The sequence below is a fragment of the Urocitellus parryii genome, chromosome 4 (genome assembly GCF_045843805.1).
Source record: "Urocitellus parryii isolate mUroPar1 chromosome 4, mUroPar1.hap1, whole genome shotgun sequence".
In the NCBI taxonomy this organism is placed as follows: Eukaryota; Metazoa; Chordata; class Mammalia; order Rodentia; family Sciuridae; genus Urocitellus; species Urocitellus parryii.
Window position 1 is genome coordinate 190,061,197 of NC_135534.1, and position 144,179 is coordinate 190,205,375.

Genomic DNA, 144,179 nt, shown 5'->3' on the forward strand with positions numbered 1-144,179 from the left:
AAACCCTTTCTCATCAAGGCCCTGCCCTCCACTAACCACAGTAACTTGTAATGATTACAAATTGAGATTGGAAGCAGCAAAAATAGTGCAAGTTTGAATGGTTGCACTAAAAATCAAAAGTAGAAAGCTATTTGGGAGTTCTACTCTATAATTCACCTTAGATGAAGGGGAAAGGGTTTTAAACACTGATCTTACGTTGGAGTCTGGGGCAGTACCTCACAGGTCAGAGATCAATTTTTCCTAATACTGCCTAATACTGGCAGGGGCCAGGGGCCAGGGGCTAGCAGCTGGCATTGAATATCCAAGTATCAGAATATTATCTCCAACTCTCTGTCTTTTCACAATTGAGTGGAACACTTTTCCCTCTTCTGCCATACTATGGAGCAGCTTTTATGGACAATTTCTGCCTATTCCTATTGTCTCCTCATCTGCTCACAAGCCCAGGTGTCTTAGTCTGTTTTCTCTTGCTATCACCATATACCTGAGACTGGGTGATTTATAAAGAATAGAAAGGTTTATGTTGGATCATGATTCTGGAGACTGACAAATCCTGCTTGGTTTCAGGTGAGGGCCTCCTGCAGCATTAAAGCATGGTGGTACCCATGGAAGGGTAAATGGGAGTATGCAGGAAGAGACAAAATACGAGGTATGGCCTCACTTTATAACAATCCACTCTCATAGTAACTAATCCAGTCTCACAAGAGTGAAAACTCAATCCTGAAAGCAAGTCATTAATCCCTCTTAATGATCTAATCAGCTCTTAAAGATCTCATCCCTTCCAACACCACCACAAATAGCAATCACATTTCAACCTGAATTTTGGTGGGGACCAACCATACCCAAACCATAACACCAAGCCACTCAGATTTACCCACCAATTCTGTAGAGGTCACCCCAGCCTCTACATTGGAAAAACTGTCCCTTTTCCTCAGGACCAAAATGGAGCACAATTCCAGAGACACAATTCTGTATGGTCCACCCTGTGATTGTGCAATGTAACTGTCATCCATGCTATTCATTCTCCAGGAATAGCAAGGGAGGGAGAATCCACAAGCCTCTATTTCTTCTCCACTTATTTCTTACTGAGCCTTGGAGTTGAGTTACCTGATAACTCAAGGAAGAAAGCTAAAGAATATTGATGCAAACTTTAAAATTAAATCTACCATGTTCCATCTGTAAATTCAACACCCTCCGAATAGGTCTAGGACTGCTAATATGTAATGTTTCATGGTCCACAACACAGTAACTGTCATGGCTACTGAGGCTGTAGATAAGGCACATTCCCTGCTGTCCCCTCCATTCCTGGACTCTGCTGGCCAAGGGCTTGATAGTGCATCAACCTGTTCTTACTACACTACCACCAGAACCAGACTCTAAAGGGAGGCATGTTTATGAAATGCTCTGTAATTTAAAAAAATTTAACTAGGGGAAAATAACCTAAATTACAGAATATTTTCACTGGAACGTAGATATTACTTTTTGAGCACATACAGGACAACTGGAATTGTATCAAAGAAATGCTAACTGTCAGATATTGCAGGAAACTTCCTGGATTGGGGAAGCTAATATATTTTGTAGTTAGTATATATCAATTAATTGGAAAAAGAGTTGATTCTTCAGTGCTTAAAACATATGCCCATGTCAATATTCTCCATCCCTCTCAATGACCTCCTTTGTAAAGTCAAATTCTAGCCCAAATGTAAGCCCTATCTCGTTACATATTGTAAAAATATATATACATATATCTCTTCTGAATTAATTAAGCAATGCTGTAAAGGAGAGTACAGAGACTCTCTTGCATCCAGTGTCTATAGAAACTGACTCACAGGCATCACTCAGACCAGACTCTCATGATCTGTAGCCTGTGATCAATATGGCATTGGACATCAAGGGTCTCAAGTTCATAGACACAGAACTGGTCCTGAAGCAGGAGAGACATCAACAGTTCCTGAGTTTTCTCCCTTTGGGGGATTCCACAGAGATAGCCACCACAGTGAATCCAGGAATGGAGAAAGGTGCAGGTCCACACACCCGTCTGGGTGGAAGCCACACAGGGCCTTCATGCAGACACCTGAGAAGCAGGTAGAACATCTGCCCCAGCAGCAGGGCATCGGTTCCATGGAGCACCCATCTGCGATCTAGATATGGAGGAAAAAAAAAGAGACAAATAATGAACACCCTTTGGTTTTCCCACTGTGCATCTCTGCATGCAACACACACACACACACACACACACACACACACACACACACACACGCACACACACTCAGGGGAGGTGGGGAAAAGCAGCTGCAAGGCAGGCCGGCCACCCCACTCTGTGAGCTCCAGGGTAGGTCATACCTTTCACCCAGTGACTGTGCTCTGCTAAGCCCCAGACAACATCCACCCACATCCCCTCTGACCCTCCTCATCCCCAGCTGTTCTGCATGACTCCCACCTCACCCTCCCCTCCATTCCACTCATTTCTCAAAAACGACAGTCCCACATACCACACTGCTGAGAAGGAGAGGAATGCGAGAAGGATCACAAAAGCTACGGAGCCCAGTCCAACACCCACCATCTGCTGCAGTGTGAGTGACGAATCTGTGGGATGAAACCACACACTGAGCCCGCAGCACATCACAGCCCTCCCAGGAGGGGCACAACCCAGAGTCGGGCCCCCTTTAAGGAAGAATCCCAAGAATGCCCCACCATGGCTTCTGTGGCCCCTGAAATGGTCCTGCAGACGTGGGGCTTTGGGAAACCACAATTCCAGGGCATTTCTGAAAATCAAGCGTAAAATAAACCATATTAAAGTGACAAGGGAGAAAAAGGCTGATCTAGTGAGCATATAAATTCTACACTTGTATTAGACCTCTCTCAGGAGAATTACACTGGATAAATTTTTATGCACAGTTATCCTTTGTATGGGGGAAGAAGTCATTCTGACATCATCTGAATTTTTGGACCAAAAGTTAGCTCCAGTGGTCAAAGAGAGCAGAAAAATATCTTGTGTTAAATGGAAGATATTTAACATGTCATTTTCCCTATACCTCAACAAGCATAATACCACTCCACTCTGCTCAGAAAGTTGCCGTGTGGATAAAATAAGAAAAAATGATTAAAAAGCATTTTGAAAGACATTCATTCTATTTGGGGAGCATTACATGCCAACTCCAAGGAGATTACTGGTTTCAAACTTTAAAACACCCACATTTGAGTTGCACATTTGGGCCAAGTGACTGAATCAGAGCTTCATGTCCCAGACCACAGTGAAAACTCTGGTTGAATTTTCAAACATTTATTTAGTACCTACTATGTGCCAGACACTGTTCTAAGCATCTCACAAATGTTAACTCATGTAGACAGTCTTCTAACCTCATTTTACACTGGATACTACTATTATTCCCTTTTTACAGATAAGGCATGGAGTGCTTAAACACAATTCTTATCTCTACAGCTGGGTTATGAGCAGTTTGATTCTACTATAAACTCTGTAAGGTACCTGCACCAGCAAGAGCAAGCATGGAACTCACCTCTTGCTAAAGAGTCTTACAAAACCAACTACCTCAAAAAGTATTGTCAGAGACTTTCTAGAAAAACATGGACTACACTGTCTGGTTGCTTTTAGTATTCAGAAGAAAAAGACCTTGCCACTTTTAGAAGCTAGATTGTAAAAAGGAAGGAAGAACAGTGATTAAATTAGAAATTAGGAGAATGACTGGAATTAGCAGATATGAAGGCAGTACAGACAGGCACCATGGTGTATGCCTATAATCCCAGCAACTAAGAAGGCTGAGACAGGAGGATTACAAACTTGAGGCCAGCCTCAGCAACTTAGTGAAGCCCTAAGCAACCTGGTAACATCCTGTCTCAAAATAAAAAGAACTGAGGATGTAGTTCAGTGGAATAGCATCCCTAGGTTCAATCCCCACTACCCAAAAAAAAAGAGTCCAAGTGCAATATGCAGTGGGGTTAGGACTGGGTGTAGCAGAACACTCCTGCAATCCCAGCTGCTCAAGGGCCTGAGGCAGGAAGATGATGAGTTCAAAACCAGCCTCAGCCACTTAGCAAGGCCCTAAGCAACCAGAGAGAACCTGTCTCTAAAAAAATACAAAGGGCTGGTGATGTGGCTCAGTGGTTAAGCACCACTGGGTTCAGTCCCCGTACCAAAAACAAACAAACAAACAAACAAAAAAAAAACGGTGTAGAGTTTAGATCCAGAATATCCCCTGAAGATTTGTGTGTTAAGGGTTGTCCCCAGAGCAGCAATGTTCAGAGGTGGGACTTTTAGAATCTGATTGGATCATGAGGGTGCTGACCTCATCAATGAATTAAGCCACTGATTAGTTCATAACTGAATGGGCTATTAGGAGGTAGGTCCCAGCTGGAGGAAGTAGGTCACTGGGAATGTGCCTTTGAAGAGTATATCTTATCTCTGGCCCCCTCCTTCTCTCTCTCTCTCTCTCTCTCTCTCTCTCTCTCTCTATATATATATATATATATATATATATATATATACACACACACACATATATATCATACACATATGTATGTATGAATATGTGTGTGTATATGTGTGTGTGTGTGTGTGTGTGTATGTATATCCCCCCTTTCTGGCCACCATGAAGTGTGCAGCTATACTCCATCATATCCTCCCTGCTATGATGTTCTGCCTCACCACAGGCCCAGAAACAAAGGAGGTATTTAGCCATGGACTGAAACCACTGAAACTGTGAGACAAAATAAGTCTTTCCTCCTTGAAGTTCATTTCTTCCAGTATTTTGTCACAGCAACAAAAAGCTGACTAATACAACCAGCATAGAAATGAATACACTGGAACCAAAAAGAAATCCTAGAAACAAAGTCAACTATATCAAATCATTGCAAAGATGGAATACTGAAGTCAGATTGTCCAAATTTTTTCTGAACATCGTACCTCACAGTGTGACTTTGGGCAAGTTACTCAGCCATTCTTGTGTCTCAGTTTCCATACTGAGGAATGATATAATGACAGAGAAATGACAACAAAATATCCACATTATAAGATTATTATGAGAAATAAATGAGTTAATACATGTTAGAATAGTATCTGGCACAGAGAAAGCAAAAATCAAAATTATATTATTAATTATCGTTGTAACTATTGTTTTGTTACTATTGCAAATCAATGAGAAATGATAAATTATTCATAATTAGTGTGGAGAATGTTCATTAACCATTTAGAATAAAGAAATTTTGATCATTAGAACTTATACCTTATACCAAAATAAGATCCAAAAGGATTAAAAACCTGAATTGAAATCTGAGTTAGAAAATGTTGGCAAATATTTATATAATATTAAACTGTGAAAGAATTTTCAAAGTATACCTATTAATGCATGAGCCTTAAAGAGAGGGAGAGATTTAATCACATTAAAAGGTATACACTTCATTTACCAAAACTTACCATAAGCAAAATTAAAAGATAAATGGCAAACTGGGCAAAATATCTGGGATTATAGTCAAGAGGTTAATACATAAAGAGTATTACAAACTAATAAGGAAAACACAAATACCCCAATAGTAAAATAAGCAAATTATAGGAAAAAGTAAACCATACATAAAACATGATCACAACATCAATAAACCTTTGGTTAAATGCTCTCTTGCAAGTAATGGAAAGGTAAAGAAAAAAACTGAGATACCATTTTTCTGAGATAGCATTATTAAGTTATTCAGGCTGGCCTCAAATTTGTGATCCTCCTGCTCAGTCTCCCAAATCACTGGAATTACAGGCATGCATCACTGGGCTGGGCTTGATTTGTTATTTTAAGAGAGAATATAGCATTGGATATGGAGGGTGTGCAATGGGGGAGTTGGTACCTTCCTGCTCTACATGTTTCATTCAATCTACCCAGTTTTTGTCATAGCTTTCACATGTTTTTAAATTTTGATTTTATTTTTTGTGGTGCTGGGGATATAAGCCAGGGCATTATGCACGCTAGGCAAGTGCTCTACCATTAAGCTACATCCCCAACCTCCTATTTTTTCCTTTATACTTTTTATTCCATATATTTCTAACTCTTGATTGATGAAAATATTGAACTGATGATGACTTCGAGATCCAAGTCATGCATATTCCTGGATTTGATAACTATTAATTATTAAGGAATCGATGGCCAAATTTGCAGTCATTCAGTTTGTCCCTATACCTATATATGACCCCATGTTCCCACACCATCCCCAATGGGGTAGTTAAGTGTTTGCTGAAGTCAAAATACATATGCCTGCCATATTCCTCTGATCAGTGAGGAACCCCATGCAAGAAAGAGAATGACCCAGCCTCATCTCTCCAAACTCCCGTGCTGCCTGGCGGAGGAGACTGCTGTTGCCTCTCCCAGAAAGTCAGCTCTCCCTTGAAGATCTGACCCAGCCTTGACTTCAAGTTATCATCATCTATATTTTTGGTGGCTCCTTCTTTGTACAGAGATTCTTGTTCTTTGCTTATCTCTAATCTTGTTACATCTCTCCTCTTCTTCCAGATTTCTCCAAGATCACTGCAATGGTTTATTCATCCCATTTGAAAGTTGCATGAGCCGACTAGAACGTGCATCATCTACACTAGGAGACTTTAATCTATGTACAGCAGTTAGCTCTTCCCTTGCTTTCAAATATCCTCCCACAAACCAACAGGATGAAATTCAGGTTCCTCTTGACCAACCCTCAGCAGGATTTATCCTAAGTCATAAAAACAACTATTCCTTACTCTAGATATAAATATAGAAAAAATGACCTTTATATATTTTGCATAACATGATTTAGATTTTGGCTCCCAGTAAGATTCTTGCTGGTGGAACAGTTCTTGGTTGTATGTTGTTTTTGTCTCCATTGCTTAGCACTCTAAAAATCTGCAAGAACGCTTGTTTGTGTAGTCACACAGGCTTCTTTAGGGACTCACTCCACGAATTCCTTACTAAAAAAAATTTGCAACAGGCCAATTTGAATTGTTTTTCATAGCTTTGCCATGCTGGGGTGACCCTCCCTTCCATGGTCTCATGCCATGGAACATGGAATCAGGCTCATTTTTCTTCTGAATCACCTGTAGAATATTATTTTAGAAACCCAAGTGAGTGACTCATGCAATACGCCCCAGATTGATTACTCCTTCTTGGAGAAAGCAAATCCATTAGAACTATACTTCACCATTTCGGCTTATTTTAGTTCTTCCACTGGTGGAAACATCACAGGTACTGAAGAGTAAGTTAGAAAGGACTTGATAAAAAAGAAATTTAAACATTAAAAAAAAAAGAAAGGACTTAATCCTACTCTCAGAATTTGTGATGACTTGAGGACTTCCAGTGGGTGTGGACATTTCTTTTTTCCCACAAATTTACACAGGCCTGGACATTTATCAAAAGCAGCAATTCTGTTGACCAACTAGGACAAATAATTAGCACCATTAGTGTGTTCAATTTTTCTTTGTATTTTAGGGTCTTCTCCCTTCAATTTCCTGCACCGCAGGACATAGCAAAGGAGATCAAAGGAGAAAACCAATTTAGACATAAGTAAGCAGCGCTTGGTAAGTCAGCAATACTGCTGACTGCATTCATTTTTTATTGCAGCTTAAATTACCAGACATTTAGGGAGCAATCACTCATTTATTAGCTCACAATCCTGTGGTTTGAAAGTCCAGGCACACTGTAACTGCTTCTCTGTTCCGAGGTGGGACTTTTGGAAGGCTGAAATCAAGGTATCAGGGGGTTTCATTTCCTTTCTGGAGGTTCTGGGGAAGTATCAGCTTCCAAACTCATTCAGGACATCAGCTAAATTCAGTTCCTTGCATTTGGAGGACTGAGGTCCCCGTTTTCTCATTGGCTGTCAGCTGGGGTGGGTGGGGAGGCACTCCCAGCTTTTACAGGCCACTTGCATTCCTTGCCACATGACCCTCTCTGACTTCAAAGATAGCAGGACAATGTCTCTGTGTCAAATCCATCTTACCCTCTGAATCTCTAACTTCCCCTGTCTCTGACCTCTGCACTGAGATTTAAAGGGCTCATGTGACCAGTCAGCCCCATTGGGATAATCTCCCTACTGTGGACTTTAATTACTTCTTCAAAATACCTCATCAGCAACATGTAGAAGAGTGTAAATGAATAACTGAGAGAAGGTAGGTATACAGCAGGGTCCAGGAATTCTAGGGAGCTACCTTAAAATTCTGACTGCCACAACTGTGAAGGCTTAAAATTAGTGTGTGTGTGTGTGTGTGTGTGTGTGTGTGTGTGTGTGTGTCCATAAACAGTATATATAGTTGTCCCTCAGTATCTGCAGGGGATTGGTTCCAGGACCCCTTGAGAATACCAAAATCCACAGATGCTCAAGTCCCTGATCTAAAATGGTGCAGTAATTGCATATAATCCATGCACAACCTCCCATATACTTTAAATCATCTCTAGATTATTTATAATGCCTAAATGTACATGCTGTGCAAATAGTTCTTATAATATATAGTTTGTAGAGAATAATGACAAGGAAAAAAAGTCTCTACATGTTCAGTTACAGATGTAATTTTGTTCCCCAAATATTTTTTTATCTGCAATGGTTTGAATCCATGATGTGGAACCTGCAGGTCCAGTGAGCCAACCCTACATGTGTACACATAGACGCTTATATCTTGATGTGAATCTTCTCTGGCTTGTTTAATAAGTATTGCACTTACTATGCTTCACTGCAGGATCCCCAGTACCACTGACTCTCATTCAGTACGTTCTGAGAACCAAACCTGTGCCACAGTGTCCCAGCTCTTCAAATGCTCTCCCTGAAGGGTTTGAAATTATTAAGAAAAGAAGAGCTCACCAGTTGCTCTAAGGTATACTAGAATGGCTAAAGAGAAGGAGAGAGGGAGATCTTCTCCTGTTGAGGAAATTCAAAAAGCTTCAGGGAGAAGATGCCTTTTGGTTTTAAGCTTGAAGAGAAGTGGGACTGTAATAAGAAGAGTCACAGACAGGGTATAGGGCAATCCAGGTGGAATTCATCAAGGCACCATGCAAGCAAAGACATTAAGGAGAGAACTCTTGGGCCATATCCAGAAAACAGCAGCAGGTCAGTCTGGATGGAGAATGAGAGGAGCAATTAGAGAAAACGCTGATATCAGACTGAGAGGTCTCAGAAGCCAGGCTAAAAAATAATGAAGGGCCAGAGAATAATTATCAGAGGAAACAATAAAATTAGTGCTGCTGTTTAGAAATAGGAGTCAGGTGGGGGCATGCAGGCTGAGGAAGAGGGAAATTCTGAGCTCTTCTGATGGAAGATGAGCAAGGAGGCTTTGGCAGCCATCTACGGGATGAAGGCTTGGGCTGTGCGTGAAGGCCATGCACGAAGCGTGTGGATTGGGAGAATGAGTGGTCACTAATGACTCAGAGGCCTTCATGCCTGTGATGGAGAATGCTCCCTGATTACACCTTATTATCATCTCCATGACTCAAGAAACCAAAGCCTTTGTGGCTAGAAGGGATTTCAAGGGCCCAGACAGAGGCAACTGAGGACTAGCCAAGTTAAATATCATTTCAAAGACCCTTGGCTGACTCAAGCAAGGAAACCCAGGTCTCTGTATTTGCTATTGGATGAACTACTCCCTGGTAATCATCTCAAAGTTCTTTTAGTGGCAATATATAAAAAGTAAATTATATAACTTGTCACTGGGTAAAAGGCCGGAATGGGGCTAAGGGTTGACACGGGTGAATTGGAAAACAGTTTCAGCACTAATGTGGATCCCACTTCTCTCCAAACTACTTTATGAAAGTCTCCAAAATGTTTTGAAAACCACTTCCAGAGAACAGTACACACACACATGTGAATTTTATACATAGATAAATACATACTAGAATTGCCTTTAGAAGTTCAACATAACAGTGGGTTTGCTATTACCTTCTAGAGCTTTCCAGTGGTTTTAATTCAAAGGATCAAATTCTCTTTCAATATTAGTTCTTAAGTTGAGGAGAAAAGGGCATTGCCAAAAGCCACTTGGATATTCTCACAGTGAAATCCTTCCCATTAGCTAACCCACAGCCGAATGACTACAGCAGCTCTCTGGTTATTTCTTCTACCCAGTTTGAGTGTTTTCCAATCACATCAAACAGTTGCTGAGTGGATTCTGGAAGCTATTGTTTCTGTGACCACTCCTCATTCTCCCAATCCACACGCTGCGCGCACAGCCTTCACGCACAGCCCAAGCCTTCATCCTGTAGGTGGCTGGCAGAGCCTCCTTGCTCATCTTCCATCAGAAGAGCTCAGAATTTCCCTCTTCCTCAGCCTGCATGCCCCCACCTGACTCCTATTTCTAAAAAGCCACACTAATTTTATCCCATCCCTAGAATTTCAGGGAATGAACTGACAGCAATTTTTCCAAATGTTGGAATTTGTGACTGCTTCCTGTGTCCTGCATTAAATACCTGCAAGAAAGGGAGGTTGGCCCAATTTCATACAAGCAGAAAAACAGTCATCTAGTGTCCCACACTGCCCAGCAGCCAGCAATCCAAGACTGCTGACAGTAATTCACCTTGCCCAGCTTGCGAGCCAACGCCTTCACTTTTGTTGAAGTTTGAGCAGAGATTTTTTTTTTTTAAGGAAAATAAGATTGGGGAGTCGGGGAGCAGACCAATGAAGGAAGCCTAATTCCCTAGGTCCCTCCTAAAACATGTCCTGAAAAGTACACTCGACCAACAGGATAACAGACACCACTGAAAAGTGCCATTTTTTCAAATCCTCCTGAAAGCAAAAGGATTATGCTGCTCTGAGGCAGGGGACAGGCCACAAGGGGTTAAACTGAGACTGTGGGCTGAGGGCAGAATCCTTTAGCCTGTTGTGAGGACTCATAAACCACGAGGAAAAGGTCCAGATTCCAAGGTCATAAACTTGTCAAGATTTCTGGTTTTAACTACAAACTAATGGAATTCCTGGGAATCAAATCCACTGGCCCGCTGCCTGGTGGTTTTAAAGAGATGTACTGCCTGGGAAGTCCCGAGCCTGGCAAACAGGAAACCTACAATTGCTCAGTCCCGGAGGCCATCTGCCTCCCTTCCCCGGTGACTCTGCCAATGTGCAGAAGGCTAAAGCTGTACAGCACCCAGCCTAACAGAGACCCTTCCCATTGCATCCCTTAGGAAGGTTCTGGAGGAAACAGACAAGGGGCACTCTCCCATCAGGCAGATCCTAAGGTAGCCAAACTGACCAAGTATCCCATTCTGCTACCATGGCAGGAGATGCCTGCTTTACCTGTCCAGCAGGAGGTGGGCCACTGTCATGGCCCCCAACCACTACATATTGCTTTATCATTTCCTCCTTTCTAAGTGAGAGTATGTCTTGTGGTTACCCAGTTTTCCCTTTCGTGTTATACACTGCTATTTGAGAATGGTTAAACTTTCCATTTAATCACAGATGATTAAGTGGATCATGAGAAGCACATCTGGATCTGATCAAAAAGAAAGTATCATCCCCAAGATTCCTGGTCTTGGAACTGGATGCATATCCAGCCTTTGAGTTGTATTCCCCTAGGATTCCTTTTTTTTTTTTTTTTTTAATGGTAGGTGGGATAGTTCCATTCTGTTAATAGAGGACATTTTTTCTTAATATTACAATGATGCATGGCATAATGACAGAGATGCATTATGAGAAATGCACCACTAGGTGATACCGCTATTATACAAGCATCCCAGAATACGTTTGCACAGACTAAGATGGTTATGCTATCTCAGGTGATAAAAGCTTATGGGACCACCATTGTATATGTGGTCCATTTTGACCAAAATGTCATTATGTGGTATCTGAGTATAAATGTATATGTGCACAGGCCACACAAACAGTAGTAGTTAAGAGACAGCTGCAGCTATTGTTTTGGTCTGTAAACATGTTTTTTCTTGTGCCCCCTTTTTTCCCTAAATATTTATTTTTTAGTTGTAGTCGGACACAATGCCTTTACTTTATTTATTTATTTTTATGTGGTGCTGAGGATCAAACCCAGGGCCTCAGACGTGTTAGGCGAGCGCTCTGCCATTGAGCCACAACCCCAGCCCCTTGTGCCCCTTTTCTAGGTGGGAATTTCATCCCCCTCTTAGTACAACCCAAGCAGAGCTACTGATCACATTGCTCTGCCCCCCAAGAAGCCACAGGAGTAAACACAAAACACAAGAAAAAAGCCAATCATAGCTTCCCTATCTTCTGTCAACAGTGACTTATCCAACAGATAGACACCCTCCCTGAATTAAAAACCTTTCCGATCTCATTGAAGTAGTTCAGCTGGGGCAGCAGGGACCTATCTCTCCTACAGTAGGAAAAACTAAGACCACTGACATGGAGATCAGGGACAAAAGGCAGAAAGAGAGGAGGAGCCCCACTCATGGTGCCCTGGAGGCCTGAGCTTAGAGCTCTTTTTACAAGGCTATAAACTACCCCACACACACATGCATTCTTTTCAATTGTGGTTTTTTGCTTACGAGAGTAGGAGCTGGGTTTCTGTCATCTGTGACAATTTAAAAAGAGATCTCAACATAAACTTGATGCTAGAAATTGAATAGGGCAAAAATCAGGACAGCGTTCATAGGCAGAAAATGGTTTTACCTTTCACCTGAGCCCAAACTGCACAGGAGTATCTTCTCACCTGTAAGCAAAAAACAAAGTAGCACATTTAACTCGGTGGCACATAGTGTCTGTTTAAACAACAGAGCTGAGAGGCTGAAACCTTTGGACCCTCAGCTTTTTTACATCTCAACTTGAACTGGAAGATCTCTAGAGTCCCATCTAGCTTTTCTACCTTATGATTCAGCCATATGTCACCATTGTTCAAGGGACTGGCATGGGTAGCAGGCACAGAAGTGACTCAGAAGATCACTTCTATAGGTTTCCAAATGATCTCAGGAAGGACATGCTACTGTAAACACGAGAATGACAAGAGCTTCATTTCACCACCAGCTCCAAGATCCTGATTTTAACTGCCTTGAAGAACTCTGTTGAGAATCCTGAGGTCACAACCAAGTTCAGCAGAACTAGTGATGCATGTTATAAGCCAGGTTATGACAAGTCCTGATACATAATAATTCCTCACCTGTCTGAATGACACATGGCAACATCAGTTACCCAAAATGTATTCAAGAACAAGCAAGTGACTATCTGAGCTACTGATCACATTGTCATTATGCCATGCATCATTGTAATATTAAGAAACACACATGGAAACTCATCATGGTAGAAGAAACCTACAAACCACTGGAATGGAATACCTTTCCTTCTCTGCATCATTATTAGTGCATATTTGTCAATCAGGACTGCTGGGATTACTGGGTATGATAAAACTCTAACATGATAGACCCCAGAGGAAGTTGAACAGCAGGAGTTAGAGAAGGAGTCCTTCAGCCTCCTTAAGAGAGTCAAGTGACAACAGCTGGCATTCTTGTTTTCATTTTATTAGAATATTTTTAAAATATATTTAAACTGAAAATTTTCTTGGAAAAGCTGAAAACAGTTGTAAGGTTTTGATTGAGATTAAATTTCACCTTGAGGCTAAGTACGAAGTTAGGAAGGAAGGACAAGAATAAGTAGAGAAGGATGTATTTCAAGACACTGGAGAAGCAAAGGAACTGCAAATAGCAAGGTAGTTACTAGGGAAGTGAAAAGTGTTCAAGCAAAGAAATGAGTGGAAGAGGAGAGCTCTTTACATTGAGGGCCTCGACCAGATGTGCATTTTAGCACTCATCCTGACAGCAGTGTGGGGCACAGAGACAAGTAGAAATAAGAGGCAGAAAATATGAGCTGGAAAAGAGATGTACAGAGAAGACAACAGCTGAACAATGCTGGTGGAACAGGAGAAGACTGCACTATTTCAAGCAGGCTTCAGGTGACAGAGGTGATAGACTGATGTGATGTCATGAAAGACTGGACAAGAGGTAAGGAGGAAGAATTACTCCTGGGTTTTCTGACTCGGTGACTAAAAGTATAGTGATGCTACTTGTTAGAACAAATCCATAGAAGAAAAAACAAAATGGGAGAGTTGGAAGAATCCCCTTCCTAATTTCAAAATTCACTGTAAAGCTACAGTAATCCGGACAGTATGATATTGCTTGGTGCGGTGGCATATGCCTATAATCCCAGGGGCCTGGGAGACTGAGGCAGGAGAAGTGCAAGTTCAAAGCCAGCCTCAGCAACTTAGCGAGGCCCTAAGTAACTTAGCAAGACCTTGTCTCAAAATATAAAACAAAAAGGGCTGGGGATGTGACTCAATGTGTTCTTGGGTTAAATCTCCAGTACCAAAAAAAACCCCATAGCAAACAAACAAACAAACAAAAAAACACTGTGATACTAGCATAAAGACAGATGTATGGATCAGAATACAGAGCTCACAAATGGATACTTACATATATGCCAAATGATTCTTTTTAGTTATAGGTGAACGCAATGTCTTTATTTTACTTTATGTGGTGCTGAGGATTGAACCCAGTGCCTCATACATGCTAGGCGAGATTCTACGTCTGAGCCACAATCTCAGCCCTCTGCCAAATGTTTCTTGACAAGAGTGTCAAGAACATTCACTGGTAAAAAGACAGCCTTTTTGATAAGTCGCGTGGGAAAACTGGATATCCATAGCAAAAAATAATAATAATAATCGGTTGGATCCTTACCTAATACCATATGCAAAAAGTAACTCAAAATGGATCAAGGTACCTCCAGATTTCTTTGCTAGTTGGACATAGTCTTAAAAGTAACTGTTGTTTTAATATCTTGTCCATTGCACATTAGACTTGTATTCTATCTAGAATTTAATAAAGTGTCTCTGATTTAAATATGTATTAAACCTTACACTTGAGATGGCTACATATTTTGGCCCCAAATTTACCAGTCAAGAGATGTTTCACTAGTATTAATATAACTTTGTTTAGTTTCCACTACTAACCCATGTGCATTTACACCAAGCTTAGGGTCTCTAGGTCCTTCCAGATCCTCTGTCCTTGACTGACTGATACTGAATAGTTCTTGCTATTCTGCTAGTCCAGCCCGTTACATTTACTAATTATCTAATGAATATTGACTTCTCTGTCTCATGACAGAAACACTGCTGGAAGAGCAGAGCCTTCCAGAGTGGAGAAGTGGAGCCCACTCTATAGCCAAGGAAACAAGGGTAAGGATAAAGTGGGGCAGGGCTGTGCTTAACTGCCCCTCCCTCCTTCTTTGCAGGATGAGTGGAGGTAGCAACACAGGAGCAGTATGGGGAAGCTGACAGAGAGATCTAGATGGTCCTCCCGACTCAGATGTCAGCAAGGCAATAGAATGCAGTTATTCATGAAGCTTAGGAATAACCAAGGCCAGATCAACCCAAATGCAGATCCATCAAGGTCTCGAATGCAATGTAATCCTCCTGGTGCATTTCAGTGGTCATTACATGGACTATACATCTCAAATACTGGGAAGACACATGTTCAACCAAGTAAACTTCATATGAAGAAGAACATTTAGAGTTCACAAGAGATTTTTTAAAGAACTATACCTTATTCCATTCACTTGTGATTCGTAATATAATGCAGTAATCGTTCCCTATTTTCAAGGGTGCATTATAATATTTGCCATAGTATAGCCTGTCTCCAATAGAAATATCCATGGTATCATCTGCAACATCTCTGGCCAGCAGTTCTGCAGCCACATATCCATCAGCATCAGAGGTGTTGTTAAAGAACAAGGTAGCACCTTCGGAATCACAAGAAAATGTGTTTTGGAGAGCCAGAGGAAGCACCACCACCTGATAAGTACTGGAAGGAAAAAGAAAGCAGAGAAGTTGGCAGGGACTCATTACACTGGAGTGCCTTGATCAGATGTGCATTTATAAAACTCACCTATTGGACCCTTGCCTGGAGAGCTCATGCATTCATTCATTCATATACACTGAAATCCTACTATGAGATGAAGTACTTTTCAAGGCACTGGGGACACAATGCCGGAAAAGAAAAAGCTCTGGCCCACATGAGATTTACTATCTGAGGGCTCAAACAGTTGTGGAGCACCAAACTGACCTTGAGTGTGAACGCCAGATAACACTGGCTGATAACCTCTCCAAGCTCCAGCCAAGGACATCTTCTTTAGCTGGGAGAAGTCTTTGGCATGTACAGCTGCCCTGCCGTGTGTGCCATAAAGTTGATCTAATCAGTGATTTTTCACATGGGCAAATAAAGAACAGCAGTAGAAAGGGTTTAACAATCACACGGAGGCCAACTGCCCAAAACAGTTAATGTCCTAAGTCTGAGCAAAGGCTCCAGACAATCATGTGGCAACTTAAAACAGAACTCATGTGATTTACATTCTCTACAGTTCACAGGCTGATACCAAAGTTCATGTGAAATAAACGAGAAGCCAGGAGTGCAAAGTCACCATGAGTTAATCTAGGCTCACAAGGTCTCAACATGGGAAGAAAGGTAAAAATGACACTTGTGCATTCTAAAACTGTTCCCTAAGTGTGCACACAGAGACACCCTAACAGTCAGGGATCATTGTGTCATGTATTTTGTTATTATTTATCCCACCACATAGAAAACCTACCAGGAAGGAAATAGAACATAAAAATGCACCACGGGTGAGTCACACCATCCTTTCCATTTCCATCTACTCTGTGCTTCTCTCCCACCTCTGGTGCGGTACATGTTTGAACATCTGCTTCCTTGATCAGACGCAAGAGCAGGGATTTGAACACCTTACTCTTGTATCCTTGTAAATCCTTGCACATTTCTTTGGCTATGATCAGCCCCCATTAATGTTTCATGAGCTGAACTTTCAAGTAAAGAGGAAGAGACTGTATCATCACCAAATGTAATTAGGGTAATTTCCAAAACTTGTTTAAGCCACATAATTCTATTTTACCACCAAATCTGCATTTCCCACTCCATATTCCTAGTGACATCTCCCGCTTCCTAAAAGTTCATGGATCACTAAGTTAAGAAGAGGGAGCCGGGCTGGGATTGTGGCTCAATGGTGGAGTGCTCGCCTAGCACGTGCGCGGCCCAGATAAATAAATAAAAGTATTATGTCCAACTACAACTAAAAAAATAAATAAATATTAAAAAAAGAAAAGAAGAAGAGGGAGCCCTCCCTAGCAGCAGGTGTTGTATTTGGAAAGTCTCCAGCCACCCATCAGGTTAAAAAATATTTTAGGTGTCCTGACGGCTCTGATTTCCACAAAGTCTGGGCTCACTTTCAACAAAGGGCTTTCTACAAAAGAAACAAAATAAAACCTGCAGGGCAGTAAGTAGTCATCTCCACCACCAGTAAACATTTGCTGAGCCTCCACTCCTACAGGCAACCCCTCTAATAACAAATTTCCCGGAGATCTGAAATCATTCCCATGAATCATGGCTGCAGGTGAGAAAGGAGGCTGCACCATGCTGTCCATAAGCACATCTTCACATCCCTCGCATCTTTCCGTGCAGGTGGTGGTGGTCATGTACAAGTTCAAGTCTCACCTGCACCCATTTGGTTTTGTTCCTTGCCTACTAAAGGCATCATTCACAGGACAGGAAGCAGCTCCCCACTCAGCTTGAGGATTATACAAATACTCAGACTCCATCCCAGACCTACTGAATCGAAACCTCCAGAAGAGCTGGGAATTCGTATTGCTAATAAAGCAGCCCAGTCAGGTGATTCCTATAACCTGGCAAAAGTGAAGACAGTAGAACTAAGGGAGCCTAGCTACAGGACGAATCTTTGGCCTAAGATCAGCAAATTCAACAAGGGGGATTTGGTGCCAGGGTCCTTGCTCCACTATGTACCCCAAGTCCCACTGCTCCCAAACAATGCACCAAGCAGACTCAGGCCTGGCAAAACTGCTAGCCCCAGCTCAAAGCAGGTGGTCAGGCTGAGGAAATCAGCCCACTGGCCTGATAGTAATGGGCCCTGATGACGTCAGGGAAGCAGTTGTGGTGGCCTGAAACCCAACCCTTCTGGAAGCATTTCTCCCCTGTGTCTCACCACCACCCTCCCCTGAATGACTCACAGACTTCCACTTCCTGTTTTGGAGGCCCTGCCCAACACAGAGCCACAAGGGTAAATGGTCATTTGGCTTTTCTTTTTGCTTTATGTGATTATTTGGCTGAAGTCACATTAACTCTTGCACATTCATTCAGCCAGTGATGTCATAAGCTCTGCCTTCCTTGCAGCAACAGAATTACAGTGCCTTCCAGTAACTTGTCAGGAATCAAAAAACAGCAACATTTATGCCATGTCCATCCTGGAAAGACCCTGAACTTAAACTAATATAGAAGTAGGAAAGCTCTAAGTTTCATTATAAATGGACCCACAGATAATATCTCCAGACTTTCTTTTTTCATAAATTTACAGTATCTCATATTTATTTTTACCTTGCTGGCACTGAGGGGTCACTAGACTGAAGAGTCAAGAGAGACATGAAGTTACACGGGTCAGGCCGCACACATTGTCATCTCGACCTGGTACTGTGGGCAAGCTGCTCCTCTCTCCAGGCCAACCTAATCTTCCTCTCTATCCTAACTTGACCTTTGCAAATAAAATGCAAAATTGAACACAATGTAGTCTTCCAACAGAAGTCAATTAATGCCATCCTAATTACATCTGGAATTTAGCAGCAGTCATTAACTACACAGTATTTACCCATAACTCAATTCAAAAATAGATAAAAAAAAAATTACCCAAATGACCTTTTCACGACACAGTCTTACATAAAGACAAACATGTTCTGTCTCTGGCAAATGAAAGGATGCTCCTGACCCACTGTCACTAAAGGATGCACTACAGGATGTGAGTACAAAGGGCAGTGCCTGATATGGCCAGCCAAAGCTTAATATCTGGAGCTAAGCTGCCCAAGTGTTTGAGCCTGGTCACTTAAAATCTCTCTCTCTCTTGCTGGGGTGATACCATATACCTGTAATCCCGGTGACTCAGGAGGCTGAGGCAGGAGGATCATGAGTTCAAGGGTCAGCCTATCTGGAGGGCTCTTTCGGACTAGAGGCCAGGCTGTGCCCAAGGAAGCAAAACATTGCAATGGCCCCAGTGACTCCAGTCTACTGACAGAGTCTTCTCACCCAAACCAGGGCTTCCGGAACACTCTATAGGGGTCCCTGAACAACCCCCAAAGACAAAAGACAACTACTGACCTGATAGGTCCATTTTTATCTTTGACTTTCCTCAGTCTGAGGCGCGGCAGAGGCCCTCCATGCACCATGAAAAACTCTACTTCTGGAAGTGGAGGCTCTAAAAATGTTGAAAAGAAAGAAAGAGATACGATCAGAACAAGGAAAAAGCGCAAAGTGGTCCTCATGGAAGCCGCTAAAGTTTTAATTTAAAAAGTGATCAGCTTATTCTGATGCATCCCTAGGATATAGATAAAGCTTGAAAACATGATGCTCAGGGAAATGACCAGAGGCAGAAGGACAATAGTACATATGTCTCCACTTTTATGAAATTCCTAGAATAGAACAATTTCTAGAATAGACAAATTACATAAAGACATTAATCGATGAGAGGTTGCAAGTGGGAACTTCTTGCTCAGTGACCAGAGGTTCTGTCTGGGGTGATGAAAAGTTTCAGAAATAGTGGTGATGGTTGCACAACACTGGGGATATACTTAGTTCTGTTAAACTGTATACTTAAAAAGGGTTAAAATGCATATATATGTATGTATGTGTGTGTGTGTGTGTGTATATATATATATATATATATATATATATGCAATTTTTTTAAGAGTGATGAGCACGCTCCATCACTGACAGGATGGACACTCTGGGCATTACCATTTGCTTAGTGAGTAGATCCTTGTTTGGTGGGTGCTATGATTTGGATATGGTTTCAGTGTGTCCCCAAGAGATTCATGTGTTGAAAGCCTGGTCCCCAATGTGCTGACATGAGACATGATAGAACCTCTAAGAGGTGGGGTCTAGTGAAGGTAATTAGGTCACTGTGGAGGGAAGGGATTGACACTGATCGCATCAAGTCAGTTCCCAAGAGAGTGGGTTACCCTAAGAAGACTGGACCCATCCCATCTCTGCCTCCTGCCTCACCGTGTGGCCTCTTCCACAAGCACCATATTATGAATGCTGTCTGCCATGAGGACCTTAACACAGGAAAAACTGATGGGGCAGTTTCATCTTGGACTTTCATTCTCTAGAATGAAAACTAAATAAACCTCTTTTTTTATACAAAGTACCTAGTCCTGGGTATTTTGTTATAGCAATAGAAAATGGACAAATACAGTGGGAAAAGCCAACATATCAGACTTCTAGATCCTTTAAAATCACAGAGCTATCTGTTCTTATTTTGTCCTTCCCTTCAACCAGATTTCCCAAATAGGTTTTTCCCTGGGAGAGAAATATATGGCTCACTGAAACCAATGTTCTGTCTCACTAGGAGTTACATTCACAGCACCAATGCATCAGCTGCCAGTCTGCCTGCGTGTGCCATGGTGACGATATACTAGGCATTAACCATACACTAGATGTGTCCTGTACATGCCTCACCTCATTTAATCTCTCCAGTGCTATCAAGTGGATGGTATTTATGGAAGCAGTCATCTTCTCCCTCTCTTGGTATTCCTACCTTTGCCTGTGCACTACAAACTTCTTTCCTCTCAACTAATCGGAAAAGAGCTCCCAGCTGCCCCTCTGTATATTTGATTTGTGGGAGAGCTAGAGTTTGCCTGTTGTGGCCACATGCCCCACATTTTTTCTTCTTCTCCTTTTTCTTTTGTGGGATAGGGGCAGCCTGAACACAGGGCAGATGTCCCCACCTCCTGTTCCCATAACTAGTGCACCAGGCAAACCCTGAGGCCAGGCAGGTCTGAAGCAGGCCTGCACATGGCCTACAGATTCAGCTTCCCCGCAGCTGGGTTGCAAGGTTCAGATGTGAGAGGAAGTTCCAGGAAGCTTTCTTTTAGCCCTGGGCCCAAGCCAGTTTCTGCAGCAACCAAAGTGATAACTGGATCCTTGCCTTACTCTTGTGTATATTTCTCAATTTCCCTAAACTTGCAGGTAGAACAAGTATGATTCTTATTTTCCAAAATCTCATCTTATAGTTATAAGGATACAAATTCATGCAGAAGCTAAATTTTTGTCCAACAGCACACACACTATAGCACGGCTAGGATTTGAACTCATTCTCTACTCTACACCTTTCTCATTCACCTTGGGGTGACTTGAATGTCTGGTTCCACCAAATGGATCTAGCAGGGTTTCCTCACCTTTGAGCGATCTAATAAAATCCACTTATTCACTTTTAATACGCTGAATCTGCAAAGACTTTAGAAACATGTTAACTCTGGGGAAAGAATCCATTTGCTACAATCAGTGTGGAGTCACAGTTCTAACCAGTGTGGCTCACATCAGAGGGGCTGGACTCCAGGTAAGATGCAGAAATAAACACTATCGGTGTAGTGGGTAAGACCAGGGGCTCTGGGTTAGTATGCTGGTCCCACTATTATGCCTCCAACTGCCTCATCTATAAAATGGGAATAGAAATAACCCTCAATTTATAAGCGTGTTGAGGAAACTCATGAGTCTATTAATGATAATTAACAATTATAGTTCACTATTCAGCACACACACACAGAATAGAACAGAGCCTGTAACACAGCAGCCCTGGTGTATGCTGGCCATCTTCAAAACTCACTGGAGTTACAACTACTGGGTGCTGATATCGTGCTAGGCATTTTGCCCCTGCTCTTTCAAGTCCTCACAAGAGCCCAAGTGACCATCACCTTTATTTGATCAATGAGAAAAAAAACAAGCTCAGGCAGGTTGAGTCATAGCACTGAATACAGTTGCATGGAACCCAGGTTAATTTGACTCCAAAGTCAATTTTGTCACATTGCCATGTTAGGACAATGCTTTTGTTCACTTTGCCTGAGATTCAATAATGGCCCAGGAATAGAAACCTAGAACCACAAATTCCTGACACATGGGGACTGGGGTTGTAGCTCAATGGTAGTGCACTTACCTAGCACATGTGAGGCTCTGGGTTTGATCCTCAGCACCATATAAATAAAACAAATTCTTGACAAATAAGGAGCCACTATGCCTTCTCCAGCCGGAGACTATAAGGAACAGAGGCTGAGAGGCCTAGGGATAGGAAACCCCAAGGATCTCTTAATTAGCACAGGTTCAAAGGGAAGAGGTGAGTGGAAAAAATTACTTGGGAAAGGGAAGCTATAATTCAGCTCTTTCCCAGCTCTGGCGCAAGAGAAATGCCATTCAGGCCACTATAAATGAGGTATTTAATATAGTAAGAGGTCCCCCAGTGGAAACATAAGCCAGAAGGAGAGGCAGGATCCCTATATCAGGGCTGGAGAGGATTCTGCAGAATGAACAGGGGGCTGAAAGAAACCAAGCCTGGAAGAGACCAAGGAAAGCTATAAACCTGCAATTGCAAAACTCCCAGAAGATGGGACCCATATGTCTGAGATTCTCCAAGTCTATATATGTTATCTTTTCAAATCTTATATACTCTGTTGATTGTGTGTTCAGTGTCCCTTTTTCTATGGAGAACAGCCCTCTCCCTCCATATGGTTCTTATGGGGCTGTCACAGTGTTCCAAACCCCCTCTGGACTAGGCTCTGATGATCATGGATGCCATCCTCCAATGACAGGACTGGTCAGGGAGCAATTCATTTAACTTTAAGAGATTACAGGACCTTATTTTTCCTCTTGAATTATAGCTATGAGCCAGAAATATGATGCCTATCCCAGAAAGAGCTCAGCAGAAAGCGGGCAGATGGGCTGACAGAGAGAGCCACAGGGCTCTAGAGGACCATTTGTGGCTGGATCTCGTTGTGCTCTAAGCAAGATCCACTTGAGTTCTTCCTAGTTTTGATTTAACCAATTCCACATACTCGAACTGGTTTGAGTTGGATTTCCATCCCTTGCAACCCCCAAAGCCCTAACTAATTATAGAATGCACCCAGCATCCTGATGGTCTGCTGAAGGGCAGATGGCACAGCTGTGCGCTTGAGGGAACCCTGGCACTGAGCCAGATGGAAGCGATTCTTAAGCATCTGTGTGAAAAGAATGCTATGAATCCCAGGAACATCCCCGGACCCTCTGGTGGCAGACACAGTGAGGACAGCAGGAAGAAGAGCCCTAATTAGACCCTATACTAGGCCATCTCTCCTTTAGATTCTACCCCTGCATCAACTCAGTAGAAGGGAAAAAGGGGGACATGGTGGGAAAAAGAAAAATACACACATGAATGTCTCCCTGCTGCTGCCTCCCCCAAAACCCAAACCCTGCTACAGTGGAATTTAAGATTAGGAAGCCAAACAGACACTCAAGACTCTATTTACTGGAGTAGAAAATAGTTTGGGGGTCGAAACCGTCAGATCCTAAATTATAATAAACTTAGGCCTATCTGAACTTTCAAAGTTTTTGAAGCCCTATGGCATGTGTTATTCCTGCATCAACAGACACTTTTCGAACACCTGATGCAATAGGCTCCATGCTAGGCTAGGGGAGACAGTCAAGGAAGACAGATTTTCTGCTTTCTAGGAGCTCAGAGCCTAATAGTGGGGACAGTTTTGCAAACAGGTAGCACTTAGAGCTACGATAAAGTTAGATGCAGGGTGCTCTGCGGTGCAGAGGAACACCTGACCAAGGACAGGAGGATGAGCCCATCAAATACAGAAATACATTCATGCAGAGGCGTGGGGTAGGGGTGGGCAGTGATGGAACTACATGGAGCTCATGACTGACAGGATGAGTTCTGGTGGCAAAGAGGCAGATGATAAGGTTAGAGAGGGTAGGTGTAGATCAGATCTGAGGACCTGGAAATAATAAGTCACTTAAAGATTTTATATGTCAGAAATATGATTTAAAGAGCTATTTGGAGGATGACTAGAAAAAGGACAGAAGTATGGGTCATCCCCTAATCTAGGTGAGGAATGCTTGAGGTCTGAGGCAAGCCATGGCACTGAGAGCAGAGAGGGGACAGACAGAAGGACTCCTTGGGGAGAGGAGGAACACAATGTACTAGGAAAGGAGCAAGGGGAGAAACCTGGATTTGGGTTTTGTCACCCAGCAGGTAACGATGCCCTTCGCCAGGTCTGGAGGGAAGATGGGAGCAGCTCACTTATGGACCTGCCTAGGTGGAGTGCATGTGGAACGTTCCAGAAGCAGCTGGAAACCCAGCTCCAGGCCTAGAAGCAAATTCTGTGGGGGAGATTTGGAGTCAGCTCTTAAGTAGGAGAGGGCATGGCTGCTGGCGGGGGGCACCAGATAAAAGAAAAGAGGAGGGCGGAGGGTGGCCAGGGAACAGCCAGGTGTAAGTGAGAGAACCCTATAGTTTCTATGAAACAGGGTTAAATCTAGAATTTCTTCCAAAGTCACCCAGATTGGTGACACAGATCCTGTTTTTCATAAACCTGCAGGACTGCCAGGGACCCTGGAGCATCACCTGAACAGCCCCAGCTTATGGGCAAGGCCTCACATAACACCCTTGTTGAAGGTCCATGTTACTTTGAAGAGGTGCCCAGAAGAGATTCCGTGACACACCTGAGGAAAACCTGGCTAGGTTCCTGAAGCAGTGCCCCAGGGAAGAAGGACGCCTGACCAGGACAGTGCACCCCTCCAATCTGAGAATTACTGCCCTCAGGCCTTTCCGCCATTGTGTCATTTTTGATGCTTTGTTGTGACAAAGACAGAGATGAACTGTCATTCTTCTGTGTGAGAACCCTCAGGCTCTTTTAAATCATTTGGTTGTTCTTCTCCAAAATAAATATTTCCAGTTTCTCTAATCTTTTGACTAACCCTCTGAAACCCACTTAGTTTTTTGCCATCCTCAGAAACAGAACAAAAGTGCTCACTGAGTAGGGAGAAGGCAGGTCCAGGCCACTCAGGCCATCCCCCGCTTGCTCCAAGCCACACTGCCCTTTTCCAGTCCCATGTGGTTCTCATACTTTTAAAGGTGCCATTGTCACCTGGTTGATTCAATCCACTTGGGATCTCGAGGCTTCTTTCTGCCCTGCTTCCTGAAGCCTTGCCCACTTTATATATTTTTCTCTTGAATGTAGAAGCTTAAACCTCAGTAAACTGGTTCTCAGCCACAATCTGAAGTGAAATGACCTTGACTTCTTATTCTGTTTCCCAAGGTGCTGTTCCTTGTCTCCCAAGCTGCTGTCCTGGGCAAATCTGCAGTCCTTTCCCTGAGCCTTGTGACTTGACTCAAACTACACCAGACCTCAGGCAAGAAATGGGTCATGACTAGGCTAGAAAATGTAGCTCTTTTACCCTGAGCATATGACATGGAAGGCAACCAGAAGGCATACCATTCCTATGCGTCAACGATTTCAATTCTCCATAGCAGCAAATGACAAAAGAAAATCCAAGGTCACCATATAAGAAAACTTTGAAGAATAAGGAGAAAATATTAAATATGTTTAAAAAAATTACAATAATTGAAATAGTGAGGTACAAACAGCAAAGAGGCAAAGCAATGGAAGATACTAGGCAGCCCAGAAAGAGACCAAAGAAATGGAGAAAATACTGTATGACATGGACAGTATTGTGAAAGGTAATAGGGAACTTGCTTATCAAAGTTAAGGAAAAAATTATCATGTAAGTTTAGGCTCATGTAACACATCCAAATGAATTCCAAATGGGCCTACATTTTAAATGCAAAAGGAAAAACTATTAAGAAGCATAAGAAAATATTGAAGAACAAGAATCGATCTGATTTCAGGGTGGGGAAGGCTTCTCTTGGCATGATCAGAGACAGAAATTTTAATGCCATGAATAAAAGTGATGATAGAGAAAATTCAAATAAAATGTCTAAATATCAAAATAACACTGAAAAGAAAATTAAATAATAAATAACCTTGAGGTAGGAATTTGTACTATGTATAACAAAAGATTAATTTTGTTAATATAGGCAAACTATTAAAAATTTAATCCCGAAAAGGAAGAAAATTAAGGAGTAAATAAACTTAAGGCAGTAAAAAATAAGATGAACATTATCAATATAGGCAAATTATTAAAAATGAACAAAAAAGAAAATTTTATCTACCAAAATTAAGCAAAGATCCCAAGTTGATACCATCAATTGCATGTAAGTACAGGAGTTGAATTAAAATATAATTCTGCTGTCTGAGAAACTGGTATCATCTACTTTTCTGAATTTTCTATAATAAAAAGCAGGAAGAAAAATGAAGTCACCAAGATAGTTTTCCCTAAACCTCAAGCACCTCTCCAGATAGATCATACAACCCAAAGGAAGAAAAACTGAAATTGATGGAACAAAAGAAATGGGAGCTTCCACCGTGAGTCATCAGCTATGTCAAGGTCAGACAGGTCTTCCCAGTCAATGAAATCATGAGAGTTGACTTCATGGTCATCAATAAATATGTGCTGAGTTAGGTTGTTAAATCTCAGCATGACCCTCCCCGGCTCCTACCCCCACACAAACTCTGGTTTTTAGGTTTCTGATCTAAGGAAGCTTTTCATACATGTTTTATAAAAGCTAAAGTTAATATAAGGAAATGACCCAGCCAGTCCATTTCCCTCTATGGTGGATCATCCATCTCAGTGATGACTGACTGGGGTTCAGATGGCTTTAGTGAGAGGATACAATCCACACACAGCCATTTACCTGGGGACCTGGGATTAGAAAGTAGTCAGGAAATTTCTAGAAATGGGAGAAATGTGTGGATCACAGAAGTTTGGAGGGGCTTATGAGCCACTCCTGGCCTGACCCAGTGTTAGGTCTCCAGATACCAAAGAGCCTTTAACCACAAAAGGCTTGGAAAGGAAACAACTGGGGTGAAGGCCAACCTCTATGGACCCCTGATGCAGCTTCAGCCCCGCCCAGGAATGCCTGTGAGGTCCTGGAACCAGCTACAGGGCACAGGGATCTCACCAAGGCCCTAAGGATGTCTATAGATGACTTGTGGGTAGCCAACCACGAAAGGGAAGCCTAGAGCAGAAGAAATCACGAGAACCAGTCCTGCACAGTCCTCCCCAAGGACACCCAGCGGAAAGAGAGGAGGCAGGAAGAAGCAAGGCAACCCTGGCTGACAAAGTGACAGTCCGATGATGCTTGAGACACACCTGTGTTTTCCTAACCATCTGAAAAGCACTTTCCCTTCTTCTTGTTATGAATGCAATTAGAGATGAGAAAGGCCCCACATAAGCTGCCAGCCCCGGTACTGAAGGTACATACTCATTTGACCTCAAGCGACCACCACGTTTGTGTAGTACACATTTACACACACATCCCATTGTTTTCTTCCTCCCTCTCCAGCCCTGCCCCAACACCACCCTCCCTTTTTCCTCTCCAGTTACCTTTCTTTCCTTATGAAAATAAAAATCTGCCTACAAGCTTTTAGACTATGCAAGAAAATAGTATAACTAATTCATGAAAGCTCTTCATACTCTTTGGGGTTTATATCAAGGATGAAAGTTTGTTCTCTACCCTGTCCTAAAGGGATATGAATCCTGGGAATACTCTCAAGAACTCAGTTCCATGGCCACCCAAGCCAGCACTTTAGCAACCAGCCAGGAACACTGGGACAGAACCTCCACCTCCCCACCCCCTCTCCAGCACCCTCTTCCCAGCTCACTGAAACACTTGCCTCTGTCCCTCAACATTCCTAGAACTTTCACTCTCCTCTGAGATCAGCAATATATTTAAAGCATTTGCTTTCATCCCGTTCCCATCTGAAAGACTGAGTTTAATGGAAGATACACAGAAGGGAAATTCCACTCGCTTTTCTTCTGGGAAATCAGCCGGTCCATTTCCAAACCCAAATCCTTAACTAACATTTCTGGTAAGATTCAAAAGTTCATGATTTTACTGAAATAAAGCCACATGCATGTTAAGTGAGGAGGAGTGTCTCTTTACATCAACACATGAGGATCTTTCTTGCCCCTTTTATAAAATGAAAGAGGGTTCTTTTAAACTCTTTAATAAAGTCTTAACAACTTGAATTTTTATGCTTTTTTTAAAAATGGCAAATTCTCCAAGTTAGGAAACAGTCACAATCTCAAAGACCTTGAGCAGCCTCCTGGTCTCAATGAACTTGAGCAGCTCAACAGCGTCCCCTGGTGGCCTTGAATGCAGACACTGGGAGCTTGAGTGACGAGAGCTATGTTTAGTCTACAAAACAAGGTAGAAATGTGTCTCGTCAAGAGGAAGCCCCTACCTCTTACTCAAAAAGTATGAAATATTAATTCAAATCAGAAAAGTAGTCTACCCAAATATGACAAGAACAAAAGAGTAGGAGACTAAATAGCTATTCATTTTAATAAGTCACCTTGGGAAGGAATAGCCAGATGGAATACTACTTGTCCCTCCAGCCCAAACTGTAATGAATTCTTTTTTGGTGTAAAATATTTATTGACTGACCAGGAAGGTCCCCAACACCAATACCACCCACCCACAACATCATGAGGCCACTGTTCAAAAAAGTATTTGTGGTGGTCTATTAGTACTGTCCTTATAAGCTGTGCATTCAATTAAAAAAAAAAAAAACACACAGACAAAACCTTTGTCTTGAAGAGCGCTATTTTAGTAGGAGAGAAAGAAAATAAGCAAACCAAATTTTTTTCAGAAAACAAGTTCTTTGAAAAAAATGGAAGCAGGGTAAATGAATGGAGAATAATAGAGTGGACATTGAAGAGGATACTTTTGAAGAGGCTTCTCTTATTCCTGAAGAAGCAGGAGCTTCTTCATGAATTCCATGGTTTGAATGTGTCCCCCAATTTTCATGTCTTAGAAACCTACTCCCAAAATCATATGTGAATGGTATTTGAGAGGCAGGATCTTTGAGGTGAGTGGGTCAAGAGAGCTCTGCCCTGACGAACAGATTAATCATTCAAGGACTGATGGGCTCTGGAGGGAGTGGCTTCAAATAACAGCAAGCTCCCACCTGGTCACTCTGCTCTGCCTTGCTGCTCTTTCATGTCCGGACCCAGCAGAAAGGCCCTCACCAGTTCTGAGCAGATGCTGGCCCCAGGCTCTTGTATTTACCAGCACTCAAACCCACAAGCTAACTAATGCTGTATTCTTTTACAAATGATCCAGTCTGTGATGTCCAGGTTTAGCAACACAAAATGGACAAAGGCAAGAGTGATGGTGTTTGACTAACATACCTGCATGATTGTGTCCCAGAAAGGGCTAACATAGCAAATGAAAACATTCAAGAGCCTGGATGCAAAATAAGTGTGACCTATTCAGGGACTATCAAGAAGGCCAGGGAGAGAGCTGGTGCTTGATGAGGGAGGAGGAAAGCAGGGGAGAGGAATTCAATGAGGTAGGCAGGGGCCAGTTCATATGCTCCATGTTAAGGAGCTTGGCTTCTATTCTACCTTTAATGAAAACTCATTGGAAGGTTTTGAGCGGCGCTAACATAGTCTAGTACTTATATTTAAAAGCACTCTCTGGCTGATGAGCAATCTTTTTAAAGGTACGGTGAAGATGAAGACTGTGTCCGGGGTGGAGTGTAACAGGCAAGAGTGAAAGAGGAAAACAGGAAACAACTGCAGCTGGTTGTTGCTGGATCAGGATGCTAGTGGCAAAGGCAAAGGAGAGAATACATGGCTTCATGCAGAATACATTTTGAACAGCAAACCAATAGGGTTTTTCAATGGATTAGAAATTTGGGAGTGGAATACAATCAATTAGTTCTCCTTTTTTTTTTTTTTTTTTTTTTTTTGGTCTTACCAGTCAACTGGGTAAATGTCAATAACCCAGGTAGAGAAGCCTAGGTGGAAAATAGATTTAGGGGTAAGGGAAAAGGCGAGAAATCAAAAACTTGTTTGATTTACCTGTTAGGTGTTCGATAGGGTATATGTAGAAGATGGGTGGATATATAAGTTTGGGGCCCAGAAGAGGTTGAGACTAGAAATACATATTTGGAGATCATCAGCGTGGAATCATTACAGCCCTGAGATTGGTGGTAATCACCTAAGAAGAGTAGTTAGTGAAGAAAAGGGAAGAGGAGGAAGCCAAAGAGGGATCGATAAAAGCAGATGAGCTTATCAAAGAAGACTGAGAAGGTACAGCCAGTAAAACAGAAGAACCCAAAAGCAAGGGGAAAGATGTTTTGAGAAGGAGCGTCAAATGCCATAGAGAAAATCAGAGAAAAAAATTGCCCACTGGATCTGGCAAGATGGAGGCTGAATGGAGACCCTGTCTGTAAAGCAGTAAGTCAGATGCCTCCCAAGTGGGGTGAGTGAAAGGAGAACAGGAGATAAGGATGCAGAGCCCATAAACCAGATATTCCTTTAGGGAATTTTAATACAAAGGGAGGTTGAGAAGGCAGAACAGTTGGAGGGGAACATGGGCTCTGTGGGAGTGTGTGGACTTGTTTCATTATTTTCTTTAGTAAAGGAGATAGTTGGCTGAGCTGGGAATACTTCTATATTGGGGGAAGGGACGACTAGACAAGAACGGATGGAATCCAACACCTAGCGGAGGGAATAGCAGCTTTAGATAGGAGCAGAGACCAGAGAAAAGGCAAAATATATGGGTGACAGGTAGGAAGGGGAGATTTGAACTGGAAAGTCCTCACCTGATTACTTCTAATTTCTCAGTGAGACAAGAAGCAAGAAGCTAATACTTGGCCTGGTACTCAGGAGACCGAGGTAGGAGGATCCCAAGTTCAAAGCCAGACAAGGCAACTTAGTGCCTTTTTTTTTTTTTTAAATAGTCTTGGGATGCAGCTCAGTGATAGAGAGCTTGCCAGGCAGGTGTGAGACCCTATGTTCAATCCCCAGTAGTACAAAGAAGGAAAGAAAGGAAGAAAGAAAGAAATGGAGAGAGGGAGAAAGGGGCTAATAATCTGAGTAATAGCTTTGGCAGCAGGGAAGCAGGATTCACAGATTTAAAGTCAGTAGAGAAAATGAAAAGAAAGTGAATTTACTAGGTGTCTATGGTGACACTTCTGATCTCTCTCCCCTGACACTAACCTACTCTTAAGGTGCTTGCAGCAGAATTCCAACTGAATATGTTACTAAGAAAGAGTAACAGGAAATCTTTAGTATGACATATTTTAAACATTCCCCATATAATTTAACCAATACTCATGAATACACTACCTGGATTTAAATCGCACTAACATTTTGTTTGAAACAGATTTTTAGGAAATAAAAACATGTGGTCACAGTTTCAAGCTGCTTAACATCTCTCTCCAAGTCCATATCCTTCTTCCTCTCTCTCTCTCTCTCTCTCTCTCTCTCTCTGTCTCAGTTCGCTGTAAAATGAAAGAAAGCAACAGTGTTCCTCCTTTTTAAAATTTGTTTATTTATTTATTTTAATTAAGTATATATGACAGCAGAATGCATTTTGATTCATTGTACACTACAGTGTTCCTCTTTACCTAGGCCTATCAACAACTCTATGGTGACTTGGTTAATCCAAATGCTGTTATTCAAAATTTACCTGCTATCTGGGTTGTCAGGGAGATGACCACAGGAAGTTCTGAAGACAAAGCCCAGAGGCTGACATTGTAGTTGGTACCTGGATACAGGTCCAGGCACATCTCAGGAGCTTGGCTGCTGGTAGTGGTATTAAAGATCATTTCCTGAGAAAATTCCTTCTGATACCATCTCTGGCCCCAAATGCGAAACTAAAACATAAAAAAAGTTCACCGGGTAAACTGCTGGATGGAAAGGCTCTGGATGCCTTGATACCTGAGTATCAAGGCATGAGTTTCCTTCCTCTCCCACCCTCCCAACTGTGGCTTCTTCAAAACATAAAATGTAATAGTAAGCAAACAGTAAAGCTGCAATACTGTAATATTGTGCTTACAATATGAGGATTATACATCAGTATTTAAATAAAAATGCACAACACTGAAGCCTCAGTGCTGGAAACTTGCTGTTTCTTGGCCTCACATATCTCGTGTGCATGCCTAACACATGTGCATGCCTGTTGGTAAAACAAGAGCCAAAAATATTTTCCTGGAAATCAAATTAAGAATCTGAACTAAGCAGAACCTGACTTAAGATATACCTAGCAGGTAAAACTCAGGAGAAAATTTTCTCCTCTGCTCACCCCTTTATGGTGACCCTACACTTTCTAGTGGTATCCAAGCACGCAGGCCAAAGGTCCTTTTTCTTCCTAATTTCTTCTAGTAGCAGTTTATCCCATGGTTTCTCAGGTTCTTACTCACAACCATGTCTAGCTTCAAAGGTTCCCTCTGACTCTCCAGGCAATGCATCTAGATCCTGCTCAGACACAACTGGATGCTTTTCAAGGACAGACACTGCCTGAGCATCTACACCAGGACGTGTGGACAGAGGAGCACATGGTTTTTCTCACCATCCAGCAAGGGTTTCTGCCTTTCAGGAGAAGTGCTGTTTTCTTGCTTCTTGGTGCAACTACTTCTATTGATGATGGAAGCTACAGAAGTAGTTTTTAGGTTTAAAGATTTCTTTAAACCTCCCACACAGGACAAGCATCTATAAACCAGTAACATTCAATAACTTACTAAATACATCTCTTCTGCATCATCTGTCTTCAAACTTCTCCATCTCACACAGGTGTCGTTAAATATTGAAATATTACTGATGATCTGTTTTTCTGCAAGTGGAAAGGTAGGAAATCAGTTTACACCCTATACAAAAAAAAAAACACTAACTTTTTAATTGAAGCATTTTCCAAGAATAAACATTTGCATAGATGAATTCAACAGTATTTTAATTTAGAAATTAGTGGTAGACGTATTCAAGAGACACTACTTTTATATTTAGGTAAATCAGTCCTGATCAAAGAGCTAAGATCTGAAGATAACCAATTAGAGAAAATAGCTCTATTCACTGCAAATTCCCTTGGTTTACTAAGTTTAAATTACAACTTACTGTCCTGGGTTTTGGACATCTTTATTTATTCAGATAAGCATCAGTTTGAAATCCTGAGATGAGAGGTACATCTCAGCAGAGAATTGCTCCTTGAGGAATTGAAAACACAGTATTTGGGGCAGTTGGGCCTTTCATGATGAAAGGGCAGTTCTCTGGGTTTAGGCTTCCACCTCTCTTATGATCATAGAAGGACTTCCTGGCCTCTGCTCAGTTTTATGGCAATCAACATACAGCTTAGTCCAAATTTGGTACAGTTTATTGTAGAGGCACACTCTTCAAATTTTTTTTTGCTTTTTGCCATTTTTAAAAATTATAATTTGTTATATATGACAGCAGATTGCATCATATTATACATATAGAGCACAATTTTTCACATCTCTGGTTGTATACAAAGTATATTCACACCATTTGTGTCTTCATACATGTACTTAGGATAATGATGTCCATCTCATTCCACTGTCTTTTCTACCCCCATGCCTCCTTCCTTCCCCTCCCACCCCTTTGCCCTATCTAGAATTCGTCTAATCTTCCCATGCTCCACCCCCCAATCACACTATGAATCAGCCTCCTTATAACAGAGAAAACATTCAGCATTTGGTTTTTTGGGATGGCCAACTGCACTTGGCATTACATTCTCCAACTCCATCCATTTACCTGCAAAAGCCATGGTTTTATTCTCCTTTATTGCTGAGTAATATTCCATTATCTATATATACACATTTTCTTTATCCATTCATCCACTGAAGAACATCTAGGTTGGTTCCACAGTTTAGCTATTGTGAACTGTGCTGCTATAAACATTCATATGGCTGTGTCCCTGCAGTATGCTGTTTTATTTTGTTGTTGTTGTTGTTGTTGTTTTTTGGGGGGGTTAATATTTATTTATTTTTGTTAGTTTTTGGTGGACACAAAATCTTTGTTTGTATGTGGTGCTGAGGATTGAACCCGGGCCGCATGCATGCCAGGTGAGCGCGCTACCGCTTGAGCCACATCCCCAGCCCCAGTATGCTGTTTTTAAGTCCTTTGTGTATACATTTAGGAGTGGGATAGCTGGGTCAAAAGGTGGTTCCATTCCCAGTTTTCCAAGGAATCTCCATACTGCTTTCCAGATTGGCTGCACCATTTTGCAATCCCACCAGCAATGTATGAGTGTGTCTTTTCCCCCACATCCTCGCCAACACTTATTGTTGTTTGTATTCTTAATAGCTGCCATTCTGACTGGAGTGAGATGAAATCTTAGATTAGTTTTTATTTGAATTTCTCTAATTGCTCGAGATGTTGAACATTTTTTCATATATTTGTTGATTATATGTCCACTTCTGAGAAATGTCTGTTCATGTCCTTGGCCCATTTATTGATTGGGTTATTTGTTTTTTTGGTTTTTTTGTTTTGGTGCTTCGCTTTTTGAGTTCTTTATATACCCTAGAGATTAGTGCCCTATCTGATGCATGAGGGGTAAAAATTTTCTCCCAAGCTGTAGGCTCTCTATTCAATGATTGTTTCTTTTGCTGAGAAGAAGCTTTTTAGTTTGAATCCATCCCATTTATTAATTCTTGATTTTAATTCTTGTGTTATAGGAGTCTTATTAAGGAAGTTGGGCCCTACTCCAATATGATAGAGATTTGAGCCTACTTTTATTTTCTATTAAACACAGGGTCTATGGTTTAATTCCTAGGTCCTTGATCCACTTTGAGTTGAGTTTTGTGCATGGTGAGAGATAGGGGTTTAATTTCATTTTGCTGCATATGGGTTTCCAGTTTTCCCAGCACCAATTGTTGAAGAGGCTATCTTTTCTCCAGTATATGTTTTTGGCACCTTTATCTAATATAAGATAACAGTAGTTATTTGGGTTAGTCTCTGTGTCCTCTATTCTGTACTATTGGTCTACCAGTCTGTTTTGGTGACAATACCATACTGTTTTTGTTACTCTTGCTCTGTAGTATCATTTAAGGTCTGGTATAGTGATGCCACCTGCTTTACTCTTCCTGCTAAGGATTGCTTTAGTTATTCTGGGTCTCTTATTTTTCCAGATGAATTTCTTGACTGCTTTTTCTATTTCTATGAGGAATGTCATTGGGATTTTGATTTAAATTGCATCAAATCTGTATAATGCTTTGGTAGTATGGTCATTTTGATAATATTAATTCTGCCTATCCAAGAACAAGGGAGATCTTTCCATCTTCTAAGGTCTTCTTTAACTTCTTTCTTTAGCTTTCTGTAGTTTTCATTGAGGAGGTCTTTCACCTCTTGTGTTAGGTTGATTCCCAAGTATTTTCTTTTGTTTGGGCTATTATAAATGGGTTAGTTTTCCTCATTTCCCTTTCAGAGCATTTGTCACTGATATATAGAAATTACTTTGATTTATTGGTGTTGGTTTTGTATCCTGCTACTTTGCTGAATTCATTTACTAGTTCTAAAAGTTTTCTGGTGGAATTTTTTGGGTCTTCCAGGTATAGAATCATATCATTGGCAAATAGTGCTAATTTGAGTTCTTCTTTTCCTATCTGTATCCCTTTAATTTCTTTCATCTAATTGCTCTGGCTGGTGTTTCAATAGAAATGATGAAAGAGGGCATCCCTATCTTGTTCCAGTTCTTAGAGGGAATGCTTTCAATTTTTCTCCATTTAGAATGATGCTGACCTGGGGCTTAGCATAAATAGTTTTTACAATTTTGAGATATGTTCCTGTTATCCCTAATTTTTCTAGTGTTTTGAACATGAAGGAGTGTTATATTTTGTCAAATGCCTTTTCTGCATCTTTTGAGATGATCATGTGGTTCTTTAAGTCTATTGATGTGGTGAATTACATTTATTGACTTCCTCAAGTTTTTTTAAACAAAGACTACCTATTCCAAACTGATATCAGAGGTTACTTCTGTTATCAATGATCTCTGCCCCTAAACTAGAAACAATATAGCAGACCTGCTAGGAAGTTTCATAGGAACACTGAGATGATTAATGCTTAATAAAGACAATATCCAAACCACCTAAAAGTAAGTCCCATGGGAGGCAAGGCTATACTGTATACCTCTCTGGCCTGACAGGCTTCTATTAATGAAGCTAAGTTGGTAGATGTGACTCCCTATCTGTGCACTGAGCAGTTCTGCACAGAGAAAACCTATTGCCCAGGTCACAACTATATTTCCAGGGCATAGCAGATGAAGAAGAATAGATGATCCAGGGCAATGAAACCACTGCTAGGTATAAAAAAATGGTTATAGAAATGAGTAGTGGTCCATGGGCCCCCGTGTTTTGAATAATTTAATGTTTAAATTATTAATACTATTATTATCAATATTATTTAAACAGTTTCAGATAATACAAGAAGTGGAAAGTTTCCCAATTCATTCAATATGACTAGATCATTCACAATGCCCAAGAGGTACAGAATAGCACACCAATCACTGAACTCACTATACCAGATTCACTTGTCAATATAGATACAAAAATCCAAAACAAAATATGAGCAAAGGGAAGTCAGCAGTCTTTTCAAAGAACAATGTTCCATGACCAAGGAAGACTTATTCCCAGAACACAAAGGGAACATTATTGGAAAAGCTATTAATAGGCAAAAAGAAACCATATGGTTACTTTTATAATCATAAGGGTTAATACATTCCTGATTTAAAATCTCAATTAACTTGGACTTGATTTAATAGAAACTCCCTAATTTAATAATGTTTATTAGAAATTCCCATACTCAGTGGTAAAATAATGAAGCAATTTCTTATACAGTTAAGAATAATGCACGTTAGAATATGTGATAAAGAAATCATCCATACTATGCACATTTGATATAAGGTTTAATTACCAAAGTATAAACCTGGACCTTAAAGGACAGGACTTTCTCTTGTTTAGCCTTATTCCATTTAAAAAAAAAAAAAAAAAGAAAGAAAGAAAAAAAAGAAAATGAGAAAGAACAATTCAAGGATGCCTGGTCTCAGCTGTTATCTAGCATTAGTCAGGAGATTCCAGGCAATGTAGAAAAAGTAGCAAGAAAACTGAGCCACAAATACCAAAAAGAAAGGGACAAATGATGTCACTGCCAGTAAGTCTAAGAGAATCAACTGGAAACTAAACATGGAATCGTTTGAAAACAATTGAAAAACAAATACAAAATAATAGGAGTTTGGCAAGTACACCCCGCTCAAAGAAACATACAAAACCAAATCATTTTCTACATACCCACAAAAACAAGAATGGAAGTCTGAATAATGAATCCCCAGCCCCTGGAACCTATAAATTTGTACCTTTATGTGGCAGAAGGATGGGTAGGGATGGTTAAGATAAGGAGGTTACCTTGGATTAGCCAGATAGGCTCAAGGTAATTACAGGGATCCTCACAGGAAGGTTTAGGACAAAGAAGAGGTTCACTGGCTGAGATTTAAAGATGGAAGTCAGGGCTACAAGTCAGGAATGTAGGCAGACCCTGGAAACCAGAAGCACTAAGGAAAAAGCTTCTCCCCTGGAGCCCTAAAAGGAACACAGGCCTGTGAACACCAGCCCAGTATCCAGAGACTGACTTCAGACTTCTGACCTCCAAAACTATAACGACAGTCAATCTGTGTTGTTTTAATCCACTAAATTTGCACTGATTTGTCAAACCAGCAACAGGAAACTAATATACATAACAAAATACAACAGAAGAATTAAAAGACCTCCATTCAAGAAAGACGCCATAAACTTCAAATAGCTAGAAATAAATCAAAAACAAACATGAAGGTTTTACTTTTTTTTTCATGTTTCTAAAGGACATCAAAGAAAATAATACAGAGAGAAATGCCATGTCCTTGAATGGAAAGACTCAAAAACGAAAAAATATCAATTCTCTATCAATTCATCAAATGTAAAATATTTCCTCAGGCAATTGACAGTGGGCCTTCTGGGGATTCATTCATTCAATGAATATTTTAGAAGTTCTTACTGTGTGCCAGACTGTGCTCTAGGGGCTGAATATCTAAGTGATGAGAAAAGAAAGTCCCTGCCTTGATGGGATTCATTCTAGCAAAGGAGGCAAAAACTAAGTCGGAAGTTTTATGCGTGTGTGGAATTTTTTTATGCATATGTGGAATTTTGTGCACCGGTAAAGGCTGTGAAGAAATGCAGGGAGCAGGCGACACAGGATGGCCGGGGAAGGCCCTCTATGGAGGTGACAGGAGTGAGTGAGTCACCATGGCCTCCCTCCCTCCAGGAAGAGGAGGAGGAGGAGGAAGAGGAGAGGTCAGGGAGAGAGAACCGCAGGGCAAAGTCCCTAAAGCAGAAACCAGTGTGACACACTCAACAAACAGCAAAACAAGACTGCTAAGTTTCTTTGCAAAGATTAATGAAAAAAATCAAGAGGAAAAAACTAGAAAGAAAACTATTGAGAGGGAAGGTGACCAGACACCGGTACCTACTATTAAACCAGAGCAGTGTCACTCAACTCTCTTTTGTTTTGGCCCCTACAGGGGACCTTCTGAGAATGCTTTGTTTTGTTTTGTTTTTTCCTGATTGCTCTTCTCATCCCCTGTAAAACTGTAATGCCACAGACATGCTGTAGGTCCCCTAGGCACTGCACATTAACCTAGACTTCACGCACACAAAACAAATTTCCTTTACCCCTCAAGAACCAATTTTTGCCTCTTTGTGGGTGATTCTGCCCCCCACCCCCAGTGATACCACCCCCCCCCATGGGGAATGCTAGAGTGATTAAACATTGTGTTGTACAAGCAAAGGAAATAATAGATCAATGGAGTAGAATCCAGAAATAGATCTAACTCTTTGTGGGAATATATAAGAATGACACTTCAGTGGGAAATAAGTTGGAACATAGCTAAAATGATTCCAGTTGGATTAAACTTTTTTTTTTTTTTTGCAGATTTTACAATAAAGTTTTATTAGCTGTTCTCCTCTTTCTCATATAAGGAATGGATAGTGTGGCTACTTCTTTACAAACCAGTACTCATTTAAGAAATTTTAATGAGGAGGTTGTCAAAAACCGCACATTTTAATAAACAACTCCAAAGAGCAATGGGAAACCAAATGATATTAATAAGAAAAAGGACCAGAGAAATTGATTTCTGAAGTAATTTCTACCTTTCACTAAAATGTCTTAAAATTGCTCACCATGACCATCTGGGCAACTCTAGTGCAGAGCAGCTACATAGGATGAAAGGTGTCTGAGGGGAAAACTCACACATAAATAGGGTTTTGGCCTGTTTTCTTATTCATAAAAGGAGGAGAACTGGAAGGAAAGGCAGAGGACCAAAATCAAACCCAATGACAAGAAAAATAACAAAACAAAAACAAACACCCCCTTCCCCTGGGAACCTTTTGCAAACTTCTGTACAAGAGGAGAACATGCTCATACTTTTACCTGCAGTCTAATTTTCCTAGAGGCTTCTCCTCACAACCACTGTACTCCTGCTTTCAGTTCCCATGATTAAGGAAGATAAGTTTGATCAATTTATATTTAATTTAAAAACCAAACAAAAAGTTAGGAGTAGGTGGCAAAAGAAAAATATATTTTAAATATATATGTTTGTGTGTGTGTGCAACTATGTAAAGAAAATAATTCCCATAGTTACAGTTTAGTTAAAGATATATATATATATATATATATATATATATATATATATATATTCACTTTATTATAACAAAATAGGCAGTTATTGTGGGTAAGATATTCATTAAAATCTACCCTTAAGAATACATTTAAAGTTTTTAGACTATGAATTGGACTCCTTTTCCATCGCCCATAATGATTACTACATCTCCACTCTAAGGTCTTGTCTGCATTTACATCTACGATGTTTTCTCAACCTTCTGTACGGTAAAAGGTGAGCTCCCCTAGCACCTACATGGCCTTAATTCAGAAAATGTGATGATCATTATGTATGAACAATTTTTGTAAGAAACTAAATAGTGTTGCACAAGTAGATTAAAAACATTTGAACATGGTTATTCCTAGCAAATGCACTGGGGGAAAAAAAAAAAGAAAACCTCAAACAATAAAAGACTTTAAAGACTTATGTAAAATGAATATCCTTTGTGAAATTATGAAAGTCAACTCAGACATTTATTTTGAAATTAAAAAACAAACATTTTTCTTATTTATCTATAATGACATAATTACTTTGATAACAGAAGTCAATTGAGAAAAGGACTTGAGAGCTAATAACATTGGCCTGGATCCAACTTTTAAGTTTAAGAATATACTACCAAAAGGGCAGGAAGAATAGTTCAATAATCTTGGGAAGGAAAAAAATAATAAGAAAAAAACCTATGTTTTAAAATTTCACTAAATAAAGTCTTAAAGAGGCTGGGGATGTGGCTCAAGCAGTAGCACGCTCGCCTGGCATGCGTGCAGCCCGGGTTCAATCCTCAGCAGCACATACATACAAGGATGTTGTGTCCACCGAAAACTAAAAAATAAATATTAAAATTCTTTCTCTCTCTCTCTCTCTCTCTCTCTCTCTTTCTCAAAAAAAAAAAAAGGCTACATATCTCAGAATTCTTACTGAATTTCCACTGTTTAAAAAAAAAGTCTTAAATTTTCTCTACATCAAAAAGAAATGTGTATATGTACATATATGTATATATGTATGTATGTATATATACATACATACATATATAATATATACAACCAATTTTGAAAGACAAATCACAAACCATGGGACGAGGTGGGGGAGTTAACAATATTGAAAAGTCAATTGTCCTGATAGCTAGAGTATCTATGATGAAGAAAAAATACCAGTGACAAAATCTAAAAAAAATTGGGCATGAAGTAGAATAAGTGATTCATAGGAGAACCATAACAGATAGGCTTTTAAATAGTCAAAGAGTTATAAATTAAAACAAAATGAAATGTGTTTCTATTAGACTCTCAAACACTAAAAATGGCCATATCCGGTGTTTGTAAAGGTTGGTAAAGGAAACTGGCCTTTATACACCATTGGGGTGTGTGTAGGCTGATGTAATCTTTGCAGAAAGGAATTTATGAGAATCCTCTTGGCAGTTTCACTCCCAAGGCTTAGTTTTATAGAAATACACTCCCCAAGGATGCAAAGGTACAGCATATTTCATTAAATCTTATAAGATAACACCAATATCTTATGAATTATTAAGAAAGAAAAAATTCTGCCACAGAGACTATGTCACACAATTATTTTTTATCTCATAGAATTATTTTATATTAGTTGAAAGAGTTTTTTAGACCCATGTGGACACTAAATTTTTATCACGTATCCTAAAACAAAAATGTAAAAATCTGAAAATGTCTTCATATTCTGTATCTAACACTTCTCAAACACTTTTTTTTCCCCCTTAGTACCAGGAATTGAACCCAGGGGCACTTAACAACTGAATCACCTCCCCAGACTTTTTTTTATATTTTATTTAGAGATAAGGTCTCACTGAGTTGCTTAGGGCCTCAATAAGTTGCTGAGGCTGGATTTGAATTCACAATTCTCCTGCCTCAGCCCCCCAAAGCCTCTGGGATTACAGGCGTGCACCACCGTGCCCCGATCAATCACTTTTTAATTGAGTTACTAGTATCTATATTTTTCCACGCAGCATCCTGTGTGCCTTTCACAGTCTTGATGAGGCAGTGTTTCTTTAAAAGATACCCTACTAGGCTTCAGAAGTAGCTCAATGGTAGAGCATCTGCCTAGAAAGACAGAGGCCCCAGGTTCGGATTCCCAGATCTTCTTCCAAAAGCCACTGTAGCCATTCTGGTGCTGACACTTGATCTTACACCTTGTCATTGTTTTCTACATACATGATAACTTTCTGTCTCAATGTCAAATCATAGTATAATCTTTTCTGAAAAAAAAAAAAAAAAGCTGTACCAGGCACAGTGGTGCACACCTGTAAACCCAGCAGCTTGGGAGGCTGAGGCAGGAAGATTGCAAGTTCAAAGCCAGCCTCAGTAGCTTCATGAGGCCCTTAGCAACTTAACAAGACCCTGCCTCTAAATGAAATATAAAGAGGGCCGGGGATGTGGCTCAGTGGTTAAGTGCCCCTGGGTTTAATCCCTCCTACCAAACAATAAAAAAGTTGTAATGGGCAATTGAACCCAAGTCATAAACAGAACCACAAAACTCCATAACTAAATAGATATGGTGACGCATTAGGTAGCTATGACCAGTACGGTGCATACATGGGCAATGACAATTATATTCATGAAAGACACCTGTCTCTGCAACAATTGTAAGATTTTCTATCAAAATGTGAAAAGATGAGTACCTGAAAATCAACAAAACATAATATATTCATCTATATTAACAGCTTCATTGTCTATGATAACAAAAACTTTAAGGGAGGAAAAAAGCAAATATCCTTCCACAGTGAAGTTAATAAATTAGTGTACCTTCATACAATGGAATACGATGCTTCCCTCAAAAAGAACGACACGACATTACATGAATTGGTATGAAAGTATGTCCTTAGAATATTGTAAAGCCAAAAATTAAGAAATTTTTTAAAAAAGCAAGATGAAGAATGGTTCACGTATAATGACTCTATTTAACACGTAACATGACAGTAGTGGTGGGTCTGTGGTGCTTCCTCAGAGATCTCCCGCTGCTTCTTGATTGGGAAATGACATTGTCACTCCAGGTCACCTTCCTCCATTCGAGGGGCTTTATGGTTTGAACCACAGGCATCGTGGACCCAGGATTCTAAATCTTTTCCTCCTGCTTTCGGATCTTTTGCTATAAAGACCCTTTAAATGCCCTTGTCTCTCATCCTTCACTGGCTCACTTGCAGTGGCCGCTCTTTCTCTACCTCCCCCACCCACTGGGCTAACCCTAAAATTGAAAAACCAAACCTGCAAGAAAGTCTCAGAGAAAATTGGGCTCCTAGTTAATCAAATTATTTGGAACTTTGTTTCTGCTTCATTATGTGGGAGAGTGACTCTGAACAAATTCAGTCATTACTTCCTCTCTGCTCCTAAAGTACCCTGTAAATACTACTTTATGCATTATATTATTGTTATTATCATTAATATTTTGGTACTGAACTGAACCCAGGGGTACTTTACCACTGAGCTACATCCCTGGTCCTTAAAAAAGAAAAAAAAAACATTTTTTTTTTTTGAGACAGGGTCTCATTAAGTTACTCAGGGCCTTGCCAATTTGCTGAGGCTGGCCTCAAATTGTGATCCTCCTGCCTCAACCTCCCAAGTCACTTGGGACTATGGGTATGCACCACCACACCTGGGCTATGCATTGTATTACTGACCCTTGTCTATCATCCCCATTGAACTAATCTTTGTGTTCCCAGTGTCTAGGACAGTGGCAGTCACAGCATTTCTCACTGTTTAGATGCAAACAATGAGCAGTAAGAGGAAAGCTCAAGGCTGGGGTTGTAGCTCAGTAGTAGATCACTTGCTCCTCATGGGTGAGGCACTGGATCCGATTTCAGCACCACATAAAAATAAACAAATAAAATAAAGACATACTGTCCATCTACAATTACCAAAAAAAAAATTAAAAAGAGGAAAGCTAAGCAACTAATATTGTATTAACCCAATGAAATAAAGGTACTTGAATAAGACAATTTCAGGGGCTGGGGTTGTGGCTCAAGCAGTAGCGCGCTCGCCTGGCATGCGTGCGGCCCGGGTTCGATCCTCAGCACCACATACAAACAAAGATGCTGAAAAATAAATAATAAAATATTAAATCTCTCTCCCTCCCCCCCTCCCCTCTCTCTTAAAAAAAAAAAAAAAAGACAATTTCAGCCCTTAGAAGAGGAGTCCTACCCTCTACTCTGACTACAGAGAAAGGGGAAAAAGTCAATGGTCATCAGGTAGCATTTTGAGAAAGTCATTGCTTTTGTAGAAAAAGGGGCTAAGAAGAAAGGACTGTGTGTCCCTGCAGACCAAGTGGCAATGGGGAAAAGAAGCAAAGGTCACTGCAAGACCCTATAAGGTAAAAATAGAACCCAAAGCTACATGAATACACAATGCACCCCCAACCTTACCCCAAAACCAAACAACAAACCCTTTAAAGAAGCTGTACTTTCCTCGATGACAGAAGAGGGCAGTCTTAACCCAGAAATCCCGTTAGCCACCTAAACCACCAATTCTGCCCAGAGGCAATAGACAGACCCAAAGTCAGACTCAAAACCTTTCAGCTTGTGAAAAGCTCTACACGTTTTAAAACCCACAGAACTAGGGGGAAAACCTCTAACAAAATAAACATCTGCCAATAAGCATCTGAGGTCTGAAAGAGATACCTTTAGTCAGAAAATTAAAAACTAAGAATAGAAATGGACACAAAGCAGGAGGAAATGGAACCGAAATAACTGAATTCAGGAAAGAAATGGAAGAAAAAGAGGATCCAGGTCAGAAATAAAAACTAAATTTTTTGATGTCTTTAAAAAAAAAAGATTACAAGGAAACTGAATGAAGGACATTGAAGAAATACAGAAAAACAACCAAAAAAAAAATAAACATGAGATTAAAACAACTAATAAAAAAACCCAAAAATATAAAGTGATTGAAATGAACTATACACAAAGATCCAACATATGTATAATTAAAGTCTATGAAGAATAAGAAACATTGAAGCAGAATTAATATTTAAAATATAATTCAAGATAACTTTACAAAAATAAGACTGAAAAGTAAATTATAAAAGGGGACACCAGGTACCTAAGAAAGCAGATCCAGAATAATCATCCCTAAAACCTTTCTAAAACTAGGTTAAAAATCCTCAGAAGCTCCACTCAAAGAAATAAATAAACAAAAATCCAAAGACAAAAAAAAATTAACCTTCATCTGATTTCTCAAAAGCTACATAAAAAGCAAAAAGGAAAATCTGAACATTTTTTTAAAAGACTCAAACCAAGTACATGGGAACTAGGATTTTTACATCCAGCTACACTATCTTTGAAACCTCAAGCCTGAGTTCACTTGATGCTTTGACTATATCCATTGTGGCTTTGAAACTTCACTTTTTTTATTTTTTTTTCCCAACCTTCCTCTTCCTGATCTTCTCCTCCCTGGTCTTCTTTTCTCTAACCTTTTCCTGATTTTCCCTGATCTTCTCTTCCCTGATCTCTCCTTCCTAATCTCATTTTCTCTGAATCACCTGTTGAAACACTCCCCCTGCCACCCCATTCTTGCTGATGGGCAGAATCACAGCCTTTGGCACAGGAGTCTCCTGTGTTTCTTCTTTGCTAGCAAAACAATAAATCTTCTTTTTCTTTTCTCTCAAAACCATGTCCTCATCATTGGATTGGCTCTGGAGACAAGAACTGAGCTTTCAGCAACATTAAGGCCACAGAGAACTGGTCTAAACATGAGAGAACTCAGGCAATACCCTTGAGAAGTTTCTAGATGATCTTCATCCAAGAAATAACTGAGGAATTTCAGTAAAAGGATTGATGGTAAACATTTGATACAATGAACTATGACTCTTAGACTAAAATAAAGATAGGGCAGGGTGGAGGAATAATATATAAACGGTATATGTTCTGATATTGATGCAACTGGAAAACAGAGAAGGGACTGCAGAAAATGGAAGTAGAATAAACTAATTGAATGTCATAAGAGCAACAAATAGAGTTAAATATGCCATTAAAACCAGCAAATCATGAGCTGGGATTGTAGCTCAGTAGTAGAGCACTTGCCTCGCATGCATAAGGCACTGGGTTTGATCCTCAGCACCCATTAAATAAATAAATAAATAAAGACAGATATTGGGTCCACCTACAACTAAAAAGAAATATTAAAAAAAAAACTGGCAAATCAGCTGGGCGTCACATGCCTATAATCCCATCAACCTGGGGAGGCTAGGGCAAGAGAAGCACAGTTTGAGGCCAGCCTGGACAATTTAGTGAGACCCTAAATCAAAAAAAAAAAAAAAATTTAAGGGCCTGAGGGTGTGGCTCAGTGATAGAGCTCCCCCAGGCTCAATCTCTAGTACCACTCCCCAACTTTCCCCAGACACACACACACACACACACACACACACACACCAAAAAAAAAAAAACTGGCAAGCCAGATGTTTAAAAAGTTAAAGGGGGTGTGGGAACAGGAAAGATGCTGGAATGAGGTGGGCATCATTACTCTAGGAATATGTATGACTGCACATCGGTGTGATGTTACACCATATAGAACCAGAGAAATGAAACATTGTGTACAATGAATCAAAATGCATTCTGTCATATATATCTAATCAGAATAAATTAATCAATTTTTTTAAAGTTAAATGAAATGACAAGAGATAGGTGTTTTGTTCTGTTTTGTTCATTTTTTGTCTTTTTTTTTTTGTAGGCTGGGAAGTAAATAAATAGTATAATACTTTTTATCCAATAATCTCTCTTGGCCTATTTCAGTGTCCCAAAGTTTATTTAAAAGAACAGACAGGGCATTTTAAAATGGCACAAAGAGGGCTGGGGATGTGGCTCAAGCGGTAGAGCGCCATGCCTGGCATGCGTGCGGCCCGGGTTCGATCCTCAGCACCACATACCAACAAAGATGTTGTGTCCGCCGAGAACTAAAAAATAAATATTAAAAAAAAAATTCTCTCTCTCTCTCTCTCTCTCTCTCTCTCTCTCTCTCTCTCTCTCTCCTCTCACTCTCTCTTTAAAAAAATAAAATAAAAAATAAAATGGCACAAAGACAAAACAACAAAGAAGCAACAGAAAAAGAAATACAAGAACTGTAACACACACAGTGACTATAATATAAAGTAACAGGACAGAGTTGAGACCAAACATATCAGTCTATCAGTAGTAACTATAAATGGGTTTAATTTACTAATTTAAAGGTTTAAAAGATTTTCAATTTGTCTTACAATGGAAGATCCAACATTAAGCTGTAGATAAGAGGGATACCTAGAATGAAGAGATTCAGAAAGGCTAAGGATAAAAGCAATGGCAACAATTTATCAAGACAAACAGAAACCATAAGAAAGTTGCAATCCTGCAACTGAGTTGCAATCCTGATACAAGACAAAGCACAATTTAACCTGAAATCATTAAATAAAACAAAGGACCCATTTTAATGCTAAAAGCCACAATTCACAATGAAGATATACCGCAACCACCTTTATAAAGCAAACAAAAACAGAAGTTTAAGAAAGAATATAATAATTATAGCCAGATAAAATGGCATACACCTGTAATCCCAGTGGCTCAAGAGGCTGAGACAGGAGGATGGTGAGTTCAAAGCCAGCTTCAGCAACTTAGTGAGGCCCTAAGCAATTCAGAGAGACCGTGTCTCTATATAAAATATAAAAAAGGTGCCCCCCAGGGGGGCAGGGTATGTGGCTCAGTGGTTAAACCCCCCTGGCTTCAATCCCTGGTTCTAAAAAGAAAAAAAAAAAGAATATAATAATCATGAAAGTAGAAATTAATGACATAAAACAAGAATCAAGATTTTTTTTTCCTATAGTAGACCAGATAATTAAATATATTTGGCTTTCAAGGCCAGACCAGTCTGTCACAACTACTCAACTGTGCCTTTGTTCCAATAAAACTGCTTTTATGGAAACAGGCAAAAGACCTGATTTGGCCTGCAGGCCGTAGTTTGCTAATTCCTGATGTTGAAAGAGCCGAGAGAAAAAAAGAGGAGATCCAATTAACAAACCTAACTCTTGGACAGTCAGGCCTTTGTATCCATGGACTCCCAATCCATGGATTCAACCAACCTGGGATCAAAACTATTTGGGGGAAAAAATTAGGTCAGTAAACTGAACATATTCAGACTTTTGTTCTTGTCTTTGTTCCCTAAATAATACAGTATAAAACTATTTTCACAGAACTTGCATTGTGTTAGGTGTTATATTGTTAAGTTAGAGAAGACTTAAAATATACAGGAGGCTGTGTGTAGGTTATATGCAAATCTACACATTTTCCATAAAAGACTTCAGCATCTTCAGATTTTGGTATCAGTGGGGTGCTGGAACAAATCACTATGGATACTAAGGGACAACTGTATTAACAAAATAGACAAACCACTAGCTAATTTAATCCAGAAAAAAAAGAAAGAAAATAAAAATACAAGGAAGGATAATCTTCGAGAAAGAAGAAAATCCAAACAGTTAAACAGAACTACTTTGTAGGCCACTATGCAAATAAGTTTTAAAATTTAGATGAAACAGGTAATTCTTAGGAAAATCCAATTTACCAAAATAGACCCCATTCAAAAAGTTTAAACAGGGCTGGGGCTATAGCTCAGTGGCAGAGCACTTGCCTTGAATGTGTGAGGTACTGGTTTTGATCCTTAGCACCACATAAAAATGAACAAATAAAATAAAGGCATTATGTCCATCTACAACTACAAAAAAAAATTTAAAAAAATAAAAAAAAACCCAGTTTCCATAAAAGGTGCTCCATGCCCAGATTACTGCACAAAATTTGATGAATCCTACCAAACCATTCATTAATTTGGATAGACCAAAGGAAACATGAATTGTCCCAGGGCATAACCAATAAAGAAAGCCTTTCAAATTATTATTAAGAAGCAAGGAAAATATTGATCTTTAAATCTGATAAAGATAGCACCAAAAAAAGAGAAAATTTTAGACCAACATTATTTATGAATATTAGTGCAAAATTACAAATATATAATATTTATTTATTTATTTATTAATTACTAAAGAGGACCTGGGGTTGTGGCTCAGCGGTAGAGCACTTGCCTAGTATGTGTGAGGCACTGGGTTTGATTCTGAGCACCGCATATAAATAAATAAAATAAAGGTCCATTGACAAATAAAAAAATACTTTTTAAAAAATATTACTGAAGAGAATTTTCAACACCACATGGAATAATGCACCACAGCCAAATGGGATATATTTAAGGGAGAGAGAACAAGAGCAAGAGGGATAGAGTTCATGCAAGTGAAAAGGGAAATTTTTTGAAATTACAATAAAATTTAAAAGTTACAAGTGAAATTTTAAAAGAATATCTTATAGTTACGGTTCCTCTGCATTGCATTAATAGCTATTGAATTTGTCTGTTTTCTGTTGCTATAGCTGACTACCATAAGCTGGATAATTCCTAAGGAAAAGAGGGTTTACTCGACTCGGGGTTCTGAAGCGTGGCACTGCATCTGCTGAGCATCTGGTGAGGGCCTTCCTGCCGGTCATGGTGTGGAGAACAATGGCATCACAAAGTGAGATACAGCAAGCATGCTAACTGGGGTCTCTCTTCCTCCTCTTATAAAGCCACTAATCTAATCATGGGCTCCCCACCCTGATGATCTCTTGTATTCCTGATTATTCCCAAAGGTCCCACCACCAAACACCATTAAGATGGGACTTAAGTTGGGAATTAAGTTTCATCGTGAGTTTGTGAGGGAAAAAAAACACTGAGACTGAGACACATGTTCAGTCTTGGAGCCTCGTGTTTATACAGATGATTAGCATATGGAGATCCTGAGAAGAACGAGATGAACTTGTTGCCTTCACAGCAGTTAGGATCATTTAGTGGAGGGCTCCAATTCTAAATAACTTATTCATCTTTATGAGTAAAGATAATATTTTTAAAATGCCAATTTCTGTCTTGACCAATTGCAGGTACAATTTTTCTCAAGCTAATGGGTCCTAAGAGAAACAAGTAGACTGCAGATGTGACTCTTTCATCACAGATTACTGGTATATCATCTTTTATTTTATGGAAAAGTATCAAAAACAATGTAAATTATTGATAGCCTTTATTATCTATTGTTTGAACCTGGATAATGAGTACCTAAATCAGTCACCGGGAAAGATTTTTCAGGTCAACAGCGATCTTAAATTGCACATTTGTTAGAAACTCGGCATCATAAATCCACTTTAAGAGTTTTGATTGTGGGGCCAGGGACATTGTGGTAAAGGTTTGCCTGGTATACATGAGGCTCTGGGTTCAAATCCCAGCACTGGGGAGGGGGGGAAGAGTTATGGTTGTGCCAGGAGTGGTGGCAGACACCTATGATCTCAGCAATTTGGGAGACTGAGGCAGGAGGGTAGCAAGTTCAAGGACAGCCTCCGAAACTTAGCAAGACCCTAGGACTTAATGAGACCCTGACTCAAAATAAAAATAAAAAGGGCTGGGGATGTAGATCATAGAAAAGCACTCCTGGATTAAATCCCTGGTATTCCCCCCTCAAAAAAAAAATTATGATTGTGCTTACTTTGGCAGCACATATGCTACAGTTGGAATAATAGAGAATATTAGCACAGTTGCTGTATAAGAATGACATGAAAATTCATGAAATAATCCATATTTTATTATAGTTAGAAGAAATAAGTTCTGGTGTTCTCCAGCACAGCAGGGTGAATATAATTAAAATGCATTAAATACCTCAAAAGCTAGAAAAGAGACTTCTAAATGTACTCATCCTAAAGATATAATAAAATCTTAAGGTGATAGATATATTAATTACCCCAGGTGGAACAATCATTACTCAATTATTACATGAATCAAAACATCAAGTTGTAGTTCATAAATTTGTACAAATATGTGTCAATCAAAAAAAATGAAAAGAGTGTGGGATTTCTAGGGCTTTATTCCCTTGGAAAAATATTCTGTCCTCTCTTTTCATATTTTTTTAAATTTATGAAAATTATTTTAGAAATATCTAATTGCATGCAAACCATTGCTAAAAGGAGCTAAAAAACAAACATGGTTTTATATATAAATGATAAGGTTCTAAAATCCCTAATTAGAAATAGTCTAAATAGAGAGTTGGCTTTGCAATCTAAATATTATCGGAAAGAATGGCTATAAATCCACTATTCTGAAAGCAAAGTTACTATTTTTATTTCTGCTCTATAAATATCAGTTATCATTTTGGTTATCCTCGATGTACATTTTGGGAGCAGTTTATCTTAGAAAGAATAAGAAGACAGAACACTGTCAGAGACTGGGAGTTTGTTATTTTTAAAAAACTCTTCTTTAGACAAATTTGGTATCTGGTTAGAACCACTATGAAATTTTTCAAGCTAAAATTATGTGACTACATTATTATATGGAGACGAATTTGGGGGGCTCAATCATCCATTCACTGGAAGACAATGCCCTGGGCCAACCTTCCAACACAAGCGGGTAGCCTTCTACTCAAGCTCAAGTTCTTGCTATTCTTGTGCCACACAGAATAATGCTCCCTGGGGATTGTGAGAGGGAACAGAATGACTCAACTTCAAATTTCCATTGAGAGAAGCAATATTTAGGGAACACTGCTTGAAAGAAATGGCTTCCAATCATACCCTCCAGTAGTCTAAAAGCCCTGGACCTGGTCCTGGGTCAAGCTGGATCTGTAGGGGGGCAGGCATTCCCAGCGCATCTTTCCTTGATCACCCACACTGAACTGTGCTTTCCCATAATATAATGAGCCATGTGGGCAGGCAACATAGAAATCAGACATATAAACCCCTCACAAAATGCTGTTCATGCATCGTCCTATTTATGAGACCCCTTGAAATCAGAAACGCCGATCTGATCTTCATGTTAGGAAAAATATATATACTTGTGAAAAACACTGCCATGTTATCACATTATGGACAAGGTAGCAGCTCTCTTTCTGACCAGACTGGTAGAAAGCTTACATCCAAATACGTGAACCACCAATGAACAAGCAAATGGGTTATAAGGATATAAATTATTCTTAACCTTGTTCTTATTTCTTTTATGTTCCTGCCATTTTTTACCTTTTTTTCTTTAGCTTAGACTTATAACCTATTATCTTTTATGTTATATACTCATACGAGTCACTTAAAGTTTTTCTTATAAGTAGGTGGGATTTAATTATTTTTATTTTTAAAAATTACACATTTAATATTAATGTAATAAATCACAAAGGAAAAGATTAGTAGATTTGATTACATAGAAATCTAAATGATTGGGGCTGGGGTTGTGGCTCAGTGGTGGAGTGCTTTCCTAGCATACATGAGGCACTGGGTTCGATCCTCAGCACCACATAAATGTAAAATAAGGATATTGTGTCCATCTAAAACTTAAGAATAAATATTTTTAAAAAGAAAGAAATCTAAATGATTTATATCAAAAGCATCATTTATCAAAATTAGAAGAAACTGTAAAACAGGAGAAATGTTTGACATATAAATAATAAAAGATTGATGTTTTAGTACATGAATAAATAGTATGTAACAATAAGAATACAACATTTGATAAATGAAATAAATACGGTAAACAGATCAATCAAGAAGTCTGGATGTTGAAAGAAATGAATTGAAGGAACCTAAAAATAATTTGAATTGCTTTCCTAACGTAGACTCCTGGGACTAAAATGGACCCTTCCTGTCCAACCTCCACATCACAGAGGTCAATTACCTTGCTCCAGTGTGCTCAAGGTCGCTTACTTAACCAGTCTTCTCATTTCCATAAAGGAAAGGAAAATTCCCTACTCATTAATCCTCAAGGAAGGAACAGTAAATATGTAAGCTGACTGATAGGAGGTTATCAGTGGGTAGAGTCCATATATCACAAATCACTGCCCAAACAAGACACAGACTCTTGCTCTCTGGAACTTGCATTTGCCCAAGTACAAGGGGCACTGCATGTATCTCCAGTCTCCAGGAAGTAACAGTCCGCCCACTGTCCCTCTCTCTGTTGTTCAGCCTAAGGCTGGGTGGGAAACCTAGCCGAGGCTCCCTTGCAGATTCAATTGCCCATGTACTTAAACCCCCTCCTTCTCCAATGTAGCTTTTACCTGAAATCTGTATTAGGGTAGTTCCTGGGAACTCCCCCAGATCAATAAAGTGGATGCTTTATTTCTCATCTCATCCTGTGTAATCTCAGGTGAAAGGAGGGTTAAGACTCAGTTTCTCCCTGTAAAAATGTGGATATACTGACCAGGATGTGGAATGTAAAGACAAGAGATGCCACGGGAGAGTGGAACACCCTGGGAAGAATTGGGGACTCTCAGTCTCTGCAGCTGGAATGCAGGAACTGATGAGCTACATATCTGACTATCAGGAAAACTTCACCAATCAGGCAACACAGTTATAACATGCAGGCTTCTTATATATGAGCAGGTAGAATTATTTTAACTACCACTTTTCCCCCTGCCTTTTTTTTTTTTCATCATGTTCCTGCCCATGAAGGCCTTTAAATTGCCCAGAAGTAGCTAAGATCTATGTGGTTAGTTCAACGTTGCTCAAAATGTGGGCTAGCAGTCTCAGCAAGGTCTGGAAGCTTGTTAGAAACAAAAATTGGGGGTGCCCACCCCAGGCCTGCTGATTCAGAACCTCTGTAATGGATCCTGGGAACCAGTATCTTAACAAGCTACTCAGACAACTCTGCTTACTAACGCATGAGACCCCCATGGAGAACATTGGTGTCTCATGCCTTTCAGAGTCTTCTGAGTGCAAAGACCAAACTGTCCACCCGAGAGAGCCATCCAGAGCTGTGGCAAATATGAGAGAAAGATTCAGGATCAGAGCTGGCCCTGCACTATCCTGCTGTTTTCCTTCAAAGGGACAGGCTCTTGTGGCTACCTGGAAATTGGGTGTTTGTTATACCCCAAGATTCAAGAACAGGAGAAATGGTAGAGATTCTTTGTCCCTTCCCACTAGGGGGAGCTGTGCAGTTAACACAGCCCGCCTCCAAGCAGCTTCCTCAAAAGGCCACAAAGGAAGTTTCCAAGGTGCCTGACCTTCAGGCTCTCTATCTAAGTTGAGTAAATGTGCTCATTTATGGCCCAATCAGGGAGCCTCTTGGTTCTGCTGGTGCCAGGCACAGTAAGCTCACATTTTTATCTCCTGGAGGTTGGTTCTAGTTATACATCCCTGAGGTGAGGATCATCTTAAAGTTGGGGTGAGTCATAAAAGGCTTTACAGAATTCTCAATCTAGGACTACCAGGGATCCCTGGATAAAGCAGTCTGTTCCCTCTATAAGCCAGAAACCTGTGGGGAAAGGGCTAAGTGGTAGGGTTAAGGTATCCTGAACCCCAGCCAAAGCTGGTAGTTTGTTAGAACTAGAACACAAGTCTCCTGATCCCCATCCTCCAAGCTCCCCAACACTGTACAGTTCAATTTACATATTTACCTTGTCCTGAGGTACAAAAACAGGAAGTCATCTCCACCTACCTGTTGGTGCAGTTGTTATCATTATCTGTACTGAGTGCTGCTCAGGAGAGCTCAGGAGGGTGATATTCACTGTATACTGGGTTGCCGGGTACAAATCCAAACACACTTCCAGAACTCGTTCCTTCGTTGTGAGGTTAAAAGATGTTGTGTGATAAAAGTTATCCAGATACCATCGTTGACCCAGAACTTTAAACTGCCATGAGATTAAAAGAAAGCGCTGCATTAAATTTTCTGTTGTCTTGCAGATGTCTAGACTATAAGCAAAATGGAGACAAAGCAAGAAAGTTTCATTTATCTTTACCTATTGAGAATTATTTTTAATACTACAGTGAACTAAACTGGGAATGTACTTACTAGAGTTATTTTACCTTACCCATTGAATTTCTCTCTCAACCAGGTATAAGACTATGACTAAATTGCATAACAGACTAATCTTGGATGAATAAATACATTGCAGAATAATAAAATCTCCTGATGCCCACTCAAGTGTAAAGGACTGGACTAGAGCTATTGGGCAAAAGTCTTTTGCTTTCTTTTCACTGTAAGGAATCCATAGATGAGCTTCACAGTCCACAGTACTTAAACTTTTTCAGGACTACCTCAGATTTTGCAGTAACTGTACAATGGGACTTCAGCTGTTCCTTCCCCTTAGAGCTCTAGTGAAAAGCTTTTCATCCACAGAGTCATTCACCACGCATACTGCTAACCAATCACACTTGACTCACCGCCACTCAAGCAGCAGATACAGAGTTACAGGGGAAGATCCCAGAAGTCAGATGATTGGCCCTGGATCAACCAGTGCATTTTATCTGGTGGAGACCATGGGTTTAGTGTTGGCATTGATGCCAGTATTCCTGGCTATCCTACCCTTCACCCCTCCCCATCCCTGTCAATCACTCTCTTACCCATCAGTCTTCCAGGTCATTTAAGACCTTGACCCATGGTTCATAAGGATTCCTTCCTCCCCCAACTCCTTGAATTCTCCTAAATAACTTAAGTGTCCTCAGAGATTAGCCATCAAAATGTGGCCTCAGGGTTCCTTGAACTTGATGCTGTGAACTTCCTCCACTCCACTTCAGTCACCTCAGAGCTGCGCCCCCAAGATCTCACAGAACCCTTCTGGACCATGACTGGTGACATATAACATGTGCTCATGTGTGTTTTGACAATAAGTATATTGTCTTGTGCAAATTGCTTTGGAATGTTTACTTTTTTCCTTTGGACTTAAGACTGTTTCACATATTACATAAATTAATCTTTGTCTAACACATTAAAAACAATCTTGAAAAAACTTTACTTTTCAAGGGCTGGGGTTGTGGCTCAGCGATAGAGCGCTCAACTAGCACATGTGGAGCACTGGGTTCATTCCTCAGCACCACATAGAAATAAAGGTATTGTGTCCAACTACAACTAAAACAAAATATTTAAAAAAAAATTTTTACTCTTCAGTCGCTTTGATAAAATTCATTTATTTTCTTAACCAAGTAGTTGGTTAATGGTCGCAGTCCATTCATTCAATAAACTTTGCTTTCTCAACTGATTTGAAAAGAAAAAAAATCACCTTCATCATATACTAAGTTATTTGGGTGCTGGAATATATTTCTAGGTTCAGGGTTCTTTCTAATGTGGAAATTTGAATGTTTCACTTGCCATTTTAAAATTCTTTGCATAGATATCAAAATAAAATTCAAATACAGAAGCACGGCATACAGGGCTTCTCACATGGGGCTGCTGCTTAGACTCATTTCTTCTTACTGCCCTTTGCTTTCTCTATTACCCAATATCCTACTCGACTCACCACAGCACCCTCACCCCAGTTCTTGTAACTGTCTAATTCCTGTTCATTTTTTATGACTCAGCATAGCCTTTGCTTATTGCTAAAAAAATTTTCCTAGAGACACACGTGTGCATACACACACACACACACACACACACAGATATCTCCCACTTCATTCTTTATTTTTTTATCAAAGTCCTCATTATACCATGATGTAGTTGCCTGTTTATTTACATATTTGTTTGAATTGGAACTTCCAGGTCCTAATAGATGATATTCTTGGAGTAATCATTATAGAATAAATACTTAACTTTAATTTAATACTTACTGCTCTCTGCCAGATGATTTGCTAGTCACTAAAAATGATAGAAAAGTAAAGCTTAATTCCTGTCTGAATCAACTTATAATTTGACTTATGTTGTTAAAAAAAATAAAGTTAAATGAGGTCCAATAATCATGCAACGAGTTCCTTAAATATCCTTGTCCAAATATGAATTTGATAGTAAAATAACCTGTAATTTTTAAATGCAATAAAATAAAATATGAGTGTGAAATATTCAGGCAGGGGAAATAATAAGTCACTAAATACAGTGTCTTTCTTTCAATTCAGTCCCTCACATCCATCTCATATCCATCTCTAAAAAGAAAAAGCACAAACTGTCTAAAACTTTATTCCAATAATCTTTAAATGCTATGGATCACCACTTGGAGATCACCCACATTTTTAAGACCATTCTTTGACAGATAGCATAAGAGATCTTCTTACTTGGTACATTCTTTCTGATCCAACTTTCCTAGAATGCCTGTTCAATTTCAAACAAGTTTCATTAAATACTGAAATATTGAAAATTCCATCATCTTCTAAGAGATCATCTTCTAAAAGACAAGAGAGAACACAGGGAAAGGTTGCATCATTTTAGCAAAACGTATCATGGCTAAGGACAGGTGAGACTCCCAACACCTTCAGAGAGCTGGGAGGGCGTATAAAACCAGGAAGGCCATTCACTCCGGCATCAGCATGCTTAGCTTCAAGTCCTGGCTCTACAACTTCCTAGCTGTATGAAAAGCCAAGTCCCTGAACCCTTCTGAACCTGTTTCTCGTTGGTGAAATCTGATAATCCAGCTTGCTTTGTTATATCATAGGCTGTTGAGAGAATCAAATGAAATATTTAAATATCACTGTAAATTAATAAAGCTGTGCCCTTTTTAGAAAGTTAATCGGATCACTTGGATACTCCAGAGTAAAATGTCATGAAGATAAGCAGACAAGTAAGTAGCCAGAAAGCCTGAGAATGAGGAAAACAGTGAATAAAAATCAAAGATCCTGGATTCAAAGTCTCAGGGCAGGTGCTTTTCAACCTAGGAAATGACCAGCATAGATAACCTGACAGGAAGTACTCGTTCTCAGAGAAGTCGGTCTATCAAGAGCTACTCAGCTGTGTTCCCCAAAGGCCATAAAATAATCAGAAGGCAGACTTGTTTCAACCATTGTACAGAAAAAGTCATTTCATCCCTCTGGCAGTTGAATCCATTCCTGCAATGTATTATTTTATTAATGTTGTAAAAAAAAAATACAGGTTTCTTATAACAAACTAAAGAACTCACAGAGAGTCCAGGAGTAACATGGTAATTTTTAAGGAAAAGCAAATTTCCTAGTACACAAGTTTCTATATTTTCTATCAATGAGAAAAATATGCTTGGTTTTTTTTTGTTTATTTGTTTTGTTTTTTAATTTTTGTTTTATGGTTCTGGGGATCAAACCCAGGGCCTCACCAGAACTTCATCGCCATCCCCCAAGAAAAAGCTGAAATGTCTATCAGGCAGAAACTATCTTATAGCTTCCTTTAATATGTATTTTTCACATGGGGAACCTCTGCCACCTAAAGAGGTATCAATGATAACAATAAGTTATCCTAGTCAAAATAGGGACTGTCCACAATATTTTCAATATCACTAACATACTCAGCAAAAGGCAATCAGCTGAGAGAAAATATTCCTGACTATTATTGAAAAATGTATAAATTTGGTTATGAGAAAGAATTTGAAGACCTATCATAAATGCGCTCCCTTACCTTCCCAACTTTTCTTTTAAAAATTTCATAAGGATATCAGAGAAAAAAATAGCCACATGGATGCATATGATTTTGAAGGATACCAGATGTATACATGAAAGAAATATATGTTCGTACGTAAAAAATACCACATAAAGTCTATGCACAAACAGTACGTAAGCAGTTCTGTCTGCAGAGCTCCCACTCAGGATGATGCTCACATTACACAGCCACTACAGTCTGAATTCAGGGGAAGATGGAAGCATGAAGAAAGGTTTCCATTTCCCACACCCACTCCTAACAGATATGACTGAGAATAAGTAAAAATGGGTCAAAATTTGCATTCAAGTTGGGAAGAAAGGCCAGTCGTAGGCAGTCAGGGCAAAAAAAAAAAAAAAAAAAGTACATAAACTACTATTTTTATTGCTAGTAATAATTTCTTAGCACACTGGAGATCAGTAACAAGGAAGAAATTCCAAGCAGAGCCCTGGGGACCTGCTGGTTCCACTGACAGAAAGCCTGGGTTGACAAAAGAGATGGGCCTTCTTCCTGCCTCCTTGATTATAGCTCCATAATGAAGCCAGGCAATGCGGAGCTGGCCCAAGGCCAACAGTTTACCAATTAAGACAGCAAGTTGCCCAGATTAAAGCTCAGGCTGTGGGCTTTCATGCTGCTGCTCCCCAAAGGAGGCTGGCTCACCCAACCAACAGTGAATTCTTCAGGAGGAGATCCGAGATAAGCACATTAATATTATCCAGGAAAAGGTGAGATCAAAAGGAATGCCATCCATCTTATTATGAGGGAAATATCAGACCTAGACAGAACTTTCATCTTCCCCAGACAAGTAATCTAGAAGCCACTCCCACTGCAAAAAAAAATTTTTAAATGGTGGGGCAGGGGGTACTATGAAATGATTCTACTGAGGACAGGGAAGGAGGGGAAATCATGTTTAGGGGGCAAAGAGTGAACATACTTCTGGGGAAAAAAAAATAAGGAAAGTGACGATAGAATTAGGCAGCAACCATTTTGTACTTTCCATTAAAACATTTAAAAACGGGGGCTGGGGATGTGGCTCAAGCGGTAGCGCGCTCGCCTGGCATGCGTGCGGCCTGGGTTCAATCCTCAGCACCACATACAAAGATGTTGTATCCACCAAAAACTAAGAAATAAATACTTTAAAAAAAAAAAAGAATGATCAAGGTCCTGGGTTCAGACTCCAGTACTAAAAAAAAAAAAAAAAAAAAAAAAAATTTAAAAATGGATTTCAACAAGAGAAAAGGATGACACAGAAAAAGAATGTGACAGCAGAGGAAAAACTAGTTGAAAGAGGCAGAAATAAAAGAGGAACAAGATGAGACCAAGAAAAAAAAGAGGAAGTGAAAGTGCAACATCAGAATTCAAAGTGCATTAGAAATGGCAATGATGAGAAATGCCAATCTATAAATGCACTGAGTATACAAATGTAGAGAGAAAACAAGCTTGCTGCATATTCCCGGAAGGCAGAGGAAAAACAACAGACCTTACAAAGGAGGAAATGGGAAACCAACGTGGACAGACAGAAATTCCAGTTAACTGGAAGAGCTGAAAACAAAACTTAAAAAAAAAAAAAAAACTATAATCAGAAATTTAATGAAAGAAAATGTTCCTAGTATATGGATAAACCAAAATAAAGATTAAAAAATCTTACAGGGTAGTAGGAAAACTCAGTAAAAAAAAAAAAAAAAAAAAAAATATATATATATATATATATATATATATATATATATATATGAACATTTATGTCCCCCACAGACTAACATTTCATGAGGAAAGAGATTCCTGTCTCTTCCCTATGGAACTCCCAGTGCCTACAACGACGTCAGACACAAAATAAGTAGTCAATAAACACTTACCAGGTGCATGCATAAACAATTAATGTCTTGAATTGTACTGCTAATGTACTGCTAATTATGATATCCAAACTGAAAATCAGATTGCTTACATAGGATTAAAAAAACAAGAGAGAGAGACTGGGGATGTCGCTCAGTAGCAGAGCTCATGCTTAGCATGTACAAGGCCCTGGGTTTCATCCATAGCACCAGGAAAAATAAAAAGCTCCCTTTTCAAAGCTTTAAATTCCCAAAGCCAATGTGAACTGCTTTCAGAATTCTGAAAACAAAGGTTTATGTCTGGAGAATTTTATCTTCAATCAGGCCTTATTCACATGCAAAGGCAACAACAACAACAACAACAAAAACATTCTCAGATAATTATGGGCTCTGAAAGTATCCTATTCCCTCAGTGAGGAAAAGACAAAAATCACCGTTCAGATAGATATATAAAAATAGAGGAAAAATACAAAAAAAGTGGCATTAAAAGATTGGCAGTAAGCACTGAAACTATTGAAACACATACCTAGGGACTGGGATTGTGGCTCAGAGGTAGAGTGCTCTCCTAGCACGGGCAAGGCCCTGGGTTCATTCACCATATAAAAATAAATAAATGAAGATATTGTGTCCAACTACAACTAAAAAATAAATATTAAAAAAAACCCACATACCTAAGCTTAGATAACTGCTGTAAGTAATTGCTAAAAGTCCATATAGACTAAGAAGCTGAAGATAAAATGCCATAATAGACCAAAAAAAATAATTACAACAAAAGGGAGAGGGGAAGGAATCAAAGCAAACAGAGAGGCTGACTTCCCTGTCTCCTTCAGGGAGAAGTTAATAATATTTTCAGTCTTAACATTAGTCATCAGAAATATGCACCCAATTAGGGTTTTCTTAAAAGTGTGGTCCATTGTAAAGTAGAAGCAAAATCTGTACTACCTGACTCATTGAAAAAGAAATTTGTGGAGCAAAAAAGAAAACAAGACATAAAAAGGTAGCCTTAAAAAAGAAAAACAATTATTAAAAAAAGAAAATAATAATAAGATGATAGAAGAAAAGGAAATCAAGTCACAAGTAACAATAATTCGAATTAACTGATCGACTCAAAAACAAAAGCTTTTCTGGAAAGGTTCCCAGCATGTGCTAACTCCTAGAGTTCACCTATATCAATGTGATCCATGAGCCATTTGCTACTAGTGAAAGAATGTGTAATTAAGGTAAGTCACAAACACAAATATCATAACATCAATATGTATGCAACAAATCAATTAGAATCTCTAAGAGAAATTGAGAAAAATGACCGTGTTAAAAAAAAAAAAAACAGAAGTCCTGAATAACCTTTTTAATAAAGTTGACTTAAAACTAGATCTTACTCCACCCTCCACACTATCAATCAGCAACTACTGAAATGACAAAACTTGGCCAAATAATGAGGCCCAAGAAAATGTCAATCAATCCCCAAAGCATATCAAAATGTAATAAAACTAGAAATTAACAATGAAGTGTAAAAATTAAAAAGGGAAAAAACTACCACTTGTATGACATAATTATAATTAATTCTTCAATCAAAGGAGAAAAATCAAAATAGCAATTATATAATGCTTTGAAAGTAAGGGTAAAGAGAATATATATTAACATTCTCATAAATAATTCTTCAACCAAAAGGAAAATCAGAATAACAATTACATCAAGCTTTGAAACTAAGGATAAACAGAATATGAATCAATGCCTCAGGGATTCTTCGAAAGCTCAAATCCAGAAAGAAAAAAAAAAAACATTAAGGACTTTTATCATCAAATAGGAAAGAATGGGGGTAAATTGAATTATGTATTCAACTCAAGAATTTAGAAATAGAACAATATAATCAACTTAAGGGAAGCATGGAGATGAAAATAATCAAGGTAAGAGAAATTAACAAGTTTGAAAAGGAAAAGACAATTTTAAAACCCAAGAGTTCATTCTTCCAGAAAAGAAAAGTGTAACAAGACAACCCAAGAGAATCAACTTTTAAAGACAGAGAAAAAAAATTAAGAATCGGTGTAACCTGGAATTATGTAACCTATAGCCCCAAAGGAGTTGTAAACAAATATTCCATATGCCATTCTGCCAATATATTTAAAAATCTCTACCAAATGAACATTTTTTGTGGGGGGGGGGGTAACTGGGGATTGAACTAGGGGTGCTTAATCACTAAGTCACATCCCCAGTCTTTTTATTTTTAATATTTTAGTTGTAAATGGACATATTACCTTTATTTTTTTATTTTTTTATTTTCACGTGGTGCTGAGGATCAAACCCTCATTCTTGCAAGGCAAGCGCTCTACCACTGAGCTACAATCCCAGCCCCAGCCCCAGAACTTTTTATATTTTTATTTTGAGACAGAGTCTCACTACATTGCTTATGGTCTCACTAAATTGATTACAACCTCGCTAAAGTGCTAAGACTGGCTTGGAACTCACAATCCTCCTGCCTCGGCCTCTGGAGGCACTGGGATTACAGGCATGCGCCACCGCGCCCAGCCCAAATGGACATTTTGAAAGAAAATTTAAATTATGGAAATGGACTCAAGAAAATCTAGGAAACATAAACTGACCAAAAATCTTGGGAAAAACTGACAAAGTTGTCAAAATGGACATTTTGAAAGAAAATTTAAATTATGGAAATGGACTCAAGAAAATCTAGGAAACATAAACTGACCAAAAATCTTGGGAAAAACTGACAAAGTTGTCAAAGAAACATTTTCTTAACGAGGTGAAACTTTTATGAGCAAATGTGTCCAACTTTAACCAAAGGGAATCAAACAATGGAATGTGCAGGACTGAAGGGCAGAGAATGACAAATTTATAGAACAGACATAAACAGAGAAAGATGGGAAACGTAGAATGACGATAGAGACGTACCTTGCTCCCAGCTGGGATGCCCCAGTATAAATGCTAATTCTCACTAGATGAACTTGCAAATTTAATCCAATTCCATTTAAAATTTCAGACAGAGGAAAGCAGTCCAAAGACATTAAATAACTCAGCTATAATTGTGCTTGTTCTTCAATGGTTGCAGAGTTAAGATGCAAAATCAGGTCTATCTGACCCCATAAACCATGTTTTCCCCAGTGAAAGTCACTTGAAGAGGTAATCAGATATTTGTAAACAAGCTGACTGAACAGCCAACTGCTATTCTGACTCACAGTGACAGGTAAGTTTCAAGTCCTGTGATGACCTTTTAAAGACACCCCTGTAAATCCACAGCAGTTCATTAATTTTGTAGTTTCTCTAGGTGCATATTAATTTTATGATATCTTTCCTATTATTTACTTAAAAAGAAATTATTTTATTTTATTTCTCTATAGATGCTGAGAGGTCTAGCTTATGTGATTTCATAGTTGCTTTTACATTATTTAGGTTGACAGTCTTTCAATGTCACCTCCCAGTACCTAGCAATATCTGAGGGTTGAGGTAGTTTTTTCTAAGTGAGTTTGTAGGGATCGATTGATTGATTGATTTTACAGTAGAATGCATTTTGACATATTGTACACAAATGGAGCATAGCTTCTTATTCCAAGGTAGATTTTCTTAAGTGGGACATCAAACAGCTAGTTAACTCCCCCAAAATAATAAATGATACCAATGGTTTCTCAAGGTATGTGTATAAACCTGTCTTAATATTAAGAATTCTATTTTTTTTAAAAAAAAAAAGCTTACTGTAATTGTCACAATGCTGTTTTTAAAAAATCCATGTGACAAGTATGCGCAGTGAAGTTTATATTCACTTCTGAAAGCTCCCTTTGGTCTACTCCTCTCTTCTGCTAACAGTGACATCTTATCGCTGCCTTCACTTTTCAACTCTGTAGAAACTGAATAGGAATCTTCCTACTAGACCTGCTATGGTTCTGACCCCTGAAGTAACTATACACACACACACACACACACACACACACACACACACACACACACATCTCAGAAAACCAACAGAAACTCTCCTGCCCAGTACATGCTAAAAAGTACATTCCCGGCACCCTACACTTAGCATTTTTCTAGAGGAAATGAGATTTCGCCTCCACCTACCAGCTGTCTGGAAACCAAGGATGGCAGGCACAGAGCGCCTGGGAGGGGCTGTGGAAATGCTCACGGTGTAGTTGGTGCCTTGGTACAGGTCAAGGCACGTCTCTGGGGTCCTGCTGTCTGTAGTCAAGTTGACTATCTCCTCATGAACTGATCCCACAGGGTCCAGCCGTTGCCCTTTTATGTGTATCTTTGAGAGAGAGGAAAAGACAAGAGACCCCACTAGGACGCTGGTCTGATCAACTAAGACTCAAGCAGGGAGGACAAATGGTCAACCTCCGCCATCAGGTCTCTGATGATGAGGTCCGATCAGCCCAGTAATCAATAAACCCTAAGAAGCAACATAAATGAGGAATCTGTCTAGGGAGTGCCACGCTGCCTGCAAATAATCACTGGTAAAGGGAGGAAGTCACAACCCCAGGGCCGCTGGCTGCATTCTGTCACCAACTCAGCAGATGTTTCCAGGCTTGCTCTGGGGAGAGAACCCGAGTGCTTGGAAACAGCAATAAGGATGACACCAACTATAAAAGCAGCCCCCATGTTTACATCCTGTTGAATGACAAACAGATCAAACCCAAAGTACAAAATAACAAAACGATCGAGATATCTTAAAAATTCCAGTCACCTTTTAAAAATGGCAAGGGGATTGGAAAGCAATTAGACTGAGATGTTCTTACAGAACCAAGTCCTTCTGAGTCATATTTCCCTGGGTTACCGTTCCTGCCCCAGCAGGAAAATGATCATTTAACTTACCACGTACACGATCTCTGAGTTTACTCTTCCTGAGCTCGTTTGCCACCTCACACAAGTGTTATTAAACACTGACACTTCATTAATCTCTGTGGGCTTTTCTAGAATAGAAAAAGAGAGTCAACTCAAAAAATGCATCAACAGACTTCAGGAAAATCCTAGTGGTGGATAGTTGATCCGTCCAACTGGTGTCTCTGCCCATCACCATTCAGGCTCTGACTCTGATCAGCGATCTAAGCCGCCCCAGACCGGTCACCCAACTTCTCTTCATCAGGAATGAGTCTGGCCCAGGAGAAGATTCCTGCTTGAGGATGGAGAAGAGTTCCCACCTGCGATTAGTCCCACGGGCCACTGGATGCCACTGGCGTTCCACTCAGGGAGGATGGAGCAAGGCCCAGAGCTGTCCTGACCGGAATCTCCCCTACACCTGCACAGGTCAGATCCACGTCCACTTGCTCATCCCAACTGAGTGGTGGAACCATTCACAAGGGGGCAATGACAGTCACCACCGATCCTTAGGAGCAGCTTGGGGTGAACTAAAATGAATTCTACACAAGGTTCTGGTTACTCCTGGGACTCCTTCAACTGGAGCTAAGTAATCCTGGTCGATTAAGAAGCCATGATTTCTTCGGGTTCTGCTTCTCTTAAGTACTCTGAACCTATTCCATCTAACAATTCTGGTAATGTGGGGAAACATTAGGGATTTGGTTCTCTGAGGGAACAGTTTCCAGTGGACCGGGTCAACCAATGACCTAGGAAGTAGTTCGGATGGGAGTCAAGGGACATCCAAATGTTCATTTCTTTAAAATCAAAGTTCCTGAAGAGAAGCCAAACTATCCCTACTGTACACGATGTCATCTTTCTATACAGAGAGAACCCTAAGGACTGGACTGTCCTTAGGCAGAACCATAAGGCAACCTTACCTTTGGCTCTCCTTCTTACCCTTCCTTCCGATTCTTGGTCTACACTCCTGGATCCTTGAGCTGCATTTCCAATTACATAATAAATATCAGCCCTCTACCTCTGGCTTTGTTTTCCAGGAAACTAAGGCAAGATCCCAATCATGAAGAGTGAGAAAGGTAAATTCTTCATTCCAAAAAAATTAACCCCCCTCAACTCGGCTCTGATTCCTTCCTTCTAGTAAATTTCTTCTCAGGCTCCAAGTGGGAAAGAAAGCCTGAACCTCTGGCATGCGTAGGGTCAATTCACTTTTCCCCTACTCATAACCAGTGCCCAGTGTGGACTGCCCGAGTCTAGTGATCTCTCTGCCCATTAACTATTTTATCTCTACTGAATAATTCCATCCCACACTACCTGGATTCTATGTTCCACATTACCTGTTCTTGGGTAAATGAGAATAAATGGAGTCTGAGAGAGATGATAACAGGCAAACTCCTACAGAGATACCAAAGGATCACCTATGGTTGTTAGAGTTTGGTTCTGGAACATCTCCCAAAGACTCATGTATCTTGGCTTGGTCCCCAGCTGGTGGCACTATTGGGAGGTGGTGGAAACTTCAGAACATAGGGCCTAGTTAGAGGAAGCAGGTCACAGGATGTGGCCTTGAAGAATTTATTTTGTTCCCACACCCTTCCTTTCTCTGCCCACCCCAACCTCTCTTTTATCTCCCTCCCACTCTCTCCCCTCCGACTTACTGGCCACCATGAGATGAGCAAGTTTGCTTCACCATGCTCTCCTTCATGATTACAGCCTTACCACAGGCTCCCCGCAAAACAGCAAAGTCACATGATCATGGATTGAAGCCTCTAAAACTATGAACCTAAATAAACCTTTCTTTAAGTTGATTTTCTCAGGTGTTTTGTCACAGTGACAGAAAGCTGACTAATAGCTGTCTAAAGAATTCCTGGGTCTCTACATATCCCCAAAACACAGATTATGTAAAATCAAAAAAATATTCCAGTTATGGAGATGGATAACGTAAGGATACGATGACCTTGTCAGTTCACCTCTGTGGGTAACATAAAGATCATGTTGGCACCAGTCTTTTGTCAGCCTGAACAAGCCCTAAATGTTCCTGGCTCCTTCCTCTCTGCTGCCCTTCAAAACCCCAGAGCCCTAAACTTTAACTGTGCTTCCTCAAAACTCTCTAATGCTAATCACCACCTGATCTAGAAGGAAAAGAAAGTATCTCACCCCTCACCTTCTCTCTGAGTTGCCAGTAAAGCAAATTTCCTTCTCATTTTGGTTCCCTCAGTCACCCACACAGAGATAAGGAATTTTCTTCTTTGTCCTTCCTTTTTGTTCATTCATTATGACAACTGAAGATGACATCTCAAAGACGCCATCTGCCTCCACCTGTGCCACACTCTGCACAGACGGGACCCAGATATGATTGTAGAGATGTCAGATACTTCATCCTAAGGAGCAGTTTAACAAAATTGGATGGAGTTTCTCTTCGGGCATCTATAAATCAGTTGGAAACACCTCTTTACAAACATGTCAGATACTAAACCTCTATATTAATGTTCCCCTTTTAAAAGAGAACCCTTGAGGATATTTGCCCTTATTCCTATAGTACTAATAAAAACATTTCTGGAAGTCTCCTTTGGAACTGCCTCTAGGGCTCTTCATTCACTATTCACCACTAACAAAATGGCCACCAAATGTGCAGCATCCTACCATGCCAACCACTGGACTGTGAACAATGACCTGAACACTAGTCCTTCCCTTGAGGATCACAGTGCCTCATGGAGGAAGAAAACACAAAAGTAGGTAAGTTGCAACTCAGAAGTATTATTACAAAGCTGCACACAAGGAACACAGGCGTAGAGAAAAAGGAAATCAACTCTCAGTGGAGGACCTGGGAGACAAGCTTCCTGGTACTCACGACCCTAATGAGAAGATGGAAGAGCAAGTCTGAAGCCCGGGACAGCAAAAGGGCATGGCATATTCAGAGTGAGAAAAGGAAGTCACATAACTGAGGAGGAGGAAAGATGGGAAGGGAGGCTGCCCAGGGAGCACAGGATCACTCTGGGAAGACGTTGCTTGCCAAGTTAAGTACAGACTCACTTCTCTGAGCAATAGAGAACTAAAAGCAGGAGAATGACAGGAACATATGTTTCTTAGATGACTCGAGTCCATTTTGATGGAAGCACGAGAGCACAGAAGAACTGGAGGTCACAGAGAAGGAATATAATGCTGTTTACTCAGTGATTCCCATACATCACACATAGCTCTTGATAGACTTGATCTCACATTCTCAGCAGTCAAAAGAAGCAAGAGTTAAAACCAGAACAGAGAACATACATCAAGTATTACTGTGAACCAGATACTATGCAAAGTATTTCAATTTTCAAAGTAACCCCATGAGTTAGACATTGTTGTGCCATTTTATAGACCTGAGGTTTAGGGATGTTAAGTAACCGGCCAAAGGTCCTAAAGCTAGGAAGCAGGCGAGTCGGGAGTCTTAATTAGATGTCTCAGACACCACAGCTAAGAGCCTTGACTTTGAAGCTGCTCGGCCAAGAGGTCAAGAGATGGAATGAGGGCACTTATTACAAAAACAAGAGGCAATTCTGAACGAGAATCAATAGGAGGTGAGAAAGAAGGAAGCACGAGGAGGCTAGGCTGCCGGCCAGCCTTAAGCTCGAGCGTCTGAATGGACCTCCTTTTACTGCTCTCCTAAGAAATACAAGAGCGGGCAGACTGGGCCTGTGAGAAAGAGAGGAAGGAGCCCTGGTGAGCCCTGTTGCCAAATCTGAGGTAGCTGCTGACTGTTCAGTCTCCAGAGCTGGGGGTCTGCAGGTGTAGCTGAAGGCAGAGCTGCAGGTGGGACATCCAGGTGGTCCAGAGAGGACAGCAAATAAACACCAAGACCCAAGGGAGCCAGGGGAGAAAGGGCGATGCAGAAGAGATGAAGGGGCTGGCCATGCAAAAGCGGTGTCTAGGAAGTGGAGGGGAGAGAGGATGAAGGAGTGTCTCTCCCTTGAGGGTATCTCCCTTCCCACCCCACAACCTCCTCATCCCAACCTGAGACAGGTTGTCACAGTCTTGGAGGCAAGCTCTGCCTCTCTGTCCCTTTACCTGTGGCTTTCTCCCCTGCTGGCGTGCCCACAGTGTCATGACCAGATCTGAGGTTTGACCTTGGGTAGAGGCAGGTAGAGCAGGCCTGTCCAGCTGGAAGACATTCAGGTCTCAATGGCTTGAAAAATGAAGGCCCTTACAGCCTCCAATGGAACCCTCATGGAATTTGGGGAAATGAAGCCTCAATGGGTGAACAAATATGCACTTTGGTTTTTCTTTACTCTTGTGTTTGGGGAGGGGGTGTATAAACACACAATGCACCTATGTGAAATAAGTATTTTGATATTCTGTTAGAGTCTAATATTGCTCTGTGTGTGGTACTTATCACATTTGTAACTAAATTATAATGCCGTTCATTTTTTTTTAAATGTCTATCGCTCCTGAGCGAGGCTTTATAATGACAAGACCATGCTTATCTCTCCATCCCCAGACCCTAGCACCTTCCTTAGACGTAGACAATCAAAAAATATATGTCGTCTGGTTGGGTGAATGAATAGATGAATGGATGGGTGGATAATCAACAATACGAAAGTTCTGGAAAGGTTAAGAGGAACGAGGACTGAAACTAGAACATAGATTTGGCAGTTAGGTGGTCACTGGGAACCTTGAAGAGAGAAGTGGGATTCCTGGATGCCCTTGTGTCCCTTCAGTAAGCTGAAGAAGAGGAGAGGAGGACACAGAGATGGTGGGCATCGACCACTCTTTCAGAAGTCCCCCTGGAAAGTCAGGGATTCCATTCTATATTCTTTTTCTTTTTCTTTTTTTTTTTTTTTTTTTGGAAACAGTAAATGGTCATTCAGAATTCACATGACTCAAAATGATGGTCAAGCTCAGTGCCATCTCTAGTTGAAACAGTACCTGACTGTAAAGGTAATATGATGATCTTCTAATATGACTCACAGACCACTTCCAAAGGCCATCCCCACACAGAGAATCCAATGCATTTTGATAATGGCAACAACACTGAAATCAGGGTACAATTTTCCAAGGTGATTACCTCGAATAAATGCCTGTTTGGCCATACGTGTCTTCACGTGTCTTTTCTTTGAGTCTTAATTTAAAGTTAGATAAAAAGGGTAGACATAGCATGGCTTAGAGTAGGGTTTTCCAGAAATGCATTACACACACTCTAGAATGATTTTTGGTGGCACATGAATAAATTTTTATATGTTCACTGTGTATTGATTTTCATGCATATAGAGAAAATACACCTCATTCATCAAACACATGACATTACAAACACCAGAAAGTACCCTTTACCTATACATTTAAGTTTAAAATATAAGTTCTTTTGCTGGAAGTGATGGTACGTAACTGCAGACCCAGCTACTCCAGAGGCTCAAGTAGGAGGAGACATTATCCAAGTGAGCTCAAGACCAGTCTGGGCAACACAGCCAGACCCCATCTCAAAAAGAAAAAAAAAAATACACACACACACACAAATATATTTAAACGTTATTTTAACAAACCTATCAAGTAAATGATGGTCTTACTATGGAAAACAGGATCAGGATAGTATGAAAATAATTCAAGCTTGGGAGACCCAAGTATAGGAGAGAGAAAGAGAGCGGGCTTTCAGGGTTTATAGACCTGAGTTCAAATCCTTGACCATTTGCTAGTTATTGAATAACCCTGTGAAAACTGCCTGACCCTTTATGAGTCTCAGATTACTCATCTGTGAAACCAAACGAATACTTCACAGGGTTTGTCTGAGGATGAAACAAAATCAAGCATGAAGGTCCCCGGGAGAGCCCCAGGCATGTGAGCTGGTGCTCAGTCAGCAATGCCAATAATGTTTGATGGTCCAAACACTCTTCACATATTCAGACACAATCAGCCATGTGGCTACTTATAGGCACATCCCCATTTCTTCCAGCTGACCTTTCTTTTCCATCTGAAATCTGCAAGGTTGCAGGTGAGCGTTCACTGGGCTGGAGAGGAGGGTCAACAACCAAACAGAAAGAACAAAGGCCAGCAAAGGTCTGTCAGCCTTGGCCGCGGCACCCAGAGCAGGTTAGGGGCCACCGAGAGGATCCTGGCAGAGGATCAGTCTGTGTTCCAGTGGAGACATCACTCTCTTGAGAGCATGGAGGGAGTAGCGTCAACCTTCTAATTATTAACTCAGGCTCTAAACAAAAAAACCAAATGACCTGTGCAGAATGGAAGTCAGGGACAGCCTTATCAAGAATGAATCAGCCTCTTTGATCCTGAGCACCTAAACCGACTCACTGACATCAAGCTGGGGTTTTTGCAGACACTAACATGGTTGCCTAATTCCCAGCTGTCTGGAGTTTCCAGTCCAAACTGGCCGAGAAAAGGGTCCCACCACCTCGTTAGAGTTCGCACTCCATTAAAAACACATTACAGATCCGTGCGGCTAATCCTAAGGAACAAGGGCTCCAAAAATCTTTTTCAGGTGATTTTTAAAAAATCCGTATAAAATGAAGATAAATCATTCCACTCGGTTTGGAACTCGACACTCAAGTATAGGAGAGAGACAAGTATGGGAAGGTGGGAGTGGGGAGCCAAAAGTGAACACTGAGGAAGGCAAACACAAAATGCACAGAGGGAGGCGGGATGGGCGGGAAGCAGGGTAAAGACTTGGGTGGAAGGCAGGGGGAAAGAAGAAAGAAGGGGCCGCTAGGCAAGAGCCATGATAATCAGCATCTCACTACATTTCTAGAAGCTTCTCCTACCTACCCACCCAGAGATCATCTACCCTGCACCATGAATTAATCAGCAGGTAAATCATTCCCTTTATCTGCGGAAATTGAATTTAGCTGCCAATCCAGTCTGAAGGCACAGAGGCCTCGTCACAGGATGCTCCCAGCTCGCAGGGAGAAGGCCTTTCTTTCCCCTTAGATCAGAGCTAGCACGGGCCCACAGAAACAGCTGCAGCTGGAGCCGCGGGCTTTGTGAAAGGTGGCAGGCAGGCTGAGGATGGTAATTATAATTAGCAGTTACATAACATGTTTGTTCTTCAAAGTGCTCTACAAGGATGAGCTAATTAATAGCTTACTATGCCCCATGCAGATCCACTGTTTTTTCATGTAGTGACTCATTCTTGGGCCTCACTGAATTCTGAATGGCAGAGGCAGAGAAGCTGGGGCCATGAAGCAAATGGCTGATGGTCCAAAAGCTATACCCAGCTCTCTTATCCAGTGACTCCACGAGACGCTCTGGGTGCTAGGAATGCTGTCAGGAGGCAGCTGCCTTGTTTCCTCCAAATAACGCTCAGAGGTGCTGCTAGAGATTCAGCGAAAGGTTGGCGTGACCATCAGTCTAGTCCAGCACCAGTTCTTCTCCATTTTCTCAAAGAGTTAGACTGAGACCCTGGAATCCCTGATGTTCATTACAGGTTTGCCCTTGCTTCTCTGGTGAGTCAATGAGACCTGTCTCAAAGGTGGAGCTCTGTCTCAGGATTCTCATCCTTTTCGTTTCTAAGATTTCAGTATCCTTTTGCATTGATGACGGAGATGACTGAATGTAGAAATGTCAAGGCAGAATTGAACATAGAAATTTCATACAGGTCCCAAGAAGCAAAGCTGCATTTTGCAGCTATTTCAAGGATGCTCTACCCAAGAACTCCAGAAGTCTTTGAATTTCTGTGCAAAATATTATATGTACATGTATACATGCATTTTGTTTGCGGGGGTGAGGGGGTCTGTTTCCCCTATTGCCCAGTAAATTCCTAGAGGGTAGTACCTCCCAAAGAACCACATACATAACGCATACTAAAGATGTCTATTGAGTGAAGGGATGGATTACATCAAATTCCTATCCCCGAAATTAGGAACAATCACTCTATGGACAAAGAAGTCTACAAGTTTTACTTGCTCTGGCTAGACTTTCCCATGGAAATTTTTGGCAAGACTATCACAATTCCGCTGCTAATCAATCCAGAGACCCAAACCAAAGCCATCTTGAGATTTCACTCCTTAGAGACCTGTCTTCAGAACTAACCAAGTTGCAATGCAGAAATATATTCCAAGAGCCATTGAAGACTCTGTGACAACTTTCTGTCACACTCCCTGACCAACCATCACAAATGGTAAGAATGACTGCGTTTACCCACTTTGTCTCTTGGGGACTGAGGGTAAATTGAAGAATGTAGTGGTACACACTTCTGATTCATGAGAAGATCTTCACATGAAGCTCATGATTCAGAAAAAGACTGTCATGTGCATGGTGCTTTAAATTTTTCAAAATGCCCCCATAGATTATCTCATTGGATTCCCTCTCAGCACTCTTTGAAAAAGGAAAGGCACACTTTTTTAATGTTGTCTCTTTTATAGATGAGGAAACTGGGGCTCTTAATTGTTGAGAGCCATCGTGGGTTGTGTGTGCACTGTTGCACATGGCAGCCTAAGGAATAGGAGAATCTGGTGTCTGGGAACTTCCAGTGGACATTTCCTCTACCCACACATTGTAGCCCTATTCAAGCTCTGCCAAAGGTCCCACACAGCACCATCGATGGGGTGACCTGCTGTAGCCACACAGCCCCTCTGAGATGGGTATGATCTACAGAGATGCCAATCAACCTGCTGACTGAAAGAAGTCACAAAGCAAGACTCCGCCCCTATAACATTATCCCTGCCGTTGGTGTACCTCCTTAAATAAGCCACAGAAGCCATTTTCTAATTGCCTAGCTCCAGCTCCTGTGTGGACTGGACCTATCAGGGGCTCCAGCTTTTTGAAACTATCTTTCTGATTTTGTCTCTTGTTCTTCACTAATTTATTTTAGACTTTAATTTCTTAGGAGGCTTATCCCTCCAAGCAAGCAAGAATTCCCTGGTGAGGTGCTAGCCACCCGGTGATACAGAATGCCTTGCCTAGTGACACACACCTAATAGATGGCAATGCTAGAATTTGAAAAGAAGTCCCAAAACTCCTTTTTGCCAGCAATTCCACTTCTGGACATGTATCCAAAATAACTGAAAGCAAGATCTAAAAGATATATTTGTACACCCATGTTCATAGCAGCATTGTTCACAATAGCCAAAAAGTAGAAGCAACCCAAGCGTTCATTGACAGATGAATACATAAAATATCTATGCATACATACAATGGAATATTATTCTGCCTTTAAAAGGAAAGAAATTCTGATGCGTGGCTATACAACATAGATGTACCTTGAAAATATCATGTTAAGTGAAATAAATCAGTCTCAAATAGAAAATGCCATAAGACACCTAAAGTCATCAAATCCATAAGAGACAGATAGTGGGAATGACAGGGTGCCAAGGGAGGCCTGGGGAACTGTAATGAGCATAAAGTTTCAGTTTTGAAAGATAAATTAAAAATGCTGGCAATGGGTGTTCAATAATGTGAATATACATGACACTACTGAACTAGACACTTAAATAAAGTTAAGATGGTAATTTTGTATCTTTACCACAATTAATAAAAGAAAAAAAAAAGCCTGATTTTCCCATCATGTCATCTCTTCTCTGAAAAGCTACCATGCCAACATACGCTAAGTTGGGAGTATGTCCCTCTGAGAAAATGGCTCATGGTGTAAAATTTCTTAGCCCACAAAGCCAAGGAGACAGGAATCAGAGTGGATTTAAGGTATTTCGAAAGAGATGCATACGATCTTCTATCCAATTTATCTTCCCAATCCACCTTCTAAATCTTCAGGATTTAGCTGACAAATCTAAAGCCAGGCAGCCACCCGGGTAAATGGCAGAACCAGGCACAGTAGGGAGTGAGGCTGTAATCAGGCCTCACATTTTACATTCCCTGTTCCCCCTGGCTGTTCTGTTCCCAGATAACAGGAGTCCAACAGAATGCAATCTCTACCTGTACAGGTGAAAGTGCTTTCTCTCCAAGTGCCTTTCGATGTGCAAACAGAAGTGATCTTTCCTGCAGGGCTCTCAAAGCCCTCTTGGCAGACATAGTGAGCTACACCACCCAGGCTGGACCTGGGATTCCCCACCAAGATGGCATTCCGCACTTCCGGAGGGCTGCCACAGTCGATCTCTGCAAAGGGAAGCAAAACGTCACTAGAGATGAGCCCCAGCTTCTAATCCTAAATCAGCATTTTGGAAATGCACATTTAATAATCATAAAGGTCACACACCTGGGAAAAGAAAATCCTAACTTTATCAAATAATACAAATGTAGGTTTATAAGATACAGTTGTCAAGAAATACAGCAAATAGGTATGTCTGAAATTTCCAAAACATACACACCTAGCGAATGGTCAAATTATAAGATTATTTACTTATGAAGAATTCCTCAGTCTATGAAATAATACATCGTAGGGTTCTTTAAATATTAAATTGTCTAGAACCTTTTACTACGTGTCTTTAGGTAATTAACTTCTGAGTAGATAATAATGCAATTGTAGCAACTCTTGCCAACTGAATATTAAATGAAATATGTAAGAAATCTCTGAACTTTTTAAGGCAAAGTAATGGAGAAAGCATTTATCTTCTAAACATTCAATTCATATGAACCTTTCAGAGAAAAAAAAATATTAGCAAAGAGGGAGATAGAATTATAAAATTGACATAAAATTTCTTTTCTACAACTCTATCTATTAATAGTCAAGAGACTATTTACAGAGAACTATCTGAAGAAGAAAGATTATGATATTACCATTTTAGACCCAACCAAACTATACTTCACACAAGAGCATAATAAAATCATTTTCTGACATTTTAGAATTTTTAAAAATCCAAATGTGTGTCATTCTTTTTTAAAAAGTCCAGTCAGGCTTGGTGGCACATGCCTGTAATCCCAGTGCCTAGGGAGGCCAAGGCATGAGGATCCCAAGTTCAAAGTCAGCCTCAGCAACTTAATGAGGCCTAAGCAACTTAGCAAGACCCTATCTCTAAATAAAATACCAAATAGGACTGGGGATGGCTCAGTGGTTAAGACTGCTGGGTTCAATTTTTGGTAACCAAAAAAAAAAAATCCTCTAGTCCAACAAGAAAATGAATTGAAACAAATAACCTAAGAGGGGCTAGGATTGTGAATCAGTGGTAAAGCACTCGCCTAGCACGTGCGAGACGCTGGGTTCAACTCAGCACCACATAAAAAATAAAATAAAATAAAGGTATTGTGACCAATTACAACTAAAAAAATATTTTTAAAAAATAACCTAAGAAAGGGGGAGAAGGCAGACAGGTCTTAGAAGAAATACTAATGAACTATAAAATCAGCAAGATGTACAAATAAGTTTCCAGAATCATTTAAATTGGAATCATAGAGCTTGATGTAACTATCAGTAAAGTATTTTAGAACTAAAGGCCAAGCAATGTAAAAAATAACAACTTGGAAATAAACTTCCAAACTATCTCAATAAAACCTGAGCAATGAGATGTATGGAAGGAGAAAAGCATGCTAATTTTCTCATGTTGTGCAATTGTAGGGAGCTAGTGGATACAATGCTACTCAAGAAAGAATATAAATATAATGTAAAAGGCAGTAATGATTCCAAATGTAACCAATAGTCCCTGTTAGGCCTGAAAACAGAAGGGGAAAAAACTTATGGTGATTATTCTGATTTTTTGTTTTCTCCTCAATTTATAGAAAGAGCCAAGAAAACAAAGCACTCCCGACTTCCAGGCTTTTAAAACAGAAGCATTCCAAATAGAGAAAGTGATAAAATATGTTCCTGCCTTTCCATCAACCATGCTCGGCCTTAGGAACAAGTGGATTCAGAATTAGTGATTTTAGTGGAATTGCTCTCCTCTGTCTCATTATGGATGCTTATTTGGTCTGTTCCAGAACCTCAGTTATTTCCCTACAGGGATTTTCCCAGATCAAGGTCTCATCTGTTGGCACTGTCGTGATCCCAAAAAAAAAAAAAAAAGAAAAAGAAAGAAAAAAAACCCTCAATACAATAGCCCAACTCACTTGACCAGTCTTTTGGCTGAGATTAAAAGAAAAGGAGGCTAGTTTCCAGTCGATAGAAACTGAAGTCATGAGCAGTTACGGGACCAGGATGCGGCAGTCATTTCATAAATCTCCAGTTCTGTCTACTCTCTCGTCCCGTGTTTGCTCGCAGGGCTTTGTTCTCTTTTCACACATATTTACCAGACACAGGACCCCCTGCTTTCTTCATGTTTTCCCACATCAAACTTTGTACATATTTACTACTAGCCCCAAACATTCCAAGGCATCAGTTTATTTGTGTGTACATAAGCAACAAACCAAGCAGGTGGTTAATAATTTATAAGACTGCCCAGTCATTGTTGACATCCAAAACATCTTCTAGTTTAAGCCAGGGTTCAGTTACCGCAGGAAGCAGAGTGGGCATTATGAAGAATGCCGTAGTATAGGTTTATGTAGCTGTGCGTACCCTGAAGCTGGAATCCTAAAGAGCTCAGTGGAGAGACTGTGAAGGTATCCCAGCAACAGGTAGTTGCATTAGGGAAGAACGATAGAGCCTAAAAGAATGAGAGTGTGAAAGCCAAACAGCCTAGCTTCCATCTTGGACGTGTCCAAAAATAATGGAAGGTACAATGACTTTAGTTGTGACTACAAGAATTTTTTTATATAGGAGCAAAAATATTTTTCTTTTAAAAATCATCAGATTAGTAAAAAATCATTGACTTGATCTCCAGGAACTAAGCTGAAAAGCTAAAGGAGATGGCCCTGTGGGGCCCTGAACTTGTGACTCTGAATTCCCATCACAGAGTTAGTCAAGTTGGACAGTCCCATAGCAAGAGATGTTTAGAGAGAATCCCAGCCCACCCTGGATTAAACACACAGTTCTAAACAACAGCTGTACACCTAGGAACTTAGGATAAGTATTTGGATTGAAATTCTACCCTACCCCTACTCAGAACTCTTCTGATTCAGTAGAACTGAGTTAAAGTCTTGGCATCCACATTTCTACAAACTTCCAATCTGAATTAAATACTAGTAGGAATGACTACCAATCATCATTATGTGTATTCCAAAGAACCCCAAGTTTACATCCTTACTATTCACGTATAACCCTTCATAGTAAGGACTGTTTTCCCCTTAACTTTTACAGGCGAAGATGGCTCAAATGGTCTAATGACACCCAAAGTCACATAAGCAGTTATGGGTGCCCAATAGTGGAATCAAGAGCTGCTTCATCTCTGAAATCCTACGGTATCTGCCCTCCCACCTCAGTTCATTTCCCTCCACCTGGACTCACACTCTTTCTCTTCCCCATGCACTCCTTCTCCCGTAGACCTGGCAAAACCCTTCTCAATGCCTAACATCTTCCATGACTAACAGAGTCATGGCTTAAAGTCCTTGACCTTTTGTGGTCCATGCTAATTTGTTCACTTACTCACGCACTTATCAAGAAACTAGTACGTGCCAGTCACTATCCCAGTGAACAAAATGGACAAGATCACTGCCCTCATGGAACTTAGGGAAAGAGTCAAGAGACAAAAGAGTAAATCAGGAAGATAATTTCAGATTGTGGTAAAAGTTACACAGGAAGATAAAGTGAGAGGATAGGAAAGACTTTTCAAATAGAGTGACTGGAAATGCTTTGATCTCTTTGAAGAGGTAGCATCTGAGTTAAGATCTGAAGGATGAGAATGATCCAGTCATGTTTAGGACCAGAGAACATTTCAATCCAGTGAAGTATCCAATCCAAAGACCCTGAGAGAGAAAGAGAGACAGAGACAGAGACAGAGATAGAGACAGCTCTTGCTCTGTTCCGAAAAGGGCAAAGTGACTGGAACCCAGTGAGAGAGAGAGAGGAGCATAAGATGAAGGTGGAGAGAAAAGCTGAGCCAAACAGCCCTGTCAGTTTGGGGGGAAAAGCCTGGCTGGGTCTTATTTTTAAAATCAACAGAATTCTCTGGGAGAGTTTTGAGCCAAGGAATGAAATAATCTGACTTAGGTTCTTGAAAGAACACTTGGACTAGCAGGTATAGAAAGTATGGGGAAAGAACAGGAGTAAAAGGAGAGAGATACTGGGATGTAGCTCAGTGGTACAGCACTTTCCTAACATGTGTGAGGTCCTGGGTTCAATCCCTAGTATTAAAGGAAAAAATAAAATAAGATAAAAGAGAGAGAGAGATCAGTCAGGGTCCATCGCAATAGTCAAACAGAGATGATGATGTCCACATAGACTTCCAAGATGTGATGGAGATGGAAAGAAAATAATAGATTTGAGATGTATTCCAGAAGCAGAACTGGTGAACTGGATGTGAAGGTAAGGGAGGGGGTGGAATCAAGAATAAGTGTATTACCTATGTTGGGGAGTGATACTGGCCAAAGTATACTGTTATGTTGTGTGCATGTATGAATATGTAACAATAAATCCCATCATCACAATGATGATTCACCAACAAAAAAAAATGTGGAAAGAAAGAATAAGTATCATCTGTACTTGAAGATACAATAAGTAAATAGCCTTTTATTTATTTACACAAATAATATCTATGATCTTCATTTGGCCTTTGTTTCCTACCTTGAGGATTTAGTGTTTTATGAATATTATGTCTTCCCAAATATATGGACAGTTCAACTTTGCTTATAATTCTTGTACCCCACAATGCCTACTTAAAACAACATTTTACATAGTAAAAACTCAGTGCACAGTTATTTGTTGATAGCTTGCTATGAATTTATCATTACTCAAGTTGCAATAAGACTTTATCATTATTCAAGTTGCAATTTGATATGATAACAGCCCCTTAGGAAAGGAAACAGATATCACTAAATTGCAAGTATAAATAACAAGACAGACATTACTTCTGTGTCTGTTATCCAGCAGAGGTAACTCACACCTACCAACACCAAGTAGCTGAGAAGGAGACCCACAAAAACTTAGCATCAGCCTTGTACCAGGGAATTCTAGGAAACCTGCTCAAGCCTCAGTGATTTTAAAAACAATAGCACTTACTGAAATCCTATCACACACAAAGAAGCCTGCTAGATATATACTATCTTTTATTTCCCAGAGAAAATATGGGATATGGGGCGGGGGGTCCTCAAGTAGTTTACAGATATGAAGACAGAGGCCCTAAGGAACTTATGACACATTCAAAAGTCATAACACTAGTAAAAGAGTTAATATTCAAACTGTGGTTTTCGGGACCCTGAAATCCAGGTCCATTCAATCTGGGCAGCCTCACAGTGAAAGGGCCCCAAGTAGGGCCGGCCTTTAGGTTAGCTAACACCTGTAGAGCAAAGGTAGCAGGCAGAAACATTAGATCTAGTCTAGAAGGGTTCCATGACAACTCCCCCTACCCACTTTTGTCTCTGAGAACTTTCCCAGAGCAGGAGAGCTGCTGGAATTAGACTCCCCCTGTAGTTGTGTGACCCCATAAAATCTTTCTGGCACTGAGATTTAAAACCATGATATGAGGGTCCAGCCTGGAATACGGCCCTATCACAGACACTCTAGCCACTACCACTTCTACACAGACCAATTGGAAAGTAGCTGATTCCTATTAGGAAACATAAGTCAATCCAACAGAGGCCACAGTAGTTAATAAAAAATATAATTCTACGTGAAACTCCCCCATGTTACAAGGAAATGAAATTATAAATAAAACAGTTTATATGCAAAGCAAAGAAAAAATAAGCAGCACAAATTTGCATGGCATATGCATAGAGGTGTTCATTAAAGCTACATGTTTCTCTGGCTAATTATATTATTAAGTAACAGGGTTTGAATCTGCATCAGGAATACAGTCAACTAATTATAAGCATGGCTGGGAATTTTTCCTTACTCTCCCATTATCTATGATTTTATTCAAAGAATCAACTTCAAAATAGGTCTCCCTGGGGGGAACATGGGTTGTCAAAAGTTTCGAGGACCAAATGTATCACATAATGTTTATCTCCTATCTTGAAGATAAAAAGAATATCCACTCTGCTAGCTTTAATACGCTACCCAAGAAAATATTCCTTCTGGAATATTTTCATTTCATCTACTCTGATAGATGAAAGGTTTAGGCAATTTATGGCATCTAATCAACAACTGACTGTGTCACAAATGTCACTACACTGGCTGCTGTTTATTATGAACATCGGCACAATAACATCGACTGAAGACAGAAATAACGCAGCAATAGGAGGCTTCATCTAAGACTTTTAGAGATCAATAAATAACAAGCTAAGAAAGAAAACTGACCAATAACGCCTATAAATTGGGGCAGACATTTGGCCAACTGCCAGGGGAATGAATAATAAAGCTATTCCACTTCTTGATGTCGATCCGTCCTCAAATCTTCCCAGAAAAATAAAAAAAATCACAAGATGTAAAGTTCTTCAGAAGAACAGAAAAAAGAGCAAAAACTGAACAAAATCACATGAAAGTCAAGTTTTCATCTTTACCCAACAATAGGAATAAGTGTCTATCATGCCTCAGAATCAAATCCAAAGTCTACCTGTCATCAGGAAACCAGCGGAATGTAGGTATTTGTAAAGGGCCAAGTTGTTGAGTCAGATTAACACCAGAATCAACACTCACTCAGACTCCAAATCAGGTAATCCAATACCATACCTGTACTTTCCTCATTGATTCGTTTGTGAAAGCATCCTCACTAAATGGGCTGTGCCTGTATCCTATATTATTAAAATGCCACTGGCAGTCATGTGAGTGACTGAAGACATCCCTCTTGTGATGTTCCCTGTAAGATGACCCAAAAATTGGGCTGGCAGACTCTGATAACCAAGGGTCAAATGTTTTCTCTCATATGTGGAAGCTAGAGCAAAATAAGGGAAAGAAAGAGGTGGGGTTGGATATCATAAATGGGGAAGATCAGTGGAGTAGAAGAAGAAGATCAAAAGAGAGGGAGAAAGAGCAGAAAATGGTAGGAAATATGGAAAGATGGAATGAATTTAACAAAATCACATTATATGCATATATAAGTATACCCCAGGGAATTTTACCTTTAGTACATGTAGAAAGTACCAATCAAAAATAAATAAGTGGGAGGCTGGGGTTGTGGCTCAGTGGTAGAGCGCTTGCCTAGCACGTGTGAGGCCCTGGGTTCGATTATCAGCACCACATAAAAATAAATAAAATAAGCGAATTGTGTCCACCTACTAAAAATAAATATTTTTTTAAAAATTTTTTAAATAAATAAGTGGGGCTGGGGATGTGGTTCAGTGGTAGAGCGCTTGCCTACCGTGTGTGAGGCACTGGATTCGATTCTCAGCATCACATAAAAATAAATAAATAAAATAAAGGTATTGTGTCCATCTATAACTAAAAAAAAAATTTTAATTAAATAAATAAATAAGTAAACCAGTGAAAGGAAAATCAGTAGAATACAGGGAAGAAAATAGGAGGAGGAAGGAGAGAAGGGAAAACAGAAGGAGCAGGGATTGAAATCAAATTCCACGCATGTATGATTTTGTCAAAAGAACCCAACTACTATGAATAACTATAATGCCATAATTTTAAAAAAAGAATTGGGCTGAAAACTGTAAAAAAGTGTCATATATCTTATAGCACGTTCTGAATTTGGCTACACATAATTAGACCCTCATTCCAGAGTAATTTGGGACTACATTTGTATATGTCATATACAAGTACATATATGTGTATAAGTTTGTATATTTCATATATATATATATATATATATAAATGTTGGAGGTTGGACTGCAACTTCTCAATATGTGGCAAGTTGAATTTTGTAACCACCAAAGGAAAAAGGGTTATAGTATGCTATGAAGTTCATTGTCTACAGCAGCTTATTAGCTGCTCCCAGCTAATGAGCTCATTAGGACCAAAAAGTCCACTTGCACTCAAGACAGTAGAAGGATAAAAAAAATTATTTTTGATGTATTTTATAAACCAAAATCTTACTTAAGTTTTATCCTTGACTAACAATGCATTGTCTTCAAATCGGACTCACAGAGAGAACTCATTTGGAGGAAAATTTCCCTTTCACATCACAACACTGTCAATAAATAATGTCTAGTGAGGAAACAGCTAGAACCTGAACATTTCAGAACCTGCAGAGGAGGTGGGTAAAGGCAAAAGCATGAGGAAGGGCGAGGGGTTACCAGTGTGTTCCCTACAAGAATCTGTTGAGGTGATCACAGCTTTTGAGCTTTGAGCTGCATATGAATGTTTCTTTTTTCAAACAAGAACATTAGAACCATTCATTTTAATGTTCTAGTTGCTCATGGAATATCTGAACTTAAATATATAAGGTAAAGTGAAAGGTGAAGAATTTTAGACCCTCCCACTTAATGACAGGACCTTTTGAACAGATCTTAAATTTTTATTAAAAACACACCTGCCACTCCCCACTTGTTTATCATAGCAACACTGATCCAGCAGCTACTCTGAATTGGGCCCAGTGCCCAGGGCTTTACATTTATTCTCTCATTAAAGCTTCATAAGAACCAAAGGATGAAACACATTTTATTCCTTCCAGAAGGAAAGAAGTTGAAAGAGTTTTAGAGGCAGTTACACAACTAGCAAGTGGCTCAGCCAAAACTCACACAGGTTTTCCTGACTCTAAAGTTCGTGTTTCCCATTCTGGTGGTCTTACAACCAATGTCCTCAGTCACTGTGCCCCATCCAGTGAATCCAAACACAGAGACACATTTTGATGATATCTGCTTAGCAAAAGGGTAACCCAAGAGATTTGTCGCATGCAGCGAGTAAGTCAATACAGTTTTATAAACTATACTGTGAATAAGTCGATATGGTTTAAAACTGGTTTTTAAAGCAAGCAAGTCAATATAATTTTTTAAAGTGTTTTAAAAGATCAGTATATAATGAGGTACCAGAAGACGTAATTTCAAATGAACAAAACCTCCCATCACCTGAAACAAAGGTGTTAAACACAAGATGGGCTTGCTGCCACTCCATCCTCTGTCACCCACGGTGGATACCATGAGTCAACCACAGCATTCTTCTATGCTAAGTTCAGATGTGGTCTCAGAATCCTTTCCAGGGCCAGGAATAGTGGCACACACCTGTAGTCCCAGCCTCTAGGGAGGCTGAGGCAGGAAGATCGTTTGAGCCCAGGAGTTTGAGATCAGCCTGGGAGATACAGTGTCCCCTTCTCAAAAAAAAAATCCTTTCTACATCAGTACTAAAAATTCAGAGATTCAGAGGCAGCGTGCAATGACACTTACCTGCCACCCCTTTACCTGAATGCATTTTCCAATTTATGTGCAAATTTTTTCAGACCCTTCTGAACTTTGCAAAGATGAGATCTGGTTCCATTAAGAAAGATGAAGAGTTGACTGAGTAACATCAACACCCTTCAGGGTGAGTCCTAGACTATGCTGCGCATAAAGGAATCCTGGTCCCAGTATCTCTCTTTCTAGGGCCCTCCAGCTTCTTCATCATGGCCTTCCATGTCCAGGGCTCACACAGAATCTGCACTTGGGAAAAGTGCTTTGGGTTCTCATCGTGGTTCACAGCTAGTGGCCTAAGGTAAACTCCTCTGTGAAATGGGAAATAAATCCAACCTATTAACCACATTCATCTTCAGATGCTGGCCACCTCTACAGAACCAGACTCTGCTATCAGTGGACATTAGCCATCCTGTCCCATCCTTGTTGACCAACTGAAGGGAGAAGCTCTGCCTCTGTAATCAGCCCACAGTGCTGGGTCTCTGGGGGCCACATGCACACGCAGGGGGAAGCCAGGAGTCAGCGCTGAGGTCTCTCTGCTCCGGCTTGCTCAAAGCAGAGATGACATGCCAAGTGAGAGAAGCAAGCATGAAGGTCCAGAAGACAAAGCAAGAAGACACAGAATCAGGAAAGGACATGGAGCTTGAGGATAAAACAAAACGGGAGGCCAGGGTCTCCACAAGGCCTGGCCAATCCCACAATGCCTGCCATGGTCTGCAGCGCCTTTTGAGGGGGATCCAGGGCTCCACAGGGCACACACTGGCCAGGTGCTAGAGAGACCCTGTGGAAGAAGCCCACCTGGTTGCTGAGCTCCCAGGTTTATAGTCTAGCAGGGGAGACTGACAAATGCCATGAGAATCATAAATAATATAGGAACACATTGGTATGAAGACACAATAGTGTCAGAGGTGACATTTAAGCTGAAACTTGAAAGACAAGATGGAGCTGGCTTATAGGAAGGCTCCATCAACTGAAGAAAGGATAAACAAGATGTGTATATAAAGACAACGGAATATCATTCAGATTTGAAGAGATAAAGTTCTGATACACGCTGCAACGTGGCTGAACCTTAGAAATATCATGCTAAGCGAAAGGAGACATTAAAAGACAAATATTGTACCACACAATATGAAGTACCTAGAATAGACAAATTCTTAGATTCAGAAAACAGAAGAGAGGTTACAAGGGGCTGCAGGGACAGGGAAATGGAAAGCTATTACTGTTTACTGGGTACAGCGTTTCTTTTTTTTTTTATATATACATTTGTTTGTTTTTATGTGGTGCTGAGGATCGAACCCTGAGCCTCACATGTGCTAGGTGAGCAGTCTACCACTAAGTTACAGCCCCCACCCCTGGGTACAGGGTTTCTGTTTGGGATGATGAAGGATGGTGTTTGTGTTCATTGTGTATGAAATTAATGCCACGGAGTTGTGCACTTAACAAGTGTTGAAATGGTAAACTTTATAGCATATATATTTTTTATCACAATTTTTTAAAAATTTAAAGCAGGGAGATGAGTATTTCAAAAAGAGAGACAAGCATGTACAAAGCCCCTGCAGCTGACAAGTTTGACATGTGGCTGGGGGAGAATAATGGGGAATTTGACCTAGACAGAAGGCAAAGGGCCAAACCTTTCTCGTCTTACAAGGCGACATTTAGCAATTTGGGCTTAGCTCTCAATACATGGCCATTTTAATGCTTCAGTGGAGTTTTAAGTACATTTCAAGACGTTCATTCTTGCTGCTGTGTGAAGAGCAGGCTGGAGTGCGAGCAGAGAAGTAGATTTTTTTTTTTTTTTTAAAGACAGGGCCTTGCTAAGTTGCCCAGGCTGACCTCAAAATTGCCATCCTCCTCCTTCAGTCACCCAAGTTGTTGGGCTTACAGGTGCATACCACCATGCCCCATCATAAATGGATTCTTAAAGGGACTGTTTAGTATCAGAACACTGAAGGTGAAAATTACCAGCCCAAAAGGATCGTCAGGCACTGTAAGGGAAGCGAGCATATATAAAGATAGATGCTCCCAGAACCCACACCACAACCAGTCCTCACTAGACTCTTCTATGTGGGCAAACTCCTCCATGCTCAACAGAAAGAGCACAAACGCCTGTTCCACGTAACCACCCACTTCCCCACCTGACCTCTCTTGGTCATTCACACATCTTCCCACAGAATACTGGGATCCCACCCCATCTAATAGATAATGCTGTACCTGTCTTTGTCCCCTCTCAGACTCTAGATTTTCTTTTTTTTTTGTTTTCTTTTTTTTAAATGTTTTTATCAGCACATTATAGTTATACCCAAAGGTAGAGTTCATGTGGACGTCATCTTACATGCATAGAATATAATCTGCTCCATTTCAGTCCCCAGTGTTACTTTCTTTACCTCCCTCTCTTCCCTCCCCCTACTCAACTGATCTTCCTTCTGTATATTTTCTGTTTTTTAACCGGTGCTTTATAGATGTGCATAAAGATGAAATTCACTGTGGCATATCCATCTGTGTTCACAGCTTTATTTGGTCAATACCCTTCTGTGATTCCTCCTTTTCCTTTCCCTCCTCCCTCCCCTTCGGTCCCGTTCCTCTACTCCACCCATCTCCTTCTATTTCATGGGATCCGCTCCCCGGAACCCACACCCCATTTTTCCCCTTATTTTACTCCAGCTTCTGCATAGGAGAGGAAACATTTGACCCTTGACTTTCTGACGGACTCTACACTTTCTTAGCCCAGTTTCTACCCTAGAGAGCATTAGATCTCAACTCTGGATTTGCTGTTGATAATAATAATAAGAGAGACAGATGAGGATGGTGGGAACATGAGGCTAAGAAAATAATCCTACAAAATGGGCCCACTGTGCATACTTTCTTTTCTAAGAGGCAATTTACCTGCAGCCCTGCCCAGCCCAAGTAGACAGGCTATGTCACATTCCTCAGCAAACTACCTATCTGCAAGAGAAATGCAGGCCCCAAATAATGTTGATAAGAGGAACCCAAGTTACCCTGAAGGGGGAGACTTTTGTGACCAGATCCTGAAACTCTAGGAGATAAGGAGAGTTCCTCCTCACCATAAAATCTGTAAGAACATATGGTGAAGAATTCAATTAGAACCTGTCAGCAGGGGCCAAAGTGACCCAGAGTTGCCATGGCAGTGGGTACTTGAAAATCTGATGTCATCTTACTGTCTGTCAAGAGATGGACATGGGCAGGACTCTCTGGAAACTTCTCTGGGATCCCCAATAAAAATGGAATGTAGGTCAGGCATATTGTCCCTCTCTTTTCTGAGAGGACCTACTCTCTCCCTTGAGAGTGTCCCCTTTCCCAGTGACTATCCCTTCAATAAACTCATTCCTGTTATTCTGAGCAACATGTCTGAAAGATTTCTGACTTGATCACAAGAATCGAGGTGTGAAGGCGGGAGGGTCTTCACACTGCCTCAGTTTCTCAGAAGGCCTCAGCTCTGTAACAATAACCGTTAAAGTAATTCCCTCCCCTTGCTCCTGGCTTGGTTGAAATTCAAAAAAATATAAGTTCTTTTAAACTGCCACTGTCAACTAGCATACTTTCTGAAAATTTTTTAGAAAATAATAACCATAGGAAAATAGGAAATGAAAGCTAGAAATTCCACCTTTCCCGGAGAGTTAATGGAAATGTCTGGCTGGCATTTCCATACATTCCTACCCAAACAGGAAGTGGGCCCCTGTGACCCCTGGAAGTTTCCAAGATTCTCTTCCAGCTGCATCTCTGAGGCCTGGTAGGATGGGGCCCCATGTTCCAGGCACCCCTACACCAAGGCGGCAGAGCCTTCGGGGACACAGTGATCTGGGAGAAGGCAGACATGATGGTCCACCGACTGTGCCTTCTCTCATGGGAAAGCCCGTCATCAGACACAAAAGCTGTGCTCTGTGTCACAGCTGTCCCTTTCACAAGCCTGCTGCTCCTCAGCAGCAAGCGAGTTCACAGTTTGTAAGTGTGTTTTGTGAAATTCCCAATTCCTGTGGCTTCATAACACGGAGCTAAAAATACAGTGTCAACTGGCACACGGCCCAGATTCTGGAGCCCCAAAGAAGGCTGAAGCGTAAATTAGAAGGGGTGTGTGTGTGCTCCAAGAGGAGCAGACAAGAGGCAGTGAGAAGCCCAGGCCATGTGGTGATGGGGGAGGTGGAGGAGGAGGAGGGTGTCAGCACGCAAGGGAACAGGTAATAGAGGAGGGGAACAGAAGCATGATTTTAAAATATCCGTTCCTGGGGGAATGGAGCAAGCACTCGCCTCTAAATTAACTCTGCATTCTCCATCCAAATGACTACTAGTTTTCAAAGTAATAAGCTATTTTACAAGGATTTTCCTATATAAGTTATTAGAGGGCTCTTTGATGTGTATTATAGTCTATTTTATTTATTTTAATTGACTCATAATAATTGTACATATATATGAAGTGCAGTGTGATAAAACTGAAAGATGTACATAATGTGTAAAGGCCACATCAGAGTAACTAGTATTTCCATCTTAAGCATTTATCCCCTCTTTGTGTTGGAAGTTCTTCTTTTCTAGTTCATTATAAAATATATAAACAATTGTTGTCAACTACAGTCATCCTCTTGTGCATAAGAGAACTTATTTTTCCTACCTAACTATATTTTGGTACCTGTTATCTTACCTCCATTTCCTTTCCCTCCTATCCTTCCAAGCTCTAGTGACCACTATTTTAATTTCCAGTCCTATGACATCATACAAGTGAGATCATACAGTATTTATCTTTCTGTGTCTGGCTTATTTCACTCAATATAATGTCTTCCAGTTGGTTCCATGTTACTACAAATGACAGGATTTCATTCTTTTTCATCACAGAATAATACTCCATTGTGTATATATATTACATTTTCTTTACCCATTCATCTGTTGATGGACACCTGGATTGATTCCATATCTTCGCTATTGTGGATGGTGCTGCAATAAACAGAGGTATGCAGGTATCTCTTTTGTGTGCTGACTTCATTTTCTTTGCATACGTACCCATTAATAGGAAAACTAGATAATATGACAGTGCCATTTTTAGTTTTTGAGGAACCTCCTTACGGCTTTTCATAATGACTACACTAATTTTAGTCCCATCAAAAGTTCCCCATCTTCCTCATACTCACTCAAATTTTTTTGTTTTGTTTTTGTCTTTCTGATAATAGCTAGTCTAACTGGGGTAAAATGAGACATCACTGTGGTTTTGATTTGTACTTCCCTGATAACTAGTGATGTTAGGCATTATTTCATATATTTATTGATTACCTATATATTATCCTTTAAGAAAGGTCTATTCAGATCATTTGACCATTTTTTTATTCAATTTTTTTTGTTTTTTGTTCCTTATATATTCTAAATATTAATCCCTTGTCAAATGAATAGTTTGCAAATATTTTTCCCATTCTGTAGATTCTCTTTACCCTGTTCATTGTCCCCTTTGTTGTTATAGCACATTTAATCTAAGGTCTTCGTTTGATCTGAATCATTGAAAGCTCTTAAAATTAAAATGTACCTTTAAAATTCCTTAACCTTGAAGATGATAATTAACTATAGAATATGTGTAAGAACCTGAATTGCAACTCAGAATATCCAAAGGACTAACTTGCCATGCACATGACTGTTTCTTAGATATGCAATGAATTCGATGAAAATTGTTTTTTTTTTCTTTTCTCCAAAATGGAAATTGTTTTATTACTTTGTCTAGTATATAAAAATTCCTTCAATACAGAAACTACATTTAAAAATTAAAAAAAAATATCTAGAATCTCCCAGTGAAAATATTACCAGTGGGCTGGGGTTATGGCTCAGTGGTAGAGCACTCACCTAGCATGTGCAAGGCCCTGGGTTTGATCCTCAGCACCATATAAAAATAAATAAATAAGGATATTGAGTCCAACTATAACTAAAAAATAAATGTTAAAAAGAAAAGAAAATATCACCATTACCATTTGATGAATAGTTCTCTAAATCTTTTTCTAAGCATATCTGTATACAGAAATTTTTCAAAACTAAAATCATACTATTAATAGAGTATAACTCAAACTATTAATATTTGTGTATTAATAATATTTTCTAACATAACTTTTATTGGCTATATTCCATGTTATGGATATACTATCATTTATTTAACCAATTTCCAATCAATAGGCACTTGGAATTATTTCCAATATTTTAACTACTATAAGTAGGTACAAACAGATACAACTACAGAATATTAGAACTATGAGTGCTTATACTTCTCTCTATAAATATATCTGAAATTCGGAGTAAATAGATGATTTTCTATATAAACTACCAACAATGATCCCAAAGGAAAAAAAATCAAGAAAATTAAACGTACCAGTAAGTACAGGAAGTTTAAGGTTTTGTTTTGTTTTGGTTTGTTTGTTTATTGTGGTTTTGATTTGTACTTCCCTGATAACTAATGATCAACCAGTGATTGAGCCCAGGGGCACTTAACCACTAAGCTATATCCCCAGTTCTTTTTTTTTTTTTTTTCCAGACAGGGTCTTGCTAAGCCACTTAGGGCCTTGATAAGTTGCCGAAGCTCGCTTTGAAATTGCAAACCTCCTGACTCAGCCTTCTGAGCCACTGGGATTACAGGCTTGTGATACCGTGCCCGGACAAGTATAGGAAGTTTTGAAACTACTCCAAGAGCTACCTCTTCTGAAACAGGATGTCCAGATTGTTTCCCAAGTGAAATTTCCCAAATCTTTAAAAATTCCATTTTAGAGTTCCAGAGAACAGAAAAAGAAACAGTTTCATGTTCTTTTTTTTTTTTTAATTCTCAGTACCATTGATACCAAATACAACAAAAATGGCAGAGGAAAAGAAAACAGACCAATCACACTTGTGAATACAAATGGAAGAATCTAAGTACAACTTAGCAAATAAAACCCAGATTAAAGGAATAACACACCTAAAACCAAGGATAATTTATAATAGCAATTAGTACTATCATTACCAGGAAGGTGACAACTAAAACCCGCCATATTACTGGTTATTTTTTTTTTAGGCCTTTATTTTATTTATTTATTTATATGCAGAGCTGAGAATCAAACCCAGTGCCTCACACATGCTAGGCAAGCACTGAGCCACAACTCCAGCCCTCACAATACTGTTTAATAGAAGAAAATAAATATATAATCACCTTCAGTAACTCATTTTTTTTAAAAATATTTTTTAGTTTCCAATGGAACTTTATTTATTTATTAATATGTGTGGAGCTGAGAATCGAACCCAGGGCCTCACACATGCTAGGCAAGTGCTCTACCACTGGACGACCACCCCAGCCCCAAAGTAACTCATTTCTAACTAAAAAAAAAAAAAAACTCCTAGTAAAATGAGAATGAATGAAAGTTTCCCTGAGATTATACACAGCCCCAAACTTCTAAAATAGTAGTAGCTAGTGACAGAAAGAGAAAGCAAAATAACAACAACAAAGCCACCATCATAAAAATAGAATCAGTGTGACAGAGTGATCGAAAACCCAACCTGTGACACTAGGATCTCTGGGTACAAATTTCATCTCTACCACTAGTTATCCAGCTTTAAACAAATTACTTAGCCTCTCCATTACATTATTCATTTTCAGAGGACTCTTTTCATCTGTAAATTGTGATAAAAGTATCTTCTCACAGGGATTCTGTAAGGATTAAACGAGCTGAAAACAGTAATGGGCTCAAGGTTCTAAATAGATATACACACAGTATCAAAAAGCCAAGATCACAAACAAATGGTGAAACACCCCAACAATTTCCATGGAAGTCAGAAACGAGAAGAGAACAAAGTCAACACTACTATTTAAGTTTTCGTCCTAAAAACATTAGCCAAGTGACCCATCAAGAGAAAAATATATCTCAAAAAAAAAAAGAGAGAGAGAGAGAGAGAAAGAGAAAAGAAACATAACCTTCACAAATACAGAAAGCTAGAAGATAGAATTATCATCTGCACTTGACAAGACACTATTCCTAAAGTACCAAGAGAACCAACTGAAAACTTGCTAGTAACAAACAGGGACATACTGGACTTACTTTATTTACTAGCCCAAAGTAGAGTTGAGAGAGAAATATGAAACAATCTCAGAATGATATAACTGAAATCCTGGACCTTTTGAAAACTCACCTTGGCAATATAATTTTGGGGACTCCCACGTGCCCAGGGCTGTGCAGTTTGAAACTGTATGTTCTGGAACACTGAAAAATCCTTCTTTGCAACCATATCGGACCTGGCTGCCCAGCCTAGAGGTATAATTTCCTATGATGTAGCCATGTGGGACACCAGGAGGGGTGCCACAGTCTATTTCTGAAAACAAATTCATTACCATGTGAATGTAAAGTTTCAAAATTCACAATCTCACTCCACATTTACCCCATTCCTCACACATACCCCAATCCCTATTTTAGATACACTGATTTGACTTTTTTTTTGGTACTAGGGATTAAACACAGGGCTACTTAACCACTGAGCCACATCCCCAGTCATTTTTATTTTTTATTCTGAGACAGGGTCTCACTAAGTTGCTTAGGTCCTTGCTAGGTTGTGCTGAGGCTAGCTTTGAACTTTCGATCTTCCTGCCTCGGCCTCCTGAGTCACTGGGATCAGGGGCCTGTGCCACTGTGCTCAGCTTTTTCCATATGAGTTCTGGCTATGTTTCTAATGATTATCTTTATTCAATCTTCTGACCTTCTCTAGGTAATAGCATCTATACATGCACAAAGATGAAATAATCTAGAGATCAGTCCTCATTAATTTATACTAACTTAAAAAACACCTAGTCCAGGGCCAGGGTTGTGGCTCAGCAGTAGAGTGCTTACCTAGCACATGTGAGGCACTGGGTTTGATCCTCAGCACCACATAACAATAAGTAAAGACATTGTGTCCATCTACAACTTAAAAAAAAAAAAAATTGAACACCTAATCCCATGAAGTAAAAACTGAATTGCAAAATACCTTAAAATATATGTACCTTTATAATTTTCAACATCACTTTTGAGATGCTAGGTCTTTACCAGATTGGCTAGACCTACCCTCTAACATCACAACTGATGTCAAATATCTGTTAACTACTAAAATACCTCGTTTGCTAGTTTTAACTTTTTTAACACGGCCCCTTCTATGGTGATCAGACCTAGACTATCTGCTTTAATTCACAGGTTGTACAAAAGTACAAAGGAACAGATCATCTCCACCCACAGCCTCAACACAGACCTAGGAACATCAGCATGTGCGAGTCACACCACAGATCTCACCTCGAGGGCCTACACTCGTTGGCAGACACCCACCTGTGCATGCCGTGGCATCCGTGGCCGGGTGGAAAGGCTCAGGTCCATTCTTGGGCAAGTATCCATCCTTACAGTAGCATTCGAAGCTCCCGGGAGTGTTGACACATCGTCCTCCATGCCGGCACACGCCGGAAACTTCACACTCATTTATGTCTTCAGACCCACACCAGATACAGGAAAAAAGAAAAACAGAAAGAAAAAAAAAAGAGGGTGGGGCGGGACATTGTAACAGCTGTTTTCTCACTTTTTCCATCTGTCCTTACAAATGGACATGTGTTTGCAATTGTATCATGAACTTTCTGTTACTCCTTAAGAGTTCTTCTCATATAGTCTTCAAAAATAATAAAGCACTGGAAACATGTGAAGTGCTCAATAAATACTGTCAGTGTGTTTTGGAAATTAATAGAAACCAATGACCATCCCCAGTTCCCTAACACCCAATAAAAAGAACACGTTCAATTGCTATAAATAAAGATAGTCCTAACCTCATACTAACATGGAGCTCCAAATCTAAAACGATTTGCACAAGAGTGAAAAATGCTAGCAACTGACAAACAGCGTCTCAGTTCCTGAGTACGGGATGATGTGGCAGGTAGAAGTGGGTAATTAAGAAGGGGCTCACTAATTTTCCCCGGAGTAGAGGCCTTCAAATAAGCTTCAAGAAAAACAAGATATGCTCCTTGGAGTCTTCTCCATTTGACTGAAGATTGCTGTTTTGGATTGGATGTGAGGTATCCCCCAAAAGCTCACGTGTGGGGCAATGCAAGGAGGTTCAGAGAAGAAATGATTGGGTTATTTGACCCTTAACCCATTTGATGAATTAATCACCCGATTGGATTAGTTGAGTGGTAACTGAAGGTAGGTGGGGTAGCCAGAGGAAGTGGTTTCCTGGGGATGTGGCTGTGGGGTATATATTTGCATCCGGTGAGTAGAGTCTCTCTCTGCTTCCTGATCATGATGTGAGCTGCTTCCCTCTGCCACACTCTTCCACCGTGATGTTCAGCCTCACCTCAAGCCCTGAGGAATGGAGCCAGACTTCTATGGATTGAGACCTCTGAAACTGTGAGCCCCCAAATAAACACTTCTTCCACTAAAATAGTTCTTGTCAGGTCTTTCAGCAGTGGAAAAGCTGTCTAAAACAATTGCCAAAGACAGCAGGTACAAGGGTAAACATTGTATAGCATTTCAGAGGCTGGAGAAGAAACCTCTGTGGAGTAAGCAGAGTTTTTTCCCCCAGAACAGCTTAAAAACTTGAAGAATTCCACTGAGTGTGGTGGCACACCCCTATAATCCCAGCAAGTGTGGAGGCTGAGGCAGGAGGATTGCAAGTTTGAGGCCAGCCTTAGCAACTTAGTGAAATAATGTCTCAAAGTATAATAATAATAATTAATAATAATAATAATAATGGCCTGAGGATATCTCATTGCTCAAGTGTCCCTGGGTTTAACCCCCAGTACCAAAAAAAGAGAGAGAGAGAAGAAAAAAGAAAGGAAAGAAGAAAAAAAAAAAGTTCCCTGATTGAAATGACAATCTTCCTAGGACACCTACAAGAACCACAGGAGTGAGTGGTGGGCAGTGGACAGGAAACTTCATGAATAAAGAAAGTCTGGTTGCACCTAGGCTCTGGGATTTCAAAGACCTGTAACTTCAGAAGGACTGATATAAAATGGCCAATATTCTATTCTGCCAGGCAAGATCTTTTTTTTTATCCCCCCCCCCCACAAAATTACTAACACCATAATTTCATAAAGAAAGGACAGATTGGGGCTGGCATCCTGGCTCAGCAGTAGAGTGCTCACCTAGCACATGTGGGGTTCTAGGTTTGATCCTCAGTACCACATAAAAATGAATAAATAAAATAAAGGTATTGTGTCCAACTACAACTAAAAAAAAATTTTTTTAAATAAAGAGAGGACAGATTAGCACCTCAAAACAGAGAAGAAAACTACTTCAGAATCCTTATAAATTTGTTTAATGTAATCTTGTAAAAATTCACTCTAGTCTCTCTCTCTCTCTGGTCTTGGTCCAGTGCACACCTGTCAGTCACACTGATCCCTGTTTGGGAGCCAGCAGTTCACTCAGTTGCTGAAGGAGCCCACGCAAGCTACCTATTCTGATGAACCTCTCTGTTCCTTCACTGGAGCAAACTTTGGGAAAATCTGTGGAAGATGGTCTCTAAAGACCAACCATTCCTCCCCTTGCATGCTATATCTCAAGAATCTGATTCAATTTAAAAAAAAAAAAAAACAGTGGAATCAGTTCCCCCTTTTGTTAGGTTGGTCTCAAGACTTGCTTTGCCCAACAGAACAGAGCAGAAGTAACAGCAGACTGTCGGACCCAGCTCATAAGAAGCGTGGCGGTGGGGGCTGGGGCTGTAGCTCGGTGGTAGAGCACTTGCCTGGCATGTGTGAGGCACTGGGTTCCATCCTTAGCCCTACATAAAAATAGACAAAACAAAGAAGAAGCATGGCAGCCTCCCCTTTCCTTCGCTTGGAATTTGGTGGCCATTCTGTAAGGAAGTCCAAGCTATTGTGCTTGGGAGAAAGGCCACTCCAAGGGGCCCCCAAAAGGAGACACCATGTGAAGATAGAGGCCATGCGAAAGATAACTGAAGTGCCCTGGCCTCTGGTCAGCATGGAGGCCCTAGACATGCGGGCAAGGCCTGCTATTACGTGCTATTACCTGCAGCTCAGCCCAGCCACCGGCTAAATGTACCACAGCAGATGAAGCAGAACCACCCTGCCAGTCTGTGGGATGGGACAGCCCAGGTGCCGGTGGGCTGTGCAGCAATACATAACCAAGACCCCTTGACATATGAAGAGTCAGCCAAGTCCAAATAAGTGAGATTAAGAGAATAACACATCAATTTTAAAAGGGGACCTCTGAGAAGACAATTAAACTTAGAAACTAAGCAAAATATGAATGCTAAAAATAAAAACTCGGTGGAGGCATTGAATATAGGTTACTTGCCGATGGAAAAAAAAAATTGCAAATCCCAACTTGAGGAATTCTCCAAAAATAGATAGTAAAAAATTTTGTGAGACAGAAATAACAGAACAAACGCCAAACGTTATGGAGACGGATCCAAAATATTCAATATCCACTTAAGAGGAATTACCAAAGAGAAGGGAGTGGATATACAAAAACTAGTCTCAAAGGGGAAAAAACAAAAACAAAACTTCAGCTTATGCTTCAAATCCGAATAGACTTTTAAGGCAACAGGCATGTCATTCTCCTGAGGATGATATAAGGCATTAGCTGAAAAATAAAACTTGAGCGTGGCCAGCAGGCTACGGGCTGACCACACCTGCTGCCTCCCTTTGGGGCTCTCACCCCTACCTCCAGGATTGGGATCCCTTGGGACCACCCCTAATTTTTCCATACCCCAAGTGCAGGATTCCTACCCTCCTCTTTTCCCCACCATGAGGTAGAAAAGACAAAGATGTGGCAGCTAGGGAAGGTAGTCTTTGATAGAAATATACGAACCACTTCAACACCTCACTCTAACTCGCAGGCCACATACTGCCTGATCCAGTTCACAGGAAGTTTCCAGAACATGCAAAGCTATAGAGACAGAAAGTGAAGCTGTGATTGTCTAGGTCAGCAGGAAGTGGGAAGCAGAGAGACAAGGGGCATGGGGTTTCATTTGGGGGAGACAAAAATCTAAAATAGGTGGTAATGGTTGTGTAATTCTGTGAATATATTAACCACCACTGAATTGTTCACTTTCATTTTAAATGGGTATATTTTAGGGCATGCAAATTATATCTCAATGAAGCTGTTACTTAAAATGAAGGGGCTGTGGTGTAGCCCAGTGCTAGAACACTTGCCTGGCACATGTGAGGCCCCAGGTACAATCCCCATCATTGCAAAAATAAATTAAAAAAAAAAAAATTACAGCCGTTCCAAACCTCACAGAATAAGAGAAGAATATACCTTCTGAGAAAAAGGAATGGTAACCTATGAAGAGGAGACCCATTCTGACCTAGGACTTCTTGTCTGAAACACTAAATGCTGCATGGCAGTGGAGTAGTATTTATAGTTCTAAGGAAAGGGGAACGAAACATCATGCTCTATTTAAGAAAAGAAATGACATTTTAGAACATGAATGATCTCGAGAATTATACCACTGACTGACATTTCTTTTCTGAAAATAATTTTGAGAAAATACTCCAGCCGGTGAAACATCCGAAGAAATAAGGTCAAGTAAGGGGAGGGGCTGCTTAGAGATGCAGGGGTCATGAAAAAGCTGAATATCTTCTTCAGTTTTCTCCATATTCATCATTTGTTTAGGAAAATGGGTTTTGTAGATGGTTGGAGGAAAAATCTGAGTCCTTACAACCAATGGAGTCTTAGAAAAGAACCCTGTGAACATATTTCACCATATTCAAGAGAGACTTGGAAAGGAACCCAGAAAATTGATATCCTGAAGCTTGAGCAAGTAACAGAAGGCAAGAGTCAGATGTGGGAGACGTTAACCTGGAGCCAGCGCTCAGGCATTTCCTGCTCACTCCAAAGAGGAGCAGTGGTGTCTTGGTCTGGACCTCTGGTACTTAGAGGATGGAATTTTGCTTCAACCTCCTTTGATCCAGAATCTTTGGCCTCTCTTTCCTTCCTGGGAGCTGGAGCAGTATCACGGCCCCATGTCTAAAGCAGAGTCAGCAAGACTCTAGGGAGACGTCAAGGAGCCACACAGCTCTGGACAGGTGAAAGCAACACACTCCAGGGAATGTACTTGCCCTTGAATTTATATTTCCTTGCTTCCTCCTTCTTCCAGAGAAACAGAACACAACTCTTTAAGAATAAAATCCAAAAAGCCAGGTGCAAAAGTGCACTCCTGTAATCCCAGAGACTTGGGAGGCTGAGGCAGGAGGATCGCAAGGCTCGACAACTTAGCAAGGCCCTAAGCAATTTAGTGAGACCCTACTTCAACAAATAAAAAGGGCTGGGGATATGGCTCAATGGCAAAGCAACTCTGAGTTCAACCTCTAGTAGCAAGAAGAGGAAGAAGAAAAAGATCAGGGGAAGGGGGAGGAGAATAAGAGGGGAGGGGTGGAGAAGATCCAGCTAAACAAAGGAGTGGGAGGGAAGTTCCATTTGGATAAATCACTGGGAGAAACCTCAAGAAAGCTACAAGTTAACTGGGCAGTTCCCCAAAGAGAGCAAGCAGAGTCTCAGAGCCTCAGGGGCCTGCATGTTTGTGTCTGAGGCCACATCAGGCTGCTCCAGAACCCACAATGGCAAGAGCTGAAAAGCTTGAGGAGATGGCTCACGTGGGGAACAAGCCTCCTGCCCTGGGATCTCTAGCCTCATCTCCGAGGGGGTAGGACTAATGTCTAGGAATGACCTCACCACAGGCAAACCTACAGGATCCAGGCTTGGACAGGAGGTTCCGGGAACTGATGAATGGCAAACATGTGTTCCCTAAATTCTTTTCCTGCCTTTACCCCCCTTTCTTAGCCAGGGCTTAGTACTGCTACATTTCACCAGCAGCAATGGCATCAGGCCCTCATGCCCCAAGAGATGAACTTATGAAAAAGAAGGTTGCTCCTGTAATCCCAGCAGCTCGGGAGGCTGAAGCAAGAGGATCATGAGTTCAAAGCCAGCCTTAGCAAAATCAAGGCACTAAGCAACTCTAAATAAAATACAAAATAGGGCTGGGGATGCGGCTCAGTGATCCAGCGCCCCTGAGTTCAATCCCTGGTACCAAAAAAGAAAAAGAAAAAGAAGGTTGCTGCTGCCATCAGGTTGGGACGCATCCGCAGAATCTGGAGAATTCAGTGGCACATAGAAGCTAGTTTGTAGTTTGCAGGTTTTGCTGTAGAGCCTGGCCTCCCCAGAGTCCTATTGGTAGGGAGGTGACTGCCTTAGGCCTCGCCAGTCGTCAGTCAGTCTCCTTTCTCTAGCCCACCCCAGCACACCACCCTCACACAGAATTGCCACAGAGCTTCTTCCTGTGCCTCATGACAAAGCTCCATGATTCCCAGGAGGCATTCAGTTCTGGAGCCAGAACATCTTCCGGTTCTCCAGAACTGGCTGGAATTATCTCCTACTAGAACCCCTGCAACTCATTCCTTGTCTATTTTTGGTGGCTTCCCAGGAGGTCTACCCGCAACCAGCTCTTAAGCTTGACTGTCACTCTATGAATCACAACAAACATCTGGCAGCAGGATTCTTCAGAATCTAGGAACCAGGCAAACACCAGATAATGGCTAATTACCCCCCAAATTTGCTAAGCTCCACTAATGTTTCCCTGGCAAATGTGATTTTGAAAGAAACTCAGTACCAACAAGAAAGTCACCCATCAGATTTATAAAGGGCTAACCAGAGGCCTCCACCAGAAAGGCCATGGGAATGAGTGCCAACGATTACGGGGTTTCATTTTGGGATGATGAAAACACCTAGAATGAAATAGTAGTGATGGTAGCATAACTCAAAACCACTGAATTGTATACTTCAAAAGGGTGAATTTGGGGCTGGTGTTGTGGCTTAGTGGTAGAGCGCTTGTCTAGCAAGCGGGAGGCCCTAGGTTCGGTCCTCAGCACCACATAAAAACAAATAAAGGTATTATGTCCAACTACAACTAAAAAATAAATATTTTTTTTAAAAAGGGTGAATTGGGGCTGGGGGTGTGGCTCAAGCGGTAGCGCGCTCGCCTGGCATGCGTGCGGCCCGGGTTCGATCCTCAGCACCACATACAAAGAAAGATGTTGTGCCCGCCCATAACTAAAAAATAAATATTAAAAATTCTCTCTAAAAAAAAAAAAAGAAAAAAAGGGTGAATTTTGTGGAATGTGAAGTATATCCCAATTTCCCTAAAGGGGAAGATCACTAAATAATTGCAAAAAGTAGAACAAATAGCAGCAGATCCTGGATCAGGATTCGTTCTTTTGGCTGACACCTATTGGACCTTTGCAAAAAAAAAATATTTTCTTCTTCCTGCTCCTCTCTCTTTCCTTCTCACTCCCCTTCCCCCAAGTCCTCTTCTCCCTCCTCTTCTTCCTCTTCCTTCTTCCTAACTTTCAAAAGTTGACTAAAGCCCTTGGAACGATACTAATAAATAAACAGTTATAAAAGGTTTTCCCAGCAAACTCCCATAGCCTTGAAAACACAATTTCAGGTGTCACATCCTCCAGAACATTTCCCTTCCTCGTTGCCAAGATAAGTGTCCCCCCTGGATTCCAGTCATCACCTTTGCTTTCCTGTGACTAACACCTATGAGGGTAAAATTAGCTGTCTGCCTGTCACCTCTCACTGGCCCAGCCGAGTCAGGGAAGAAGTGCATGAGAAACGTGGGATGAGTGAACTGAATCCTAGAGCGTCATCTTATAAGGTTTCCATTAATCACTATCTTTTCTTGTTAACGTGCCTAATTTAATCTGTCAACACTGGACTTCTGCAACCATGTAGCTGGTAATTTGCTATCTGAAACCAAGAGGATATTATAATACGTTTACTCAGAATGCATTCATTCATAAATCAGCCAGATCCTCTGAGGGTTTCGCCTTGGTGCAGGTCAAGAGGGAGAATGGAGCAGAGCATCAGAAGCTGGCAGGAGGGAATCAAAGCATGCCCCCCCGCCTTTCTTTTCCCTGAAAACCTTGAAGTAACTCGGAGCTTTTCAGCAGTCACAAAGTCTTTGCGATCCATCTCAGGACCAGGAGTACTTTTCTGCCTCTCCTTCTCAAGGCCATTCAAAGATTTTCTTAGAAAGTCAGAGAGCCAGGGAACACAACGAAAAGATTCTCATCTAGGAAGGAGATCCTCATCAGACACAAAATTTGCCTTGATTTTGGACTTCCCAGCCTCCAGAACCATGAGAAGGTTGAATTCATGTTGCAAGAAACTGGAAGAGTTCCGCCCAAACCTAGGAGCTGCATGACAAGAGGCTGGCGGTCCCTGAGCGATGTGTCCTCATCATGGGGCGTGTTCACAGAGGGTCAGGGAGAAGCAGCTTAATGTGGACCCTGGGGCAAGTGAAAAATCAAGATGTCCCCTGCACCAGCTGTGTTCCCTGTCACTTCCTGATGCCTGAATGACAGTAACATTCTTTCTTCACAGCTTATTCATCAGTGAGCTGAAAATAATGCATGGTACATGCCACATATGAAATAAAAAGACAGCAAAATGATGAAAATAAATTAATACTCGTCAAGTACAATGCAAACTTATTTCCCAGCGCTTCTTTATTTAATATGTACCTCCCCTCATGAACTATATGTTCCTTAACTTAGGATCTGTGTCTTTCTGGTATTTTACTATATCCCAGGACCAGGCACAAATATTTTTATTCATGAATTGGAATATAGGTGGGTTTTCTTTGTTTTAATAAAAATTTTAAAAGAAAGCTAAAGAGCTATATTATTATAACATGCTGTGAATAGAGATCAGACAATAGAAGAGCTACTGAACTTTTTGGAGTTTTTTTTTTTTTCACCTTTACATTGCAACCAACAGATGGCCAAAAATTTGACCAATAAAGCTATTGTGATTCCAAAAGTTGCACACCTCTCGCTCTCAGCTTGTTCCTACAGCAGGCCAGCCCACCTCACAGGGACAATGTTCTGACCCGCTGTGAACTCACAGCTCAGTCCATCCCCATGTCCTTAGCAGATGGTACGCTCAGAGCCGGTGAGTGCCAGAGCCACCCCAAGGACACCCCATTTGTAGTTATAAGAATTTGCAGCTGGCACAGCTCTCAGAGGGTCCCCCCTCAGGGTTCATGAGAAAAGTGTTCCAACACACAGAACCAGAAAAATAATATGACAATAACTCCCACAGACCACCTGTCACCATCAAAAATTCAGGAGATTTTCCAGATTCTGCAACTTAAAGTATCTTACAGGCATCATAACACTACATACTTCATAATAACATCACTGGACACTTCAGCATGCATCTCCCTAAATAAGAATTTTATTATCCTATCTACCCCCACACCATTAACCCACCTCACAAAATTAACATTGATTCTCTCATAATCACTAACACTTAGTCCATCGTTACTCATAAAGGACAATCCCTCCCTTAAGTCACACTGAGTCTGGGATGGTCCTCGGCCCCTCCACAGCCCACATGCTGTTCTGCCTCACCAGGTGGCCAACAGCGCAGCCCCCTGAGTACCTGTGCAGAAGGTGCCATCATTGGGAATGAAGGTCTCGTTGTTGTTGGTGGCTCGATAGCCTTCCAGACAAACGCAGTAGAAGCCTCCCAGGGTGTTATAGCAAGACGTGTGTTTCCCACAGACCACCGGGGCTCCAAACTGGCACTCATCTTTATCTGTTGATACATGGAAACAACACACAGAAAGGCCACCGTCCACACAGCGTTCAGTAGCCCAGACTGTCTCTCTACAAACCCGGGGGTAGCTGTGCTGTGACAAGGCTCACTGATCTGTTTCACACCTCTTCTCCTTTCATATGCTTCCCGGAGCAGAGGACCCAGGACTCTCTTGGTGGTGAGGCAGGTGTATCCAAAAACCAGCAGAGAAACCCCAAAGCCCAACTGGGCATCCATCTTATAAGAAGATTGGGAGAAGGGGACTCTTTTGAAACTTTTTCATACTTAAAAAAATCAAATCAAATCAAGGGCTGAAGATGTAGTAAGGGGTAGAGCATGTGATTAGCATGCACATGTGCTTAGCATGCGGGGTTCAACTCTCAGCATGATAATAACAACAAGATTATCGCTGTTGGTGTCGTTATGTCATCAGCTTGGGGAAACAAACCCAGCAGAATCCCATTTTTTTTCAGCTCAGCCATTCTCTTGGTTTTTCATGAAAGCCACAGGAGAAAAATATTATATCCAATGATTGAAGTGGAAATTTTTTAACATCTGAGCTGTCAGGAAACACAATGGTATCAGCACTGAAACCTCATCCCGGAACAGGGCTAAGATTATGTCAGGAACAGCTCATACTAAGAGGGACTGTGAGTAACGTCAGTGAGGAGGGGCTGGAATGTGGATGCCTGTGAGGTCGCAGATGCCTGCCCTGTGAGTTTTTCATTAAACAATTTAAAATTGAAAGAATAAAATGAAAGTAAATCTCCATCCCACCTCTGTCCTCTCGCCCAGGGGTCAGCAAACTTTATCGCAATCTCTATTACATCTACTCACCCATGCTTGTAGAGCTCCGAAGCAGATATAAAAAATAGATAAACTAATAAGCAATGCTGTGTTCCAATAAAATTCTATTTACAAAAACAAGCAACAGGTCAGATGTGGCTTGTGGGCCATAGTTTGCCAACTCTGCTCCAGCCTCTATTTTCAAAGCGAACTCCTGGAACCAATTTCTTGTGTTCCTTTTAGAGCTGTTCCGTCCAGCTAGGTTTTCATTTGTTTGTTTGTTTGGAGGGGGGAGCTCATCAACTTGAACATAAACTAGTAGTTTGGCTTTTTGTTCTTTAGTGTTTGATTTCACTATGGGTTCTCTTGAATCTGTTTCATAATCTCTCACAACTTGCACTCAATTCTTACTAACTCAAAAATGCCCTCCAAGAGATCTGGGTTCTTTAACTTTTTCTTGTGTTACCATTTTAAAATTTAATGAAATCTGGAACACAATTAACAGGTGAAACTAGGGGTAGTAAAATTAGAGATGTTTGGCCCAAGGATCAAAAAGGTACACAGTGCTTTCAGATAAAAGTCCAGCTGTTCATAAAACAGGAGATTCTTGTCCTGTGTCACTGTTTCGGTGACACTGGATTGGTAAAGGATTCCAGAATTCTGAAATCCCTTGGCTAAATACCATGGTATAGAGCTTTTGACACATGTATAACCTCACCTATAACTGCTGACCAAGTACTGTGATGTGCAGCATTCAGTGTTAGGGAATACATTAATGAGGCCCCCTCCTTCCTTTAAGAGAAGTGTCTATTGTTTAAAAGTAAAGGGACATTGAGAGTACAGCCAGCCTCCTTAAGAGAGGGAATTCATCTAGAGAAGGGGCAGGAAAGCTCATCCATGCTCCTCAGCTCCAAGTACAAAAATTTCTGATTTTTGCATGTCTCTGCTAGCAAGGGGTCTGCAGAGTGAAGAAGGTTAGTAGGATAAATTCCCTCAGGAGCCCCAGACTGCCAAGCAGCCACACCTTGCATGGGTAGAACCCTAAAAAGCAAGGGTCAAAGAAGATGCAACTTCAGGGTGCAGGAGGGTGATGATGGGTAACTGACAGCTCCTTTCAGCCTTCCCAATAGCTGAGACCAGCAGCATAGCACCACAGCTTATGAAATATGACTTTTTTCAATGCAGGACTGATTGTTATTTTTCTTTAAAAAGGAAACACACACACACACACACACACACACACATACAAAGATATCACAAGGCTGAATACATTGCCTATCTACAATTGCATGGCAAAATTATCAATATTTTTACTGCATGTGACAGGTTGCAGAGAGGAAACTAGGTGATTATTGTCACATTTACTATTACAATACTGTTGTGAAACTCTCTCTCTCTCTGAATTGGACTTAAATCTGGATATTGTCCATCTGTTGTGGCTTCTTATGGAAGCCACAAGGCAAAAAAATAATCTCAGATGCTTCCAACCTGAAGGACTTTGTATTCAAGTCATCCAAGTTCCCCAAAGGGTCACACCTACAAAAATTTCAGAGGATGGATTTTGGTAGACATAAGACTAAAATCAAGTTAACTATTTTGCTAATTAACCAAAAAATCCAATAGGAAATTATGATTTGTTTTTCCCCATGGTATTTATATAAATATTTATATATTTTTTAAAAACACAGAAATCTAGAAATGCAATATTCACTTGAGTTGTTAAATTAACTCAAAACTTAAAACAGATCTCAAATTTCAGTTAGGTCTGAGAGTCAAGAGTCAAGTTTCCAGAGTCAAGTTCAATGACCTCTAACAGAAGGGATACTTCCTGGAAAACATGAGAAAAAGGCTAGATCAAACACTAAAACAAAGATCTATTATAGTAGATAAAATTTCACATCACAAAATCATGTGAACAAAATGTTTTCCCCCCAAGGACACCAACTCTTTTACACTAGAGAATCCTATTTCTTGATTCAATGGTTCAATCTAACCCACCAGTCAGAACTTACCAACACAGGTAGTCATCCCATTGCCCGCAAAGCCATAGTTACAAATGCAGATCTTCTTCCCTTCTCTTTGCTGGCAAGTAGCATGTTCGTGGCAAGTGGCACAGACATCAATACCTGAATCATAATTTGTATATTTCAAAAAAAGGAAAGGTCAAGGTGGGATACATTTAGTTAATATATTTTAAGATAGTCAATTTTCTCTCTCTCTCTCCCCCTCTGGTACTGGGGATTGAACACAGCGGAGCTTTACTACTGAACTACATCCCAGTCTATTATTATTATTATTATTTTGAGACAGGGTCTCCATAAGTTGCTTAGATTCTCCCTAAATTGCTTAGGTTGGTTTCAAACTTGCAATCCTCCTGCCTCAGTCTCCCAAATCTCTAGGAATAAAGGCGTGAGCCACTGCACCTGGCGGGAACCAAGGATTGAATTCCAAAATAAATAGGATAGATCTAATCTCATCTTTAAAGACCTTCAAGGGCGACTTATTGCCCACGAATACAGGGCAGATTCCTCCATGTGTCAATCACCACTCTCATTCACCTAACTCCTGACAGACATTTCCTGCCTCCATGGTTCACAAATCCCAAACATGTGGTACTGTGTGGGCAGAAGAGGCCAATCTTTCCTAACAGACCATCTACTGTCCGATCTCCATGCCACGGTCCTGACAATCCTTCACCTAGAATGCCTACCTCCCTGTACACCTAGCTGGCACCTACTCCAATTTCAAGACCCCGCCTGAGGATCTCATTCTGTCTCAGTCTCCCCCATCCCTCCATTTGTAAGAAAAAGGGAGTGTCTCGTCCTCTGTGCTGACCTAACACCTGCACATTCCCAAATCAATCGTGTTAATTTCTTGTCATACCTGATCCCAGCTCTGTCTTCCCAGTTTGGTTTTATATGAGCCGCTCAAAGACAGCAATTATGACCTTTGTCCAAACCTTATTATGGCCCAGCATAGACACTCACTGTATTTTTATTGACTGGCTGGCTAAAGGGATCTGAAATCCAACTTGCTACAACTCAAAAAGTAAACCGAGGGGAGAGGAACACAGCTGCCTGTTACTCTATCCATTTTCCTTTTAGGGGCAAAAAAAGGAATGTGTTTAAGATGTCAGGGAGATAACAGCCATTTCCCCACAGGATAACCACACCCCAATTACTTAGATAAACAGCAGAAATGTTTGAGGCTAAAACTCCTAAAACATCCAGATTTACCAGATGGTGATATATGGCCCAAGATCAAACAAGAATTTCCACCTGAGGCCATGGGGGATACTGTTTCAGCTCAGTGTCTCTGTAATTTCAGAAGTGGCCCAGTTAAGGAAGATTCCAGCATGGAATTTTATCTGCGTCTTGGCCCCATTATTAACCAGGCAATACAGGCCAGCCCTCAGGCTGCTCCAGGCACAAAGCAACAGACACTAGGAGATTTCTAAATATTCTGTGTCCTGTTTTTCTTCTTCTTTTTTTAATGAATGATAATATAAAAATAAAACAAATTAATCATTACTAACTAATAACAAATTAATCATTACTAATACCAAATTAACCATGGAATATTTACAAAATATATCTCAGACCAGGAAGAAAATGCAACTAATTTCCAAAAAGTAAAAAAAAAAATGTAAAGATATTATCTTCCCGCCACAGAATAGTAAATAATAAAGCTACAAAACATAATTCCAGTATCCCCTAAACAAAATATTTGGAAAACATTCTCTCAAATCACTTTCAGGATAGAGGAGATATCCAAAAATGAAATGTTTAATACTTGCTATAAAACTTATATACTCCAGAAAATTCTAGTTTAATGTGTCTTTATATTTTAGCTTTGACTTTTTTTTTTTTTTTTTTTTTTTTTTTAGTGAACAGAGATCAAACCTAGGGCCTTGGGCATGCAAGGCAAGCACTCTACCAGCTGAGCTATATCACCAGCCCCTTGTCTTTATACTTTAAAAGAAGGGGAGAAACCTTGACACATTAGCACATTACCCATCTGATGACATGGAAAAAAATCAAAAAGAAAGAAGGGGAAATAAAATATATAAAAGTCATAGACACTATCAATTTGTATACAACCAAAATTTTGGAAATTCTTTTTAAATAATGGTTCTTGGGTGCTATGGTTTGGATACTGTCTAAGGTTGTCCTCCAGGGGTTCCTGTGTTGGAAGCCCGGTCCCCAGTGTGGCAATGGGAGAGGCCATGGAACCTCTGACAGGTTGGGCATCGTGGGAAATAATTGGGTCATTTGGAACATCACCCTCCCAAGGGATTAATTAGTTCTCATGATACCCCATTGACTTTCCACAAGAGAAGGGAGTTAAAAAGAGCAAGTCAGGCCGACTCCACCCTGTGGTTTCCTGTCTTGCCAAGTGATCTCTCCCTCAAGTAGTGCTTACACCATGATGCAGCTCCCATCAGGCCCTCACTGGAGGAAAACCAAAGGGGCCACCCATTCTTAGCCTTCTGGCCTCTAAAACTGTAGATTAAATAAACCTTCTTCCTTGTTTTTTCTTTCCTTCTTTCTTTCCCTTCTTAACTAAGTATCTCACTTCAGGTATTTCATAATAGCAACTGAAACAGACTAATAATATACTGGGTCAAGTCAAAATCCTCAGTTGTGCTCAACCACACAATGATGAATATTCACTCCAATTTAATGGGTAGATAGAATGCAATCCTATTAAAAATCTCAAATCTTGGGTGTGGAGTTTCAGTTTGGTATGATGAAAAAGTTCTAGGGATGGATGGTGGTGGCAGCTTCACGACAAAGTGAATGTACTTGATGCCCCTCGGTTGCACCCTCTGAGATGGTAAATGGTACCACTGTCTGTCTGTTTTACCACAATGATAAAAAGATACAGAAAGTTACATTTTAAAATGACTTTATTGGTACATTATACACGTACAAGAAAAGGGACCCTGGCTTAAGTGTACAGTTCAATGAGTTTGACAATGTATACAACCATGAAACAGTTACCTCAATCAGGATAGAAAATATGTGAATGGATAAACACAATTTCGAGTATCCATTTGACAGTGCAGAATGAAGCTCAATAAATGTTTGTTCCCCACAGCAACACAAAGGACGAGACAACGGAAGGCTGCTCAGACCACCTGTAGAACAGAAAGTGCTGGGGTGGGGATGGAGTTGAAGATAATTATCCAGCCAGGAGGACCCTAGTTTGCAAGGCCTTGTAGAATAGTCCTCTGAATTCTGGTGATTTGAGAGACCAAATGGTCTCCTGAAGAAAGAAACTTTATACTGAATAAAGAGGAAGGGAGCACAACTCCCACCCAAGGACAGACTGTGGGGACTGCTTGTGACCACACATCAGAGTTCCTTGTTCAACACCTCCAAGCCCAGTTAAGAATCACCAGGAGATAAGAGTGACCAATTCATCCCATTTTAATACTAAGTCCTGTGTCCTAGGAACTCCTCGTCTGGGTACAAACCAAGATGGCCAGTCACCCTGAAAAGAGAGGCTTGTTAAAAATACAGAATTCAGGGACTGGGGTTGTGGCTCAGCGGTAGAGCACTCACCTAGCACGTGTGAGGCCCTGGGTTCCACCCTCAGCACCACGTATAAATAAATGAATAAAATAAAGGTTCATCAACAACTAAAACATATTATAAAAAAAAAAAAAACATAATTCACAGAGACTCCGATTTGGTGGGTGTAGGCAGGGCCTGAGACTCTGCCCTTCCAAGAAGCTCCCAGGTGGACCACACCATGAGTAGCTGTAAGTCTAGCTCAACCTCAACGACATCAGCCAGAATTCTAGAAGGCTAGGGGGAGGCAATAATGAGAGAAGTCTTCCACCAGTCTAGACTGACACACTATGTAGCTACAGGAACAATGTGACAGGGAGAACAAGCCATGGGAAGGGGATTCTCCAGGCCAACAGAAAGATCACCAGGCCTCTGCTACAGCCTGCAGGAGGGCTACGTCGGGTAACTGCATCCACGCCAAACTCAACTTTAGCTGAGTGTGGTGGCACATGCCTGTGATCCCAGCTATTGGGAGGTTGAGGCAAGATGATCACAAGTTCAAGGCCAGCCTGGGCAACTTAGTAAGACCCTATCTGGAAATGAAATAGAAAGGATTGTGGGGTGTAGTTCAGTGGTAGAAGACTTGCCGGGCACGTGTAAGACCCTGGGTCAATCCCCAGGACTGCAAAAAATAAAAAGATGACGTCAGCTCTGTCATCAGCAGACTCAGTACCTGAGAGCAGAAAGGTGGCCCCATATAACTGAAGGGTGGGGTCCCCCAGGGACACCTAGAATTCCTGGCAGAGAAACAGGAAAGTTAAGAGATTCCAAAATCTCAAAGGAAGAAAAGCCTGACAAGTACTTTCTGTAACTACCACCTTATCCTCCTGCTACGCTACCACCCCAGGTTCCCTCCCACTTTCCGTTCTGCGGAGACCAAGCCAGCCAAGCCCAATTCACATCCAATGATGAAAGGCTGAGAGGGGTTTAGAGGTCTCACCAAGACTAGAGTTGTCTCTCTTGCTCCCCAGTTATGTGATCTTAGGTAAATGTCAGCCCTCCAGCTTTAATCCTCAAGAAGGAAATGGTGTTGTCAAAATTAAATGAGAAATAAGGCTGGGGATATAGCTCAGGTGGTAGGGTTCTTGCCTCGCATGGACAAGGCCCTGGGTTCAATCCCCAGCACCACACACACATATACACACACACAAACACACACACACACACACACACACACAAAAGATTAAATGAGAAATAGAAACACTGAAAAAACTTCTAAAGCACTATGCAAATTATATGAATCATATGCCTGTTTCCATAGACTGTTATTTTTGCTAGAAACAGTCATACAAGATGCAGGACTTGGGAGCTGGGGTGGTGGCTCAGTGGAAGGGTGCTTGCCTAGCAAGTGTGAAGCACTGGGTTCAATTCTCAGCACCACATATAAATAAATCAAAATAAATATCCATTACCAATTTAAAAAAAAAAAAGATGCAGAGCTTGGTATGTGGCAAAGTGGCAAGGAAAATGGGAGTTATCATCTTGCCACTTACTAGACATGTAACCTTGACTATCTCCGTGCTTCAGTTTCCTGTAAGTCTGTGAAATGCGAAAAATACCAAACCTACTTCATACAGTTTCTGTGAGAATTAAAGAGTAAATGAGTTAATACACACAAGGCAATTAGAATATGTTATGCATAGTTACACCACCACTCAACTCAACAACCCTGTTAGTGAAGGTATTAACTCCCATGTTAGCTACTCAGCTCCCAATTATGCTAATGGAAGCACAATGGATACTCTTGACATAGAAATCCAATGCAATATCTTTGCTTGGACAAAGGCCTACCTATTCCCTAGCATTGATTATAGAAATCATAATATTCTAATTTACATAATCACTCCCTGCCTTCCCCACATCCTCCCAGCCTCCTGGGTAATACCTGGCTCACAATTTAAAGGTCAGCTTTGTCATCCTCTCAGCCTGCTCACCTGTCCCTCCTCTGCACAGCAATCAAGAAAACCTGTATCTCAGGATGGGCTGGGGCTGCCGCCTCCCTCTTTGCCTCAATACGCAAGCAAGCATTTAACTGCACTTATGAGATATCAGCTGATGGACTTTAACAGTAAGATGAAGAGATGCTGCTCACACTCAAGGGAAGAAGGGTGTGTAAAAGCACAATGGGAGTGCCTGAACTTATATCTGTCCTCATCTAACCCCCAGTCATTCACAGCGAGCCCAAACCAACCCACTGCACCACCTGCCTGAGATTCTGTCTCTCAAACTTGTGGACACAGGTAGGACCACCTAATAACCTCAGAGGAAAGCCAAAGGGGCCCAAAACTCAAGAAGAAAGGCCATTCCCAAGTCTTCTGTGACATTGCATAACATTGCATTGCTCTTAAGAAAGTGCACTAAATTCCAGAGATGGAAGGAACCTGAGAACACTTATATTGTCTCCTCTCCAACATCCTTGACAGGAAAAAGAAAGAAAGAAAGAAACAGAAACAGAAACAAAATGTAGCCTCTGCTTTAACACGCCCTGCAAGACGGAGGGCAGCGCTACTCCCTCAAGCAATGTCACCACAGAGCAATTCAACCATCACATATGCCCCCACCTGACCAGGCCCAGGACTGACACCACCCTGCTAGAACCCTTAACCTTTCCTGGAGTACAGTGGTTTTCAGAACCTGCAGCTTCCATTTGTCACCAAGATCAACCAGCAGTGGGCCCCACACCGGGCCTCCAGACCAGAAACCAACCCACCAGAGTGCCCCAATCTCAACTCTGAGTCTTGAGTTAACTTACTAGACATGTAACCTTGCCACTTACTAGACTTGTAACCATTACTTCAGGCCCTACCCCAAGGTTCATGACCTGCGGTCACCCACTTCTCCCACACTGCTTCACTCCTGACATTCTTAAGCCAGCTGTGCACCTTTTTTCTTTCTTTTTTTCATTATTTTATTTATTTATTTTTATGCAGTGCTAAGGATTGAACCCAGTGCCTCACACCTGCTAGGCAAGCTCCACCCCTGAGCTACAGCCCCAGCCCTGTGCACTTAAAAAAAAAAAAAAAATCCCTGCTTCTCATTTCCCTTTCCCCTCTGCAGGGCTGAGTCCAACAGAGGACTCTGCTACCTTGAGCTGCAGACACACAGACACTAAGGAGCTCAGTTTTAGATTTGAAGAAGAAGGTGAAGATGTGCCCAGGGCCAGGTCCCTGAAGGTGGAACACGGGCCACAGTAGGGAATTTCATCAATTCTGATCTTGCTCCCTTATTTAAAGCAACTTTGAGTCACTCCAACACCATTCACTCTCTCCATTTGTCCTCCTGTGCCCTCATCTCCACTCTGAGGAATAAATATGCTGCTGTAATTCACGGAGAAGGAGCGAAGACCAAGCCAGTGAAAGAATGATTAGTGAAGACAGGGGGCACCTCAGACAGAGAGGACAACTTCCCTGACCCTGTCTACCTTTGCTCCCCCATGCTCCTCAAGGCCTCTGCCTGTCTGTCCTCTCTCTGGCCTTCCCCAACCCCAGCCAGGCCTGACCCAACAAGTCCCAGAGCCACTCCCAGACTCAGAGCAATGCCAGAGAAAGGTTAAGAAACAGGACAGACTGGTTCCACCCCTCCTCACCCATTCCTAACCTCTGGATTCCTCTGGGGCCTGGAACCCCACCCAACCACCAACACCCTACTGCTTTCCCAACTATGTTTCTGGAACTTTCCTCCTCACAGCCTAGCCCCATCCCCCAAACATCCTCCATACCAATTAAATGTAATTCAGCTCATGTGAGGGACTGAACAGACAAGTGGACCATGGCCAGACATACATAAAAATAGAACTCAGGCCCCCACGGCAGCCATCCCTCCAGGAACTCAAACCTCAACCTCTGTTGCAATCGCCCGAAATGGACTTACTCAATAATAGCCAGCTTCCGTAATCTTTGCCCCCATTTCTAATTTAGGACCAACCAGAGAAAGCCAAATAAGTCCCCCTCACAGTCACACAGGATATCTGCTGCTAGTCAGCAGCCTCCAGCCGCCCCAGGCTGGACACACCTGCTGCCCTCCCTCAAGTCTCTTAAACTCTCCGCCCCCTTGCCTGCTTTTGAGACTTTGCCAAAAGCAAGTGTCCTGGCTGACTCCCGTCTACAGCAAGCGCCCAATCAATAGCTTTTGCGCGAAGAGGCTTTCTTGGCATGAGAACGAGAACTCCTTGGAGTGATCTTTATTTCCAGTCACATTCCCAGCTCAAGCCACAAGCCCGACCCCCGAGGCTCTTAGCCTGATCAAGGTCCCATGGCCTGGCACGGGATCTCTGCTGTGGCAGAGAGAAGTGGGTAACTCTGATGGGCCTCCCGGAAGCCAGGACAACTGGGCTGGTTTTGAAATATGAATAGCACTGAGGAGATGGTTTCAGGAGAAGGAAACAGCAGTTCTCTTCCATTCTCCTCCTCCTTCCTTCCCCTTCCAGAGAGAAACCTCTCCTACTTAGAGTCCAGCTTTCCTTGGGCTCCATTAAATATCTCATTGATTTCTGCATTTTCAACTTCTCTCCCTCTCTACTGAATAATTCCTCTGTGTAAAATATGCTTAAGTTGGCTTTACTCCACTCTGACCTGGCCAGCCCAAACAGATGGTGCCCTCCTTTTCCTTTTTTGAAGAGTGCCCTGTAGCCGCAGTCTCTGTCCTCACTCTAGTGCCTCTGCATCTGGTTCTCACCCCCTCTGCTCTGCTAGCTCTGGGTTGCTGCTGGCCAGACTCTCAAATCCAAAGTCCTTCCTGAGTCTGCAGCCCCTGGCTTCCCCGGCTCTTGTTTCCTCCATACTCTGCGAGTCCTGTCCTCCTTACCTACCCCGACCTACCTTGGCTGCCGCTCCTTCTTCCCTCCTTACATCCACATCTAAACTTGGTCTTCCCCAAGAACCTGTCCTGGGTCTTCTTAATCTGGTCAACCTCAAGGCTTCAAATGACCTTCAAGCTTATGCATGGCACTTGCACCTACCTACTGGCCAGTTGTGACTCCCTATTGATTTCATCTGTCCAAAATCCATACTAGCACCCCAAATTTAGGATGTTCAAAACAATCATCTTTCTTCCCAGTCTTTTTTCTCCTCCCACAGAACCACAGATCCAAGTCACCCAGTCCCAAAACTTTAGTGTGTCATCTTCTTCCAGTGCCACTCCCACTTTCTCACCCACATCCAGTCCTCCTGCTGTCATTACTATGGATTCCATCCTCAGAACTGCCAGGCCAGAAACCCTGACCACTGCCTCAGTGAGCTCTAAGCCCCCAGGCTTTCTCCTCCATATTGTCCACTATCGAAAAACCAGTCACACATAAAACCAGATTCTCCAGGACTGGAAAAGGAAGGAGGCTTGCTTCATCAAGAGAGGAGGCTCCATCAGGCATCCATTTCCTGGAATTCACCCCACCACCTTTACGAAGTTGCAGGTGGACTGGGGAGTAGCTCAGGGGTAGAGCACATGCCTAGCATGGCCTGGTTCAAACCCCAGCACACACATACAGAAAAAGTTACAGGTGACCTTGGGTACCTACTGGCTCTACCTACCCAGCCATCTTAGCCTAGCAATTCAACAGGACGCTGGACAATTTCCTAGGCTAGAGACTTCACAGGAAGATCCTGAAATGAGCTCCGAGTCTCTACAAGCTTTCATGGGCGCTGCTTTGGGAGACCCAGTCGGGGAAGGAAGGAGGAAAGATCACCAGGGGGTCAGATATTACAAAACCAGTCACTCCAGAAAGTTGAGTCATCAAGACAAACACCCACCAGTGAAGGCAAATGTCCCAAAGAGAACTCAGGGGACAGGAATCTGAGCCACAAAGGCTCCTTACATGGAAATTCCCATCATTTCAAGTTTAGTGTTTGGTAGTTATTAAGGAAAGGTGTGTGGGTGTGTGTGTGTGTGATGTGTGGGTGTGGGGGGGTCCTTATACACACTTTTCATATCACTTCCTGTTCAAAAACCCACAATGGCTCCCAGTGGCTTCCCACTACCCAGGAACAGCTACTCCAAATGCAGAGGTCTGCCAATCAAGGTACTTGGCCTCCTGGTGAGATCCAGTCTGTGTTCCCATTCCCCTTCCCATCCATCTGCTACAGACCAAGGGAACCACGGGCCCCATCCTGGGTGCCTCTGTGTGTGCTTCCTCCTCTTGTCCCTCATCTGGAATTCACTCACACATGAGCGGAGAGCTGTTTGCCCTCTCTGCTAAGAGTTAGCGCGACTTTGTTTTCCCAAATCCAATATTACCAATCCTCGATGGCCCAGCTCATGGGGCATTCGTGACGTCCACACCCCGCTCCCCTCCCCACTAGACGTGATTCTCCTATCTTCTGACCACCCACCCCTTCTCAGAGCACTCGGATCCTTCTGCCTTCCATCACAGTACCTCCCCTACTTGTCTGAATCCTCTCTGGTACAGTAACTCCCTCCACGCTCGGTGTGGCGTTTTGCAGAGGAGGAAAAACAACACCTACAACACCAATTGCCTAGAAATGGATCATCTGCTTGTCTGCCTCCTCCAGATTATGAGCTCAAAGGCGGCCAGCCCTGCACCCTCCTATCTGGGGCGGAGAAGCTATTCAAGGACCGTGTAGTCAAGGAATGAATGAGCGCTCTTCCTGTAAACTTCCTCACCATATTTAGCATCCAGTTCTTCAGGGAGGTGAAAAAATTAAAGAGTAGAAAGTCAAGTGCTTGGGGTCAAGAATTTGTCAGGCAAAAGCCACCGCAGAGCCAGAAGCCCCACAGTGCAGCGGAACTCCCTCGCGGGCCCTCCTACTCCGGGTGCGGCTCCCCGATCGCGCCCAGCCCCCACCTCGCCACACGCCCCGGGGCAGCGGCCGGTTCCCTAGGGCGCCCGTCAGGCCGCCTCCAAAACCGCTTCCCCCGGAGGCCTGGGGCTGGCGTGGGGCGCCCCTCGTGTCTCTTCCAGCTCCGCCTTCGCGATTCCAAAACGCTGGAGCAAGCTCCACCTGCGCTCCACGCCCCGGCGGCACGCTGGCCGGCGCAGGGGCGGGGAAGCGTCCAGACGCGGACGCGTCCTCCAGCGCCCAGCTGGGGCCTCCCGGGGCCCCCGCGCCGCACGTGTCCCCGCCCACACTCACCGGGGGCGCTCGCCGCTCCAGTAGTGCCGCGGGCCAGGCAGAGCAGCAGCAGCAGCTGCACCAAGCAGGCTGGCGGGCGACCCGCGCCCCAGGGCCCCCGGCCCATGCCGCCGCGTCCCTCCAAGCGCGCCCGCGACTCCCCCTGCGGCCCTGGAGGCGCCGAGATAAGGCGGCGGGTGCCGCGGGGAGGGGGCCGGCCCAGTGGCTTCCGGCGCCGCGCGGGGAAGCGGAGGGCGCCTCGGGGTCCCCAGGAGGCCGGGGAGCCGGGGAGCCCGAGGGCGCTGGCGGGAGTTTTCGGTCGCGCACCTCCTGGGTCCCAGGGACACAGGACAGGGTCCGGCCCTCTGGCCTTTACTTTCGGAAAGGGGGACAGACATTTAAAGGGGAGCCCCAGACTGTGCTAGGGAGGAAACGTCCGCGGTGCGTGCACGACAGGGACAGAGGGAGGCGCCCCCCACCCCGGGAGGCCAAAGGAGAGGGGCGGGGGGCACCGGGAAAGGACTCTTCCAGGACGTGGAAGAGCCGGGATGAGGTTGCTGCGGCTCCAAGGGAGAGGCGAGAGGGCGGGAAGCCGCGGGGCCCAGCACCCAGAGATAGAGACGTGACCAGGTGACGGGACCTAAAGAGCCCAGCTGTGATGGCCCGAGGGCAGGCAGGAGTTCCCGCTGCTCCGAGGACGTCCAGCCTGGGGCGTTAGGGAGGAAGGAAATAACCCGCCTGAAAGATGAGATGGACGTGAGGAAGGCGAGAAAGCTGTGCTGTGAAGGGACAGGGACAGAGAGTGTGTTCTAGAAATGGGGTCGTGGTGCCGGGGATGGTGGTGCACGCCTGTGATCCCAGCGACTCCGGAGGCTGAGGCAGGAGGATCGAAAATTCAACGCCAGCCTCAGCAGTTTAGCAAGACCCTGTCTCAAAATATAAAAAGGGCTAGGAATGTGGCTCAATGATTAAGTGCCTCTGGGTTCAATCCCTGGTACCAGAAAAAGAAAAAGAAACGGAGTGGGGACCTCCTTAGTGTGGGGAGCGGATATCTGGAAAGAGACATTAAACGGCAGCGGTAAACAAATCCACATAAGCCAAGTAGAGGAGGCTGCTGAGAAACTGTAACAACAGGGAGTCGCTTTATCAAGAAGTGTGCCTGCACTGTGGTGTTGGGAGGCCTGGGGGCAGTCCCCTCCGGAGCTGCTGCAGGAATTAAGGCAATACAAGAAAAGCTCTGGTAAAAAGAAAAAGAAAGAAAAAAAAAAGATATGTTGACATGCTTTGGAGTCTGGCTTTGACAAGTGAGTGAAGAAGAAGAGAAAATGGAGTCCACTGGATTTTATGTCCGGAAAAGAGACATTTAAGTAGAATGTCTGGAAAAGAGAAGGAAAGAGAAATTACAGATGTCATTTAGATTTATGGTTTGGACAACTGGGGTGGACAGTGGTGGAAGCCACTGAGATAAACATCCAAAAAGAGATGCAGCTGGGGTAGAGCAGGCTGCAGGAAAAGAAAGATGATCCTGAGTGAAGGCTTTGAGCTTGTAATGCCCGTGGGGCCATCCAAGTGCCAGAGCACCCACTACTTCAACCCATATCCACACTTGCTTTCTCTACCATGAGCTTGCCCTAAATCTTAACCACAGGAGAACACAGCCATATAAGGGCTGAACTTGTGCAGCCTTAAAAAGAAATTGTTAAAAATAAACTTCTAGACTCTTTTGTAGCAGACTTTCTTGCAAATTATTTTTGTTCAACAAAGATAGGGCCCTGCTTTGGAAAGTAGTAGATAGACAGTGTGAGTTTTGCAATTATTTTTTTTTTTTTTTTTGCTAAGCTCAGCTCACCATGAACTTTGAAATTATGAAATATTGCAACAAATTTGCCATTTATTTGAGACATTTCTTAACCAACCTATATCTCCATCTCCTATATACTCCTCTGTAAAATAAATTCAAATATTTATGCAGGTATATACATTTTCAAAATATTTTTTAGTTGTAGATGGACACAATACCTTTATTTTATTTATTTGCTTTTATGTAGTGCTGAGGATCAAACCCAGTGCCTCACATGTGCCAAGCAAGTGCTCTACCACTGAGCCACACCCCCAACCCCTACTTTTTAAAAATTAGTGATGTCAGGAAAAATTCTCCAAAACTTGAGAATGGGCAAGAGAAATTACTGAGTGTCCTTTCCGAGTGTTGCATCGGTTACTGTCTAGTAGCCATTCAGAAATGCTCCCACCTTCTCGGGCTTGCTGCTGATAATTCTGTTTCTACTCTGTAAGGGTAGAAGTTAACTTGTAGAAAACTGATGATAAAACAAAAAGTTCTTGTCTATAACAACGAAGATGAATATTTTTCAGGAGAAATATAAGTGCCTCCTTCTTTTGTCCTATATATCATATCAGCTGGTTAACCAGTTTGGAATCTACCAGCAAATCCATTTCATCATTCTCATCTTCAGATTTTCATTTGAACCTTAATATCTTACTGGTTCTTCTTTGAAGTCACTCTCTTACTGAGTTCCTCATTAATTAATTAGTTGAACAGAATCTCAGGTTTTAATTTTGTATTTGCATGAGTCATGTTTTTAACTTTGTAAATTACACTTTAGCACAAAACATGTTCTATATTCTATATTAGATTGAGTTATTTTTATGGGCTTTTTTGGCTTTTAAACAAATATTTTTGAAAAGTAGGACAAAAGCATCACTGAGCTTTCTGTCTGTTTGTTTGTTGTTGTTGCTGGAGATGGACCCCAAGGGCACTTTACCATTGCCATTGGATACTTCTTACCCAATGGTAAATTCATTGAATCACAAGATGAAAGATTATCTCCTGATAAGTATTTGTCAAAAACATTAAAGCAATATTGAATGAGTGTAAACTTGGAGCAGTGAGATTATTGCTGAGAAAAATTGTTCTTTTTGGGAGACAGTGGCCAATACACCAGCTTTTAAAAGAGAATCTGTAGCGAGTTCTTTCCTCCACAACATCTGGATTTTAATACTTCATTAGAGAATTTCAAGTTTTGGTTTCAAGATGGCATCTTCAGTTCTGAAAGTTCTTTCTCCTTCCTTCCCGATCCTGGTAAAATGGGGGAAAGATACACTGTGGACATACAGTATTTGTTGTTTGTCCCAGCTTCCTGTCTCAGAACTCCTAACGCCCTGGGAGTTTCCTTAGTGTAGGAGTATCTTCTGTTAATCATAATGACTCCTTTTTATAACCCCTGAGTTTATGCTAATAAGATTGAAACAGTTGGGGACCCCCATGAAAAAATAGGACCCCTTAAATTTAAAGGAATAAAATCTCTCACCAAGGTGGGGGGGGCCAGTGAAAAAGCCAGACTAGTTCTTTATCTTATGAAAATGACCAGTTTTCAAGGCTATGGAGTTAAGATAACGCTGCTTGAGCATTCAGCTCAGCCTCCTGAGATGATGTGCTCAGAAGAAATGCCAAGAACTAGAGCCAGACAAGACAAGGTCACTGAAATCAAAGCCACTGAGACAGGGTAAGCATTTGCCCTGTTCTGGAAATAATATTAGGAACTCTTCCAGATGATAAGAAGCAAATTCCAAATGATGCAGGGCAGAAATGTGCATAGAATAGTCACTGAAGCAACCTATAAAGTCTACTTTAATAACATTGTATAAAACAATCCCAGTGGGGCTGAGGTCATAGTGCAGTGGTAGAGCACTTGCCCAGCATATGTAAGATACTGGGTTCAAGTCTCAGCACCACTTATAAATAAATAAAGATTCAGTGACAACTTTAAAAAAATTGAAAATGAATAACTACAATGAAAAAAATATCCCAGTGATTCCAGAGGAGGGTCGCAAGTTTGAGGGCAGCGTCAGCAACATAAGCAATCTAACGAGACCCTGTCTCAAAATATAAAATAAAGGGGGTTTGGGTTGTGGTTCAGTGGTAGAGTGCTCATCTAGCATGCACGAGGCACTGGGTTCAATCCTCAGCACCACATAAATATAAAATAAAGATATTGTGTCCACCTAAAACTTAAAAGTAAATTATATATATATATATATATATATATATATATATATATATATATGTGTGTGTGTGTGTGTGTATAAAAATTTTTATAAAAATTATATATATAAAAGAGTTGGGGATGTGGATCAGTGGTTTAACACCCTGGGTTCAATCCCCAGGGAAGGAAGGAAGGGAGGGAAGGGAAAGGAAGGAGAAAGGAAAATTCAGTCTAGCTCCTGTCCTTTGTGTACCCTTATCTGATTCTTTTAATAGTGTAAAAACCCATTGAGCAGGTGACAGATGACTTACTTGGGGTCTCTAGAAAGCTCAAAGATGGGGCTCATCACCAGAAAGACCAAGTGATTAAAGGGTTTGAATGTTCAGCCCTCCCCTCCAACCTTCAGGAATGAGAGGCTGAAGGTTAAGCTCCATAAAACTTTTTTTTCCCCCTTGGTACTGGGGATTGAACCCAGGGGTACTTTGCCACTGAGCTACACTCTTGGCCCTTTTTATTTTTTTAAATAAAAAAAAATAAAAGTTGCACAGGCTGGCCGGAACTTGCAAACCTTCTGCCTCAGGCTCCCTAAGATTACAGAGTGTATCACTATGCCCGGCTCTAAACTCCACAAAAAATCTTGAACAAGGAGATTTGGTAGGCTGGGTGTAGTGGCCCACACCTATAATCCCCGCACCTTGAGAGGCTGAGGCAAGAGGATTGCAAGTTCAAAGCCAGCCTCAGCAATTTAACAAGACCCCAGCCCAAAATTAAAAAAAAAAAAATTATATATATATATATATATATATATATATATATATATATATGGACTGAGGATGTGGCTTGGTGGTTAAGCATCTCTGGTTTCAATCTCTGGTACAAAAAAAAAAGGAGAGAAAAATTTGGTAAATGTAGGGTAGATGGCTAAACTAGTGGAGGGGCTGGGGAGGTGGTATGCCCAGAGAGAACAGGGAAGCTCTGCTCCCCTCCCATACCTTCTCCTGTGGTCTCTTCATCTGACCATTCATCTGTATTCTTCACAATATCTTTTATAACAAACAGAAGTGTTTTCTGGGTTCTGTAAACCATCCTACCTACCAAGTCAATGACCCCATAATGGGAACATGGGAAACCAATTTGTAGCTGCCAGGCAGAAGTACAGGTCACAGCCTGGGGCTTGAAACTGTCATCTGAATTGGGGGACACAGGCTAGTGGGCAGTCTGTCTCCAGTAGCTAGTGTCACAATTGAATTCAATAATAGGACACCCAACTGGGGGGTCTGCTGGAGAACAAGGTTTGGGTTTTACAAGCCTCTGAACCAGCCCAGTCCTACCTAGGACACTGCAGCCTAATTTAGATGTAAATAACTGAAAACCTCATTGAGGAATTTGCTTTTGTGACACATAATTGAGTCTCAGCTGATCACAGCTGAGTGTCAGTCATTTGCAGGTGGCCAACTGTTCAAGCCACGCTCACACAGGCAACCACCAACCTGGAAGCAATCCAGCTGTCCCTGCGCCTCACTTCCCTTTTCCTTCCTATAAATGTTACCCAGCCCTGGCTGCCTGGAGCGCACGGTCTCTTCTGGTTCGGAGGGCTGCCCAATTCTTAGTTCTTTGCTCAATTAAACTTAATTGGCCTAAAATTCTTCTTTTAATAGTATGTGAACTATTAAAAGTAGATGTGGCTTGCACGCATCTGGGCACACAAATATTCTGTGTCGAGTGTGAGGAAATAGAGTTTTGTTTTATTTTCAGACACACACACACACACACACACACACATACACATACAATTTTTTTTAAAATGCAACAGTGTTTTTTAAAAGGAAACATGCTATCAATCACCAGAAATCTTTGAAGAATACATTGAATTAACTTGTCTCATGTCCTTCACAAAAATGATCTATAGTGGGGAGAGTTAGGGTTAAAAAACAAATAGTATAACTTAAAATATATACATATGCACACTTCCAATTTATTATTTGTATATATTAATGTAATGTGCATATTTTATTATAATATTTAAAATTTTTTTGTTTGGTATCAGGGATTGAACTTAACCACTCAGCTACATCCTTGCTTCGGCCTTGTTAACTTGCTGAAGCTGGCTTTGAACTTGCAATGGATCCTCCTGCCTCAGCCTCCCAACCACTGGGATTACAGGTGTGCACCACCATGCCCGGCTTAAATTTTAATTCAGAAGCACCATGTAAGAATTGTTGAAGAAAATGCAAAGTACACTGTTTATTAATTCAAACATTTTATTTTGCTCCTATCTACACATTGTTTACTAAAATCAGTCCTTTCTTCAGCCACACAAATATCAGTTTCCTGGCCTCACAGGAAAAACTATTAACTTTCACATCATTAAAAAATCATTTTTGCCAGGTGTGGTGGTGCACGCCTATAATCCTAGTGACTTGGGAGGTTGAGTCAGGAAGATCATAAGTTCAAGGCCAGCGCTAGCAACTTAGTAAGGCCCTAAACAATATAGTGAAACCCTGTCTCAAAATATAAAAATAAAAGAGCTAGGAATGTGGCTCAGTTGTTAAGTGGCCCTGGGTTCAATCCCTAGTACCAAAAAAAATAATTTTCAACTTCATTTTTAAAAAAGCTTTCTTATACTAATTTACTCATCAGATAACCTTCATATGGTTAATAAAATACTTAAATCCCACCTAAAATATTGAAATTACTGAATATCTGAAGCAATCTTAAAGATCTAGAACAGGTATTTGTTGTCAAGAGAATCTCCCAAAGAGACCCCTTCCAGATCTCTTGGAGGCCCAGGAAGGAAGCTTCTGATAGTTGTAGAATTGGCAGTGTATCTCAAACTTGTCCTCGAAGGTTCAGAAATATTGAGGGTTAGTTTAATGCATCTTGCTATGCCATCAAAGCATTCTTTCACAACAAAGATACCGGTACATCTATGTTCATCCACAATAGGCGATATATAGAAGTAAACCTAGGTCCATTGATAGATGAACAGATAAGCAAATGTGGTTTTTACCTACAATGGGATATTATTCAGCCTTAAGAGGGAAGGAAATTCTGACTCATGCTACAACATGGAGGCACCTTGCAGACATTTTGCTAAATTAAGGAGTACAATCACAAAAGGAAAATACTATATGATCCCATAAATATGAGATATTTAGAGTAGTGAAATTCATAAAGACAGAAAGTAGAATGCTGGTTGCCAGGGAGTCAAGGGCAGAAGAGGAACTCTGCTCTAATGGGTGTAGAGTTTTAGTTCTACAAGGTGAAATGTTCTGTGGATGGTTGGTAGGAATGGTCACACTACAATGTGAATGTATCTGATATAGAAATGTATATTTAAAAATGGTTAAAATAGCTGAGTCTGGTGTTGCACACCTGTAATCCCAGCGGCTCGGGAGGCTGTGGCAAGAGGATTGCGAATTCAAAGCCAGGCTCAATCACTTAGCAAAGCACTTAGCAACTCAATGAGACCCTGTCTCTAAATAAAATATTTAAAAAGGGCTGGGGCCGGACGCAGTGGCGCTTGCCTGTAATCCCAGCAGGTTGGGAGGCTGAGACAAGAAAATCTTGAGTTTAAAGCCAGCCTCAGCAATAGCAAGGTGCTAAGCAACTCAGTGAGACCCTGTCTCTAAATAAAATACAAAAAAGGGCTGGGGAGTGTCTCAGTGGTTGAGCACCCCTTGGTTCAATCCTCAATACAAAAAAAAAAAAAAAGTTAAAATAGTAAAAAAAAAAAAGAAAAAGAAATCTACATACTAATTTTTTATTATCATTTGATCAGCAGGCACTAATATGTAGAACTTTCCAAATCAGTTCTGGATCCTGACAAATCAATATGGGATCAGATTCACAGGACCCCACAATTCCTAAGATAAAAGTGGATGGGATTCCAGAAGAACCCTGAGTTAGGCTGTGGGAGCCAGCAGCATGAGAAGGAGCAGGCAGGCAAACAGAAGAACTTCCTTCTGAACACTGGTCCACTCTCTCCATAGCTTCCCCCACAGCGTCTGCATCCAACATAAAATTTAGAGTTTTCCTGGTGCATTCCAATAAGGCCAAAAGGAGAAGGAGGTAGGGAGTCTGTGTACCAAATACCCTGGGTCCCTTTTGGAGAAGTCCGTTGCTTTGTTACCCACTCCTGACTAGAAACGATGCCCTGCCTTTTCCAGAGACTGGTTTGAGAAGCTGTTCAACCCCAGGGCTGCAAAGGCCCTCAGTGCACTGTGTTCTGATCCCAGTGAAAGAGCTTGGAGGGCTCAATGGAGAGGGTGTGGACATTTTATTACTCCTGCCCTTCTCAGCATTGGCCGGCCAGGATACAATGCAGGGCTGTACTACATCCACAAGCAGGGGTAATATGTAGGATAAGTTGTGTGCCCACTACACAGGTGATTTATCCAGATGTTTATGAGTACATTCTTTTACTTTACAACCAAGGTCACCCTGCTTTGATCCTCCCCTAAAAATTGGAGACAAGGGAGGTTCCTAGTTCCCCCCTCGTGATCACATTCTTTAGAGTCTGACCGCCAGGAACCACAAGCTTTCCTAGGCACTGACCAGTGTTTACCCCCACAGCAGGCGGGAGGCAGGCTTGTAAATCATGCATAGTTTATACATGGGTGTTGGGGAGTGGAGAGACTATCTCACTACAATGAGCTTGGTGTTTCTGATGTTCCACTCCTTGCTTGAAGTTGGTGCTAACAGGAATGGTTCACATGTTTGAAGCTTTTGAATTGTATTGGCTAAAACCTTGTGTTTTTGAAACATGAAAGAAACAGTCCCTCTGTAACGGCCCCCCCCCCCGCCCCACCCCACATACATCTATCCCTAGAAGAAAACATCTGAGGAAAGCAAGAGGGTCATGTCACCCCTCCCAGAATAAAATCAGATTTGTAAAGGTTGACCACAGGGAACTTTCCCCCTGGGGAAATACCCCTGCTGCCACCTCTCTGTAATAAAGGTAGACATCTCATTCCTGGGACCTCAGTGACGCTCAGACACAGTTGCCATCGGAGGAACAGCAGGATTACTCTATTTTCTCCAACATGCCTCTCCCTCGCCACAAACACACCCAAACAAAACAACTTCCCTGTGATTAGTTTGTGGACTTTGGCTGCAGTGTGTGGCTGTGTTACAATCAATGGATTTGACTTGTAGCCCACTGTCTTAGTCCCTTTGCTATTGTTACTAACACAACTCCATAGAGTGAGTGAATTATTAAGAAAAGACAGGTATTTGGGCTCATGGTTCTGATCCAGGGTTGAGGCCCTGCATCTGGTGAAGGCCTTCTTGCTGGCAGAGTCCTGATGTAGCATGGGGCATCACATCATGTGTGTGTGTGTGTGTGTGTGTGTGTGTGTGTGGTAGTCTCCCTCTCTCTTCTGAACTGGGGTTTTTTCCTGGAGTTCTAAGTTCACTATTCTAGGGAAGCTCTCTTCCTGCTCTAATGGAGTTCCAGGTGCCTTGACTCTTGTGTTTGATCAGTCTGATCACATTTGCTTCATATCTCATAAATTATCTTTGAGTTCTCTGATGATACAGTGCCTCAATTTCCAATGTTACCTTCTTTTCTTTCTTTCTTTTTTTTTTTTTTTGGTACCAGGGATTAAACTCAGGGGCACTTAACCACTGAGCCATCTCCCCAGTCCTATTTGTATTTTATTTAGAGACAAGGTCTCACTGAGTTGCTTAGTGCCTTGATAAATTGCTGAGGCTGGTTTTGAACTCGCGATTCTCTTGCCTCCACCTCCTGAGCTGCCGGGATTACAGGCGTGCGCCAAGTGTCTAGTCCATTTGGAATCAGTAGTTTGGACATCCAGTGTTACTTTCTTTCTTTTTTTTAATTTATTTTTTATTTTTTTGGTTGTAGATGGACACAATACCTTTGTTTTGTTTATTTATTTTTTTAATGTGGTGCTGAGGATCGAACCCAAGTTCAGCATGAACTTAGGCGAGCGCTCTACCTCTGAGCCACAATCCCAGCCCCCATCCAGTGTTGCTTTCTAGTGAAACTTTTTTTCATAACTTTTTAAAAAATTGAGGTATAACTTAGTTGAAAACTTGGTTTCTCCTGTTACACACTCACCACCCAGAGCACTAAAGTGACCCCAAAAGGTGTTGTGGATTTCTCCCCACCAGCAAGCCACCAAGCAGTCCTGCTGCAGATACTAGCTGGGTGTCCCCCAACCCAATTCAGCTTGGACCCAGTCTCTTCAGAGTTCTGACACTATCTCCCTGGACTTCACTTCAGACGCAGCTGGAAGTCTGGGCTCTGGAACTTCTGCCTAACTGACTACAATTTGGGGTTCCCATAACCTGCTCCTAGGTTTGATTAAATTAGCCAGAGAAGCTCCCAGAAACTCAGCAAGATGCCATTCTTATATTTAGCAGTTCATTTTACAGGATCTTTTAAGGGATACAAATAACTAGCCAGATGAAGCGATGCATATGGTGAGGTCTGGAAGGGTCCCCATGGAATTGAGGATGTGGTAGGTCTTGTTCTCCTTCCTGGGAGCGCCACATGGTCAGCTGTCTAGAAGCTCTTAGAATGCAGTCCTTCTGGTTTTTTACGGAGACTTCATTGCCCAGGCATGGTTACTAAAAGACGGGGCGGGGAAACCCAGCAAAGCCTGTTGGCTTAGATTTTTCAGCCTTCCTTCCTTCCTTCTGGGTATGGTGCAGGGACCCTCTGGAATGCGGAAGGTCTTGTGACTTACTATTGAAGGCAGGTTAGAGAAAGCTTTTATGGCTAACTGAAGGCAGGGAAAATTAGAATTTCTTTGACCCATCTTGGAGAAGATAATTATTTTTTCCAGTACTGGGGATTGAGCCCAGGGGTGTTTTACCACTGAGCTATTACCCCCAACCTTTTTAAATTTTTTATTTTGATACAAGGACTCTCTAAGTTGCTGAGGGTGGTCTCGGGACTATTGATTTTCCTGCCTCAGCCTCCTGAGTTGCTGGGATTACAGGCTTGAGCCACAATGCTTGGTATATAGCAACTATGAATTTTTACATACATACACACCATATACCCACCACCTGGGCCAAGATACATAACATTTCATGCTCCCAGAAAGCTACCTCGTATATTTTACCAGTCAGTCCCCTAATAGTAATCAAGGTTCTGATCTATATTGCTTTAGATTAGTTTTGCCTGCTTTTGAATTTCTCATAAAAGAAATTATACACTATTTACTTTCTTGTTTGTGACTTTTTAAACTCAGCATTATGTCCAGGAGAGTTATCCATGTTTTTACAAGTTGAAGTTTATTTTCTTCTTTGATCCATAATACTCTATTGCATGAATATGCAATAATTTCCTTACCTATTCTGTTGTGGATGGATGTGTGGACTGTTGTCAACTTTTAACCCCAAATATAGCTGCCATGAACATTCTTGTACATATATTTTGTTTTTGTTTTTTGGTATTGTTGGGTAAATAGCCAGGATCATAAGATTTACATATGGCTAACTTTAGGAGCACTGCCAGTCTTCCAAAGTTATTTCTACTACTTTTGTGACTGAAGCATGAGAGTTTCAGCCATTCCACATCCTTGTCAACATTTGGTTGTGTCAGTCATTTTAATTTTAGCAATGCTGATGGGTGTGCAGGGGCATCTCATTGTGGTTTTAATTTTCAGTCTTAACAATATGATTTAAGGTTTGACCCAAGTTCCCAAGGCAAACAGACTGCCTTGTCAAGCAGAATGTTCCAAGAGTGCAGAAATTAACTCCCAAAAGTCAACAACAAAGACTAGATCTTTCTCTTTGGGCAAGGCCAACTTCTCTACGTATTCCACTGTATGAACAGGCCACATTTTGTTTATCTATTTCATTTGTTGGTGAACACTTGGGTTGCTTCAACTTTTTGGTACTAGTAAATAATTCTGCTGTGAACATTCACGTACAAGTTTTTATGTGGCTAGTACTTTGCAATTTTCACTTGTTTGATATGCAACTGCATCTTATTTTTATATTTTTCTATTATTGCATAAGAATTAGAAAGAGAGACAGGAAAACATGTATTCCAATCATCCTTCTTAAGCCGGAATTAAAGTGATTTGTCTAATATACGAACCTGCTAATAATCTTTCAATTGCAAGAATGGGAATCCCATTTGAACTAACTTAAGCAAAAGGAATAATTCTTTTAGAGGTTTTCATGAAACCTAAGGAAATAAATAAAGGACTCAAGGACAGATTGCAGTCTGGAATTGGGACACCATTGGGGCTATGTTCTATCACTTTTCCATTGTATCTGCTATATCTGCTTTCTTCTTCTCTGTCTGTAAGCTCCTGGGTTTCCTCTTTTCTCTGCTTCACCCCTGCACCTGGCTGAAAGATGATCACCAGAAGCCTATAAGATTTCCTATTTTGGGCTGGGGATGTGGCTCAGCGGTAGCGCGCTCGCCTGGCGTGCGTGCGGCCCGGGTTCGATCCTCAGCACCACATACCAACAAAGATGTTGTGTCTGCCGAGAACTAAAGAATAAATATTAAAAAAAAAAAAATTCTCTCTCTCTCTCTCTCTCTCCTCTCTCACTCTCTCTTTAAAAAAAAAAAAAAAAAGATTTCCTATTTTTTTGCAGGCCCACATACCTGGAATCTGGTCTTTTTTTTTTTTTTTTTTTTTTAAGCAGGGGCAGTAACATATGGAGCAGTCTTGATGGGTCTGACTCCTAGCAAAGAGGAAAAACCTGAGCTTGCTTTATTTATAGCAGTACAGACCAAAGGGGATCGGTAGGAAATCCTTCACAAAAAAACCAGGATCAAGACTGGTCTTTTTGGTCCTTTTTTTGGGGGGCGGGGGTAATGGGGATTGAACCCAGGGTGCTCTACCAGCCCTTTTTACTCTTTATTTTGAGTCAGGGTCTCACTAAATTGCTGTGACTTGCCTCAAACTTTTGGTCCTCCTGCCTCAGCCTCCTGAGTTGCTGAGATTACAGGTGTGCACCTTTTTTAACCATCTTAACATGCTTATCCTTCGCCAGGAGTAGACCTGGGAGAGGGTCTTGAGTGATCAGCTTTGATCAAGTGCAGATTAGAGAAACATGAGTGACACAGAGTGATTAATGAGGAGTCATCACTCCTACAATGTAACTGGCAGGGAGGGCTCTCATAGAGATGGGGGTCAACCAACAGATAAATATCCTCTCAGTTACATCTTTGCTAAGCACTCCCTGCTCCCCACAACCTTTATTTTATCCTGTGCTGGGAATTGAACCTGACATCTTGCACATGCTAGGCAAGTGCCATACCATTAAGCCACGCCCCTAATCCTGCTACATCCCTTCTAAGACTCCTTTTACCCACCTCCTGAATTTCATCATCTCTGACATGCCACACTAGACTCTTTGTGATTTGCTCCCTGCTAAACTCTCTACCCAATTCCCCCTTTTTCTCTTTGCTAGGAGCCATCAGTCACATTTAGCACTTACTACCTGTACTGAATGGTCCTCTTGTGTGTTTTTGCATTAGACTGTAAGTTTCACAAGGGTACGGAGTATGCTGTATTTACTAGCTATCCCTGTATCTAGCCAATTCCCGGGCACCTAGTGTTCTGTGTACTAAGGGAAGGAAGGATTGGAGTCACTTATTGTCAGTCCTGGGTTGCTGGCATCTCAGCTGTGCATGGTTGGAGCAAAAAAGCTTGAGATTAGTCATCGCCCTACATGTCTCATTTCCTGTTCATTCAAAGGCTTGGTGCTTCCAAGATGATATATCCCCAGGTGACTGTCTCCCACAGAACTGTCTCTAGGACTCAGATCAGCCCCACATTGTACCAACTTGCTCACACACTTGTTTTACAATGGATATGAATGAGAAACTTTGAATCTGTGCCAAAGTGGGTAATGGAAAAGGAAGCACGTATTAGCCAGTTCAAAAGACTTCTTATGCTTTGATTTTCTCTGGCAAGTTTGTAGAATAAACCCTAAGTACTCACAGGTAATTTTAAAATCAAATTATTCTTTTGCATCATGGTAGCTACTTCATAAATACAATTTGCTAATATTGGCCACAATATTGGGATGACAAGCTACAAAGCTTATATCCTCACATCAAACATAGGTTGTCATGTGCTATTTAAATCAAGCCACCTGCACCTGTCCAAACAGGCCTACTCTTGCCAGGTGCTGTCAAAGTTCCTCTTTGCTGGATCCCTCTCCATCATCGCCCTTCTGGACACTGCTCAGGGAAATTTTGGTTTAAATGACATAAAACATGAAACGAAATGTTGAAAGAAAACCTGGGATTTATTGGCCCCCACAATGCAAATGTTTCAGTGACAGATTGGACTTGACCAGAGACTCAAAGCCACTAGAATCCAGTCTTCCCTCCCAGCTCTGTTTGCTCCATTCCCACGTTCTCCTCTCCAGACCATAAAATGGCCTGAGCAGCGGTTCTTACATCCTCTCAGCTTCAAATCCAGTGGACAGAGAAAGAGTGACACAAAAGCTTTGAGCCTACCTCTCCCTGGGACAAGGGCCCATAGCTAAACTAAGCACACCACCGTACTACATAATAGGACCAATAGTTCACCCACAGCCACCAGGGCTCAACCCATATGGGGGCAGCCTCCTTCAAACCCTCAGACTGAGCTGGGGAGAAGCAGTTCCTGATGGAAATTTGGGGTAATGTTTTATCTGACAGGTAAAGGGGTGCTGGGCATCAAATCAGCAGATCTCACAGTAACTGTGAGCTTGCTGGCTCTTTAGAATCTTTCCCGTCCCAGTTTAACTAAGGTGCATTTTTACAAAGAATAACTTACTGGAGTTGGAAATATTTAGCCCCTTCTCCATGTGGTATTCTAGGACTTGGCTTTGGGTCTCTTTATGTCATTCTGGGTACCCCAAACTAGACACAATACTCTGGGAAAGTCTGATCAGTGTGGAATCAAGTGGATCTCTTCCCCCAGGTCCCGCTATGTAAGCTCCAGAAATACACTAAAAAAAAATTTTTGTGGGGAAATAATTCAAGTACAGATCCTTAAATGGCTACCTGTTACATTTTACATTATTAATTTCAGTACAGTGCATCTTCCCTATTTGAGCACATGATTATTCCAGAATATACTTTAAATGGCTTTCTGGAGATCAATTCTGCACCTAATGCCACCCTGGGATAGCTCCCATGATCTCTCCAGCGCATGTGAAAGGAAAGGTAGGGGGTGAGGAGATGCACGGCTCATTGAAATTACACACTACATTTGTAACCTCAGCAAACATACAGGAACGACGATGCCTTCCAGGTCAGTCTAGTTTCTCAGAATCGTTCCTGTCTGACTCAAACAAATGCCCATGGAGCCCCCCAAAGAGGAAAGACCCTTTCAGCTGCTCTGCCCAGGAAATGCCATTGAGCAGGAGGTCTTCAGTTTTCAGTGAGTGAAATGGGAACCCAGGAGGGAAAACAAGACAGAAAGAAAAGAGCTTTTCTCTGAAATAACTGCATATGAAGAAATGTTTTTTAATTCTTTTTTATTAACTTTATTTTATTTATTTATATGTGATGCTGAAGATTGAACCCAGGGCCTCTCACATGCTAGGTGAGTGCTGAGTGCTTTTACCGCTGAGCCTCAACCCCAGCCCCCATACATAGAAATTTTAGGGGTGGAAGGTATCTGATTTGTCATGGGCACATAGAGAAGAAACTAGAGCTATGGATGTACCTTAGTGGTAGAGTGCTTGCCTAGCATGTGTGAAGAAGCACTGGATTCAAGCCCCAGCACAGAAAGAAAGAAAGAAAGAAAGAAAGGAAGGAAGGAAGGAAGGAAGGAAGGAAGGAAGGAAGGAAGGAAGGAAGGAAGAAAAAATAGAAGACCCTATTTGTACCCAGCCCTAGGCCTGAAGTTCTCAAAGAGGTTGCTCCAGGATATGTCTATAAGCCAGAATGCTCTTAAGTGGTGACAGCAGGAACCCAACCCTGAACTCTGCTTTTTTGAGTGGCCTGTCTATTACAAAACATATTTTAAAAAGTAAATTGTTTTATTTATTTTTTTTTATAAGTTGTGACTCAGTGGTAGAGCGCTTGCCTAGCACATGTGAAGCACTGACTGGGTTCGATCCTTAGCACCACATTTAAAAAATAAATAAAAAATAAAGTTTTTTTTAAAAAAAATAAATGTATGAACATATAAAATTTTAATAGAAAAAAAAACATAAAGAAAAAATAAAAACTTGGCAAAACATAAAAAATTAATTTATCAAAAATCATATGCTCAGGGCTGGGGCTGGGGCTCAGAGGTAGAGCACTCACCTAGCACGTGTGAGACCCTGGGTTCGATCCTCAGCATCACATAAAAATAAATAAATAAAATAAAGGTATTAGGTCCAACTACAACTAAAATAAATAAATAATTAAATTGCAGCACAGTGGGAGTAAAAACTATTTAAAAAAAACATCATATGTGCACCCTGTCGCTCAAGGTCCTGTTCTTATCCTTAGTGTATCCCTTCCATCACTGTAAACATCCACCCATATCACAGCGCCCCCCTGGCCCAGGAGATGCTTCTCCATGTCTCTTGCCCTGCATTCTCAAAATAAAAAGTGCAAAAAGTGATGGCTTCCAAATGCCTGGGAAGTGTCTCACTGAATCACTGCCAACATGAGAAAGAGAGAAAGAGATGCTTCAAAGTGTGTGTGGGTCGGGGGGGGGGGAGTGGAAAAGTAAAAATACATAAAAAAGAAAAGATAGGTTTAATTAAATTATTCAACCCTCCTCTGACACAGAACAGATGAAACAGATTCTGGCATGATAAAATATTGGTTCCTGGTAGCGATGAGTGGCTGTTGTTGGTTTTTTTCTTTGTATTCTAATTGGTGGCTCCAGAGGTACTCACATCTTTACATAGTATTTGCAACTCTTGTTCTAGAACAGGCTGAGGAATATTTGGTAACAATCATCATTTTTGATTTACAATATTATAAAATATATGCAAATTTTGTACATCACATTTTATTTTTAATCCTAAAAGCCAAATCTCGTCAGTCACTTTTCTTTTTCTTTTTTCTTTTCTTTTCTTTCTTTTTTGGTGATGTTGGGGATTGACCTCAGGGGTTCTTTACCATTGAGTTACATTCCCCAACCTTTATTTATTTTTTACCTTGAGTCAGGGTCTCACTAAGTTGCCCAGGTTGATTTCCAACTTGTCATCTTCCTGCTTCAGCCTCCCGAATAACTGGGATTACAGGTATGGGCTACTGCCTCCAGATCCACGTATGATTTTGTAAATAAATTTTACAGTTCTGATGCTGCTCATTTGTTTACATCTTGTCTGTGAATGTTTTCGAGTCCTGGTGGCAGAGCCGAATGGCTTTCATAGAAAGCACATGGCTCACAAAATATAAAACTCTTCCTACCTGGTGCTTTATGGGAAAAGTTCGCCAATCTCTGTTTTTAGGTGATTATTGCCAACGGAACACAAATCAACATAATCTTGTAACAACATAATTTTGTATCAACATAATTTTGCTGTAAGGAACATAGGAAAAGCTAATTTTATGGAACACACATGTAATAGTTAATAATTTATATTTTTACCCATCCAAACTTCTCAAAAGAACACGCAGACATGTGCAATGATAATTAAATTCCACCTTCTTTAATAGCCTGCCAACTTTTAGCCATGCAAAAGTCAGAGTTTTCACATATTTTTCAATCTTGTATTTGTGGAGGAGCAGTTTTCAATACAAGGTATGCTTAGTTTACTCTTGCCCCAGGCTCTGAAAATATAGAGGAGGACAGCCGGAGTTTGCTCTGGAACAATCCACCTTCTGCTGCAGTGAGAGTGGGCTTGCTTGGCTGCTGCATCTGAGCTGGTCCTTGCCTACCATGGTCATTTGTGAGGAGAGTAGAGTTCTAGACCAGTAACACACCTCCCTCTGTTTCAGCTTTGCTGGCCATCGGGACAGTCAGACAGACACCATGCCTGCAAGGACTTCTCTCCCTTCCTGTCACTGAGGACCAGCTGTGACCTCAGAAGCCTAGGTAAGCTTCCAGGCCAGGTGCATGGCTTTCTGGCCCTGAGAAAGGGCTACTATCAGGCCAGAGACTGCAATTCTGGTCACACCAGCAGCCTTCCATGTCCTCTAATGGCCGTGGCCTATGTAATCAATATAGTTTAAAGAAATAAAGAGAGAGGGGGAAAAAAGCCAGTGTCTAGAGATCAAGGACACCTCAAAATGAGTCTTGTTGAAGGTCTACAGGGGCCTGGTGTCAGAATGAGGACAGAATGGGCCACAACAACAACAACAAAAAAAACTCTGTCAATGCTTGGCAGTGGTTCCAGAAGGTGAAGTCCTCATTTCTTGGTGTGGCATTGCTCTGGGCATCCTCACCACCCCAGTTCCCTGAGGTCTAACCGCTGCCTCGCCTCCTACCCACCATCTCTTCATGGCTGCTGCCCAAGCCTCCCGAGCACTTATTTCTCTTCCTTGGCATTTTGGGTCACCCTCCCCACCCGCTTTGAGGTGAATTCCAACTTAGTGTCTGCAGAGGGGTGCTCACAGATATTTGCTTGTTTCCCTCCTCCCCAGCCTCTCTAGAAGTTAGGTTGGGGTTGGTGAACCTTGAGCAAAAGTGACATGTGCTACTTCTCAGACAAGGTATTTAAAAAGTGGAGAAAGGAACCACTACTGCTGGACATGGTGGCCCATGTCTGTGACCTCAGCTACTTGGGAAGCTGAGGCAAGAGGATAAAAAATTCAAGGCCAGTCTTGGCAACTTAGTGAGACCCTGTCTCAAAATAAAGAGTAAAATGAAACTGGAGATTGAATCCAGGGACATTTCACCCCTGAGCTACATCCCCCGTCACTAACTTGCCAAAGCTGGCCTCGAACTTCTGATCCTCCTTCCTCCACCTCCCAAATTGCTGGGGTTACAGGCATGCACCACCATGCCCAGCTCAAAATAAACATTAAAAGGGGTGAGGAATGTAGCTCAGCGGTAGAGTACTTGCCTGGCATGCACAAAGACCTTGGATTCAATCCCTAGCACCACAAAAATAAAAATAAAATAAAAAACCCACTGCTCTCTTCTCTACTGAGGAGACTATGGTGGCACGTATGTTAGATGGTACAGAGAAAAACGTGGAGGATGGCAGCCTAACCCAACAGAAATGAACTTTCACTGGTAGTAAACTGAGGATTTTACAATCATCTGTTACAGTATCACCTAGAATCTTCTAATACATTATCCAAAACCCTGTCCAAATTAGACACAGTGGTGCATGCTTGTAATCCCAGAGACTCAGGAGGCTGAGGCAGGGGGATCGCAAGACCTTGTCCGGACTCTTCTCTGGCTCCTTCCCCTTCCATTGAGCTCTGGTGTTTTATAAGCCCATTATTTTTTTTTTTTTAAAGAGAGAGTGAGAGAGGGGAGAGAGAGAGAAATTTTTTAAATATTTATTTCTTAGTTCTCGGCGGACACAACATCTTTGTTGGTATGTGACGCTGGGGATCGAACCCGGGCCGCACGCATGCCAGGCGAGCATGCTACCGCCTGAGCCACATTCCTAGCCCATTTTATAAGCCCATTATATCTATTATATTTTATATAGATTGCACACACACATGTGTATGAACTATAATGCTAAAACATGTCTGATTAGTTATCTTTCTTCCACTAATTAGAACTCAGGAGCCTTGTCTTATTTCACCTTGCGACCACAGGAAGTTACACAGTACTTTAGCTACTTTAAAGTGTGCTAAATGAATTAATGGCCAATGATTTCCTGGTCACCAATTATCTTGAAATTATTTTAAATCTAAAGATACTTGGGTACCCTCCCCCCAGTACATGACCTCCCTAGGTACTATCTGTACTCTTCCTTAAATTAAGGATTGCCTCCCTTTAAATAGGCCTGCAGTCTTCAGAAATTTAATTACCTGCAATTGTGTTATTTATATGGTGACTGGTAATCAGAGGAGAAAGAGATTGTGGGTGACGACATTCATTCTTAGTCACAAATAAAAGAGAAACATGACAGTGACATTTCCACTGAGAGAAAAAAAAGGTCAGCTGGCATTGGGAGGCTCTAATTGCAAGGCTGTGTTTGCGTTCTAATTGTCTATACTTCCTGGCGATGTCCCTGCTGCTGATGCAGAAAGACTGGCTGGATCCATGGTCCACTTAGGAGAAGGAAGGAATATTATTTCTCTGCAGTTTTACTGTTTAGTTCAGTGATTCTCAACCAAGCGAGTGAAAGGGCGCAGAACTGATTCTCAAGATTGGGAAACAGCATATGAAATATTTTGGTTTTATTTTAAGAACTTATTTTTTCTGAAATGAAATACAAAAATCCAAATGCAATATGTGAGTCGGATGGGCATGTGGAGAAGACAGGAGAAGAAAGCATTCAAAACAAGCTACCGGGCCCAGGCGGTGCTCAGCACACATTGATCAGCCAAAGGGTGTTGCTGGGATTCCATGTTTGATGCCATCTGGGCTACGATTTCTACTGAAAATACAAAGTAAGCGTGTTCTGTTTTTAGGGACTGTAGGTTTTTGTTTAATTTTGAGTTGCTATGAATAGGGACTAGCTGGATGTGCACTGCCTGTAATCCCACTGGTACACTACCTGTAATCCCAGTGGCTCCAGGGGATGAGGCAGGAGGATCACAAGTTTGAGGCCAGCCTCAGCAATTTAGCAAGGTCCTAAGCAACTTAGCAAGACCCTGTCTCAAAATAAAATATAAAAAGGGCTGGAGATGTGGGTCAGTGGTAATACTCCTGAGTTCAATAATCCCAATGTAAAAAACAGCAACCCAAAGGGGGTACTTTAATGAATGTAGGTGAAGAAATAAGACAACTCTCTTTGAAAGTTTTTTTAATATTTTTATTAGTTGTTGATGATTTTTTTTTTTATTTATTTGTATGTGGTGCTGAGAATCGAACCTAGGGTGTCACGCATGCTAGCAAAGTGCTCTACCACTGAGCCACAACCCCAGCCCTGAAAGTTTGTTTGTAGAGAGGAAAATGAGAAGTGGGCAAATGAGCATTGGGAGTACCTCTTTAAGATGGAAGAGACTTGAGCTTGTTTAAAAGGCTGGTAGGCTCAGGCAGAGGAGGGGAGGAGCAGGCAGGAATGGACAGCAGATGACTGACAGTTTTTTGTTGCTGTAACAGAAGACCCAAGACTGGGAAATACCTAGGAGCAGAAATTTATTTTCTCACACTTCTGGAGACTAAAAAGTCTAAGATCAAGGTGCTGGCATCTGGTGCGAGCCTTCTTGCTGTATCCTCATGTGACAGAAGGACGCCTTTTGAGGAAGGAGCCCCCACAGGGCCTAATCCCTTCTTACAGCCCCACCTCTTAATGCCAGCACTTGGTTGCCAGCTAGAAGCTGGATGCTAGATAATGGAGAAAGTGAGCTCTGTCATATTCTCGGAGGAGGTAGGAAATGAGAACCTGAACACAGGAAGGAAAGAAGGGAAAGAGGATAAAGAATCAGTGAGGCTCAGTAAGTTTAGAGTCTGTGGTGGGTTTTTGAGGGACTGAATGCAGACCATCAAGGCAATGAGGGGGGCAAGGAGATAACACCCAGATTTATTTGCCTGCTTTTGTGAATATCTGAATGCCAATGCCAAATGTATAAACATTTCTTAGTCCCATACTAAATTTGTGGGTGGCCCAAGAAATATTCACTGGGCTAAATTTAGAAACTATTGCCCTACTTTGGGACTAGGCTAACATTAACTTCAAAAAAGGCTAATTGAGCTTGTTTTATTTGGAATATAGAATTGAAGCTCTGAAGACATTTAATCTGCAATATATAGGCTCAAATGCCAACCTTGTGCTTCCTTGCAATGTTTGTAATGCAAATACATCTGTAGATGCTTCAAGTGGATATTAAAATGTCTTCTCAATCCCCCTCATCTTGATGATTCTCTAAAGGACAAGGATTTTGAGGTTGGTGACCAAGAAAAACAAAATCCAACCCCATCCAGCCCAGCTGCACACAAACCTCATGTTATAACTTTTCCTTGTGTTGAGGAGAATTCCCTTTGCAAAACTCCAGGGGAAAACTCTTTCTTCCTAATATTCAGTGTTTGCCAGAAAAAGCTTCCAGAAGGATTTAGACGATACAACTTTGAGTCAGTTGCATAAGAAAACATTTATAAAAACACACCAGGGACTTCGGGGTTAAAGAAGAGAACTGGCATCATATGCCATTTTGTCTTTTCTCTCAAGAAACATTTGCTGACTTGGCCACCCCTCTGGCTCCGTGAACCAAGGGTGACAGGGTTGGTTTGGAAAATGCTGCACCTTCTATACTTTGGGACTTAAGACAAGCCTGTCAGCCTAGGGCTCATTTTAACATCATATCAGGAAGATTTAAAAATGTGTACTTTTTAGAAAATTATAATTATGAATGCATATTAATTGTATCAAAACATGCACTTAAAAATACATCTATTCTTGAATGTCGCCATTGCTTTGTTTTGTTTTTTGCCATGATGTTTATGTTCTCTTGAACCTTCCACTAACCCTTATAGAGGAAATGTGAGACTTGCATGTTTATCAAAGTAGAATAAAAGAAGAGTCAAGAAAAACTTCTCTAAAGGGCAAAATGGTGCTGAGAATGAAGACATCAGCAGTGTGATAAGGAAGGGATAGCTGCCTGCAAAGCCCCTCCATGCTGGGAGTACACGACTTAATTTAAATTTGTGCTCTTTGCTGGGTGGGGGGGGGCTTATTTGGCTCTATGGGAAGGGTGACTTTAGTTTATTTTTATTTTTTATTTTTTTTGGTGCTGGGAATTGAACCCAGGGCCTCACATGACCCATTCAGCACTGAGCTATATCCCCAGCCCCCAAGATGACTTTAGGAAGAGCAACGTTTCAGCGTGAAGACTTTTCAGACCTCAGGCTCTGGGTGTGAGGCCAGCCCTTTATGATTCCTGATTACCTCCTCCACCCTCTGTGGACTGTCTAAATTTTGAAAAAAGTAATGCTAATGAAGACAAAGAAATAGCACAAAATCATGTTAATGTAAACGGTAAGATGCAGTTTGGGTTCTGTGTCCAGACTGAGGGTGGGAGTAGATGGTTTCCGAGCTCAGCAACTTCAAGGCAAGGACTCCAGTCCGTTTTGCAGACTGTAACTGCTTATGGCAGTTCCTTTTAGCTGATAGACCCACTACCCTTTCCAAATCACCTTCTCTCTTTTAATGTCCAACACAGAGGATGGAAAACTTCTTGTCTTCTGGTCTCTTTTGCAGGTGGGTGACCACGTAATTCCCGTCAATACACTTGCTACCAGTTGGACCTAGTAGTCTCCCCAAACAAGAGGTGGGGCTTAGTGGGAGGTCTGACATCAGTGAGGAGCATGCCCTGGATGGGGAATTGTGACTATCCAACCCCTTGCCATTTCTTTTCACTTCCTGGCCACCACGACATGAGCAGCTTTGCTCTACCCACGATGTGCTGCTTTACCACAGGCCCAGAAAGGAATGTAAAGGTAAAATTTCTAAGCTGATTCTAAGCCGCAAAGCCTGAGTTAAAGTGTAAAAGACCGGGCATTGTAAAGTTTCCAAGCTGCAGGGCCTGAGTTAAAAAGTGAAGGACCAGTTATTGTTAAAATCCTCTGTTAGGACAATACCTGAACTGCCCAGTAAAAATTTCTACTGACTCCCTGGTTGTCTAATAACCTGGGGCACTGTGTAGTTTGTCACGTAGTTATTTAGGCCCTAAAACCAATCAGCTTGAATGTGTACCCTGCTTAGAAGTGACCAATCACCCCTGCCCAGCCTGTTCCCGCCAATGAATGTACTAATCATGTCTCAGAGTTGTTGTTCAATTTTCCCGCGCCTCATGATGATTTGTTCTGATGTATGCAAAGCCCCCCGCCCTCCCCAAAAAGTGTACTTAAGCTCTGCTTGACCTCTGCTCTGGGCTCTGGGCTGAGCCTGGAACCTCAGCATGCTGAATCAATAAATCCCCTTCTGCCAATTGCATGAAGCCAGTCTCTTGTGCGGTCTCTTCCTCCGACGCTTCGCCAGACCCTTACAGGAAAAGGGTCACTCAGTCACCGACTGAACCCTCCACAACTGTGAGTCAAAATAAGCCCTTCCTCTTTTTATGTTGATTTATTTCAAGCATTTGTTACAGTAACAGAAAGCTGACTAACAGATTCATAAGGAGTATCTTATGCTTTCCTGTGGACATGAGCAGACATAACTGTCCATGTTCCCTCTGCCTCTTTCTTGCCTTGACTGTGCATGTATGTCAGGAATCGGGCAGCCTGTTGCAATCAGGAGGGGATAAGCCAAAAGCTAAGGATGTGGAAGTGGCTCAATGGAAGGAGGTTAGTTCTTTTTTTTTTTTAGTTGTAGATTTTATTTAATTTATTTATATGTGGTGCTCAAGAGCTCATTAAAAGTGTTAGTTCTTTTTCTTTTTTCTTTTTTTTTCTTTTCTTTTTTTTTTTTTTTGGTACTAGGGATTGAACCCAGGGGCACTCAACCACTGAGCCACATCCCCAGCCCTATTTTGTATTTTGTTTTTGAGACAGGGTCTCACTGAGTTGTTTAATGCCTTGCTTTTGCTAAGGCTGGCTTTGAACTCACAATCTTCCTGTCTTGGCCTCCCAAGCCACTGGGATTACAGGGAAGTGCACCACCATGCCGGCCCAGGTTAGTTCTTAATACTGTGGCACTGTATCATGTCTTGCCTTGGTACCTCAGACTTTATTTGAATAAAAATGTCTTCATTGCTTACGCCACTGTTACTGGGTACTAGTGACTTTTGGCTAAAAGCATTTACTATATTCTATTTCTAATTAGAGATTTTGAAACCACTAGTTCATGCAGGAGTTGATAGACCCAACCTGATCTTTTCTTAAAATTGGGAGCCATCTTGCCACAAAGCCATGAAAAGATAATTTCGGCTTTACTATAAATTACTGCAAATTCTGAACCTGCTTGGAATGCCTGCCTGTGCCTTGAACTCACCCATGCCTGGCTCTCTGACCAGATAGCAGCCCTCTCTGAAACTTTAGTGACACCTCATAAATATTGGCCTTCCCTGGCCAGACAATGACCCTCTCTGAGGCTCTAATGGTCCTCATAAATTCTGATGTTGGGGCCAGCAAAAAATGTAAACTACCATTAGTGTGATGCTTGTCAGAGTTCTGTTATCTGTAACCGCCTTTGTGTAACTTTCTGGGCTATAAAGCTGGGCTGCAGGAAAGCTGGGGTTGCTGTCTTGTTCCCGCCATTTTGGGAGGGAGAGGCAGCCCAGCCAGTCGAAATAATAAGCTTGCTTTAATTTGATTTTAATTGGAGTCAGTGGTCTTTTCTTGCATCCTGGTCTAACAGAGTGAAGGTGGAATAACCCTAGCAATGGGTAGGATGGGTGCTGAATGTCTTGATTTTACCATCTAATAGTAAGAATCATTAGATAAAATAATGGGCTGGCTGGTGCCATTCACATTGGGTGAGTCTTTGAAGCTAATGTGAGGAAAAGAGACAAATTATTTATTTTTTTATTTTTTAAAATATTTTATTTACATTTTAGTTTTCAACAGACACAACATCTTTGTATGTGGCGCTGAGGATGGAACCCCGGCCGCACCCATGCCAGAAGAGCGCGCTATTGCTTGAGCCACATCCCCAGCCCCAAAAAGAGACAAATTAAAGACAATGTGTGTGCCCTGAGAATTATGTACTTGCTTGTTTAACCTGTACAGCAGAAAAGTTTGACACTAAAGTGAAGACCAAACCAATTGGATGGACCTGTTCCTAGCCTTGGAATCTATTTAGATCCCCTTGGGTTCCCTGATTCTAGGCCATGAAGATAGTTTCTGCTACCAGGATCCCTTCCCCCCCCCCTTTTTTTTTTCCTTTTTGTGTGTTGCTGGGGCTCAGACCCAGGGCCTCCTATATGTTGGGCAAGCACTCTACCATTGAGCTCCACCCTCAGCCTCCAGGATCTACCCTTTAACAGACAGATCTAGTCAGGCATTAACATCCAGAAGGAGCCCAGGCTAAGTGGCCTAGGAGACAGACTCCTAAAAACAGAGCTACTTATAAATACAAATTGAAAAAATTGTAAAAGAGAATATGAAGCATTTGTTCTTCCCAGAACTCATTCAAGGTTTTCTAGGCTTTGGGTTCTAAGGTTATTAACTCCTCCCTCCTATGCATTTCATTGCCTCAATTGCTCCATTTAAGAACTTGGTAATTCTTGTGAACTCTTACAAAAGTTATACATGGAAAAAAACTGGAAAATGTGAAAAAGCACCCAAAAATCCATGATCTCATAATTTTGGGATAATCACTGTTAACATCTTGAAAAATGTCTGAATCAGCCACATGGGATGGCGCATACCTGCAATCCTAGTGGCTTGGAAGGTCGTGGCAGGAGGATTTATAAATTTGAGGCCAGCCTCAGCAATTTAGCAAACCCTCAAGGAATTTAATGAGACCTTGTCTCAAAATGAAAACTAAAAAGGGCTGGGAATGTGGCTCAATAGTTAAATGTTCCTGAGTTCAATCCCTGGTACCAAAAAAAAAAAAAAAAAAAATCTGAATCATTTAGGATGCTTTTTACTGTCAGAAATTGAAAATTCAACTCAGAACAGTTCAAACAATGAGACATTTTGTTATCTCACATTAAAAAGAGTGAAAAATGGGTCACTCCAAAATTGGTTAATTCAGCACTTCACTGAAGTCATCAAGAAGCCAGGTATTGGGCTGGGGATGTGGCTCAAGCGGTAGCATGCTGCTGGCCTGGCATGCGTGCGGCCCGGGTTCGATCCCCAGCACCACATACAAAACAAAGATGTTGTGTCCGCCGATAACTAAAAAATAAAAAATATATATTAAAAAAAAAAAAAAAGAAGCCAGGTATGAGCCGGACACAGTGGCGCATGCCTGTGGTCCCAGGGGCTTGGGAGACTGAGGCAGGAAGATTGCAAGTTCAAGACAAGCCTCAGCAACTTAGCAAGGCCCTAAGCAATTTAATGAGGCCCTGTATTAAAACAAAAATTAAAAAGGGCTGGAGACGTAGTTCATTCGTAAAGTGCCTCTTTTATAAAGTTTTCCTTTATAAACACATAATTTATTTTACAGCTTCCCAGTAATGCCACCCCCAACTACCCCCCCCTAAAAAAAGAATTCAGGTCTTAGCTGGGTGGTGTATACCTCAGTGGCAACTGAAGAGGCTGAGGCAGGAGAATGGCAAGTTCAAGGCCAACCTGGACAAATCAGTTCTCTGGGTGAGTCTCTGAAGCTAATGTGAGGAAAAGGGACAAATTAAAGGCAATGTGTGTGCCCTGAGAATTATGTACTTGCTTGTTTAACCTGTTTGGTCCCAAAACAAAAATTAAAAAAGAACTGGGGACATAATTTAGTGGTAGAGTACTTGCCTAGAATGTGTGAAGCTCTGGGTTCAGTCCCCATTGCCTGGGATAAGGGAGTACGGATTCCAGGACTCCACCTCCCTTCTCTGCCTTCAAGATTCAATATAACTGCTGCCATTCTAGACTTAATCCCAATATTTAATATTCATCTGAAGAGAGATTGTTCCTTCTTTTCCCAGAGTTTCCTATATATCATTTGTCTATTCCTAAACCAATCACTAGTAGGAGGAAATGGGTCACCATATCTGGACTGGATGAATCAAATTTACCCCTTAAATTGAAGACACAATTAAAGAGTCAATTTTTCAGAGCATACTGCACATTCTGCCAACAAGGGAGAACATAATATGGGTCTGCAGTTAGAGATGGAGATGAATATTTAGGCACTAACCAATAATTCTGCTATGTTTTTTTTTTAATATTTTCTCTCTATATATGCACACACGGGGCTGGGGATGTGGCTTAAGCGGTAGCGCGCTCGCCTGGCATGCGTGCGGCCCGGGTTCGATCCTCAGCACCACATACCAACAAAGATGTTGTGTCCGCCGAGAACTAAAAAAATAAATATCAAAAATTCTCACTCTCTCTCTCTCTCTCCTCTCTCACTCTCTCTTAAAAAAAAATAAAAATATATGCACACACCACCAAAAATTTAAACGTAAAACTATGCATATTGACTTTATCAGCTTTTTTCATTTAGCTATATACATCCTGGTAAACATTTCTTCATGACAAGAAATATTCTTTTGCAACTTTTTTTTAAAGGCTTCTTTTAAGTTTTCCTTTATAAACACATAATTTATTTTTCAGCTTCTTATTGCCTGATGAAGTAGTTGTAGGACATTTAAAGTTGTTTCCAGTTTTCTATCATTAATTTCAATGTACTGATAAACATTTTCAGCTTTTGACATATATTGCCAAGTTGCTTTCCAGAAAAATTATACCAGTTTTTATTCCTAGGAATATGGCAATGTTTAGTTCAAGTAATCCTTATTAACATTTTAAAAATCATCACTGTTAGATGCCATCTTTTTCTCTTTGCCCTAGTACTGGGGATTGAATACAGGGAAGCAGAGTCAGAAGTTTCTTTGAATAATAAAAAGTCAAAGATTAAAAATAAATAAATAAACAAACAAACAAATAAATAACCATTTTGTAAGTTTCTTAGCAAAAACCTGAAGTTACTATTTGTGCTCTACTGCCTAGGAAGTTGCCCAGGGGCCCATTTCCCTATCTGCCTAGCCTTATCTCTTCCTCCTGACCTCAGTGTTATTGCAAATTCAGGTTTGGCCAATACACGTTTCTCTGATTCTGCACGCAAATGAATTCAAATCAGAAGGGTAAGCCCTAGGTCTCCTTTCTTCAGGTTTTCAGAAGAGTAAAGATGCTTAC

General features: G+C 41.3%; 1 protein-coding gene and 2 non-coding genes across 3 annotated transcripts; 1 reads left to right on the forward strand and 2 right to left on the reverse strand.

Annotated features, from left to right (window-relative positions):
* Positions 1-739: 739 nt before the first annotated feature.
* On the reverse strand, positions 740-120,513 carry Susd1 (sushi domain containing 1). Its single transcript, XM_026391149.2, has 18 exons — positions 120,420-120,513; positions 115,448-115,801; positions 104,799-104,912; positions 101,845-102,000; positions 92,722-92,874; positions 91,562-91,741; positions 74,174-74,353; positions 64,331-64,428; positions 63,581-63,767; positions 56,363-56,472; positions 53,820-54,012; positions 32,429-32,520; positions 31,378-31,564; positions 19,116-19,212; positions 15,491-15,749; positions 12,574-12,613; positions 2,490-2,583; positions 740-2,138 (listed from the first exon to the last, which is right to left on the reverse strand). Coding segments are annotated over exons 1-18 (2,589 nt in total). The 3' UTR covers positions 740-2,137.
* On the reverse strand, positions 46,051-46,163 carry LOC113184457 (small nucleolar RNA SNORA36 family). Its single transcript, XR_003300996.1, has one exon. It is a non-coding gene; the product is annotated as a small nucleolar RNA SNORA36 family (small nucleolar RNA).
* Positions 49,895-49,999, forward strand: LOC113184461 (U6 spliceosomal RNA). The gene has a single exon (XR_003301000.1). It is a non-coding gene; the product is annotated as a U6 spliceosomal RNA (small nuclear RNA).
* Positions 120,514-144,179: the final 23,666 nt, after the last annotated feature.

Excerpts from the sequence above, each read along its gene's own strand:
- Susd1 (XM_026391149.2), bottom strand. The coding sequence starts at position 120,513 with ATGGTTTACAGAACCCAGAAAACACTTCTGTTTGTTATAAAAGATATT. Across the intron at positions 12,614-15,490 it reads TCACAAGTGAATGGAATAAG|GTGAGAAGATACTCCTGTGC; the intron begins GTATAGTTCTTT and ends TTTTGCTTACAG. Across the intron at positions 2,584-12,573 it reads AGTTTGGGCTCAGGTGAAAG|ATTCGTCACTCACACTGCAG; the intron begins GTAAAACCATTT and ends TTCATCCCACAG.